This window comes from Diabrotica virgifera, chromosome 10 (assembly GCF_917563875.1).
Source record: "Diabrotica virgifera virgifera chromosome 10, PGI_DIABVI_V3a".
Lineage (NCBI taxonomy): Eukaryota > Metazoa > Arthropoda > Insecta > Coleoptera > Chrysomelidae > Diabrotica > Diabrotica virgifera.
The window spans coordinates 106984304-107128482 of NC_065452.1; the positions used below are offsets into that span (position 1 = coordinate 106984304).

The following is a 144179-nucleotide window of genomic DNA, read 5'->3' on the forward strand; positions in this document are numbered from 1 at the left end:
CGTGTACTTAGAGGTCGAGGAAGACAAGCAAGAACGAAAACTGTCAGATCTGTTCACATATATACAAGGGGAATGTGACGTGATTTTGTCAACCGACTGTTTTCAGCTCCTTACCTATTTATTATAATTTAACAGAAAAGGGTCTTGTTTACATAATTTGATTTATGACTGCATTTAAAAGGGAGACCTTTTTAACAGGTATATTAACCTCGATATTTCTTTCTAGAAAATGTTTATTTGATATTAATTTGTGTAAATAACCCTTCGATTGTTATTCTAGAATAAAAAGACGGATTCTTCCGTGATAATCTTTCTTATTCTGGAACATTGTAATAATGTATAAATAGGGGTTTTTGGAATTGTAAGTTAGTTGTGAATTTGAAAACGTCGCGTCGGTGTATTTTGATATGTAACGAGTGCGGTATATTTTGTAATTGTAATTATGTAAGTACATTATTAGATTTGGTGCAATAAATAAATTAGATAACGTAGTTTGTAAAATAAAAGAAAAAAAATTCTGTGTGTTTCATTTGTTCAGAAGTAAGTTATTAAAAATAAATAAAGTCAACTAAAATTAAACTTGTGCATAAAAACATAAATAATAAAATTGTAAAGTCAGTTTTATAACAGGAAGTATAATATTCTGGAGAGAAATTGTAATCCGTAAAAAACTCCTATAACTTTCATCCAATAAACTTTAACTGCTCACAGGTATGTTGATAACCTGTAGTTAGACTCTGGAGAGGTGCAACAGGAGAAAATTTAATTTTCATGCATAATAATGGACCTCCACATACCATTAGAGTGACTAGAGACATCATTAAAGCAGAAGGTATCCCTTGTTTGGAATGGCCTGCTTGCTCACCCGAGCTTAACCCTATAGAGTATTTGTGGGATATGCTTAAAAGAAAAATTATAACTCACTGAGATAATCCACAAAACACCGCACGGCTAGTAAAAGCTGCTCTTGAAGAATGAAGCAACCTTCCACAACAAAATGTTGATAATTTGATTAGGAGCGTGCCCACGCAAACAAGCTTGCACAAGGACTAGAGGAGATAACACTGACTACCAAAAAAAAACAAAAAAAAATAAAAATAATTTAACCATTATTCGTTTTACATTGAAATTTTTTATGCCATTGACTTTAAAACAAGAAGTTTCAATTTGTTTGTTAAATACTTTATTGTTTTATATAATTGTTATGTATTTGTTATTAAATTGCTTTACAATAAATAATGTTTCACTTCGTGCGTTTCTTTTTTTTTTTAATTCGCGCGAAGTAATAAGAAATATCAGATGGTCCATATAAGTTTGGTTGTGTGTATATGCCTATCCCCTATACTTGATATAATAATTTTTTATGAAATAAATTTACTTTATTATGTAAAAAATATAGCTTAAGTTAGCTTTGCGAGACACGGGACGGGACAGCGAAACCAGCTGCGCGACTGGACAGATGGAAAAGTGCGGGACACGGGACTGGACAAGAGCCTATCCAGTATCCCGCTCTCCCACGTGAAACCCTAGTCAGAAAAAGACTGACGGCGCTTGCTTGCCATGTTGTCCAACAAAAACACTTTAGTTGGAGAAATTTCCGAGCTCAACGAAAAGGTGAGGAAAATTCATCTCTGATAAAAACAAAAGGATTGAGTTTAATTTTAAGAATTATTCTTTTGGGAACTATAGTCGTAGTCGTAGTAACTTACAGCGGCGGCTCGTGGGTCAATCTTCAGGGGGGTCATTTTGGTTTGAAAACTTCAAACTGTTGATTTTTTAAAGTATTTAAAAGATCTTTTAGCATTTATATTTTAGATAAAAAATACAGACTTAGATAAAACTCAATACTATTTACCCTAGTTTTCCGAAAATTAAATTTGTCTTTTTTTAGAGTAAATCTTTTAAAAAATATAGGAAAAATGGTATGAACAGGTTATTGACTGATATATAGATAGGAATATTTATAGTATAATAAATTGTAAATTTATTAAAACGAAACTTACTTTAAATATTTTTATATTTTAAGTCAATTCTTCTATCCTTTAGTTCTGCAAAATAGTCTATGACCTTCTCATTGAAATTTGGAATGCTCTTGACAAGCGTTTTCTCGATGCTCAGCATAGACAAGGCACTAAGTCTAGGTTGTCCCATCGTATTACGCAGGAATGTTTTTACTCTTTTTAAAGTAGAAAAACATCTCTCACTTTCCACGGTTGTCATAGGGAGTGTGCACAAAATATTTAATAACTTCACTGCTTCAGAAAATGTTTCAGACAAATTCATGTTAATAAAAAGCTGAAGTATGGCTACTGCACCAGCACTATTGCGAAAATCCTCACGACAATATAAGACTTCAAGTTCCGATTTTAGTTTGGAAATATTCACTGTGGGATAATTAGCCGTCACCATTTTTAAAATATTTTGCGGAAAGTTGGTAGTGTATGCTTCAAATTTCTCTATGTAGAATAACTGTGAAATCATGAGATGATCATTGAAACTAAACCTGTGATTTATTTCAGATATAATAATATCACAAATTTCAAGTGCAGTTCGTCGCTTTGGATCCTCTGCAGTAGTTTTTCTTTTTTTTGCTGTTGATGTGCTTGGTACTTCTGATTCCAAAATAGTATTTCTAATTATTTGGATATTGTTGTTAAAAGACAGGATACAATTTTTGACAGATATAACATCAATGTCTCGCATTTGCAATTGTTTAAACAATATATCAACATGGGGCATTATTTTATGGAAAAAATTTAACCAAAATAAAAAATGCTCATCTTCCAAATGTCTTTTTAAACCAGTTGCTTGATTTATATTGTTACCATCTTGCTCCTCATCAATAATTTCCTCTAAGCAAGATTTTAAATCATCTTTATAAGTGTATACAATTTCAACACATTTTGTATTGAAAGCCCATCGAGTAGGCGCAGCTTTAGGTAGCCTTACTTTAACCACTCTATCCAGAACCATCGTACGTTTTGGAGATCGGCCGAAAAAGGACGAAAATCCGTGTAAATTTGCAAAAAATATTTTTATCGGTTTGTGTTGACTCGCCGCTTTTTGGAGGATAAGATTAAATTGATGGGCATAGCAGTGAATGAAGTGTGCATTTGGGTATATTTCTTTAATTTTTGTTTGTACTCCTCCCAGTTTACCGCTCATGACTGATGCACCATCGTAACTTTGGGCAATCAATTTTTCAGGTGCTTCATTAATTTTTAATAATTGAAGTTCTTCCAATATTACATTAGTTAAATGTTGTGCTGTAGTACCTAGGGGGTTAACAAATTTCCAAAATCTTTCATGTACAATACCAGTTAATACATATCGCAATATGATAATCATCTGCGTTTTATTGGAGCTGTCTGTGGTCTCATCTACTTGAATGGCCACAAAATTTGTCTGGCCAATCTCCTTCATGATATGAGTATGCACAATGGCTAACATTGATTCTAAAATATCGTTCTGAATTGTTTTCGATGTTCCTTTAAATACTGTACTTTTTTCAATGTGTTCTTTAAACATTAAATCCAGTTCAGAAACAAAATCGATAAGGCCCAGAAAAATTCCACGATTATTGGAGCTGTCACTTTCGTCATGACCGCGCAATGCAATTTCGAAAACTCCACAAAATTTTACACAGTCGATTAGTTTGTTTAAAATATACCTATTTTTAGATACCAATTCATTAAAGTCATGCACAGATTTACGATATACACTATCAAGTTGCTGTCTTATGTTAACACGTCCTAAACTTGCGTAACTCATTGATGAATTTATATGAGTAGTTGAAGAGGCATGTTTTGTAATTTTCACTTTTAAATGCTTAATGTCAGTTACTCCATTTTTCGCCCATACAGCGTCATTCGAAAACAGTAAACACGGATAGCAAAAAAATGCATTTCTCACACTGCAGCCACAAATCCAATCACACAAATTGTACATTGATTCTTTAAAATATCTTTGAATGTCCTTACCCCTATCCTTTGTTGTTTGTTTTAAATTCATGTTTGGTTTTGGTCGACCACTTTCTTTTTTCTCAAGCCGCCGTTCATAATTTAGTGTTCCAGCAGATTTTAAGGCAATTATTTCGTCAACAACACTCATCTTGTTTTTGTTACAATCACAAAAAAATCCAACAAAACAAAATAAATTACGCAAATACGCCGCGATCGATATAGACCTGCCGTGAAGTGCGGTCAGCAGACGGTAACTAACTAAACGTGAGGCCGTCGACTCTACTAGAGGTATACGACGGAAAGGTCACTCCCACTCTCGCCCACGAAATTGCTATCTGCCGTCTCTTTTCTATTTTACATGCATTTGTCCATAAGCCATAAGAACTGTATATAGACAATTTAAAATACGGCCCAGCCACGGGCTTGTGTATAGCGCGAGGCGCGACGTTATTATATCTATTATATTTGTTTTGCCAATGCAGACTGCTGAGAGAGAATTTTATATTTCAGAGTGAAGTTTTAGATAAAAGATATTTTTAATAAAATTGGTATTTTTATGAGATTATTTTAGGGGGGTCATTGACCAATTGACCCTAAGGAGGAGCCGCGCTTGGTAACTTATTGTGTAAAATGGCTTTAGAGCCGGCGAAATTTGATCCCTTCTTGCTTACAATTAATATTGGCCATTGTAAGTGACTTAAATTATAGAACGACTTTAAAGGAGGCGAAACTTGATCTTTTCTTGTTTACAACTGACCGACATCGTTTTATCGTTTTATTTTTAAAGCGAGTCTAGGGATGGACTCAAGTCGAGAAATTAATTCCATATTTTACGGACACACTGTATATTGAAAATGCATATTTGTAGACTGAATTACTTATTCTCAAAAAAAAAGTATCAGTTGTAGCACCAATAAATGAATTAGAAAAAGTATTAGAGTATTAGCTAATATATTGTACTGATTTACGCGGTTGACTTTACTATTTTGCTTTTTAATTTATGTTCTTTTAGACACTAATGTTTAGTTTTAGTTGACTTTATTTATTTTTAATAAATTACTTCTAAACAAATGAAAAACATTGAATTTATATCCTTTATTTTACAAACTACGATATCTAAGTAATTTATTTTACACGTTATTACACTAAATCTAATAATTTATATAATTGCAAAATATACTGCGCCCGACGCGACGTTTTCAAATTCACAACTGAACTGCTAATTCTAAAAGCCTACTATTTATACAACATTCAATGTTATAGAAATTAATAACATCTCGAACAGTATTTACAAGAAACAAGAAAGAATTTACTCCAAAAGTCGAGAAGGAATAGAACATCATAAATCATAAAAAAGTTACTTGGTAAACAACTTAGGCCGGGAGCTGAAAACAGTCTGTGACATAATTATGTCACATTGCCCCCTCCTTAAAAGATGGTTCCTCCTGGAACCTTGTCGGGACTCGAACTGGATGCTGGTATTTGCAACTGGACCCTCTTTTTACAACTCCCAGTTGTATAAAAGTGACAGGGAACGGTATTCGCTTCGCACCAGTAACTATGCGGATTGCAACAGACTAAAACCTGGACCTCGCTGTCTTTAAAGATTTCTTCCACCATATTGCGGACAACTCTCCAGTCTAGTTGGCGGCATTCTAACTTTAGCATGGCTGATTTTTGCACGTCGGACTCCAACACGTGCTCTCTCAAATGAAATAATGCATCCCATACATCTTGGTAGGTAGGTTGGTCATGGGCAGTGTCTTTTGTTACCAGATGGAATAGGTAACGTGATGCATCTTGGATTTTCAATGCTTTGCCAGGAGCTGGCAGTTGGCATTAAAGTTCTGCAACTCGACCACACTTCCTTCGAACGGCGGATGCCAACCCTCGTGCGTCTTTGATACTGGCCGGGATAGTATGGGCCAGTGAATAGTCATCGGGAAGTGCGAGTAGATCTCGCTTTTCTTCAGTGGTAACACCATGTCTCGCTTTACCGGTACCTCCATAGGCCCCCATGAACTCCTCAAACGTGAGGTCAGGTATTTCTCGAACTTGGTTTACTTCCACTTCTTCATCTACGTCGTGGTCCCTCTCGTACGGCGCCAACCGGTTATGGTGGACTATCATCGGCTTTCGCCTAGGAATCTTGCTTATTCGGTAGATAACGTCATTAATTTTCTTAACAATGAGGTACGGACCTTCCCAGAACTGCTGCAAGTTGGTAGAACAACATGTTCGCTTCTTTGGATTATAGAGCCAGACTTTGTTGTTCTCCTTGAAACATCCTTTCTCGGCTTGGGTATCGTATCGTTTCTTCATTCGGTCGCTAGCGATCTGAAGATGGGAACGGACCAACTCGTGTATATCGTCCATTCTTCTTCGCAATTCATTCACATAATCCTCACCAGCCACATCTTCTCCAGGTCGACAACCAAACTCTAAACCACAGGGTAGACGCATCTCGCGTCCAAACAGGACTTTTGCTGGTGTTTGGCTCGTTGATTCATTAACAGCAGATCTATAGGCTATTGCGAACAACGGAAGGTACTGGTCCCAGTCTCGCTGATGATTGGACACCATCTTTGTCAAATACTTGCCGACTGTCTTATTCATACGCTCCACCATTCCATCCGATTGCGGGTGAAGGCCGCGTCTCACCATCAAATAATTTGATCAAACAGTTTGAGCAAACTTGACGTACTTGAGGAAGTACGTCAAAGTGACGTCACAATTGCAGTTTTTTTGAAATTCTAAAAATCTGTGCTCTCACGATCAGTCTAGTTTGATCAAATTTTTTGTATTGAGTTGTCTAACTTGTTTGTACTTTATTTAAAATTAAAATTTTTCATTATTATCCACAATGAACACTCAGGATGTGACGTCACTAACTGTCACTTTCTTGTCACTTTCAGTTTGCTCAAACCAGTTTGATCAAATTATTTGATGGTGGGACGCGGCCTTATTAGGCCGTGGTTCTTGTCTTCTTCATGCCTAGTTTATCACAGATTCCCTGAAATAGATCTCTCTCAAAGTTCCTTCCTTGATCACTATGGATATCCAGAGGCACTCCAAATCGGCTGATACAGTTTTTGATTAGCACATATCTGCGATAGTGGTCCTACTGCTTCTGGTCCGGAATTGCGTAGATGGCAACCCATTTCGTGAAGTAATCCATTACGACCAACATGTATTTGCATCCATCTTCACTTTCTGGAAATAGCCCGGCAATATCCAAAGCTATTCTTTCAAACGGACTTCCAACATTATACTGTCTCATAAAAGCCTTTCTTTTCCGGTAAGGTCCGTTACTCGTAGGACAGGTAGTACATTTCTTGCACCAGTTCTTTATATCGTCGGAACTATTCATCCAATAAAATCGTTCCCGAATTCTCTGAAGGGTTTTATTTACAGCAAAATGTCCTCCTGATGGACTGTCGTGTAACTGACGAAGTACTTCGGCTATTCTGCTCTTTGGAATCACCAACTGTGTTCTCCTTGCTGAACCATCAACATTTTCCAGTACTCGTTTAAGCACGTTGTCTTCCAAAATAAAGGAGTCCCACTTGGCCCAATACGCCTTAACTACTGAGCATATTTCTTGCCAAGATGGTCGACGATTTTCTTCTTTCCATTTTCGAATCTCCTGTAAAACCGGATCTTTCTCTTGTTCTTCCCTGATCTTAGTAGGCGTCCACTCGTCGTTGACTACTGTTGTTCTTAGTACTGCTGCTTCCTTTGATTCTGTTTTGTTGCAGTGGGAACACTCCGCTGGGCATGGTCTTCTAGAAAGGGAATCAGCGTTCCTGTGGCTAACTCCGGCCCGATGTTCGATCTTGAAATCGTATTCTTGAAGTCGGTCAATCCATATGGCTGTCTGACCCTCTGGATTCTTAAACTGCATTAACCATTTAAGGGCGGCATGGTCGGTTCGGATTAGCAACTTCCTTTCATAGAGGTATTGATAGAAGTGTTCTACTGACTTCACTACTGCTAGAAGTTCTCTTCTTGTGACGCAATAATTTCGTTCAGGTTTTGAAAGCACTTTACGTTTCGTCAAGCACATTTTCCAAGGACTCGTTCCTCTCTCCCTTGAATCTGAGACAGCACTCCTCCAATTCCCACATTACTTTCACCCGTATCTAAGATGAACTCTCCTTCTGGCAGTGGATACCCTAGTATTGGCGCTGTGATTAAATGCCTCTTCAATGTTTTAAAGGCCATTTGGCAGTCTCCATCCCAGCAGTAATCCCTTGTTTCTTCTGTAAGTCGCGTTAATGGCTTAGCGATATCTGCAAACTTCTTAATGAACCTCCGATAGTAAGTACATAGTCCCAGAAAACTTCTCACTTGATGCTTGTCGGTTGGTTCAGGCCATTCCTTAATGGAATCGATTTTTCCTTTATTCACGGTCACTCCTTCTTTGCTGACTATATGACCTAAATAATTGACTTTACTTCGAAATAGCTGGCACTTCTTGGGGTTTAACATGAACTGGGCAGATTTAAGTTGATTAAAAACGTCTTCTAAATTCTTCAGATGGTCTTCAAGCGTCTCCTCCAAAACGATTATGTCGTCTAAATACACCGGGCACGTTTTCCAAGATAACCCTCTCAACACATTTTCCATAAGCCTCTCACATGTCGCAGGAGCATTACAGAGTCCAAACGGCATAACGTTGAATTCCCATAATCCAGATTATGTAGTGAAGGCTGTCTTCTCCTTATCCACTGGGTCCATTTCTACCTGCCACTATCCACACTTAAGTCCAACGTAGAAAACAATTTACTTCCAGCCAATGTGTCCAACGTGTCGTCCACGACCACGGTAGTTCTTCCTGTCTTTCCTCCTTTAGATACGAATATGTCACGATACCACCGAAGAAATTCTCTTAATTTCTATTTCTCCACCCGATTTAGAGACTGGCCTGCAACTGCAACCATTTGGTCGAACTTGTCATTGGAATTATCTGATGTTGTCGTCTGACGGATTATGGACGTCACGGGTACACAAGTTCCTACTTTTGTCTCCTTCTTGATAGTCACCGGGTAGTCATTGACATTATTAATCAATCTCACGGGAATTTCTTTAGCAGAAGTAACCAATTCCTTTCCAATTATGATTCCTCGGCCAACCTCCTCGTCGTGGTTCCATGGCTCCATCATATCAGGTGTTCCTTCTTCTACAATTCCCTGTAGCCGCGCTACGATGATCGTTTCACTCCTCGTAGGGACAACTGTATCTTTTTTAATGGCTGCTAGCACAGTGCTGTTATCATGTGGATGAAGAAATACCTCCTCGTTGCCAACTTTGATTACTCTGTTCTTAAAATCCAATTGAAATCCATGCAAATTCATTACGTCCATTCCTAATATATCATCTTCTTCAATATCAGCAACTATGACAGTATGAACGAACTTTTCTGCTCGAATTCCTAGCTGTATCTGGATTTCTCCTGGTCACTCCGGTATCCACCAATAATGTATACTTTTTACCATTTATTTCTCCATCTACATATACACTATCTTCGCGACATTTCAAAGAAGCTATTAGTATGAGAGGGTCTTTGGAAAAGTTGCGGGTCAAAGCTGCCCCCCTAAGGCCGACTCGTTCTAGTTTTCCTGCTGGTTGGTTTCTCGATTCGTGTCGTACCTGGGATACATACACGAACTTCGTACGTGTCCTATTTCACCACAATTCCAGCACCTTATGGTCTTCGTTTTCTTGTATGAAATGCCCTTTATCATATTGACAATCTGGTCAAGTTTGTCTTCATCCTCTTTCTCTTTCATAATCCTAACTTTACTGTACCCGCCAGAGGCCTGGGTAGCTGATTCGTATTCGAGGGCGGCGGATAAGACATCGACCAGCCTCTTATGACGAGCTAATTGCAGTGTTCTTTGCATTTCATGATCACGAAGGCCATCAATGAATGTTTGAATAACCAACTTTTCCATAATGTCTTCGGGAGCTGTTGGATATGCATGTCGTACGTCATACTAACCTGGCAATATCTACCTCGTATTCTTGAAGAGCTTCATCTTTCTTTTGTCTTCGACTTTTAAATTGGGACTGATAGACATGCTCTAAATATTCTTGACCATATCGCATACTCTTTTTGAGCTGTTCGAAGTCATCTGTCTCCTCTACGGCTATGTTCTGGAGGACATCCAAAGGGTCGCCTCGAAGAGCAATAGTGAGGTTTACAGCCTTTTCTTTTTCGGACCATCCGTTCGCTCTGGCCGCCGATTCGAACTGTTTCATATAATTGTTCCATGACGACTTTCCGTCGAAATTTGGCACCTTAACACGAGCAAGACTTACACTCCCTTCAACTATCGGCCGTGGCTTCAATTTGTATTTGGTTTCATCATCTTTAATGTCTGTTAAGATGGGTTCCACCCCTTTGTCTACTTTTTCCGTTTCCTCCATTTTCTTTTCCATTTCCTTGATCTTTTCTTCAAAAGTAGATTTTAGGGACGATATCTTGTCTTCAAAATCAGAAGTGACTTAAGAGATGCTAGCAAAGATCTCGTTAGTCATCTTGCTTTCAAGGGATGAAATATCACCCGAAACTTTCGAAATATTATTCTCTAACGATGTAATGTCTGTCGAAACTTTCAAAACATCCGAGGAAACTTGGGAGATTTCACCAGAAACTTTGTTCTCTAACGATGTAATGTCTGTCGAAACTTTCAAAACATCCGAGGAAACTTGGGAGTTCTCACCAGAAACTTTGTTCTCTAACGATGTAACGTGTAACGTCTGTCGAAACTTGGGAGATTTCACCAGAAACTTTGTTCTAAAATGATGTAATGTCTGTCGAAACTTTCGAAATCAAAGCAGCATGCTTGTCTTCAAACAATTAGGTATCGGGATCTTGACCCTCTTCTTGCAGAGAGTTCTTTAGACGTTCGACTAGATCAGCCCTTTTCCCAGTAGTGTTCATGTCTCTCTCTTCTAATTCGTTTCGTAGCTCCTTAACGAGCAAGTCAGTAATTTTCTACTTATGCTGTAAACATATGGTCACACACTTTATATATTACGATTTATATTTATTTATTATTAAAGATTCCACACTGTATTTAATGCGAGTTTATTTTCTTTATTATTATACACTTCTGCACCAATGTTACGAAACTTTACTTTTCTATGATCTTTTAGACACTAATGTTCAGTTTTAGTTGACTCTATTTATTTTTAATAACTTACTTCTAAACAAATGAAAAACACTGAATTTATATCCTTTTATTTTACAAACTACGATATCTAATTTATTTTACACGTTATTACACTAACTCTAATAATTTATCTAATTACAAAATATACCGCGCCCGACGTTTTCAAATTCACAACTGAACTCTTAATTCCAAAAACCTACTATTTATACAACATTCAATGTTCTAGAAATAAATAACATCTCGAATATTATTTACAAGAAACAAGAAAGAATTTACTCCAAAAGTCGAGAAGGAATAGAACATCATAAATCATAAAAAGGTTATTTGGTAAACAACTTAGGCCTGGAGCTGAAAACAGTCTGTGACATAATTATGTCACAATATTAACAAGCTCGTTAAAGGAAGCTCGGCTCGGCTCGAAAAAAAATTTATTCGGCTCGAAGCTCGACTCTTCAAACGAGCCGAGCTGAGCTAAGTTCGAGATTTTGACCATCCCTAAGCAAGTCGTTATAATAGAGTGTACGTAGATTGTTGTTTTGCATTCAGATTACAAACATTTTGATGATGTTATAAAAATTGAAGGGTTTTTATAAGGTGAAATGTAAATGAAAATGGCCAATATTAATTTTAGCACATAGGATATGTCCTGCTTTAAGGTATATACCTAAATAAAAATAAATATTTTTAATTACATATTTAATTACCAGAAAAAACCAGCCGTCGGTCAATAGCTTAAAGCCGAACTACCGAAGCCTACAGATTTGACCCGTTTCACTATATTGGTTACTTGGACTATACCTATTTATTTTTTTGTATCCTCGAGTCCCTGAACAAAATTATCACTAGGCCGCCACTGAACATGACACAGAAAACAGTTCCAAAACCTTTTTATAACATGAGGACCTGGAAGACTAAATGTACTCTGAACTAAATATGAGGACCTAAATCAGAAATATCTAATAGGATACAAAAAATACCAATTCAGAAAAGAACATGTGTCATCAAATCTAAATGCGAATGTGCTGACTTACACTGGCGAATCCAAGGGGGAGTCACGGGGGTCAGTGGCGACGCGTGAGTTTTTCTAAAGTGTTACCAAAACCAGATGTAAAAAAATCTTATTTAAAAAAAATATTTTGAACCCCCCAAATATAAGTTTTTGTTTTCAATCCTGTGGGATAAAATTAAACAAATCACTATTCCCAAATTATATGTATGTAATTATGTATATGTAACAGGTATAACAATAAATAATAAACAAACTAAACATATTATTCTACCATAAAATTAACATAAAAAAATGAACAAGTAGGAAAAAGAACAGATTTTGAAAACTATTGTTTATATTTTAATTCTTCCATTTTCAGTAATATCATTTTTTTCTTTAAAATAATATATAAAAATATACAAGTAGAATGACTTTTCAAGTAGTTGATCAATTACGCAATACGTAGCAACACTCTTCCATGTTTAAATGCACGCACACTGTAATCTGTAATAGGTACTAAACCACCGTTACCAATCTTCAAAATGGTGACACTACTGATATGCACAGCGTGCCCGCGCGCCGTCTCTAGACCCGTCGCTCCTTCAAAATTTTCAGAGCTAGTCCCGATCGATAGCGAGGGTTTCTCCTGCGTACCGTTTACCAGTGCCAGTATTGGTAACAGCATAATAATATATTATGATAACGTGCCATGGATTCACATATCTCGCCAATATTTTCGTGCGTCTAGTTGGCTATTTACTGAATTAGGTACTATTAACAAGTATTTCTGTTGGTAAAAAATATAAATGGATTTATTTCGTAGTAGTCATAAAATATTTATTTGTAAGATTTGTAACTGTTACCAATGGTAACATTGGTTACATGGACGCTTCGCCACTGACGGGGGTCATGATCCCCCCAGACGAAAAAAATATCAATCTAATAATCCTTTTAAAAATAAAAATTGAGAGATCTCGAACAAAAAAAAAAGAAGAAATTTTAAGCCCATCCAAAAATAATTGTAAACACACTTATCCTAGGATCCAAGGGTGGTGTCACGGATGATCCTCCCCCCCCCCCCCAGACGAAAAAATCTCAATCTAATAATCCTAATAAAAAATAAAAATTGAGAGATCTCAAACAAAAAAAAAGAAGAAATTTTAAGCCACATCCAAAAAATAATTGTAAACACACTTATCCTAGGGGTGGTAAAACTAAGTGCCCTTACATCAGAGAAAAGTAATTTCAAACCTTCAAGACCCATGACCTCCCTGACAAACCTTTCTAGATCCGCCACTGCTGATGTACAATTGCGATTATTTTGCGATTAGCGTTTATAGTAGAGTTGGATCTATAACTGCAGATGTCGTGCCAATCTCACTCTATACATATGGGCGGGAATTATAATATGATTTGTTGGTAGGATAGTAGTCAATCAGCCAGCCATGTGGCAGAAATCAAAAGTAAGTATACTTTGTTGTAGCCTATAAAATGTTTCAACACTGTCGTTGTAGAAGTTATTGGTTTCCTATAGTTTTAAAATATTTTTGATAACATAAACGTTGCTTATCACATCAAATAATATAATCTATTTTACCAGTAGGAATGAATTTTGCAAGTAATTTGAATGACATGTATTTAAAGGATTAACTTCTTAATAACTTATCAATGAAAAGAATTTACGAAGCTATAAAATATGTAATTTTATTTGCGTTAGGATTTTTTTTATTACACGTGTAGACACGAATGTAGACAGGAATGTAGATATATTTTTTGAAATTAATGTTATTCTAGTTTATGCTCGATCTTTATACCACCTCCGCGTTTTCTTCCAAAAACACCGGATGCTGATAAGGACCAGTATTGTTTCATTAATTTAAAACAGATGGATGGGTGCACTGTCAAGTTCAGAGAATTCAATTCGGTAAGTACATACTGGCTGGTGGTTTTGATTTGAGTGATCTTTTGCTTTCATCTCTGCGTTTAATGTTGGAGGGGAGGAGGCTAAAACTTTATTCAGAAGTTTAATTTTTTACTTCATTTCAGATTATGGTTTAGCGATACGGTGACAATAAATTTGAATTATTGTCACATTTATCAAGAAAGTGTACTTAATTTATAAACAGTCTGTGATAATATAGAGCTGGTAAGTCCTTTTTATCGATAATCTAAAATGATTAGTGAAGCATAAAATTAAATTTTTCTAAAAAGCATTAATTTTTTATGGTTGTTATTAAATGTTGATTATACATAAAATAATACAATAAGTGTTAAATTAAAATAATAGATTAATTTCTCGGAAATTATAATATAATGGCAGTTACTTAACTGAAATTTACATTACCTATTTGCAAAGCGTATTATTTCAAATCATTACTAGACATTTTTTTATATTACATATTTTAATTTACAATCTGCTTCATCGAAGCTATAAGTAAATAGTTTGTAAATAAACTCAAAAATAAGTAAATAAACTCACCGGCACAAAATTCCGCCACTAAAAATTTTTGATTAAGTTTGAAAACTTATAACTTTATTATTTATTGTACTCCGATTTTCAAGATTCTTGCATCAGTTTGTAGGTACATGTATTGATATCGTTTGTTATTATTCCGGTAACCAAAATTTTTTGTTTAGGCATTATACAATTATACGGGGGTGAATGGAAGCGTTGTATTTTCTTCCAACTTAATTCTGTGGAAAAATTGAAGAGCTGATTTTGTTTCATACTCCTTCCGTATTATCTCGGAGGCATCCCTAAGATTTTTTTTTGAAATATCCGGATATCTCTTTTCTTGTAAAAGCTGTAAATAAAAACACTGATTTGAAAATTTATTTCATTAAAATTATCAAACGCACTAAAATTAAAAACACAACATAAAATTAACAACAAAACAATTCAATACCGAACCGTGTTGAGCGCCCCCCCCCCCCACTTGCAAAAATTAAAAAACAAATAGGCCGTATTTATGAACTATTTATGAGCTCTCATATTCCGCAAATTAAAAATTTTGAGCTCGTTCCACTGAGCAGGAATTTAATATTTTCGCCGGAGGGGGGGGGGGCTGAGTTACTTAAAAATAGGAATATTGAATCGATTTTTGCGACAGAATTACGAGCTATTTATGAGCTCTTGAAATGAAATAGTTTAGATTTTTGAGCTCATCCCCTTCACCCCCAAACAACCCTCTAATTGATTTAACTTAAGAGCAAAATGCTGAGAAAACTTAAAATATATCGTATTGCGGATATAATTCCTATAGCTTATACAGGGTGTAACGAAAATACAGATCATAAATTAAAGCACATATTCTGAGACCAAAAATAATTCGAATGAACCTAATTTACCTTAGTACAAATATGCACATAAAAAAGTTACAGTTTGAAGTTACAAAATGAAAATCGATTTTTTCGAATATATCCAAAACTATTAGAGATTTTTTATTGAAAATAGACATGTGGCATTCTTATGGCAGGAACATTTTAAGAAATAATTATTATGAAATTTGTGTACCCCATAAAAATTTTATGGGGTTTTGTTCCCTTAAACCCCCCCAGACTTTTGTGTACGTTCCAATTAAATTATTATTGTGGTACCATTAGTTAAATTCAATATTTCTAAAACTTTTTTGCCTCTTAGTATTTTTTCGATAAGGCAGTTTTTATCGAGTTATGGCTTCTTTTTTAATATGTTTACATAAAAATTTAACTTCTTCTTATCGTTTCATCTGAAAGAGTTACACCTGTAGTTTCCAAAAGCTGCCTTTGGAGCTGCCGGTGAGAAATGGTTGGGTGTCTTCCAGCTGAATGGAAAATTAAACTAGCGTGGCGAGCCGTTATTACTTTTTGGCGACTTTCCCTTGCTTTATTTTTGATCTTTCCTAGTCCTCTTACCTAGCATAGGTTTTGAACAGAACGCCCTGTGTTACGCCTAGCTCTACAGCTATGTCCATCTGAGAACATTACTTGCTCCACAAGACCAATAATCTTTCCCCGTAGTAAGTTCTATAACCCCATATGACTCATATTTTCGTTTTTGGACGCAAAACTTAGTTTATTTATTTTCGTTCAATTTGCAACACAAGCAAATAACCTATACCGTACCGAGCTGTACTATCTGATTGTCTTATAGATTTGTTTATTTTCAATAAAAACCTTTATTCTTCGTAACAATAACAAGTTTTTTCAAAAGAAATAAATATTACTTTGAAATACATGGTGATTCCATATAAGTTTGGGTGTGTGTATTTAATTTTATTGTCTGTTGGCCAGAGTTTCCTCAGTCGTCTTGCAAATCCGGGAGGAGCGTTTAGGCGTTTAGCAGTCTTATGTCATCATTTGGATGACTTCTCAGTCCATCAAGGTAGTTCTTTGTAATTCTTCAAATTTTTTCCTCTGCCAAATGTGCAGCTGAGTCCTCGTGTAGGGTTTTATTGCTTACATACCAGGGCGCGTTGAATATCATTAATATTTTTAATTGGACTCTTTGTATTATCTTGATATTTGATGGCTTTGCTGAGCAACCAGCAGCCCCAGAGTTGGTCACCGTAGGTCTAAATTGGTTTTATCATAGATTTATGCAGGAGCAGAGCAGTGACATAAGCCAACTCATTTGTCGTATTTTAATGTTCATCTTGGTTGTTTTGGCTTAGTTAATCTTTCGTCAAGGGTTAGTTCCAAATATTTAACTTGTGTGCTGACTGGTAATTATGCATGATTTAATGTTATTGTCGGACATACATCCCTTCGGTTTGCAAAAGTAACTTGGTTTGACTTAGTTTCATTTACTTTCACCTTCCATTTGTCGAGCCATGTTCCTAACTGGTCAAGGAGGTTTTGCAGTTGTGCAGACGCAATAATGGGGTTCTCATTGACAAATTATGGTGGTGTCATCGGCGAACGTTAAGATCTGGGTTGTTTCAGTGGTTGGGATATCTGCGGTAAATGATAGGTAAAGGAGAAGACATAAAATATTTGTTACTGAAATTTTAAATACATATTTGCTCATTAGCGATGGTGCCCAAACCCAAAATTATAAAACTGAAAGTACTGGCTATTAAGATCTTTTATTAAGAAAATACACTTTTGTAGCGCATTTATATATAAAACGGCGCTAACAGGCTTTATATAGGCCTACGGCTTCTAAATTCTGGATAATATTTCTCCATTCTTTTCGGTCCTCTGCACTCTTTCTGCAGTCCTTCACCCCGATTTCTTCTAAATCCCTCTCTGTAGCATCTACCCATCTCTTCCTTGGGCGACCTCGTCTCCTTTTTCCCAATGCTCTGTCATTCAATATTCGTTTGACGTTTCTACTTTCTGGCATTCGAGTAATATGTCCCAGCCATTTAACTCTTTGGGCTCGTATTTTTGTCGTTATTTTTGGTCTTCCATACATCCTCATTACTTCTTCATTTGTTCGTCTCCTCCAGGTTTTCTCCGCTATCTGTACACCTCCAAAAATCTTTCTCAGGACCTTCATTTCCCATATCTGTATCTTTTCTCCTCTTGTTGATTCATTACCCACGTTTCGCTCGCATACAACACTGTGGATCGTATTATCGTTTCATACATGCTGATTTTCGCGTTTTTTGATACATCTTTTGCTTTTAATATCGTCTTTAAGGAACTCACAACTCAACTTCCCTTCAATAATCTTTTCCAATCCCGGCGATAGGGTATAAGGACCTCGCCTGTAAAACTAGCATAGACACTCTTCACTTCGGTTTTTCTTAAATTAGTATTTTGTATGAAAAATAATAATATGGTTGTCAAGCAAAAGTACTCCAGATTTGTATAGTAGTACAGCTATCTAAGATACTCATTAATATTTAGCTCAGCGGAGTGATATTTTTCGAGGTGTTCAATTATATAAACAAGGTATCTACCTGCTTTATGAAATTATTCCTTGTTTATGTAATTTCACACCTCGAATAATAGCACCCCGCTGAGCTGAATATTAATGAGTCTCGTAGATAGCTGATTACTATAGTATCAACTACTATTACCAGAGAACGGCAGTTCTCCCAGTGGCGCACACACACACCCCCCTACACGCGACACTATATAGGGTGAGGCAGATAAAGGGCCTATTAGAAATATCTCTAAAACTAAAAAAAAGAGAATCATGAAAATTGGAATACAGGGGTTTTGAGGTATAAACTATTTAATGAAAATATTTTGGTATCTTTGCTACTTCCTGTTATACCGGAAGTTGATTGTAACTTCGTTTTTTTAAATGGGACACCCTGTATATTTTTACATTTTTGGATTCTGCTCGATGTCTTCTTTCTTCAAATATGAGGTTTTGTAATATTATACAGGGTAGTTTAAAAGATAATGACGGTTTTTTATAAATTTTGTAGCAAACTTCACACCCTGTAGAATTATACTGATTTGATATAAAAAACTTCATTTATGTTCAAGGGATTTTTAATATAGTCTATTATTATTAAAAATTATTAATATAGCGAAATGTTTAATTTTAGTATACAGGGTTGGTCGAAACTCGGAATGAGTATTTTCTGAGTTTTCTTAAATAGAACACCCTGCAGCAGTGGTGCTCAGACTTATACTGCGTGGGATCTACCACATAAACTGCAAGCGTCCAGCGATCGACTGCTAGTAAAAGAGAAACAATTTTGAAAACAAAAAACGTTATTGCATATTTCTATTTGAAAAAAAGTTGTAACTACAGAGAATTGTAATTAATTTGGATGTTGGTGCATAGCACTACATATCATCCACAAGTTATTCATATATGATTTCACGTAATTACCGATGGCCAAACGCAAGCGATGAGAGATTTTCGCCAGTTAGTCTACCTTCACTAACTTTCATTGATTTAACGACACTTATTTGGGAAAATGCAGACTCACAAAAGTACGTTGATCCAATGAATGCTGTAAGCTGCAGAGCTGCTTGTCTCAAAAACGGATATTTTTCAGACGCTATGATAGACCAACATTTCGTATCGGTCACTCTGGATTTAAGGTGTATGTATGTATCCGAAATTATTTTCAGTACCTCATTCTGGACGGAAATGATCTGCATATTGAAAGTAATGGATATATCAGTAGCAATTTTTTCCATCTCTTCATATGAAAATGGTTTAGACATGAATGTTCCAATATCTGTCACTTTTTAAAATCAGCAAAGCGTCTTTCAAACTCGATGTGAACTTCTTGCAGCTTCGTCTCGTAATAAACATAATTCAAATGAGAGGTTACCCTTTTTTTAACGATATAAAGTTGTTTAAATCCTTTCTCTTCTCATCACAGCGAATGTACTGCGTTCATCATGTCGATAATTGTTTTATTTTTACCCTAAAGTAGTTCCAAATTAAGGAGTTTCAAATGTTTTGCTATATCTGATATGAAAGCCAGATCACCATTTCTCGGTTTGAAGTAGATGAGTGTCGTCCACTCGTTCTTCTAGAAAGGAACTTATTTTAGGAAAGTAACTCCTGGAACCTATCAAAAAATTTTCAGCGGCTCAACCACCTCTTATCTGTATGCAAAAGTAAATCAATGTGTCCCACAGAGTCGCTAGCTTTTAATTGCGCTTTAAAAAGATGTTATTGCATGCTTTGCGCTCTGATTGAATTCTCAATTTTTGTTGCCATGCATATTCATGGCGTCGTCCATATTTAAAATTTTGGAACACAAAACCTGCTGGTGAATGAAGCAATGAAATGAAAAAAAAAACGATGGAAAGTCATCGTAAGCTCGACATAAGCAACACATCCATTGTTAGTGCCAATCATGGAGAGTGCAACACCTGTTGTAATACACACTAGTTTGTAAATCGTTAGCTCGTATTGTTGATTATTGTAAATTTCAAACAAAATTTGTATTTTTTCCGCGAGTTTTTTCTTTCAGAGTTAACATATCTTCTTAAGCCAACATCAGAAAATACCATCCGAATGAAAATACACAACTGGGCGGTATCAGCATATCGGTTGATTCGTGAAATTCCAAAGAAAAGTGTATACACTTCATAATATTTATCAATTTTAACTTTCCAAATTTCCAAGCTTTCCAAATCTTTGCCCATGATTTCGATAGTCTAGTAACCATTGGATGTGACAACCGGACTTCTTTGTTAGCAGACATAATATCTTTTCCATTTGTATTTTTTCCGTGAATCGCGATCGACTTCAAAAACTTTGGCGATCGACCGGTCGATCGCGATCGACGCTTTGAGCACCGCTGCCCTGCAGTTTTTGTACTGTAATAAAATGATATTTTATAGTACTTTTTTATTTCTTAAGCATACCCTATACCTAACTGCTTTAATTTGTAAGTTATTCGTAGTTCTTTAAGCCAAACATTAATTGCAACAAAAATTACTTGAAATTTTATTAGATTTGCCGTGAAAATATTCAATCTTAATAATTTTTTGAAAATAAATACATGTTAATCTAGAATGATCCTTAATTTATTAATATTGGATGAGATACCAAAATGCCTACGTTGTTAACATTGTTGGTGCATAAAATATTAATAAAAACAAACCATATTATACCTATTTGGCTATGGCTTTGACACTAATCTTGCTTAAACATTAGACATTATATTATTTTTATAGTTCTAGTTGCTTTGTTACCATTACTAATATAAATTTTTGTAATGAGAAACTGATTCTAGGAGAGTATAATAAAAATGTACTACTAAATAGCAATAAGAATTTATCATATGCAATTCCTTGATAGACGACAACCAAAGAAGAAAAACTTTTCAGTTTACTAGAATAGTTTCGACGTACTAGACACTTAGATTACGAGAACGTTCATACTAATATATGTACTAATATGTAGATTCTCAGTGATACTAACACTTAATTCATTTTAATCATTTACAATAGTTTTTGTCCGATCAGATTTCTCGTAATCTAAATGTCCAGTTCGTTGAAACCGCTCTAATAGTAAATTTTGAAAAGTTTCTCTTTTTGGTTGTCATCTATCATGGAATTGCTGATGATAAATTCTTAAGGCTTGTTTACACGGGTAGAGTAATGATGCAAGTACTTGATAGAGTAGAGTGACTCTACCCGTAAAAACGCTCAGCACAGTAGAGTAGCAAGTAGAGTGTATAGTAGGTGGTAGAGTAGAGTGACTAGCAACATGTGGCAAAATAGCCCTACTGTACTACCACCACCACCGCCAAAATGTCAACTCGCCTGAGCACTCTACCCATGGAACGCGCTCAATTCTGGTAGAGTAGAGTAGGTAGGAGAGTACGTAGGGACGCTGTCATTCCGGCTGGAATTGTGTTTTGTGTAAATAGTGAAAATGAAGTTCACCGAAGATAAAACTTTAAAACTTATAGAGCTGTATGGCGAATACCAGTGTTTATGGAATTTAGGTAGTGTACACTACAGAAATAAAAGTATGAGACAAGCTGCGGAGGATGATCGTCGAAAGAATGGCAAAGGGGGCTTGGAGTAAACGCGCTCAAGCAAAAAATTAAGAATTTAAGGTGCACTTATAATCAAGAGTGTTTAAAAATACAAAAATCAAAAAAATCGCGTTCACTATACTAGCATCAGTACTATACTTGTACTCTCCTCGTGTAAACGGTATCAAGCCATTTTTGGTAGAGTAGGGAGTAGAGTCTACTCTCTTCGCTACTCTACTCTCCTCAAAACTCTACCCGTGTAAACAAGTCTTTATTGCTAGTAGCACAGTTTTATTTGTTATACTCTCCTAGAACAAAAAAACATCTGAATCAGTTCCTCATTAGAAAAATTCATATTAGTAATGGTAGCAAAGCAACTGGAACTGCAAAAATAGTAGAATGTTTAAGAAAAGCAAATGTTTAAGAATTTAGTGTCAAAGTCATAGCCAACTAGATAGAATATTGTATGATTTTATTAATATTTAACCGACCAACAATCTTAACTACGTAGGTATTTTGATATATCAACCAGTATTAATAAATTAAGGGTCAATAGAGATTAATATGTATTTCTTTTCGAAAAATTATTTATGATTGAATATTTTCACGGCAAACCTAATAAAATTTCACATAATTTTTGTTGCAATTAATGTTTGGCTTAAAGAAGTACGAATAACTTACAAACTAAAGCAGTTAGGTATAGGGAATGCTTAAGAAATAAAAAAGTACTATAAAATATCATTTCATTACAATACAAAAATATAGGGTGTTCCATTTAAGAAAACTCAGAAAATACTCATTCCGAGTTTCGACCAACCCTGTATACTAAAATTAAACATTTCGCTATATTATTAATTTTTAGTAATAGTAGACTATATTAAAAATCATTTGAACATAAATGGAGTTTTTGATATCAAATCAGTACAATTCTACAGGGTGTGAAGTTTGCTACAAAATTTATAAAAAACCATAATTATCTTTTAAACTAGCCTGTAAATTACAAAACCTCATATTTGAAGAAAGAAGACATCGAGCAGAATCCAAAAATGTAAAAATATACAGGGTATCCTATTTAAAAAAAAACGAAGTTACAATCAACTTCCGATATAACCGGAAGTAGAAAAGAGACCAACATATTTTCATTAAATAGCTCATACTTCAAAACCCCTGTATTCCAATTTTCATGATTCTCTTACCTTTAGTTCTCGAGATACTTCTAATAGGCCCTTTATCTGCCTCACCCTGTATATACACGAAATTTTCGATTTTCTAAATCTCACGGAATTGAAAATTGTACCAACTCCCATCTTAAAGTTCAGGAAAAGACTCACCCATTCATATATCAACCATCCATTTTGGTCCAAGGGTGTGGATTTTACTGCCCTTCCTATTTACCTAGGGCCTGTTTTTCGTTCTCTTCCCCAAAACTCCCAAAAATTTCGAAAATTTAAGTACGAGCTTTGCGGCTTCTAATAGTAGTTTCCAACGCATGTCTAATTTTGAAAATCGGTTATACCATTAAAAAGTTATCGAGCTCAGAAATATGACTAAATTTCTATTTAAAAAAGGGAAAATGTTTATGGATATGTATGTATGTGGCTGGAAAAGTTAAACCGATCTGAATTTTTTTTCTGTGTTTGAAGAGGGGATCAGGGCCGATTTAGAACCGGTGTAGTTTGTGACAATTGACCACCCATAAGCCAGCTATAGGACTTGGTAGGTACAAAACGGCATATTTTGGGGGTATATATCTTCGGTTCAAGAAGAGACAGGAGAACCGCAAATACACCAAATCAATAGTGTTGAGTTAAGCTTTCAAATGGTGTCTAAGCCGTCAGGATCAGAGATACACACGGCTCAGTATCGCCGAAAAACTGAAAAATTAAACTTTGAAAATTTTGGTTTTTCGACAATTACTCAAAATTTCAAACTACGAATTGCGCCAATAACTGAGCGTTTGTAGAACTTTAGAATCTGACGGTGTATACCTCATATCCGGGAAAATTCACATTTTTAAGTTATAGGCTTCATAAGTATGATCAAATCTATTTCCTATGGGAAAAACGGTTTTTCAAGCTCAATAATTCCTGTAATAGCTTCAGTTATCATACTTGACCTTAGATGCATCAGATACTACTTATTAATACGTTTCAAACTCATGTTTAGTGATCAAAATCGGTTAAGCCGTTTAGAAGTTATTAAGCTACAAAAGTATAATAAAATTAACGATTATTCCCGAAATGGTTTATGTAGTTGTAGTGGTTACGACGCTAAATTTGATCTGGCAACGGGCAATCCGAGTTCATTAACCGACCATCCCAATAATTTTTTTCAATCTATTTCGAATAGAAAAAAATCTAGTGTACATTCGATGGACACTAGATCATTTGGGAAATAATGCGACAAAGGCGACCATTTATAAAGCTTAACGTGTAATTGAGAAAAATTGCATTCAACTTCATACATTTAATTTATAAAAAAACTTGGAAAAACTTGTGATACAAGAATAAAAAACAGCTAAACGACGTAAAAATGAGTGGCGCTTACAATATTCCAGCTATAAAAGATCTGATATGAATATTACGAGGCGCGAAAATATATTTTCATTTTGATGCAAAATAAAATTTTAGTTTTATTTTAAAATATTTTTCCATAATATAATATGCTAAATTTGAAGTAAACGCGCCACAAAAGAGTAACTTTGACACAGTTTGAATTTTGAAACTCTTTTGTGGCGCGTTTACTTCAAATTTAGCAAATATTATGGAAAAATCTTTTAAAATAAAACTAAAATTTTTTGCATCAAAATGAAAATACGTTTCGCGCCACGTAATATTCATATCAGATCTTTTGTAGCTGGAATATTGTATGCGCCACTCATTTTTACGGCGTCTAGCGGTTTTTTATTGTGCATTATACATTTGAATATTTCAGAATTAAATGATTCGTGTCATTTACGCATTTTTCCATATAAAAAATGACATGAGGCTCTGGTTTAAAAATATACTTTATCGCGTAAGAAATACTATACTTGGAAATTGATCATACAGAAGAAATTCCAAATTAAATGTTTTCGTGTATCGATTCTTTAGATGCCCCAAGGTTAATTCATCATCATTTTAAGAAACTACAGTATGGGATGATATCAGCAACCTTAAGTTAAGTGAAATCCCATCGAATCATTAGAATGGTTGAACTTGATTAAAATGAACACATACAAATAAATGAATCCTTGGGTGTTAAAATATACGAGTAAACATACATAGTTTTAACTCATAAAACAATCATTAAAAAAACAATAAACCTTTAAATTTGCACGAAGCTTTTTATCTGTAAGTAACATATATATCTGTCCTTTCAACAAGGTCTTTTCCTTCAAATTCCAATCACTAAATATTTAATTTTTGTTGCAACTAACGCAACGTCGAAAACTTTGCGATCAAAATTATTCATTTTTTTTTGGTTTTTAGTGTAAAAATATTTTGGATATAAACTGAAGACTAAATCACTGAAGCATGGTATTATACAGGTTTAGGTACTTTAATTTTCTTCAGGTTTCTACTCCACAACATTGAATGTATTCTTCTTCTTATGGTGCCTATCCGTTCCAGATGTTGGCGATCAGCATGGCTATCCTAACTTGGCTTGCTCTCTTCTCAAATACCTTGCCCTGAAGATTGAGTTGCAACAAGCCATATCTCTGTTTATTCCTCATAACATGTCCAAGATATTCTAGTTAGTGCTCTTTGATGGTGTTAATAATCTCGCATTCCTTGCCTATAATACGTGGGACCTCAACATTAGTAACACGATCCACCCACGAAATTCTTAAAATGCGTCTGTAACACCACATCTCGAATGCCTCTAGTTTTCTTAAAGAAGCTTCGGAAAGTGCCCAGGCCTCTACTCCGTATAATAACGTATAAAATACATAGCATCTGATGATAGTTTGTGTATTAATTTAATGTTTTGATGTGTCCCTAGACGAGAAGCGAGTAACCATGTTTATTCCTTACTGATAATCAAATAGGTATTGTGATAATTACTTTCTTTTCTTTGCTTTAGGAAGAACTTAAAAAGTTGTGACTGGCTGAATGGCAAAAGCCTGTGCCAAAAAAAAAAAGAATTGTACGCACGTAAGAAGTTATACTTCTATTATATGATTCTAACGAAATTAATATATGTACTTTAAACAGTTTATTTATATTTTATTTAAATATTAAACTAATTTTTAATACTTACTACTTTCCAAACATTTTTATTAAAACAATACCAAAAATTAAAAAAATAAAAGAATAAAACACACACAAACACATTGAAAAATGCACCAAAGAAATGATTTCTGAACAATTGTTGGCAAAAATTTTAACTAAATACGCATTTTCTGAAAAAAATTATATAACAAATATATTCACAATCATAAAAGGTATAAAACAATAAAAACTTGCATTGGGATTCGAACCCGCGTGCTTAGAGTTGAAATCCACTTACACACACCCGTCACCCGACTTGACCACTAACACGTACTTGTCATGTGGGAACGTAGGCTAACTGAACGTTTTACTGTTTGACAGTTCTGAATTTAATCAAATTAGTTTGATTTTGTGTGTGTCTGTGTTCACAAAGGGAATTAAAATATTAAAATACAACAAAACATAGAGTAAGAAAACAATAGATATATTAGATGAAGAGTGGTAGAAATTTTGTTGGTAATCAAATTATGTAAATCAAAGCATTACCTACTAATAGATAGGTACATACATTTTCCAAATAGGTAAGTACTTATGTAATTTTTTATTACAATACTGAAACATTAACAATTAAGTACGTACCTGTTGCTTTTAAAAACTATTTAAAAAGTTACTACAATTATAAACTTGCTTTTGTCTGTGTCCTCACAACAATAAAAACTAATATACAATATTTGTTTTTCCGTAACCTCCATATTGAACCATTATTGTCATGTCATTTGAACACCCAATCAGAGCAAAGGTATAATGAATCTGCGCCGGGGAACAAGGTTTTTGATGAATTCGCGCATATTAAATTTCACTCCCATCGCGCCTAAAGAAGTATAACTTCAAAAAAAAATCTGATGATAGAGATTTTGGTAGCAAGTGGTAAATCGTGACTTCTGAAAAGAGACCATCATTATAAACACTGATCTCGCTTTTCCTATGCGTTGTTTTATTTCACTTGAGTGGTCCCATTGGCTGTTTATGTTGGTACTGTATGTATTGTCCACTCTGTCAATTGGTTGTTGGTTAACCAAAAGCTGTGTATTTAATATCTCGCGGTTACTGACTACCATGTACATACTTAGTTTTTTTTCATATTGAGATAAAGTCCGTGTTCTCTACTTATTTCTCTGATCTGAGCGACATTATTCTTTGCAAACCATCTAGATTCTAGACTATCTGCAAAAATTATTTTTGCCGAATTATTTTCTTTTCTTTCTCCTTTCTGTAAATTTTTGTAAAAATGTATTTTTCTTATTCATTTAAATTTATTATTTTCACTCTACGACATCCGATTTGGATGTCGAAACGTTAATAAAATCATTTTTTAGTTAAGTTGTGGCTTATTTCCCATTTAGAATAGTTAATTGCAAAAATGCCACAAGGAAATAGCTTCAGAACAATATACGAGTACACCATACTATGTCTTGCTGAATTTTTCGCAAAAACTACCTGATCAACTGATCCAACGAAGTCCCCCCATTCCGGGTCTAGGACGTTTCATCGCCGCCGTTTCGATGCCGCCAATTCGATGCCGATGCCGGCCGATTCATCGCCAGTCAATTAATCGCTATCTGATATATTTCCGAATTTTCGACATTTGCAATTATTATTTATTTTTAGTATTAATTAGGAATTCTAGGAAATGCGAGATATGACGGCGATGAAATGGACAGGCGATGAACCGGCGGCATCGAAACGGCCGGCGATGAACCGGCGGCATCGAAACGTCCAATTCCGCCCCATTCCTATTCTCATGGGGCTACATGTTGTAGTCCACTGTCAAGCATTTATAATATATAAGTTACCAGCCAAACCCGATTTCAGGACAAACTAGTTTGACCTACGCCAAACTATCCTCATATTATGTAATAGTTTATCTATTTATTTTGGTTTTGTAGGTATTAGGTATAATGTTTATACTAACTAGACCGTACTAGTTTATCCTCATATTAATATGGACACTTCAGGATAAACTAGTACGGTCTAGTTAGTATAAACATTATACCTAATACCTACAAAACCAAAATAAATAGATAAACTGAATATAATACTCTGTAAGTGGATGTAAGACACTCATTTTTATTAAAATGATCATGATTCGGCATAAACTAATGGACAATTGGAAATAAAGTGGAACCCTGATAAGTCGGCCCCGATAACCCGGAAGTCCGGCTAACCGGGACCGATTTTCATCAGAAAAACATTTTAACAAATAAACAATTTAACAATTTTATCAAATAAAAATGAATGTAGGCAAAATAATGTTTGAGAGATAATGTGCATTTATGTAATTTGAACTATACGATAGTAAAAATGATTCATGGCACACGGCGACAGAGCGACCGTCTCGGCTTATCGGAAAGAACAGGCACCTGTCTGTATTCCTTTTCCTTTATTTATGTCAAACTGTCTTAGCATTGTTTAAAATAGACTAAAAGAATATTTAAAAAATTCTTTTTTAAAACAATGGTCTTCGTCTGTTCTTAAATAACAACATTGTTCCTTGTGATCGTATTGTGTGTAGTACAGTCGTATTGTTCACTTCCGTTCTGTAATCGTGCTTCAGAATGTGTTTACGTGTTTTTTGTCTACGTAATGGCAACAAAACGTAAAAATGTTGTAGTGACAATGGAAAAGAAACGAGAAGCATTAGGTAGGATTGATAAAGGCGAATCTTTAAAATCAATTTATTGCAGCATAATATGGTGTCGGTACCTACATCTACAGTATGACTGAGTTTTTTACCAAGAAATGAACAATACTCTACACTCTATAAAACTATACGTAATTTAGATGTGTACTGTGCATATGTGTTTCATGTTTTTGTAATTATAATGGTTATCTGTAAGTATACTGCATTTTATTAATTTTTACCGTATTCTCCGGCTAACCTGGATTCTCGATAACCTGGATCGGCCGCGGTCCCGATTAATCCGAGTTATTGAGGTTCCACTGTATTATTAAATAAAATCAGTGTTTTTTTTTATAAAAACAATAATTATACCGCAGTTATAAAAAATATTATATGTTATTTAATGCAGTGCTTTGCTGACACTTAGAATTATTACGGAATATTATTGTTTATGGAACAGTTTTTGTATTTGAAAAAAACTTTGTTCTGATTCAACTGAATCTCTCGTAGCTGCAACCGACTAAGAGCTAGAGCCGAAAAATAATCGTCATAAGTAATATGGAGTTTGTCCTGTGAAATACGTCCATTGTATATTGATAATTATGATCCCTTTCAGGCTGACATCTCAGTGGATACAGTAAGTAGCAATAAGGGGTGAAAGGGGAAAATTAGTGCAGTCACGAAAGGTTTTCACCTCCTATTTCGTTGAACCTCCATCGATTTGCATAAAAATTGGTAAGTAGTTAGGTTAGAGAATACCTCAAGAAACAAAAGTGACATGGTGCCAACCCTTTTACCCTGGGGGTGGATGCCACCCCTTCTCGTGGGTGGAAATTATTTTGTTAACCCCTCAAATCGATATAGGGGCAAATTTTAAGCAAAATTTGTTATATCAAGTTAATAAAATAAATCAACACTCTTTGAGTTATTAAAGATCAAACATTTTAATAATTTTTCGTGAAAAAGATGCATGGTATAAAGCGGTTTTTCATAAATAATTCAAAAACTATAAGTTTTACCAAAAAATTGTTATTACCAAAATTAAAGATAATAAAAAATCTAATAGATTCCTTATTTGAAAAACATACTAGAATGAATTTATAGTGAGTTATAGGTGATTGAATTTATATTTTTTTCGGCTAGTACTCAGATGTATCTTAGTATTCAAGCTTAAATAACGGAAAAATGATGCATTTTATAAAATATAAAATATTAAAAATTAATTTATACCAGAAAAATAAAAAATAATTTAGAAGATAATATTGTTTATTTATTAACTATTTATTTATTTTATTAATTGTAACCTTGAATATCTACAATATCAAAAATTTATTAAAAATTTATACGCAAAAGTTAAGTGAATACATTTATTTAACATTTACCATTAATCGGATTTAATAAAAATGAGATGTCCAGATATTACATTGAAGCTAACAACTGTCATTATGGATGATAAAACGAATACCTTAATTGTATGTTATTTTTATAATTATTTCGAAGTTTAATTAAATTTTTTAATGTAAAAATTTTTCTATCAATATAAACGGAATATGTCCAGATACTGGGGGTATCCAATAATGGCTACATTTGACATATATTAAACACATTGTTGCTACATTTTACGTAAATATCTTAAAACAATTTTAAAAGCTTATAAATAGAAACAACCAAGTTATATGTCTAAATAAGAAATTGAACATATTAAATATGTGCTAGGGGCAATTTAACCCTATTTTACTGCCCTCGGTACCAACGTAGCCGTCAGCCCTTTTGAATTTAGACACTTAATGGTTCAATATTGAGAAATCAAAATGGATGACATATTATCGATGACGATTTTTTTCCAAAATTTCCTCCCTCTCTATCCTTAACCGCCATCCCTTTAGTATCCAATTAGATGTCAGCCCTTTCGGATTTTGTTGAACTGGGCATGGGTTAAGGCTTTCAATCGGGAAAATTTTTAAGCATATTATCGATGACGATTTTTTTCTCCGAAAATTTAGTGCAGCCACTGAAGGTGAGTATGAGCTATTACCTCCGATTTCGTTGAAACTCCATCGATTTTTATGAAAATTGGTGAGTCGCTAGAGGATACCTTAAGCTTAATGAGCAAAAGGAGTACAAACAAAACAGAAAAGGAGCTTTAAGCACTTGTTAAAGTAGTCAGAAGTATCTATCAAATGAGCTTCCGAAGAAATTGATAGCAATAAAATTTATGCTCCAAATTTTTTTCCAAAAAAATATTATTGTTTTTTTAGAATATCTCCATTAGTTTTTATGATATCAGGTTTAGCTAAAAACCGTTTAAAAGGTACTTTCAAGGGCTATAAAATAGTATTGAACTTAATATTTTATATCCCTTATTTTTTTAAAAGATAAAAGGTTAACGGGTCTCTGTTACATGGTTCTCGCAGTAAAATTTATGTTTTAAACGTTTCTATCTCCGTTATGTTTTGTCCTATAAAAATAATAAAAAAAGTAACACATTTGCTAAGGAAAAAACTAAAATTTAGTTTTGTATCATTTTTTACGTATATCGATTATTTTTGGAGTTATTATCAAAAGAAAATGAAATTTACGAAAATTTGAAAAATTATTTTTAAAATCATTTTGTTTTTCAAAAATATGCTTTCTACATCGGTCAAAATTTTTGAGGTTATTAGCTATGCTAAAATAAAGAAAGCCTTATAGGGCCTACTATAAATTTTAATTTTTGTGGAAATCGCGTATGTTTTATTTTTCACCTTTTCCTAAAAAATTAAAAAGGGTTCTCTTATTTTTATCATAACTTGCTTAGCTTTTATGCCATCAACTTCATCTGAAGCTCATTTGATAGGTGTTCTTGAGTACTTTGTTAAGTATGTATGCAAGTGTTAAGTATGTATAGTTTATAAAATAGGTTATTAAGCTTGAATAGTTAGATTTGAGTATTAGCCGAAAAAAATATACATTCAATCACCTATAACTCACTTATAATTAATTCTAAAAGGTTTTTCAAATAAGCAATCTATTTAACTTTTTATTATCTTCAATTTTGGTAATCGTAACTATATTGTTAGAACTTATAGTTTTTGAATCATTTATGAAAAACCGCTTTACACCATGCATTTTTTTCACGAAAAATTCAAATTTTTGATCTTTAATAACTCAAAAAGTATTGATTTATTTTAATAACTTGATATAACAAATTTTGCTTAAAATTTGTCCCTCTATCGATTTGTGGGGTAATTTTTTATAAAAAAAATTTACTCCCAGAAAGGGATAGCATCTACCCCCAGGGTAAAAACGCAAATTGGCACCATGTCACTTTTATTTCTTGAGTTATGTTCTAACTACTGACCAATTTTCATAGAAATCGATGGAGGTTCAACGAAATAGGAGGTGAAACCTTTAGTGACCGCACTAATTTTCCCCTTTCACGCCTTATTGCTACTTCCTGTATCCACTGAGATGTCAGCCTGAAAGGGATCATAACTATTATCAATATACAATATACAATATCAATATATTATACAATGGACGGATTTCACAGGACAAACTCCATATTACTTATGACGATGATTTTTCGGCTCTAGCTCTCCGTCTATTGAAATGACGTTCAGGATGAAGATAACTCAAGGAAGATAATAGACAATAATTTCAATGTTAATCTTAGAGAAGACAGTGATGCTAACAGGCAAAGTTGATCTCAGAAACATCATTGGAGTTATTCTTCAGGATGACGAAGGATTTTACAAAGTTGGCACCAAACTTGGTGTCCTTCAGAAATTATATTCTGGGTTTATTTTTTCTTACTTAACACATTCACGGATACGACTTCATAGGCAGACAGTCACGTCTCTTTGTAAGTGTCTGCATATGCAGTCGTATCCATGAATGTGTTAATAAGCTATGATAAATTCAGTTGGTTCAGGACAAGGTCTTGTAAATAGCATCTGCGACAAAAACTGCTCCACAAACAGATGCAAGTGCAAGAAGGCAATGATACTATGCAGTTATAGATAAGTGCCATCAAAGCACTCGATGGAAAAATAAATAATAATTTTTAATAATAATAATAATAGTTTTAATAAAAATAATTATCTTTAATCCATTTACAGAGTATGTTATTCAGTTTATCTATTCATTTTGGCTTTGTAGGTACGCTATAATGTTTATGCTAGGCCGTACTAGTTTATCCTGCAGTGTCCGTATAAATATCAGGATAAACTAGTTTGGCCTAGGCTAAACTAGTTTATCCTATCGCGTTTAGGACAAACTAGTTTGGCCTAGGCCAAACTAGTTTGTCCTGAAATCGGGTTTGACCGGTAACATATACACTATTTTGTGTATGCTCTTTTTATTGATATTCATAATTCTTTCTGTAGAAGAATGCCTTGGAAAGGTCTATAATTTCTCTTGTTCATGTGGTTCATTCACCTACACCTACCTATTTTGTATATGAATTTTCTTAAACAACAATGTCATCACCATTTGGGTGAACATTTTAAACTTTCGTCTTTTTCATCTATACTCTGAAGAAATCTTTAAGGAGGCTTGGGATGACAGACAGGTAGTAGGACTAGACGGAGAAATAATCAAAAATATAAGATACGTTCATTAGAGATTGGACCCCACGAACTATAGACTTATGTCTCTTTTTACAGGTTTCTTGCTTATTTCATTCAAAAACCACGTCCTTCGTATCGTAAGGGGTACGTTTAGGATACTGTACAAAGACAAAGTGTCAGACAAAGAAGCTGAAAGGTTGGAAATATAAGATACGCTGACGATACAGCCGTGCTTGCAGAAAATTTACAATATTTCCAGACTTTAGTAAATCTAGTCAGTGGAGCAAGTTATCGGAGATTATTTAAAATTAACATTTCAACGACAAAGTGAATGGCAGTTGGAAAGATTAATATGAGTCAAAGTTTGCTTTCTATGGGATACATCGTGTAAACCATTTTAAATACCTTGGTAGCTGGTTCAACGTAAATTGTGACTGATGAAGAGATAATAACTAGGATCGAAATATCACGGAAGGCTTTTATGACCTGGAAACCAGTTTTATGTAACAGAAACATGTCGATGCATATTCGCAAGAAGCTCCTGAAATGTTATGTGTGGTCTATCCTATTATATGGTTGTGAGACATTGACATTAAAAAACACAATGCTAAACAAATTAGAAGCATTCGAATTGTGATGCTATAGAATGAAGATGTTCTTAAAATGAGGAATTCAGAACGTCTTCTCATAAACATCATAAAGAGGAGAAAAATAAAGGGAAAGAGATGGATTGGTCGAAAGAAACTTTCAGGGCTGCGTAATATTAGGCAATGCTGTGGTTCCACAGTACAAGAATTATTTTGCGCAACTGCGCAGCAGCCGATAGAGAAGGGCTTCAGGAAATTGTAAACATGAGGACGGTCAACCTCTGAATACGGACACGCACACCGTACCTGAAGAAGAATTAGTTAATAATTACAATTGTCATTATCTGATAACGTTTGTATTAAATTAAATTGCTGCCATCTTCACGTCTGCCCTCCTCTAACAATTTTTATATAGCCTCCTATGATTGCTGATACTAAAAAATTAAATTTATTATTAGATATTGTATGCATATTATATACTTAAAATTATTAAGCTTATATTGATTATATTGGCGTAAGTCTATTTATCAATACGGAACATAAGCATTTATGTTTATTTTTATGGACTTAAAAAGTACTATGTACATGTACAGTAATAGGCGAAGCAATAAAGCACTAAAATCAGCCTTACCACCGAAAAAAGAGGACAAGACGGATCTTAATAATTAATTCTTTTTGCATTCGATTCGTGAATGCACCAGGAAACTTTCTGACCCCTAGCCATGAGATAATATTGAAAACTGCATACAAAAAATGGATTCTTAAGGCGGGTGTACATATGCGCTCTGCTCGGTGTGCGAGCCGCTCGCGCGCAGCATATTTGTTAGATTAGTACGTATTTTCAAGTGGCACACAAACGGCTCGCACACAGCGCACCACGATCTAACTTCTGTCAACTTTTCAACAAATGCTTTGGTGGTTCGCAATACGTATTTGGACGGGTCTGCGAGTGGTTTGTTGGTTTTGGGGCGCCTGAGTTGAATATTTGTTAGTAATGCAGTGGTCGGAAGGAAATATCAAACTTATTGATGTTTAGCGTGGAAAATCATTATTGTGGGATCCTCAACAAAGGACCATTTAAAAAAACAACTTAAAGCCGATATCTGAAGGGAAATAGAAGCTGAAATAGAAAATATACATGCGAATCAATGTAAAAAAGGTCATTTCATTGTTATCTTCTAATCGGCGTGAGAAATGCAAAATTAGATTTACTATTTTATTTGGACATAAGCCACAATTCGAGTTTGAAATCAAGCTTACTTGACGTTTCGACTTTCACTTTGGAAATCAATATAAGAAAAACATTCATAAATTAAAAATTTAACTTTGTTTCTGGTGAAGCAACGCAGTTGGAGCAAGCAGATATATTATAATTGTGTCACCGGAAAGCGAAAAAGGTAGTCCCTAAAATTTTCAGGACTGAAACAATCCCTTAAAATTCGAGAATTTTTACGATTTTGACAAGGTAAACATTTGGTCTTAGGCCGCACCTACATTGGATCCGTTATTCTCCGATCCGATCAGATCAGATCAGATCAGATCAGATCCGATCCTTCATCGATTGTCATTTGTTTCGAGCTTCTGTCATATTTTGTATAATCTGTGTATAATATTAATATACACGGATTATACGACATATGGCAGAAGCTCGAAAAAAATGACTGTGAATGAAAAGCCCTATGGGATCCGTATTTCTCCGATCAGATCAGATCCGATATAGACCGATTTTCCGGCGAGGGTGCCTACATTGGTTCCGTTAACTTCCGACCACCGACCACCGACAATGAGTTCCGATGAAGATGTGTTAAGACCGCGTCTCACCATCAAATAATTTGATCAAACAGTTTGAGCAAACTCCGGAAGTACGTCAAAGTGACGTCACAATTGCAGTTTTTTTGAAATTCTAGAAATCTGTGCTCTCACTATCAGTCTAGTTTGATCAAATTTTTTGTATTGAGTTGTCTAACTTGTTTGTACTTTATTTAAAATTAAAATTTTTCATTATTATCCACAATGAACACTCAGGATGTGACGTCACGAACTGTCACTTTCAGTTTGCTCAAACCAGTTTGATCAAATTATTTGATGGTGGGACGCGGCCTTTACGGAGATGATGACATTGAATATACTTAAACATGTTAGCTTGCAACCAACTTGCAATCAGCTTGCAACCAACTTGCAACCAGCTTGCAACCAACTTGCAACCAACTTGCAACCAACTTGCAACCAACTTGCAACCAATCGGAATGAAACCAAACACTTCTCGATGAGAATAGGAGAAGCTACTCCCGACGTCGGCCGATATCGGATCTGATCTGATCGGAGAAAAACGGATCCAATGTAGGCACCCACATTTAATACTAATATAATATCTACGATTACTAAATGTTCGTAAGTTTCCTCTGGATCGCGGAAGGTTCGTCAAAATGAAAAATTTTAACAAACATTAACCGCGCCACGAACGCGCGCCGCTCACACGGCGCGAAGTTCGCAGCGCGGATATGTATCTCCGCCTTTAAAGTGCATCTCAAACAGACAATAAAAAAAATTCAGAACTCGTCAATAATTATCGGCGGCAATGAGTTCAATTGTGTTACTAGGTGGTTTTTTGGGGTCGCTGAAAACGAATATGATGTCGTAAGTGATCTCCGGAGTACCTGGTGCCCAGGGTACCTACTGTTTAACTCGTCTTGTGGAGTTTTCGGCAAATTCAATAAAAAATTAGCCAAAAATCATTACCAGCGAGGTTTTTGGGGTCACCAATGACGAATATGACATCGGAAATGATCTCCGGAGTACCTGGTGCCCAGGATACCTACTGTTTACCTCGTCTTGTGGAGTTTTCGGCAAAAAGTTTATTAAAATATTAGTCAAAAATCATTACTCGGGGAGTTTTTGGGGTCCTTAACGACGAATATGACTCCAGAAGACGAGGTAAACAGTAGATACCCTGGGCACCAGGTATTCCGGAGATCACTTCTGATGTCATATATGTCGTTAGCGACCCCAAAAACCCACCGAGTAATGATTGTTGACAAATTTTTTAATACATTTTTTGCCGAAAACTCCACAAGACGAGGTAAACAGTAGGTACCCTGGGCACCAGGTACTTCGGATATCACTTACGACGTCATATTCGTTTTCAGCGACCCCAAAAACTCCCAAGTAACAAATAATTGATGAGTTCTGAATTTTTTTATTGTCTGTTTGAGATGCACTTTCAGAATGCATTTTTTGTATGCAGTTTTTCAATATCATCTCATGGCTAGGGGTTACAAAGTTTCCTGGCGCATTCACGAATCGAATGCAAAAATAATTATTAAGATCCGTCTTTTTTTCGTTTTTTTTTTCGGGGGTTCAGTGCTTTATTGCTTCGACTATAAATTTTAATACCCCTAAACTAAATGTATAATATACAGAATTTGAAAACATTATTAAAAAAGACACGAATTCAAATTCGTGCTAAACGTTCAACAATATTTAAAGAACATGAAAAATAGATAAACAGGCGACTTATTTGCTTTTTTAAATAAACAAAACTTACATGCATATTTAAATATTTTTTAGAATATCTAGACCAGTTATTAACATGACGATTAAGAATATTTGTTGCCTTGGCGCTGGTTACGTAGGTGGGCCAACCTGCAGTGTGATAGCTTTAAAATGTAAAGATATTAAAGTAACAGTTGCTGATCTTAGCGAAGAACGAATAGCTCAATGGAACTCCGACAGACTCCCAATTTATGAGGTAAGTGAACGATATACCTATTCATTGACATATAATATAAGAGGATGGACGAAGAACTCTCCTATTATACCTGACACAGAATCGGGTGTCCGAAAGATCATTAGACATTTTCACTCTACACTCCCAAAAATTTAAAATATAATTTGATTTTCACAATGCTAAACACAAGACAAACAACGACCAAATACGCACATACAAACAAAACAATATTTGATCGTGTCGTATTCGTAAAATTTTTTCCCACTTCGTATCAAAACATATACTTCAGCGAAGTAGGTATATGTTTAGGACACTTTTTATAGTTGTTGCTGTGTCTATCCTAATATATTATACACATCATCTTCTTCTTCTTATTGCTCCGTCTACTTTCGAAGGTTGGCGATCCAAATGGCAATTAAGGCTGTATGGCACTATGCATTTTCTTGTATCATTTCTAATATCGTTTCTGATATTAGAAAGTTATATACATTTTCTTGTATCGTTTCTTGTACGTACATTTGTGCCCTGTATGACACTATGCAAGTTCTTGTATCGAAAATTATTGTTATTGTATGTAATTCGGCACGTAATTGGTCGAAATTTTGTTTGTCACCCTGTGTCACGTTACATTGGTATGGTAGTACTGCGTCTACAGCTGATTTGAAGGATTTTATAAATATAAACTGTTAAAACTTATAAATTGAAGGGCTTAATGTGAAACAATGACAAGCCACACATGATTTCAAAACAAGTTAGTGTTATTCTTGGTTAAAGTAATAGTATAACAAGCCACTAACAAATTATCTCAGCCCTTCGTTAATAGATGGCCCGATAAATCTATGGTCACACTATTGCATAGGTCTAGTTTGTCTCTAGTATCTACTCGACATAATGACAAGCCACATCAAAATGGCGAACATGGGCGGAAGCAATTCCGATAATTATTGAGTTCTGATGATTCTAGCACGAAAAATAGTAAAGTTGACTTGACATTCGATGACAGTGACCGTAACCCTGACTATGTACAATCTAGAAGTGACTCAAGTAATGAAAATACAGCGATATGTAATTTTTTCCTAAATGTGGCTTGTCACATTATTACCATTCAAGATTAATGTAGTGGCTTATGACGTGGCTTGTTATATTAGTGCATTTGGTTGTAGGATAATAAACAAGGTCCGTCAATAAAAAGGACAAAACCAAACACACCCGTCAAAAATTCCAACAAGTTGATGGAGACAAAGAAATAAACACTGTTTAACACGTATAGGGTTGAAACCACCACGAACTCAGTCAATAATAGAAAATTCCGAATCTACTTATATCTAAAATTTGGGTATTTATTATTAATGGAATAATGTAACATGCCACATTTTTTTTTAAATAAATGCTGTTTTTTCTCGAGTTTCAAGTAATTTTATTAATATTGTTGTCAATTATGATCTCGTAGGGCATGATGCACCGAAATATCTAAACTAAAACAATAAAAGTTGTTACTGGATTTTTTAATATTATTTTTAACATTCAAAGTCAAATATCTCACTTTTACCTTTTTGAGGCTTGTCATTGTTTCACATTAAGCCCTTCAATTTAACATTTTAATGTTAACCAGAATTTTTACGTTGACTGTTTGAGGTTGGTTATTTTTGTTTTTATTTTGTTTTGGTATTTGTGCTAAAATATTTGCATTATAATTATCTTCAGTTTGATCCAAATTAGGAACTATTGCATTTTCCTCTATTAAAAAATTATGCAACATGAAATCCAAAGTTATAGTTTGAACTTTACTAGGAGCTAAATATATGGGTATTAGTAGAACAGTATTCCATATATCGTCCTATTAGAGGTAAAACTCACTAAGTGCCCTTTTTTGAGATTTTCACATTTTCATCAATTTGAACTCAATCGGTACTACCCAGCTCTGGAGAAGTTACCTGGGGCTTTAACCCTTCTAATTTCTGAGATAATTTGTGGTACAATTCACTAATGCGTAATTGTGAATTTCGGTTTCAGGGCAAAACCCATTAAAATGTATTATTGCACTTAGTGGATTTTTCCTTCCAATATGGAGTGCAATATTGTGAATTTCGGTTTCAGGGTAAAACTCATTAAAACTTATTATTGCACTTAGTGAATTTTTCCTTACAATCTGGAATGCCGAATCGGTACTTAGTGATCTTTCAAACAATACATTAGATTAGATAACATAATCTATTTTGCTATTAAGCAGGGGACTTAACAGGTGTGTAGTGTGTTACATTGTATTGTTGAAACTGTACATTATATTTGTCTGCATTATCTGTTTGGCGATTGATTAAAGAGATATGAGATTAAATTTCTTTGTAACCGTGATCGCGTACATAAAGGGTAACATAATCTATTTTGCAATTAAGCAGGCGACTTTTGTGGCTGTCATAAATGCCAAAAGTATTGCATTTATTTTCGAAGAACGAAACTTATTGTTAATTTTTTAAATAATAGACTATTATTTTTGATAGTTCGTTTGTTGTAAGTCAGCGAAATTTTATGGAGTTTATTTCATTAACTTCTTAATATCCAATAATTGTGTTCAACGAAAAACTCATCAAGTGCAAAGTGTAGTTAGTGAGTTTTACCTCTAATAGGATATCAATATCCAATAATTGTGTTCATGGAAAAACTCATTAAGTACAAAAATTGATCTAATATCATATCATAGTTCCTGTGACGAAATATGGCTTAAAATATCTATTTATACTTATTATTTAAACTTGCATTAAAAAAATTTCAATATTCAAGCCAGGTGAATTTAAAAAACAATTTGTACCTTTACCTTTTAATCGATTTTTCTCCACTTTCTGGAAAGTGTAGTTAGTGACTTTTACCTCTAATAGGACGATATTAAGTATCAATAAAAGATTTATAAATAATATCTACAAAAACACAAATAAATTCATCGAGACATATGATCCCATTTTCAGCCGCCATTATGACATTTAGATGTTTTACCAGCAAGTTTTACGTTTTTGCTCTTTGCGCAGAAATTGGTGCAGTTCTTGTACTAGAATCTGTGTCTGACACAAATTCTTGTATCGTTTCTTGTATCTGTGTATGACACTATGCATTTTTTTGACATATTAGAAAGGATACAAGAAAATGCATAGTGTCATACAGCCTTAATAGTTTTGGAAATGGCTGCACGGAAAATTTCTGCAGATGATCGGTCAAACATTGCCACGCTTTCACCTCAGCCACGAGCTATGGCTTCTTCCTACCGATCTTTTGTCCTGTATATGCCTGTACTTTACTTTTACCTACAAGTATTGTATTTTTCTTTCTTTGATTATTCTTAGTAATTCTTTTTGTTTGCTCATTCGCCGAAGTGCCTTAGTGTTAATAAATTTTTGTACCTGAGCTACCTGAGGAAAGAAACCTTTTTTTTTTTGGCTTTTATTTCCTCAGGAAGCTTTATCTCCGTGGCAGTGTTGGCCGTCGCTCTGAAAGGCAGGGTCTTCTAATATTGTTGTCACAAATGGTGACATTGCTCCTGTAGTGATCCTTTCCCAAGTTAAAAAACTCGTTTTTCTAACTTGGCTATAGGTACCGTATTGATGACGACTAATGAGTCAGAAACACCTGTCTACGACGTTTCATTATTTTGACGACGCAAGATCTCACTTGCTATTGTCAAGTCAGGTAGTTCCGCTTCTCGCTGCTACTTGAAGTAAACTGAATTTTTATTTGCGATACGGTCACTTATTAAGTCGATGTTGATGCGCTATCTTCGCAGGCGCGGTTTCTTTCTTGTGTGATTGGCCCTGTATAGGTTGGACGGCAGGAGGGGTGGCACACGTCGATGTCGCTGCCTGATTTATTTTGGTCTTTTTCTTTAGTACCGTTTTCCATGTTGTAGGAAGCCTTTGAGCATCGTCTCTTTGGTTTAGACTGTTAGGATTATTTTCTATTTCTATCGATTCTCTGATTTCACGTTTCTGATTTCACGTTTTCTTTAGATTTCTATGTTAGCTAGCATCGTCGTTTGGTTCAGGTTTATTGTAGGTCCTGTATTTGCGACATGTTGTGCAAGGCATGACGTTGTTTCTCTTCTTTCGATGGCATTTCGTACTTGGCAGATACTATAAACATTACTTAGGTAATTATGATAAACAAATGTTTCTGGCTGCTACCAGAGGCGTACCACAGGGAACAGTGAATTGTTGACCCTTCCCAAATTGTACGGCACTGGCGGAATTGCTATTGTAGCACGATGTTTTGATTCTCCAATACTTATAAATGAAAATAATATCCTCTTCATTCATAACGATAAAGTTATTAGTTTTCGAGATATTTGAAGTTGAAAATGAGACGACTCAGCTATTTTGATTAATGCATTGGGTTACTTCATTTTTAACTTATTTACATAGTATTAGAGAATCTAAATATTGCGCTAAATTAGCAATTCTGCCAGTGGCGTAGAATGTGGGAAGGGTCAGCCATTCACTTTCCCCTGTCATCAAATTACTTAAATAAAATGTGGCTTCTTACTGAGTTACAGGATTTTTGATTTAAAAATTAAAAAATTATTTGTATCCAGTACTTCACAAGTTTGACATATCCTTATCATACTTGCCAGAAAGTGTAGGTACTAAATTATGTTAAATTAACGTTTCTGACTACTATCAGAGGCGTACAACAGGGGAAAATGAATAGTTGATCCTTCCCAATTTCTATGCCACTGGCGAAATTGCTATTTTAGCGCAATATTTCAATTCTCCAATACTTTCTATATCAATAACATACTGTTCATTCGTAACGATAACATCATTAGTTTTCGAGATATTTGAAGTTAAAAATGAAGAGACACAATACATTAATCAAAATAGCTGTGCCGTTTCATTTTCAACTTCAAATATCTCGAAAACTAATGACTTTATCGTTACGAATGAAGAGAATATTATTTACATCTAAGGTATTTGAGAATCGAAATATTGCACTAAAATAGCGATGCCACCATTAGAGTAGAATTTGTGAAGGGTCAACAATTTACTGTTCCCTGCCGTACGCCTCTGGTAGTAGCCAGAAACGTTTATTTATTATAATTAAATAGGGTTTAGAGTACTTACACTATCTGCCAAGTATGAAAACGATATATCATATCTGGGTAAAAATAGGTATTAAATGTTTAAATAAAACTCAGTAACGAGCCACATTGTATATAAGTGACTGGGATTAAATCTTAATATTTTGAGGTCTAAAATCTGCAACTCAGAGATTGGACATTCTTAATGAATCACCCTGTATATATAATATTTGTTATAATAAATTATGGTAAGCAATTTTTAAAATACTTAAATTGTATGTGTTAATTGCAGCCTGGATTAGACAAAGTAGTACAAGAGTGCAGAGGTAGGAATTTATTCTTCACCACTAACCTTACTCAAGCAATATTAGATGCTGACTTGATATTTATATCAGTGAATACACCAACAAAACTGAACGGAAATGGCAAGGTAATGTAATTAATATGACAAGTGGTAATTTTACATTTTATTTACATTTACAAGTTATATGTTTACACCATTTTTTATGTATTATAATTTATAATAGATACCTACTTCCTTCTTTGCTCTTGTACGTTCCATGTACCTATAGTCATTATGCGTTTCCTTTGCATCATTCGTCTTTTTATTCCAGGGAAATAAGCAAAAAAAGACCTTGTTCGGGGCTTTTAATAATCCAGGTATCTCACAACTTTTTTAATGATTGTAATCCCACTACTATTGAAGAAAACCTACCTGTTTCATGCCAGAGTTCGTAGCAGTTTTTAATTTATTAACAATTTAGTGCAAAACGCGATTTTTTCAATTGTTTGGACTCCATTAAAAAGCTAAATAGTTGACATACAATTAAAAAATTTGAAAATGTATAAACATTCTCAATTTTTTTTCAACACGAAAATGCAGCAGCTGCATAATACTATGGTCAAATCTGAGAGTGCAGGAAGAGTCTATACCGGTTTCGGGGGTTGTTTGCCCCTCATCAGTAGTCCCATATCCTCTTCTCTCAGATTCTTCCGTGTTGCAAAGAAATTGAGAATGTTTATACATTTTTAATTCATTTAATCTTTTGTTTGAGTATTAAGGAATCTTTCTTGTTGGAGCTTTTGCCACGCTGAGCAGATGAGTTGTGAATTATTTAAAATTCTCTCATCTTAATTTCCTCGGCATCCTGTATGATTTATACATTTTGAAAATCTCAGGAGGTGAAACCAAAGAAAGTATTCCACCTATTGTCAATCTGGTGGTATGGAGAGGATATTTATTGTCATTTTCTGTGCTACTTCGATTGATAACTTACTTTGTTTTAAAAAATTTGATTTTTTAGAACTTTGAAAAATTTTCAAAATAGCGATTTTTAAAAGTTAAAAAGCCTATTTGTTGCTTCGCAGACTGCAGAATAAGGCAAAATGGTTATTTGTTAATAACTATTATTAAAATTAACCTAGAACTTTGGTATTTCATCCAAAGTTAGGTATTTGGGTACTTAACAAACCCTCAAAATTCATCATAAAATCCATCAATTGGACCGCGTTATGTAATACCGTAATTTGGGGTAACTTGAGACACTTTTTAACTTAAACCTGAAGTTTATTACATACCGAGAAAAAATTAATGTTCAAAAACTATTTGAAAACATTAGTCGCATAGGTAACTATGATATGTTTATAGAATATTTCTGTTTATTTTGTCGTAAGTAGTTTTTGCAATTTTTTTTATGTCTGTCTCAAGTTACACACTAGAATGGGGTAACTTGAGACAGCCGTATAAATTCAACAAGTGACTCAAATTACGCCTTGATAGAGTAACTTGGGACACCGAAAATATAATTATAAAGTGTTATGTTAAATTGAGACATTCAGAATATTTTTTTGGGTGTATAAAAAAGACAGAGAGCTCAAAACTTTTATTTAAAAACAATTAATTACAGCAATTTTAGTTCGGGTACTGAAAAAATACCTCTATTATTTAGGGCTTTAGGCGGTTTAATACCACCTACAATGTCATGCCAGCAATAATACAGTTCATCCTTAGGTTTGGGCCATTTCCAGTTTTCCGTGAAGTCTTTGTCATTGCACTTATTATTGCGCCTTTACTGTCAATATTTTCAATTACCCCAGGATAAAAATTTGAGTCGTAACTAACTATGACAAAGCATCCAACTTGTTTAGTTATTGCCGTTATTGGCTGCAGAGGATGTTTTTCTTGATGAGATTAAATATTATCCTGGTCATTAGTCTCTTCAGTAATATTGTCTTCAATATTGTCAATATGTTTTGCTTGAAATGAATCCCAGTCATCATCTGAACTGTCGTCAAATACAACCTCATTGCAACTGTCTTCGTCACTTTCACTAGACATAATTACTTTACTTGTCTTTTGCCTTTTCGTACTGGATGATGGTTTCTCTTTATTTTTTTCCACTAATTGGTTTCTTTTCTTTTTTTCTGGCTTTGGTTTGTCTTCCAAAATTACTATATCCTCTTCACAGATTCCTCTACCAGCAGGAACATTCAATTTCTTTTTCTTTTGTTTTCTTAAACCATCTGTCTCTTTCCTTCTACATTCTTCTAAATATTATTGAAATGTAGTTACCCAGGCAACGGTATTCTCACTTTCTTTGCCATCCTCTACTGCCTGTTTACTTGGAAGTCTCTTCAAGCCCTCTCCTCGATTTAGTGGAATTAATCCTGCTACTTTAAATCCACTTATTACGTTTTGTGAAAGATTTTTCTCTCCCATTGCCTCCAGACATTTTTTTAATAAACGAGGAAATGTATCTTTTGACACAGTTCCACGATTTTTTGTTTTCCAAGAATCTAAAAATGTGACATCTAACGGCTGAGTAAGTCCAGTGCTATTTGGGGGAAGTAGGATGAAGATTATGTTGTTTTTTTTACATTCCTCTATTATATATGGGGATATATGGCTCGCCAAATTATCCCCAATCAATACTTTTTTCTCTTCTTTATCTTGCTTCGAGAAATAAGGCAAGGCAATTTTTCGAAACCAATCTTCGAATATCTCCAAAGTGAACCACCCACTCTTACTTCTATTATAAACTGTCCTCTTAGGGCCATGTTCGGTCCAGATATTATAAACATTCTCAGCTTTGTATGTTACATATGGAGGGAGAAGTGTCCCGTCTCCGGCAGCGGCAAACATTACAGACGTACTTGACTTAGAAAAATCAATAATCCTTTCAGGATGTCGACACCCTCTTCTAACATCAACTTTTTTACGACCAGGATCGTCTGTCATATTTGTTTCATCATAATTAATGACAGAATGAGAAAGAACTCCCTCCATTGACTGATTTAACACATTAAAGTAAATATTTATGGAGTTATGGTCGACTTTGGCTCGAGATCTCTTTATGTTTTGGCACATTTTATTACTCAAAGTGTTCTGGTGACGCTTCAAGAAAGACATGACAAAATCTCTACATGGCATGTTGTTTTTAAATATATGTTCATTTCTTCCAGAACGGTCGAGGAATGCTTTGACAATGAGTCTAATATCGTATAGTGTGAGAGGAAAGCCCCAATCCCCAGCTGAACATAGACACATTACTAAAGCATTTTGGTCAACTTCATTTAAAACAAATGGTCTACCGACCTTTCCTGTGTTCTTTCCATTTATTGCTCTATTTATAGAACATCGTGGTATTCCAAATTTTTCTTCGGCTTTCCTCAAAGAAATCCCGGACCTAACAGCTTCCACTGCTTTATGAAGTTGCTCCTCCGCGAATTTTCGGTATTTTCTAGATCCCAAAATTCTTTTTTGGGTTCGAACCATACCTGAGCCTGAAACAATAATGAAAAAATGGTAAGTAGATAGGTAAGTAGGTAGGTAGGTAAGTAGGTAGGTTAGAAACTAGTTTTTACAGTATCTAATTTGTGGTGGGGTAACTTAAGACAGTTGTCTCAAGTTGACCAACCAAGGTCAGGCTGAGAATTCATATTTTATAGCAGCCATAAACTTCGCAACGCCGCAATGAAATTTACGGCACACCAATATTAATATTAGAGGTTACGTTTTCTACAACAATTGCTTGTTTTCGGATATTAGTCATAGAATTATTATATAAGTTATGTACTATATGAAATTTGGCAGTTTTAAAGTTGACTTTTATTAAAAAATTATCAACTTACCTTAGATAAGACAAAAGAATTTAATTACTAACGGTCAACAACCACACGTTTGCTACCTTTTGCTATCAAAACAACACTAACAATGTTAACCGGGATGCCAAATCGACGAAAAATAATAGTGTCTCCAAATTGTCTCAAGTAACCCCATCGTCTCAAGTTACCCCAAATTACGGTAACGGATTAACCGCCAAAAGTCCAAAATCGAGATAATAGTGCCATCTTGCAGCTAGGGTGCAAATCTATGTATAAAAATATGTTTTTTGTAAAAAAATTTAAAAAAAGCTGTTTTTAAATGCCTGTATTAAGCGACATTTTTTATTTTCTTAAAAAAAATCCCACACTAGGATTTGTAATATCGAACTAAACGCCAATAATGGTACATAATCCATTGTCATAAACAAAAATCCGCATCTTTGTAAGTGTAATAACGAATCACGCGCCACGAATAGTCGGTTAATTCTTTATTACAAAACATAACATATTTACTAACGTTAAAGATATCGAATTAAAAGACATCCTTTGTAAGGTAACATCAGATTAAGCACCAAATATGTCTCTTAATCCGGTATTCGGATCTTAACTCATGCATATCTTAAAAAATCATTAACGAATTAAGCGACATTTGATCGAATAACTTTTAAAATATAAATTATTTTTAAAAAATTTTAAACACATGTAAAATTCTATTTACATTTGCATTAATATATTAAATATGAAACATGTCAGTACTATATTTTAGAAATAGTACCAAAAACAAATTTAAAATCTTTAAACCGATTTATCTCAAAACTACATTTTGGCGCTTAATCCGCTATTACATAACGCGGTCCAATTAGTTTAAAAGTTATTCTACTTGTTTATCCCAGAGACTTTCTTTTGCAATAACATTAGTTAGAAAATAATGAAGATATGGTAATTCTACGCATATCAAATGAAAGTTTAAGAGTTAAACTATCAATACGTATCAAAAATGGCCGAAAAATACATTTTGAAAACCAAAAACCGTTTTGCAAACTGGATTACTGGGATTTTTAATGTATAACAATTAGAATAATGTATAAGTTATTATTCGTAGATGAAATATTTTTCCATGTTTAAAAAGCTGACAATATTACACGAATTTAAACGTACATAGTTATTCTAGAATGATTATGTAGGTAAAAGGTAGGGATGAGATTAAAATGGCATTGTCCATGAATAAAAATCAGGCTGAAATGAAAATTACTTGGACCATGTTAAGGGGAAACTGAAAATTCAAGCTTTTAAAAATGTGAATGAACTTCAAAATACTATAAGTTTGTTTATATCTCGAGGTTCTAGTCAGGGTCGCCGCTACCATGTATGCAAAGTGAGCATCGCACACAGGCGTCCAACAATAGGGGCGGCCAAAAGCAGGCCACTGATGATAATACTTTTTTTTAAACGAAAATAAATTCAAATAATTAAATAGTAATGATTCAGATAATTCTAATTCTAAACTTTAATATTCCAAGCAATAATTATTATTATTATTATTAGCTGATAATACTAAAATGCGTTTCATTTATCATTTATAATTCTTTTTTTTAAGAATCTAAATATTTTTCTATTATATTAGATTATAGCCCAGATACAACGCACGTAGAACAAATAACAATTATTGTAATAAGATGTGTTTCAACTTCAACACCAGTTCGGATATTTGAATATTTCTTGGGCTCTTTTCATGCTTCTGACGTAACTGGACAAGGTCTCTTTGAATTTATAGAGAATAAACTTGAAGAATTAAATATAAATAGGAATAATTTGCCAAGGATAATTAGGATAATGGAGCCAATATGCACGGTAGACACAGTGTATTGCAGAAAAAAATCTTGGAAATTCAAATTCATGTGTTCTGTTGTGGTGTGGTGAGATATTTTAAGTAAAATAAACGCGATTAGAAAAATCCTTCCACGTCCAAAATTTGACATAAAATCTTCACTTGATTCACTTGATAATTTAAAAAAATATATTTTATACCGAAACGTTTTGAAGATCATTTCAAAATTTTGTAACCGAATCCAGAGAGATATCTACAAAAGCTGACATTACAGAAGATTTCCCTAGCTCATCTATCGAACGAATTAGAATAAGAGAAGTGCATTTTGAGTATGAATGAACTGATGAACCTATATTATCTCTGGAATTCTCATTTGAAATAAATTTTTATTTTAAGATTTTGGATGCTGCCATAACAGCAATTGGAGAACGGTTACAATTACTTTAACAGCACATAGACATTGTTAGTGAAATACGAGTATATGGCATAACCAAATTTAAAAAACTGTGTCTGTATAAAGCCCTTACAGACATAAACAGCTCAGAGACTGACATTAGTGCAATCGATTTATATGAAGAAATTCAACCATATTTTACCACGGAAAAAGTCCTGGTGATATTCTTGAATACATTTACGAAAATAATCTTATATCAACATTTCAACGTTTTCAAAACTTAAAACTATTAAAAATTATTTTCAATCCTCAATGAAGCAAGATATACTTTCTGCTTTAACAATCTTATCTACCGAACGTGAATAGAAGTGTGTGCGACATTGGGTAATAAAAACAAAGACATTGGATATTAAAGACAAAGACATTGTAATTATAATCAAACATTAATTTAATTAATTTGTTAGTGTTAGTATTGGTAGTGTTATCAGTGGATAACTTCTCCTCTCATGTATTTGCAATACTCGCATTTACTAATAGCTTTTAATAGCAGATTGTAAATTTGCAAATTTAATAAAAATAAAAAAAAGACGTTGTCAAAATGTTTCCCGAAACGAAAACCCGAAAAGTTCGTTTTTAGTTTTTTATGTTATAGGTACTCATTATGACGCAATTTAATTAAATGGAAGTTTAAATTAGGATACACATATAATGGGCGTTTAATCATTGATATTAATCTAACTGTTCAAGTATTTATCTATTTACAAATTATTACTGTTATGCATCTTCTGCACATTTCTTTAAATACTAGTATATACAATGTACATATTTCTAAAGTGTTGGAAGGGGGTGGCAAATATTAAGTTGCACACGGGCAGCCTTGGTTCTAGTTGATAGATTTTGATAATTTTTTTAATTCGTATATACTTTTTGCGTACATTACAAATATGCAATGTTTTAATAATATTATTAATTAACAAATGTAATTTGTTTAAACATTTGAAAAAATGGGTTTTCCCAAAAAATTCCAATTTTTCATTCAAGTCTAATTAATCGTCTACTGTGTGATAAAACTTTAAAATGAAACTAATTATTTTTATTCTAAGTCTTTATCGTTAAAATGAAACTAATTACTTTTCTTTAATTATTGTAAACAAATTAGTGGAAATAAAAACATAATTCCCACTTTTTATCTAATCGTCCCAGAATAACTATCTATTCCTTTCAAATTTGTGGAAAAAATATCAGCTTTGCGAATATGTAAAAATATTTTTTCTACAGACAATTTTTAAAAAGGATTCTAAATGTTTATAAACGAAAAATTTCAATGATTTTGCATTAGGATTTTCGATTATAATATAATATGTATATAAGTACTATTTTTTTTATCTTTTTTTAATATATATATTCCTAGTAAGTATATAGGGTGTCTAGAAACTCTACCGACAAACGAAGACAGGAGATTCCTCAGATAATTTTATGACAATTTAACCCAATTCACCTAGTCCAAAAATGCTTCCTAAGAGAGCTAGAGCTCTTTGAAGTTGGCGCCATGTAATTAGTTTTTCTTAAATACCTCCAGAACGCTTCTATTTAGAAAAACAAAAATTGGTATACTTATTTATTTTCCTGAAATAAATCGATTCCATTCATTGCGAATTTCTAGTACCGGTCATAGGCGTACGTTTTGGGTAGGACAACGGTTATTTTATCGCATAACTTTTTTGTCTTCAACTTTAAAGCATTTTTGATACTGGATTATTAAATTGTGAGGTATTTTAGTACTAAAAGGTACTCTTACTTTAAGTCGATAGGATACACTGTTTTCTAGAAAAATCGATTTGAAAGTTTTTAGTTTTGGGAATTTGAAAAAAAAAAGTTAAAAAGAATTAAAAAAAAACGATGTATTTTACCAACTTAAAGCAAGAGTAACTTTTAGTACTCAAATATCTCATAATTGAATAATCCAGTGTCAAAAATACTTAAAAATTAAAGACAATAAAGGTATGCTATAAAATAACTATTGACCTACCCAAAACGGACGCCTATGACCGGTACTAGAAATTCGCCATTAATGAAATCGATTAATCTCTGGAATATAAATAAATGTACCAGTTTTCATCTTTCTAAATAGTTTTTTTTTAATCTTTTTTTTTTTAAATTCAAGGAACGAAAAATTTTCAAATCGATTTTTCTAGAAAACGGTGTATCCTATCGACTTAAACTAAGAGTACCTTTTAGTACTAGAATAACTCACTGTTAAATAATTCAGAGTCAAAAATGCTTAAAAATTAAAGACAAAAAAGTTAGGCGATAAAATAACCGTGGCCCTACCCAAAACGGGCGCCTATGACCTGTACTAGAAATTCGCAATGGATGGAATCGATTCATTTCTGGAAAATAAATATGTATACCAATTTTCGTTTTTCTAAATAGAAGCGTTCTGGAGGTATTTAAGAAAAACTAATTACATGACGCCATCTTCAAAGAGCTCTAGCTCCCTTAGGAAGCATTTTCGGACTAGGTGAATTGGGTTAAATTATCTTAAAATTATCTGAGGAATCTCCTGTCTTCATTTGTCGGTAGAGTTTCTGGACACCCTGTATATGTCTTTTACTTTCATTGGAGTCGAGCACCCGAAAACTTGTCCTATCTTCATTATTTTCTGTCTTAGGTTTTATTGCAAAAAAGGTCTCTGAGATAAACAAATAGAATAACTTTTCAACTAATTGATCGATCGGACTCAAATTTTGAGGGTTTATTAAGTACCAAAATACCCATTCTAGGTTAATTTTAATAATAGTTATTAACAAAAAACGATTTTGCATTATTTTACAATTTAAGAAGCAAAAAATTGACTTTTTAACTTTCAAAAATTGCCATTTTGAAGCTTTTTTAATGTTCTAAAAAATCAAATTGTTTACTTTTTTTTGCCAACTATCTAGCTTTTCAATGGGATGCAAGAAATCGACAAAATCGCGTTTTTTGCTCTAAATTGTTGATAATTAAAAAACGGCTCCCTTGGCAGGAAACAGGTAGGTTTTCTTTCTATAGGTCCAAAGCCGGATTTAAGGCAGTGGGGGCCCCTGGGCAGAGTTGGTGTGGGGCCCTACCTCCTACCTTTAAAAAATTGTTGATCTACTTTTATAAATATATTTTTAAGTAATAAATAAAAGCAGGCCCCTGGCTATAAATGGGCAGACTGGGCATTTGCCCAGGGCGCCAAATTTTTGGGGGCGGAAAATAAAAGAGATAATAAAAATAAATTAGAGAAACAAATTACCCACTAAAAAATATCTGAAGGCTAGAAAAAAATCTGTCACTTAAAATGCTTTGTACAAAGTAGGGTCTTAAAAATATAATTTTAAGTTGTAATCTTTGCTGGAAGTGTGAATTATGTAGAAATATATTATGTCTACAGTTTTGTGTATGAAAGGCGTATTTTCTTTCTATTTACTTTACTTCATAAAATATAAGTAACATAGATTATTATTTGCTTTTATATTATAGTAATAAAGGGGGCGCCAGTAGACCATTTGCCCAGGGCGCCAGTCACCTAAGCCCGGGGCCTGAATAAAAGAGCTGCATCTTGTTACAGTAAAATATTAATAAACATAGTAACATGTATGGTTAAAATCCGGGTACTTTTCGAGATTTTTTAATTGAATATTCCTTGATTATGTCGGACATAACTAGTTGCTTTAAGACATCGTGTTCAATGCTCATTATAGAGAGATGATTCAAAGGCTCTTTGCCCATCGTAGACCGAAGTCGATTTTTAATTAACTTAAGTTTTGAGAATGATCTCTCTCCACTGCAGTTATTTAGCATCAGAAGTAAATATAAACGAAGTGTCACCTCAACGTTTGGAAGTTCTTTTCTTATATTGAATGAGCCGATTTCCTCTTTAAATAATGAAATTAAAAATTCTACAAATTGTACCAGTTCGACACCTAGTTTTTCATCTAAATCATTACTGTAAATGTCGGTAACTTCAGTGAGTGAGCTTCTTCTGAGTTCCACTGTATACATTCTTTAAGTGATCTAAGTGCCGCTCCTGAATTAAGGCTAATATTTGGATCTTGGAGAATACGACTTGTGCTTTTTGCCCTCTCTAAGATTTCATTTCAAAATATTGCAAAAATATTCCAGTAAACACATTCGATTATACAAACCATATGCATCGCTACGAGTTTTAAATTGTTGCTCATCGTCTTCTGAAATTTTGGATCATGCTCCTTTAATCTGATTATAACCTTTAACTAGCGCTTTTAAGGCATCACTTCTAGATGACAATCTAGTAGTATTTACTCTTTTAGTAACAATAATATTTCTGCCACGGTCGGCGTTGCTCTCGCTTAAATATCCAACTTTTAAAGATTCGTTTAACAAGGTATACGTATCTGTATATGTATATATGTATACGTATATGTATCTATATGTAGAGGAAGTGAAAAATACATATTTGTAGTTCATATATGTAGTTCTACTAAGAAATCGAATAATGATATGGCAGCAGGACAACACTCAGCTGCAGCTTTTGCAACTCAATTTAGAGAGTGGGCGACACACGGAATCCACAACGCCAAGTTCTCTAATTTTAGCCTGAACACCATTGTATTTTCCACTCATAACTGACGCGTTATCGTAGGACTGTCCCCTGCAGTTTTTCAAATCGATATCATGTTCTTACAAGAATATCATTAGAGAATTAAATATAGCTTCTACTTTATGACCGTGATTTGGCAAAAATATGAGAAACCTTTAACAGGAGTGAAACTTTCCATGTAACAAAATATCACAGTTAATTGGTTAACAAACATTATTATAAATATAAACATACATAATATACTATATTTACGTACCTACATACTTGTTTCTCGTTTAATATCGTTCTTTACTTTTATTTGTTTTCATCAATTATTCATATCACATCATCCAATAATAGTTGTTTTTTTTATTTACAACAATCCGCTTCAACCTAAGAAGGTTATTAGCGGGATAGTAACAGTTAATTACACTTTGTTTAGTAAGTTGCAGTCTTTTAGAAACAAAAATAGTTTATTAGCGTTGTTATAGTCTAAAATGTCTTTAAGATTGTTAGCTAAATGGTATTTAATTCTATGGCTATTGAACTTTGTACACTTTTCCACTAGCACATGTTTCACTGTAAGGAGTGAACCGCACTCATCACAAGTTCGAGGTTCTTCTTTTTTCAGCAAATATTCATGAGAAAATTGGGTATGTCCAAGTCGTAAACGGGAAATAATTGTTTGCTTTCGTCTAGATACCTCGGGTGGTTGCCATGGTCCGACGTTGTTTTTTATCTCCTGAAGCTTTGATGATGTGGATTTCCATTTATTGTTCCAATTTTCGAAAAGATGTTTTATGAAGTAGCTTTTGAGATCCGTACTTACAGATTGGAGCGGCATGGGAATACTGTTATCATTTATTGCTTCTTTGACATTTCGGTCTGCTGCTTCATTACCTGCTACTCCAACATGTGATGGGACCCAAAGAAACTTGATTCTTAGATCTTCAGTATGCAATTTATGTAGTTCTTCCTTTATTAGTAAAGCTATTGGATGCTGCGTGTAAATTTTTCTTATTACGTGTAGTGATGACATAGAATCTGTGACGATTAATATCTTATTTATCTTGTTCGCATTTGCATGAAGTATTGCTTGGTAGATCGCATAAAGTTCCCCAGTTAATACAATTGCAGTATCTGGAATTTTATGTTTGTGAATCTCTGTGTTGTTAACAATTGCCACTCCGACTCCATTTTCAGTTTTAGACGCGTCTGTATAGTATACTGTGTAATCGGAGTGAGAGTTAATTAGATCTCTGGAGTGTTGTAAGATGAAATTAGGGTTAGTGCTATTTTTTTGGAATTGTAATAGACTGCAATTGACTGTTGGAATTTTTACAGTCCAAGGTGGAGATGAAGATATTTCTTTGTATTGATATAAGGGTGGAAATTCCTGCCAGTTAAGTAGCTCCATTGCATGGTGGATTCTGCGAGAATAAGGGAGATTGAACTTTGAAGAGTCATTAGTCATGGATAGATCTAAAATGTTATTTATTGGAATTCTTTTATGTACATTTATGTTAGAAGCGTAATTAAAGGTTAACAGCTGTCTACGAAGCATTAGAGTGGGTTCGCCTATTTCAGCTTGTATGCTATTTATCGTTGTTCTGTATGCTCCAAGTATTATCCTTAGGGAGGTGTTATGTAGCGTATCCAAAGGTTTCAACGTTGTTTTGCTGGCAGATGCATATGCGACACATCCGTAGTCAATCTTAGAGCGAATTAAGGATCTATATAGCATGAGCAGTGTTTTACCTTCAGCACCCCAAGTCCTGTGAGCTAGATACTTTAACAAGTTAAGACCATTTCGACATGAAAGAACTAACTGCTGAATATGACTTTTCCAATTTAACTGTTGGTCCAATATCATTCCTAGGAATTTTATTTCGTTTGTATAGGAAAGATTTTGATTCTCAAGCGTGAGATTTGGTTTATCCTCAATACGTTTTTTTGAAAATATTATACATTTTGTTTTATTAGAACAAAAACTAAAACCGGTGCTCAAGGACCAATTTACTAGTTTATTTAAGTGTTCCTGTAATATTGACGCCATATGATTTACGTTTTTTCCTTTGATGTACAGAATCAGATCGTCAGCATATAGTCGTGCCTGAACCGGTTTCGCAATTAGTTTTACTATATCGTTTATTGCTATTAAAAATAGAGTAGGGCTGATGACTGATCCTTGTGAGATTCCGTTTTGTTGTTCTCTAAGATAGGATATAGCACCATTCGCTCGGACTTGAAATGTTCTTTCAGTTAAAAAATTTTTTATATAGGCTAAAATATTTCCTTGATATCCCAACTTGTTTAGAATGTTCAATATACGGTGTTTCCATACTGTATCAAATGCTTTAGTTATGTCAAAGTAAATCGCCATACATTTTTGGTTATTTTTAAAAGCTTCGTGAAATAGCGTTTTCCAGATCGATAATGTTGTCGTTTGTAGATCTGCCTGGTCTAAAGCCAGCTTGTTCGATAATCAGTTGATCATTGCGTTCCAGGTTCCACATTAATCTTCTGTTGACTATTTTTTCCATAAGTTTACATGAGGAACATGTTAATGATATAGGACGATATGATTCTGGGTGTAATTTATCTTTTTTGCCAATAATAGTTGTTCTAAAGCTATTTTATTGTGAAATGTTAATACAATTTACAAATTTTTCTGGGAATAAGCTACAATTTAATTTAAGTTTATTTTGACATTTCGATTTCCACTTCGGAAGTCGTTCTCAAAAGACAACTTAAACAAATTTTGTTTTTGTTGCTTCGTATTAAAAAAATTCTTCTATAATTAATCTTCTATAATATAATTCTTTATAATAATTTAATTTTTATCTTTCAATAAAGTCTTCCCAGAAACGCAACTCAAAAATATTGACAATATGCTTTTTAAGTCATCTACATTTACACTGCGAGGCATAAGTTAGGCAAATAGAAAATTATGCTCATTTTTATAGTTGATTTTTTTGTGAACAGATTAACGGATTTCACTATTTTTTTTAATATTTGAGATTTTTCTTTAGTATTTACACAGTTATGCAAAGGTTTACTTAAACTTCTTTTTTGTACTTATACTAGGTGGAAGAAAAAAAAAAATGTTTTTCTTATGTTAAGTTTGAGACACGTTGTAGGGAGGACGAGGTACAAATGAGAGTATACATCGGAACCATATGATAGTCTTATATTTTGTAAACATTTTTTTTAATCTTCCCGATATCTTAACAAACAAAGAAAATAGGTGATTTTACTCTTTAAAATATGTGTTTTGAAGCAAAACTAAATTAACAAAAAAAAAATAACAGTTAACAAAACTTTAAAAACAGAAAGGTACATAACGTAAACAGGTCTTATCGACACCTATAAGAGTTATTTGCAGACCAGGTAAGCGGTATGTACAGCGCAACATAAGAGAGACGAGATTGTTTAATGGAGGCTCTGTGACGGTTTGGGGTGAAATTTCCTTGAGAGTAGGTACGGATTTGGTGTCTACGTGGAGGCTCTTTAAATAGCGAGAGGTAGATTACACAGATTTTTTTTTGAACACTCTGTTCCTTTCGCACTATATTATATAGGAAATAATTTCATCTTAGTGGTAGGGATAAGATAAAGAGTAAAACCGTCTAGTTTCTTTGTTATTAAAGATATCAGAGAAATTAAACAAATAAAGTGTTTACAAAACATGAGACTACAACATAATATCGATGTATACGTATACCCACCTTTGTAACTTTTCCTCCCTACTAGCCCGATCAAGGAACACAAAATTTTACGAAAACCTCCAAAAAAATAAAGGAAGGATGAAAATTTGGGAATAGGTAGTTGAAATTGTCTATTACTGTATAAGAAAAAGTTTACAATTCTACATCCCCTCCATTTTACAAAAATTGGAAAATGCGGGGCGGAGTAAAAAAAATTTTCTCGGGGGTGAAAAACTCAAATAGTAAGTATTTTACCGAAAAAAATATTGTATAAATATATAGTATATATACTCGAGGAACAATAATTAATAAAAGCGTGCAAATACTAGCATTTGCAGATGATGTTGACATAATCGCAAGATCAAGAAGAGAAATGATAGAGGCATCCAATCAAATAGAACGAGCTGCACAAAATTAAAATCAACCAGAACAAAACAAAATATATACAGGTAAGTAAAAACACAGAAATAATTCAGCCATAAAATATAACAATAGGAGAATACAACATTGAGGGGGTAAAAAACTTTACATACTTGGGATCCCTAGTCACATCTGATAATAACGTAGCAGAGGAAGTGAAGAGGCGAATATTTATTGCCAATAAAAGTTGCCATGGCTTAATTCGGCAACTAAGATCAGATAACGTCGCAAGGAAAACAAAATGCCAAATATACAAAACCTTAATAAGACCGGTACTCACATACGGCTCAGAAACCTGGACACTCACTAAAAGAGAGGAAACATTGCTAGCCACCTTTGAAAGAAAATCTTGCGACACATATATAAGGGCACAAAAGAAAATGGAATTTGGCGAAGAAGGTACAACTTTGAACTATACGAAATATACCAGGATCCGGATATCATAACATTCATTAAAATAGGAGGCTGCGATGGATGGGACATGTAGAAAAAATGGAAGAAGGCGAAATACCAAACAAAATATTCAAACAGATGCCAGTAGGAAAAAGAACAAGAGGAAGACCGAAGCTGAGATATTTAGAACAAATAGAAAATGATATAAAAACCTTAAAAATAAAAAACTGGAGAAAAAAAAGAAAGGCCGACAGACCAGAAAGGTCTGTCGAGCCAATGATGATGATGATGATGATGATGATAAATATATAGTAAAAATATAGCTTATAAAAAATTGAAAAAAAATGGTGTATGCGTGAGGTCTGCAGACACAGTAGAAGGAGAGTTGCAGCTAATGAAAAGTAGGTTCTTCTTTGTCAAATTCCAAATCGGATATTTCAATGTGAAATAACCAAAAAACGGAGCACTTTTCTGGGAAAATTCATTACAACTTTTTTAAGGTATTTAAAAAAAGGTTTATTTCTGTTTTTTAAAAAAACTTCTAATATTAAAAGTAAGTCAGTTACGCTCAAAATATTGTTGGTCCCGTTTATATTTTGGTAAAAAATGGCGAAAATCACCTCCTAATTAGCTTTTCAAATAAAATTAATCGTTACCGCTTCACAAGTTACTTTATTTATGTATTAATTTTATTATCTATAAGTTTCATTGGTTTAAAGTGCTCAGTTTTGAAAAACAATGGGGTTTAAAATAAAACATTTTCTTTTACTTTGAAAAAAATCGGAATTGTTTATGGAATTAACTTAAAAATTATTAGTAATACCAAAAATCTCAAAGAGTAATAAAATGTACCTTTTAATTTTCTGAATATTTTTGATTTTTTGTTTTCTTGTTAGACAAAAATTGGTTATGCTAGGGCTGTTCCAAATTTGCCTAAACTCGTGATTAGTTACTCGCTCAAGCAATTTTAACTACATCTTTTTCAAAAAGAAGCACTTTGAACCGATGAAACTTACAGATCATATAAATAATACATAGACAAAGTAACTTGTGAAGTGGTAATGATAAATTTTATTTGTGATGCTAATTAGGGGGCGATTTTCGTGATTTTTTTACCAAAAAATAAAAGGGACCACCAGTATTTTGAGCCTAACTCATTTACTTTTAATCTTAAAAGTTTTTTTAAAAAACAAAAATAAACCTTTTTTTAAACACTTTAAAAAAGTTAAAATTAAGTTTGCCCGAAAAGTGCTTCGTATTTGGGTTATTTCACATTCAAATATTCGATTTGGAATTTGACGAAGAAGAACCTACTTTTCATTAGCTGCAACTCTGCTTCTACTGGGTCTAAGGACCTCATGTATACACCATTTTTTTCAATTTTTTATGGGCTATAGTTTTGCTAAGAATATTTTTTTCGATAAAATACTTACTTTTTGAGTTATCTCCGAAAAACCGTTCAAAAACATGTTTTCTTTTATTAAACATGAACATATTCACTCGCAAATTACTCAAAAAGTATTGACTTAGTGAAAAAACTCTATAGAACAAAAGTTGTTTAGAATTAGTCATTTTATCCAATTCCAGTCTTATTTTGAATGTATTTTTTTACCTTTAAGAGGGGGGCATTCTACATCCCCTCCATTTTAAAAAATGGAGGGGATGTAGAATTGTAAACTTTTCTTATATAAGAATAGACAATTTCAACTACCTATTCCCAAATTTTCATCCTTCCTTTATTTTTTTTGGGCGTCAGATTGTTCTTTGATCGGGCTATACAGGGTGTTGGAAATTCCATACAATTGATTTGTTGTATAAATAGTTCGAAATCATGTCCCTTTTTTTACCCTTGTCGACGCACGTGTTGTGTCCCGCTCGCATTTTTTCGAAATCCACCTGTGACGAAGAAAGGGAGGTTTCAACCACTTTAGGTCCAAAGAATTCTTCCCCTGATGAGAAACATTGAGACGGCCCACGCGAAAAGACGTAAAATAGTGACTTCGTCGACGCGTCCTGATTGACGATTGTAAGTACCTTGTATTTTTACCTTATATTTTGTTGTTACCTATATTATTTATCCTGTTATCGTTTTGAGCTATTTGACCACCAATTGATTTGAACATGTGTGTATTAGTAATATGTTTATTGCACCTATGAGAATTTCCATTCATTTCTACCAATAGAAGCTATCGGAAGGCACTAGCAGGTGTTGTAATATGTTTATTGCTTGTTTTGATTTTTTTATTAATTGTTTCGCTCAATACCTGCTAATAACCCACACAGGGTGTCTCAAACTTTTGTTTCGGTTTAAACGCAGGTTGAAGTACAAACCCGTCTATTCTATTTTTTCTAAAGATATCAGGGACATTCAACAAACAAAATGTTCACAAAATATAAAACTATAATACGATTCCGATGTATACTCATATTTGTACCTGGTCCTGTCTACAGGGTGTCTCAAACTTAACATAAGAAAAACATTTCTTTTCTTCCACCCGGTCAAGTACAAAAAACAAGTTTGAGTAAACCTTTGCACAACTGTGTAAAAACTAAACAAAAATCTAAAATAAGAAAAAAAAATTAGCAAAATCCGTTAACCTGTTCACGAAAAAATCTACTATGAAAATGATCATAATTTTCTATATCCTTAACTTATGCCTCGCAGTATATGTCTGCATTAGCAATATGAATAAGTCAGATTTAAATCAAATTATTAGAAGAATTTTTTATTGCAGACTGTCACAAACAAAAATTATTAAATTTTTAAGAACGATTCAATTGTTTAGTTTTTAATTTTTGAGAACGATTTCCGAAGTGGAAATCGAAATGTCAAAATAAACTTATTTTAAAGTAAAAAAATTGTGGTTTATTCCCAGTAAAAATAGTAAGTTGTATCCAATAATAGATTCAATACTAATACTAGATTTAGTACCTATGTGCTATTTATTAGATATATCTGACAATTTTAATATATTACTTTTATATTTGGTACCTACTGATTCTTTTGACAAATACAATATACATGTAACAACAGACGGTACAATAAAAATATGTTCTAAAGTTCTATAAGTTCTAAAAATATGTTTTCAGTGCATCGTATTATGTATTTTTAAAATAATTGTTTTCAGGGAAGGGCACCTGATCTAAAATACATAGAGGGAGCAGCAAGAATCATAGCTGATACTGCTCAAACTAACAAAATCGTTGTAGAAAAAAGTACTGTTCCAGTACGAGCAGCTGAAAGTATTTCAGATATCTTAACAGCTAATAAAAAGCCAAAAGTGACACATCAGATTTTGTCTAATCCAGAATTTCTAGCGGAAGGTATGTTATATGTATAATGTTTTCTCTTATATATTTATTATATCTTTATCAATTAAATTATATGTATTGGATTATAAACTCAATTTCTGATTTCTTGGTTCTGGCTTAGTTTTGCCCCTTCTCGATTAAAATTTGGTAATAAAAATATAGTTAAAACGATGCTACGAACAGTACGTGACAGAAAACAATTCAGCATAATCCTAGCTTGTCTTTGTGGTTGGAGAAAATACCATGGAAACAATATAAATTTATCAGTGTCGATCACCATACGGTATGAATCTAATATATACAGGGTGTTTCATTAATAATTGTCCATATAGTAACTGGAGAAACCTTAGCACAAAATACGAAGATTTAACCTAAAACACTTAAATAAAAGGTTGTTCCTTACTGAGTTACAGGGTGTTTTATCTAAAAATTTAAAAACTATTTTTGCTCAGACTTTTAAAACCATTCCACGTATCCTTTTCATACTTGGCAGAAAGTGCGACTACTAGACACCCTACTAAATTGTGATAAACAAACGTTTCTAGCTGCTACCAGAGGCGTACGACAGGGGATGGTGAATGGTTGACCCTTCTCAAATTTTACGCCACTGGAGGAATTACTATTTTAGTGCCATTTTTAGATTTTACAATACTTTCTACGTAAATAATATACTCTTCATTGGTAACGATAAAGTCATTAGTTTTCGAGATATTTGAAGTTAAATATGAAACGGCACAGTTATTTTGATTAATTTATGATACGATTCATATGATTAAAATTTAAAAATTATTTGTACCCAGTACTTTAAAGCTATTTGGCGTATCCTTATAATACTTGGCAGACAGTGTAGTTACTTTACATCCTACTAAATTAAAGTAAATAAACGTTTCTAGCTACTACCAGAGGCGTACGACAGGGGATAGTGACTGGTTGACCCTTCCCAAATTCTACGATACTGACGAAATTGCTCTTTTAGTGTAATTTTTTGATTTTTCAATACTTTTTATTTAAATAATATACTCTTCATTCGTAACGATAAAATGATTAGTTTTCGAGATATTTGAAATTAAATATGAAGCGACACAATACACTGATCAAAATAACCATGTCCTTTCATTTTTAACTTCAAATATCTCGAAAACTAATAACTTTTTCGTTACGAATGAAGAGTATATTATTTTCATAGAAAGTATTGGAGAATCCAAAAATTGAACTAAAATGGCAATTTCGCCAGTGACGTAGAATTTGAAAAGGGTCAACCATTCACTTTCCCCAGTCGTACGCCTCTGGTAATAGCCATAAACGTTTGTTTAACATAATTTAGTAGGTTGTATAGTACCTATACTTTTTGCCAGGTATGAAAAGGATACGTCGAATAATTTTAAAATGCTGAGCAAAAATAGTTTTTAAACTTTTAGATAAAACACCCTGCAACTCAGTAAGGAACCACATTTTATTCAAGTGTTTTAGGTTAAATTTTCGTATTTTTTGCTAAGGTTTCTCCAGTTACTATATGGACAATTATTAATGAAACACCCTGTATAGACCGGTCACTCTAGTAGAGTATAGGTCGCTCAGGTTCATGAGGTCTTTTAATCAATTTCGTGCGGTGGATTGGTCCGCATAATCCCTCTTCATTATCCTTTATAGATTTTCGTGTTTTTTTGCTTTCTCTGTGATCTGTTTCCATTCTTTCCTATTCTGTATTTTTTCTCTCCAGCCTGTAATTTCCATATTGGATATATCCTCTCGCAGTTGATCTTCCCATCTTATTTTCGGTCTTCCTCTAGGTCTGTTTATTACTGGCGTCCAATTTGTTATCTGCCTAATTAGTTTATCCACTCCTCTTCTTTGGATGTGGCCAAACCATTTTAGTCTTTGTGCTTTAATGAATCTCACGATGTCTTCTCCTTCCATTAGATTTCTTATTTCGTGATTCATCAGAATTCGTATTTCTCCTTGATCTGTTTTAATTGGACCATGTATTCTCCTCATAATTTTTCTTTCTATTATTCTCAGTTTTTCTTCATCTTTTTTTGTAAGGCACATTGCTTCTGCTCCATAGGTGATGACTGGTCTAATTGCCGCTCTATATATCTTTGTCTTTGTTTTCTTGCTCAGGTTTTTATCTTTAAGTAGCTTATGGTATTTCCAGAATGCCCTATTCCCTGCTTTAATTCTTTCATTTATCTCAACGCTTCTTCTGTTTTGACCATCTACTATCACTCCTAAGTATTTAAAGCAGTCAACCCTTTGGAATACATTATCATTTATTCTTATTTCTTTTATTCTATTTATTTGGTCTTGATTTCCCGTACTTATTAAGTATTTTGTTTTTTTCTGGTTAATTATTAACCCCCTGATTTTTGCCTCTCTTGTCAATGTTAGCAATACATCTTCTAGACTTCTCTTGCCGCGGGCTATCAATCCTAGGTCATCTGCATACCCTATTATTTGTGTAGAGCTTTGGATTATTGTCTTTTTTGTTAGCCCTGTTTTTCTAATTACTCCCTCCAAGGCTATATTAAAGAGAGTTGTCGATAAGCTGTCACCTTGTCTCACCCCATGTTCTATGTTGATATTCTTTGTTTCACCATCCACTGTTTTAACATTTGCTGTTGAGTCCTTCATTGTCATTCTAGTCAATCTTATTAATTTTGCAGGTATATTCATATTTTTCATTTCTTTTAATAGCTGTTTTCTCTAGATGCTGTCGAAAGCCTGTTGGAAATCAATAAACAATATGTGCAATTCTATGCCATGTTCGTAACTTTTTTCGATTGTTTGCGTTGAAACGGGGATTGCATCGATTGTTGATCACCCTTTTCTAAATTCCTGTTGATACGGTCCTAGGTTTTTTTCTGTGTATCTGGTTAACCGATTTCTTATAATTGTTGTCATGATCTTATATGTTGTATTTAATAGCGTGATTGCTCTATAATTGCTGCAAAGCATTGGGTCTCCTTTTTTAAAAACTGGTATAATGAGTCCGTTCTTCCATTCTTCAGGCATGTATTCCTTTTCCCAAATATTGACCATTAATTTATATATACGGTTTAGAAGGTCATCTCCTCCATTTGCAATCAATTCATTGTTAATCTCATCCGGTCCTGGAGTTTTGTCAGATTTTAGTTGTTTTACTACTTCTATAAAATCTTGGTAGGTAGGTGCATCTTCTTCTTCATCTCGGTTATCTGTTATATCTTCTTCTTCTGCGTCGATTGCTTGGTTGCTTGTATTTATATCTTTAAAGTGATTTTCCCAATCTTTTTTGCTTATTTTGCTGGTCACTTTGTTACCGTTATATTGTTGTTCTATGAATCTAATACCTACCTATATTTGTATCACAGGGTCCGATATATTGCAAGTTATTACGTATATATAATAATATAATATATAATGATCTTGAACTCCTAAGTGGAGCATAGAGCTTCAGTGAAAATGCGCCATCGGGTTCTATTTTGCGCTAAAGCCTTCACCTCATTCCTAGACTTTCCTTGACCTCTTATCTCGTCCATGATGGATCTTAATGTTGTTGTGAAGCTATTTATTTATGGCATTTTTGTTATTAACTATTCTACATGGGAAATAAGCCATAATTTAACTAAAAAAAAAATGATTTTATTAACGTTTCGATCGATGTCCAGATTGGACGTCGTTGTCAAAATACAAAATATTAATAAATTAAACAAAAATATTGTTGCTTAGTAAGAAATTCTTCTAAGAATTTAATTTAATCTGACTAATTTATATCGACGATAAATCTTCTCTAAGTTTGTGCTGGGCGACCTCTTTTTCTTTTTCCTTGGGGATTCCACTCTAGAGCAGTCTTTGCAATACTGGAACTATTTTTTCGGACTGTGTGACCGATCCAACCCCACTTTCTGGACTTTATTTCAGTTTCTACCCGCTTTTGTTGGATCAGGTGCAGTATATCTTCGTTTCTGATGATGTTTGGCCAGAAAATATGAACAATTCTTCGTAGACATTCGTTAACAAAGACCTGCAGTTTATCTGTAAGAGTTTTTGTCACTTTCCAGGTTTCACATCCGTAGATTAGAACAGATATGACATTTGACTGCAATATTCGGATCTATGTCCTTGTAGAATACTCGCCAGACCTCCAAACAGGATTGAGCATGCTGAATGCTTGTTGAGCTTTTCATACGAATAGCATCTTCTATACCTCCGTTTTCTGTTATGACACTTCCAAGACTCGTAAAGTTTTCCACATTTTCAATCTGCTTGTTGTCGATAGTAAATAGCGTGTCGTTCCTTGCATTTATTCTCATGGACTTAGTTTTACCAATGTTAATTTTCAAACCTATTTTATTGGCTTCAGTGGAAAGTGTTTCCAACTGGTCAGCCACATCTTGGAACTTTTGTTCTAATAGGCAGATATCGTCGGTGTATTCTAAATCGTTAATATCAAACCGTTGCCAGTTTGCTGCGCCTATTTTTCTTCCATCCTCATCTACACCATCTTTCCATCTAAGTTTTGCCCTACCCCTATTTCTACTTCCCACAGGTTGTGACATAAGAATTCTTCTAGGAGGGTTGTTACGCTGTGATCTTGCTAGATGTCCTGCATATCTTAGTCTTCCTATTCTTATAAGAGATACTACGTCTTTATCACCAAATATATGTTTATATCTGTGGTATACCTCGTAGTTGTACCTCCTCCTCCAAATACCATTTTCACAGATGCCACCGAATATGCCTCTCAGGATCCTTCGTTCAAATATAAGCAGAAGGTTTTCATCTGCCTTGGAGATGGTCCATGTCTCCAATCCATATGTCAACATTGGTTGTATAAGGGTTTTGTATATGGTTATTTTTGTTTTTGGCTTAAGTTTCTGCTTCTCATATGTCTACTCAGTCCAAAATAGCATTTGTTCGCTAGGATTATCCTTCGCTTGATTTCTTACGTCATGACGTTCTCCTTGGTGATCAGGGAGCCTAAGTATGTGAATTTGTCCACCACTTCAAAGGTAGAGTTATCAACAGTGAATTGGTGACCGATGTTTCTGGCTCTATTGTTGGGTGTTGATGCCAGCATCTTAGTTTTCTCCTCGTTTACTTTCAGGCCCATATTTTTTGAGGCATTTGAGAAGGTGGCATACATTTCTTCTAGTTTGCGTGTTGTGCGGGCAACTAGGTCCACGTCATCGCCATATGCCAAAATTTGGGATGATTTATTAAAAATATTTCCTCTGTTGTCTACTCGGGCATCTCTGACCGCCTTTTCCAGAGCTATGTTGAAGAGGAGACACGCCAGCGCATCTCCCTGTCGCAGCCCAACATTCGATTCAAGCGCCTGTGATTGTTCGCCCTGTATTTCGACTTTGCAAACGACTTTACGCATTGTAGCCTTAACCAATCTTATCAGTTTATCAGGAATGTGGAATTCATCCATGGCTTCATACAATTTATTTCTTAGGACACTATCATAGGCCGATTTAAAATCTACGAAAAGATGGTATGTGTCGATATTGAATTCATTGGTTTTTTCCAGTATTTGCCTTAGCACAAAGATCTGGTCTGTTGTTGATCGACCAAGCCTAAAACCACTTTGATATTCTCCAAGAAGCTCCTCTGAATGTGCACTTAGGCGACCATATAAGATACTCGAAAATATTTTGTAAGCTGTATTAAGGAGCGTTATTCCCCTATAGTTTCTACATTCCAATTGATAACCCTTTTTGTGTAGCGGGCAAACGATTCCAATACACCACTCTTCCGGGATTTGTTCCTCATTCCAGGCTCTCAGTATTATTTTATATATTTGATTAGTCAGAGTAGCACCTCCATATTTAATAAGTTCCGCGGATATACCATCACTTCTCGGAGATTTATTATTTTTTAGGTGTTTTATTGCATCCCGTACTTCTTGAATTGATGGAGGCTCTATAGTCTATAGCTATAAATAGTCTATCTATATAGGGTGAGGCAGATAACTGACCTATTAGAAATATTTAGAGAACTAAAGGCAACAGAATCATGAAAATTGGAATGAAGGGGTTTTGAAGGGTGATCTATTTAATGAAAATATTTTCATCAATTTGCCACTTCCGGTTATACCGGAAGTTGCTTAAAACTTCGCTTTTTTAAATGGGACACCCTGTATATTTTTACATTTTTAGATTCTACTCGATGTCTTCTTTCTTAAAATATGCGGTTTTGTAATGTTATACAGGGTAGTTTAAAAGCTAATTACGTTTTTTTATTAATTTCGTAGCAACTTTCACACCCTGTAGAATTGTAGTAGTTGGATATCAAAAACTCTATTTATGTTAAAATGATTTTTAATGTAGTCTACTATTATTAAAAATTATTAGTACAGCTAAATGTTAAATTTTAGTATACAGGGTTGGTCGAAACTCGGAATGAGGATTTTCTGAATTTTCTTAAATAGAACACCCTGTATTTTAGTATTGCAATGAAAAGAAATTTTATGGTACTTTTTTATTTCTTAAGCATTCCCTATACCTAAATGCTTTAATTTGTGCTTAATTGTTAATCGCGCCAAGAATGTTAACTACGTAGGTATTTTGATAGCTCAACCATTATTGGCAATTTTAAAGATCAGTCAAGATTAATATGTATTTATTTCCGAAAAATTATTTGTGATTGAATATTTTCACGGCCAACCTAATAAAATTTCACGTATTTTTTGTTGAAATTAATATTTTGACAACGGCACCCGATTTGGGCGTCGAAACGTTAATAAAAATCATTTTTTAATAATATTGTGGCTTATTTCCCATTCTAAATAGTTAAAATTAATGTTTGGCTTGAATCACCAATAACTCACAAATTAAATCAGGTAGGTATAGGGAATGCTTAAAAAATAAAAAAGCAGCATAAAATATAATTTCATTACGATAATAAAATATAGGGTGTTCCATTTAAGAAAACTCAGAAAATACCCTTTCCGAGTTTCGACAAACCCTGTATAGTACAATTCAACATTTAGCTATACTAACAATTTTTAACAATAGTAGACTATATTAAAAATCATTTGAACATAAATAGCATTTTTGATGTCAAACTACTACAATTGTACAGGGTGTGAATGTTGCTAAGAAATTAAGAAAAAAATGTAATTATCTTTTAAACTACCCTGTATAACATTACAAAACCTCATATTTTAAGAAAGAAGACATCCAGGAGAATCCAAAAATGTAAAAATATACAAGATGTTCAATTTAAAAAACGAAGTTATAAGCCACTTCCGGTATAACCGAAAGTAGCAAATTGATGAAAATATTTTCATTAAAGAGATCACTCTTCAAAACCCCTTCATTCCAATTTTCATGATTCTGGTTCCTTTAGTTCTCGAGATATTTCTAATATGACTTTTATCTGCCTCACCCTGTATAGTTATGTTAAAAAGAAACGAAGAAAGCATGCATCCCTGTCTGACTCCAGTAAAGTACGTCAAATTCGTCACTGTTGATCCCATTGTATGTCACGCTGCATTTCGCCTCAGTGTACAGTGACTTTATAATGGAAATTATTTTATGCGGGATGTTTCTTATCTCTAAAATTTTCCATATAGCAGCATGAGATAAGCTGTCAAAGGCACGTTAGAAATCAAGAAAAACCATGTAGAGAAGTGTGTTCCATTCAACCAATTGTTCCATTATTACTCTCACAGTATTAATGTGGCCTATGCAGGAGGATTCTGGTCTAAAACCTGCTTGATTAGCTCGAAATTCAACCTTGTTTGTTAATCTTTTAAGTATGATGGTCGTTTTATTTATTTATTTATGGTATTGCTAAGTTAGTTTTTATTCGAAGTTCAGCTTTTCGTCGTGTTTCCTATTTGTAATTCTCGATTAGAAAATTATGTTCCTCTTCCTCCTCATTTATTGATCCCTTGTCAGGACATGGTCACACCCTCTAAATATTGCTAGCTTGCTGTCACCATTGGTTGGGATCCTGTGCCAGATGGACGGATTCATGTAGAGATTTTCTCACCAGTCTTCATTTGGTCTGTCCATCGTGTTGGAGATCTTCCTCTTGATCTTCTGCCTTCTACTTTTCCTTCTTCTTCTTGCAGTACCGTCTCCTATCGGAGGTTGGCTACCATCACAGCAATCTTAACTTTGTTGGCTGCAGCTCTGAACAACTGTATTGAACTGCACCCATACCACTCTCTTAAATTTCGCAACCAGGAAATTCTCCTACGTCCCACATTTCTCTTTCCCGAGATTTTTCCTTGGATGATGAGTCTTAGCAGAGAGTACTTTTCTCCTCTCATTATGTGGCCTAGATATTCCAGTTTTTTCGTTTGTATGGTTTTTATGACTTCGATTCCTTCCCCATCTTCAGCAGAACATCTTGATTTGTTACTCTTTCTGTCCATGGTATTTTCCACATTCTCCTGTAACACCACATCTCGAATGCCTCAATGTTTTTGATGTTTATCTTTTTTAGCGTCCAAGCTTCCATGCCGTACAGCAGAACGAAGAAAACATAGCACCTCAACATTCTTGTTCTTAAGTTTATACACTAAGCACCAAAATTAACGCACCACCTTAAAAATGGGACATTTTTGATGTCTCGTATATCCTAAACCTGTTGTCCGATTTGAGTGATTTTTTTAGTATAATATAGCTATATTCTTCAAGACTATCCACGTAATAGTACTATTGCTAAAGATGTAAGTGTCATTGTATACCGGGTGTAACAATGATAGTGTGTTTTTTCCTCAAAGTTTAGAACACCCTGTGGAATATTCTAGCTTATATAAAATATTGAAATTAAAACTTGACTGTAGCCTTATGCTTTCTTAACATTTTGCTTTTCGATTCATTCGCTTATGTGGGATAATAAAAAAGTTAGGTACTTTAACAACTAGCAATGTTATTTATCAATACAGGGTGTTTCTAAATAAGTGCGACAAACTTTAAGGGGTAATTCTGCATGAAAAAATAATGACCCTTTGCTTTATAAACATATGTCCGCAAATGCTTTGTTTCCGAGATACGGGATGTTGAATTTTTTCTTACAAATTGACGATTTATTTATTGCTCTAAAACCGGTTGAGATATACAAATGAAATTTAGTAGGTATTAAGAGGCAGTTATTGCGCATTTTTGACATACCTTTAACAATTTTATATCCACCATTGGCGTGCATACGGGATGTATCTAAAATGTTTATACCCGTATACACGCCAATGGTCAATATAAAGTTCTTAGTTGTATGTCAAAAAATGCCCAATAACTACCTCTTAAAACCTACCAAATTTCATATGCATATCTTAACCAGTTTTAGAGCAATAAATAAATCGTCAGTTTGTAAGAAAAAATTCAACATCCCGTATCTCGGAAACAAAGCATTTGCGGACATATGTTTATAAAGCAAACGGTAAATATTTTTTCATACAGAATTACCCCTTAAAGTTTGTCGCACTTATTTAGAAACACCCGGTATTGATAAATAACATTGCTAGTTATTAAAGTACCTAACTTTTTTATTATCCAACATAAGCGAATGAGTCAAAAAGCAAAATGTTAAGAAAGCCTAAGGCAATAGTTGAGTTTTAATTTCATTATTTTATATACGCTAGAATTTTCCACAGGATGTTCCAAACTTTGAGGAAAAAACACACTATCATTGTTACACCCGGTATACAATGACACTTACCTCTATAGCAATAATATTATTACATAGATATTCTTGAAAAACAAAGCTATAATATACTAAAAAAATCACTCAAATCGGACAACAGGTTTAGGAAATACGAGACATCAAAAATGTCCCATTTTTAAGGTGGTGCGTTAATTTTGGTGCTTAGTGTATTTATGTCCCGGCTGAATAGGAACTTTTTCATTTTGACAAACGATTGTCTCGCTATCTCTATTCGCCTCTTGATTTCTCTTGTCTGGTCATTAGTATCAGTGAAGCAAACCCCTAAATATTTGTACGACGTAACTCTTTCAACTGGCTGATTATTTATTGTTAAATTCACATTGGTGTATAATTTCTTCGTTACAATCATGAATTTAGTCTTTTTGATGTTCGGTTTTAGACCATATTTATTGGTATGAGTGTTTATGTTTTCCATCAAATACTGTAAATTTGCTAGGTTATCTGTTACTATTAGCGTGTCATCAGCGTATCGTATATTGTTAATTAACTCTCCGTTAATGTTCATACCAATATTTTGCTCTAGGAGTGCTTCCTGACATATTGTTTCGTTATATATATTGAATAGTAGTGGAGAAAGCACACAACCCTGACGCACACCTCGACAAATCTCAATTTCTTCGGTTAATTCATTATCAACCTTGATTTTTGCTGTTTGTCCCCAATACAACCTGGATATAATATTAATGTCGCGAATGTCGATGTTTTTGCTTCTTAGAATTTCATACAGCTTTTGGTGTCTGACTTTATCGAAGGCCTTCTCAAAATCTATAAAACCTACGTAGAGGTCTTGGTTTACATCCAAACATCTTTGCATTCACACTCAGACCAAACAAAGCTTCCCGTGTTCCCAGTCCACTTCTCAATCCAAACTGTGTGGCGCTTATGTCCTCTTCTAGTTTATTAAATATTCTTTTGTGAATTATTTTTAAAAATACTTTCAGTGTGTTGCTCATCAACGCTATAGTTCTGTGGTCTGAACACTCTCTGGCGTTATTCGTCTTCGGGATTGTGACAAACGTAGAGGAGAGCCATTTCTATGGTATGATGCCTGTTCTATAAATTGTGTTAAAGAGGTTCACCATTATTTCAAGTGTGTCGTCGTCTATAAGTTTCAACAATTCTACAGGAATTTCATCTGGTCCTGCAGCTTTACCCCCCTTAGTGTTCCTTATAGCATATTCTATCTCGCTTTTTAGGATTTCAGGCCCTGTTGTGTCGTCTACAGGTTCTGCCACTGCTATTCCTGGTCTTTCGTCTGCAAAAAGTTCTTCAATGTATCCTCTACTTTTCCGTTTACTACCAATAGTTTCATGGTCCACATTCTTTTGATTATGTGACCGAAATAATTTAGGCATGCTCGGTTTCCTTTTTTTAATAGCGTCTCTTTCAGAATTGACAGGTTAGTTCTGTGCTCTGTCCATGATACGCTTAGAATTCTTCTGGTGACCCACATTTCGAAGGCTTCGATCTTATTTTCAACTTGCGTGTATATTCGTTGTTACTTCTATCGATTTTTTGAGAGTCCATGTTTCAGATGCGTATGAAGCAGTGGGAAAATGAGGGAATTTACCAATCTGAGCTTAGTATTCCTTGTTATTGTCGACCTCCATATTTTAATTAATTTAGCTGTTGAAGTCTATTGCTAGTCTACGCTTTATTTCAGAGGAGATATCGGCATTGCTGGTTATCAGGCATATCAGGGAGCCCAAGTATACAATCTGTCTACTACTTCGAAATTCTCCACTTGGTGTATGTGCGGTAAATTACTATTTGTCGTGTCTACTATTATTATTTTTGCCTTTAAGGAGTTGATCTGAAATCTGAATTCTTTGCTTATCCCGCTTCGCCGTTAGGTGATGGTGATCATTTCGACTTCATTCGCTGCTAGTATAAGTGTGTCATCTTCGTATTGCAGGTTACTGATTTTTCTACCTCCCATAGTGCTTTCTCATTCCCCCATTCGGCTAGTACTTTCCTCATTATATATTCAGAATATATATTGTGTAATTATGGTGATAGTATGCAGCCCAATTTTGCCATTATATTTCAGAGGGGATCCCATTTTACCGAATCGAAAGCCTTTGTGTAGTCCACGAAAAAGAGCAGCGTTGATATATTGTGTTCTCTCGTTTTTTCTATTAAGTATCTGTCTTGTGTTTCATATCTGCTCGACACCAGAAATCATAAATACCAACCTAAATTTCAACGTTAGACTAAAAACAGAAGAAGAAATTGATACAACCGTTCACGATTTCACAAAACTGATGCAAAACGCGGCCTGGAAAGCAACACCTGTACATCATAACAGAAAGACAGATGATGTTCCTAGATATATTAAGGAGTTGGTAACCGAGAAACGTAGGGCAAGCAGAATCTGGCAGTACACAAGAAACCCAGCTGACAAAACCAATCTCAATAGACTGACTCACTGAATATTTTATAAAAAAATCTAAATCCTAGTGATCACTCATTGTGGAGAGCTACCCAAAAAATCAAAATCCGTCGTAACAACTTCTCCATTAAGACATAATGATAATGCATGGGCTAGATCAAAATGATGGAAAAGTAAGAGTTTTTGTGGAACACCTTGAAAAAGTGTTTGCACCAGTAGATTGATTCAAAGATGAAAAAATAAATAACTATTTAGATGCTCCCTGTCAATTATCACCAGCAGCTAGATAAATTACTCCATCAGAAATTATATAAGAGATAAAGAAAATCAACTCAAATAAAGCTCCAGGTTATGATAATAGTGGGAGAAATTCTCAAACATTTTCCAAGAAGAGCTATCGTGTTTCTCACTACTTTATACAACCTAATTCTTCATCTTTCCTACTATCCAACGCAATGGAAATTTGCTGAAATTATCATGATCGCCAAACCTAAAAAGACTCCAACAGTAGCTGCCTCTTACATACCTATAGCCTGCTGGGTCATAGGATAGTAAATTTAATCAGAGATCGTTTAAAAAACAAGAACATTTGCACTGCATCATTTCTAGATATTCAGCAAGCCTTTGATAAGGTTTGTTATCAAGGGCTGTTATATAAACTAAAAAGAAACATGCCGAGTCAGATTTACTTACTTCTAAAATCATACCTTTCCAACAGACACTTCGATGTAAAAATTAACAAAGATAACAGAAGCTACCAACTCATAAAGGTATGAGTACCCCAAGGCAGTGTCTTGGGACCATTTTTGTCCTTATTATACACTGCTGATATACTAACTACCAACGAAACAACTATCGCCACGTTTGCCGATGATACAGCAATAATTGCGCTTGACCATGATCCATTACTGGCCTCAAACAAGCTACAAACACTTTTAGATCGATTACAAAACTAGCTTCAAAAATGGAAAATCAAAGTAAAACACGAAAAATCCGCTCACATTACATTTACGAACATATATGTAAATTGTCCACATGCTACAATAAACCACCAAGTTATCCCAATGAAGACAGAAGTTAAATATTTAGGTATTCATCTAGATCAGAAATTAACATGGAAAGCGCACATTAAAGCTAAACAACAACAGCTCCAATTAAAAACCAGACAAATGAATTGGTTTCTTGGTAGACGATCACAATTATTCATAGAAAACAAACTAGCAATATATAAAATATAGTACAACCTGCCATATCCGGATCAATGTGGCGACAGACCGATCCGGATATCAAGACCACTTCTTTTACAGTCTCTGAAACGTTTTCTCCTTTATACATTCCAGTAATCAACGCCGGCAATAACTTTCGTCGATAGACACGTTTTATAGATTCTATAATATAGATTTAATATAGGTTCTAATATATACATTTCGCCAACTTTTAGTTCTTTTGGGTCGGAATGACAGGGTGCGTTGTCCAACAGCAGGACTGCCTTTCTCGGTAGATTTCGGTAGATGCGGACGGCAGAACCGTCCGGATATGGGGAGGTCCGAATATGACAGGTCCGGATGTGACAGGTTGTACTAATACTAAAGCCTATATGGACCTATGGGATTGAATTATGGGGATGTACGAAACCATCAAACACCAAAATTTTGCAGACATACTAAACAAAATCTCTAAGAATAAATAAATAATAAAGTAAATGGTAGCTTGTAGATTTGCACGAGTTCCTTTTCATGATAGAATCCGCATTTTTCTTCGGCTATTTCTGGAAATATGTAAAAAGTTCTTTAGCCATTCATTGATTATATCTTGAAGGATTTTGCTTGCATGAGGAATAAAGTCAATCTAATTGCTGGATATAGTAATACATTTAGTGACCCTTTTTTATATACAGAGATAATGGTTGATTCGCACCACTCATCAGACCATTCAACTGTGATCCACATCATATTGCACATATTATGCAGTATTACATTTACGCCAATCTCGCCCATTTCTGTGAAGGCCGCGTCCCACCATCAAATAATTTGATCAAACTGGTTTGAGCAAACTGAAAGTGACAGTTAGTGACGTCACATCCTGAGTGTTCATTGTGGATAATAATGAAAAATTTTAATTTTAAATAAAGTACAAACAAGTTAGACAACTCAATACAAAAATTTGATCAAACTAGACTGATAGTGAGAGCACAGATTTTTAGAATTTAAAAAAAACTGCAATTGTGACGTCACTTTGACGTACTTCCGGAGTTTGCTCAAACTGTTTGATCAAATTATTTGATGGTGAGACGCGGCCTTTAGAGTCTTCGCTGGTATGCCATCGATTCCTGGGGTTTTTTGTTTCTTTGTTGATTGAGATCCTTCTGTGACACAATTATGTCACTCAACAATTTTTAGCTCCCGGACTAACAAGACTAAACGAAGGTGTTTATCAAGAACCTTTTTTATACAATGCACCTGTGGTTGATTGATTTATGAGGGACCCTAATTTAAAGAAAGATCTCGATCGGGTTTGTTTACAAACCTTTTTCTAATAATTGTTCTTTTTTGTACTAGAAAAATCGATTTTACGTGCTTTAAGTTATTATGTAAATACTATACTCGTTTATTCTGGATCATACTTTTGTATTCGAGATGATTCAGCGTTGTATAAATAAGAGGGATTTTGAAATTAGCAGTTAGTTGTGAATTTGAAAACGTCGCGTCGCACAGTGGCAGGGTTGCCGATTTGTACATAATTATCAGATTTTAACATAATATTTATGGCATTCTGATAATCAATATTTTTTTAACATAATTGATAATTTTAACATAATTTTATACGGATAGATTTGGCAATAGAGTTTAGTAGGTTTTCAAGAATTCTTCAATTTGTTTGCATTTGCATTTACTAGCTTGCGACTTGCGACACATGTTCAGCAGATACAGTCATACAGATATCAATTTTATGACCACCTTTGTCCTTTTATATTTGATTTTGGGACTAATGTATCTACCTGAATAGTTAATACTATTGAGGATTGTGGTTTTCATATAAAAAATATCATTAATATCAAACTAAGTAACTTATGGATTAAAAAAAATGAAGACAATTGCTTTATAAAAAGCCGAGAAAATACATTTTTTAAAGTAAACTTACTTTGAACTTTGAGTGATTTTTATGATGAATGATGATTATTGATCATCATATTATGACGAAGGTAGTTTATTTTTGAATACTTGTACCTATAATAGAAGTATAATAAAGTATAATTTTTTTGCAATGTGATAGCAAAAGAAGTAAAAATAAAATCAACCGAAATTTGACGATTTCTACCGAAAAATTAGGAGCAATTCTACTGAAATTTTGCCCAAGTTCTGTGGCTTGCGGCAGGGGTTGGCGATAAAAAATTTTAACATAATTATTGGCAAAATCTGATAATTTTAGCAACCGCTTAACATAATTTCATATCGTGACATCGGCAACACTGCACAGTGGTGAATTTTGCCGAAAACATGGCCAAAATGCAAAAATTTAAGTTTATATATTCCGAGAAATTTTATATGAATCTTGCACTGTAGGTTTCTGAGGATCATAAACGGCCGTTGAGGGTAGAACAATACAAGCATATCACATATTTATATTAGAGTTGGGATTGAACGAAAGCGGACCGAATAAAATTAAAGTGTGTCATACAATTGAGGCGTTGCTTAGGTTTTCGTTTAAAACTATATAGTCTAGGACGCATCTGTTTTGAGATGGACGTTGAGAGGTGACTCAAATTTTTTTGCAGAAATTGCTTGAAAATAAATCAAATAATAATATTTGAGTTATCCTCCCTCTCAAAAAGGTCCGGAACATTGTTTAAATAATCAAAATGTCAAAAAATGAAGGAAAAATTCGATTTTTTTCTTCGTTTTTTGATTATAACTTTAAAAGCATTCATTTCCGAGAAAAGTTGTACTGACATAAAAGTTGCGTAATTAAATTTCCTACAATATAGAATTGGTTAAAAATTTAAAAAATAGTCACCCTAGTTGCAAAATAGCAATAATTTCGAAAAAACCATACAAAAACAAGTATTCGCATTTTACGTTTTTCAACCATTTATGCTACACTTAGGACCTTCATATTTCACCCAGAAAAACTTTATGATACAGTAAAACAATACTGTAAATTTCATTAAGATCGGTTTTATAGATTTTGCAAAATAAATTTTGCAAGCCAGCTTTCGCAAGAAAAATTCATTTTTTCAAAATGTTACAGGACTGAAAATAAAGCAGATAGCAAGTTCAATTTTTTTTTGCTTATAGAAGTGTACTGTACATTTCATTTTCAATTTGCAAAATTAAAATTGATTAATTACCAAGGCGTCAGGAAATTTTTTAAATAAACATTAATTTTTGGTGCTACGCGCAGGACAGCGGTGTTCGATTCACACAAGTTGATTTCCACCAAAATTTCTTCCAATCTTTATCTAATATATTATTTTCTTACTCTATATTTTGTTGTATTTTAATATTTTAATTCCACAAAAAAAAACTAATTTTATTATTGTTTGTGAAATATTGTTTAAACAATTGCATATGTTTAAAAATAATAAACTTTTATTCTCTAAGTTAAAATATATGAACAAAGAAAGTTTTTGCTAATAAAAGTGTTATTTCAAAGGATAGAGTATGTGTTTTTATTTTGCAATAAACAAATTTATTTATTTATATCGAAATGTAATAAAAATTAAAATGTATCAATAATTATCAAAGGTCGTTGGAATGCCCAATCAGAGGAAACTATCCGCTGTCCTGCGCGTAGCACCAATAATTAATGTTTATTTAAAAAAATTCCTGACGCCGTGGTGTTAATCGATTTTAATTATGCAAAATTGCAAATAAAATGTACAGTACACTTCTATATGCAAAAAAAAATTTCAACTTGCTATCTGCTTTATTTTAAGTCCTGTAACATTTTGAAAAAATGAATTTTTTTTGCGAAAGCTGGCTTGCAAAATTTATTTTGCAAAATGTATTGAACCGATCTTAATGAAATTTACAGTATTGTTTTACTGTATCATAAAATTTTTCTGAGTGAAATATGAAGGTTATAAGTGTAGCATAAATGGTTGAAACACGTAAAATGCGAATACTTGTTTTTGTATGGTTTTTTCGCAATTATTGCTATTTTGCAACAAGAGTGACTATTTTTTAAATTTTTAACCAATTCTATATTGTAGGAAATTTAATTATGCAACTTTTATGTCAGTACAACTTTTCTTGGAAATGAATATTTTTAAGGTTATAATCAAAAAACGAAGAAAAAAATCGAATTTTTCCTTAATTTTTTGACATTTTGATTATTTAAACCATGTTCCGGACCTTTTTGAGCGGGAGGATAACTCAAATATTATTATTTGATTTATTTTCAAGCAATTTCTGCAAAAAAATTTGAGTCACCTCTCAACGTCCAAATGTACTAATATTTTTACAGATGCGCCCTGGTCTAATAGACGTGTATTATTTTGTTATTTTATAGTAGATGCTATTTTTGGAGGTAAGTGGAGTATTTTAATATACTTTTTAGATTCTTTTTCCTAACATAATAAACTTTATTTACAACATATTTACAAAATGATGGCAAGAATGTTCAATCGTTTTCTGTTTACCAAGTTTTAAAATGGTAAAAGTAAAAAAGTCAGCTTTGGTCAGCAAAGAGTTTTTGCTTAATAAATAATTCAATATGTATATAAATATTCCTCAAGAAATCATCTGCAACAAGTTGCAAACTTAGCGGAATTCTTCATTTTAAAAAACTGTAACATGCTGGAGAATTTCTAAATTAAGAGACTTTAATGTTATGGTCAGTTAATAAAGTAAGAACAAAATATGAATCAGCTGATCCAGTAAATTTAGAGTTTTTTTTACACAAGAACCGCCGTTTTTTGTTATTTTTTTTTGCTTTCTTCTTCTTTTTTTTTAATATTTAAGTCCTTTTACCTTTATGTATGCCTATCTTTTTGCTTTCTTATTTTTATATTTTTTAATAATTTTGGTCATGTGAGTCCAAAAATTTTGCCTTTTTTAAAAATAAAATGCATAAACGATACTTTATGTTAAGAAGCCAACAATAGGTAGGTCAACTCTTAATATATCTTAATTGTTTTGTAAATGGATCCGATTAATTATAATTATTACCTACCAATGTGTGGCTTCTTAACACAAAGTTTCGTTTATGCATTTCATTTTTAAAAAATTAAAATTTTTGGCTCACACGACCAAAATTATTAAAAAGTATAAAAATAAGGAAGCAAAACCATAGGATTATACGTAAGAGTAAAAGGACTTAAATATTAAGAAAAAGAAAAAGAAGAAAGCAAACAAAAATAACAAAAACGGCGGCTCTTGTGCTAATTTACTGGATCAGATGCTTTATATGTTGTCCTTACTTTATTAACTGACCATATTATAACATTAAAGTCTCTTAATGTAGAAATTCTCCAGCATGTTATATTTTTTTAAAATAAAAAATTCGGCTAAGGATGCACCTGGCTGCAGATGATTTTTTGATGATTATTTATAAATATACATTTTTTTACTATTTATTAAGCAAATTATCTTTGCTGAGCAAAGTAGACTTTTTTACGTTTCCCTTTTTAAAACTTGGAAAACTTAAAACGATTGAAGATTATTGCCAATATTTTGCAAATATTTTGTACATAAAGTCTATTTTACGAAAAAAAAAATCTAAAAAGTATATTAAAATACTCCACTTACCTCCAGACATAGCATCCACTATAAACTAACAAAATAATACACGTCTATAGTTCTAAATGAAAACCAAACAATGCCCCAATATTATTATTTAACACACTTAATTTTTATTCGGTCCGCTGTCGTTCAATCACAACTTTACACTAATATAAATATATGATCTCATATAGGCATCCATACTCATGTGCACGGCATGGCCCCCCTAGCTTTTCTGTTGCTTTAAACTTTATACTGTCATCCAAAGTATACAAAATGTAATATCTGCAACATCTTCACGTCTGGCCGCTCCCCTAAAAAATTTTTATATGGGCGCCCATGCATGATCTGCTTTGTATTGATCTACCCTTAATGGCCGTTTATGATTCTCAAAAACCTACAGAGCAAGGTTCATAAAAAAATTTCTCGGGGTATACCTATAAACTTAAATTTTTACATTTTGGCCAGGCTTTCGGCGAAATTCACCAGTGTGCGTCGGTGTATTTTGATATGTAACGAGTGCGGTATATTTTTAAATTTGTAATTATGTAAATAAACTGTTAGATTTGGTGTAATAAATAAATTAGATATCGCAGTTTGTAAAATAAAGGATATAAATTCAGTGTCTTTCATTTGTTTAGAAGTAAGTTATTAAAAATAAATAAAGTCAACTAAATTAAACTTAGTGCCTAAAACATAAATAATAAAATAGTAAAGACAGTTTTATAACAGTGGTGATCAGAAGTGGGGATATTTTAAATAAATAAAATCAACATAAATTTTCGCGTTAAATACAGTGTGGAATCTTTAATAATAACTAAATATAAATCGTAATAAATAAAGTGTGTGACCATGTCTTCACAGCATAAGCAGAAAATTACTGACCTGCTCGTTAAGGAGCTACGCAACGGGTTAGAAGAGAGAGACATAGACACTACTGGGAAAAAGGCTGATCTAGTCGAACGTCTAAAGAACGCTCTGCAAGAAGAGGGTCAAGGTCCAGAAACCTATTTGTTTGAAGACAAGCATCCTACTGTGATCTCGTCAATTTCGAAGGTTTCTGGTGAAATCTCCCAAGTTTCGACAGACATTGCATCGTTAGAGAATAAAGTTTCGACAGACATTGCATCGTTAGAGAACAAAGTTTCGACAGGCATTACATCGTTAGAGAACAAAGTTTCTGGTGAAATCTTACAAGTTTCGACAGACATTACATCGTTAGAGAACAAAGTTTCGGCGGATATAACATTAGAACATAAAGTTTCTAGTGAGATTTTGAAAGTTTGGGGTGATATTTCATCCCTTGAAAGCAAGATGACTAACGAGATCTCTGCTAGCATCTCTAAAGTCACCTTCGATTTTGACGACAAGATATCATCCCTAAAATCTACTTTTGAAGAAAAGATCAAAGAAATGAAAAAGAAAATGGAGGAAACGGAAAAAGTAGACAAAGGGGTGGAACCCAACTTAACAGACATTAAAGATGATGAAACCAAATACAAATTGGAGCCACGGCCGATAGTTGAAGGGAGTGTAAGTCATGCTCGTGTTAAGGTGACAAATTTCGACAGAAAGTCATCATGGAACAACTACATGAAACAGTTCGAATCGTCGGCCAGAGCGAACGGATGGTCCGAAAAAAGGCTGTAAACCTCACTATTGCTCTTCGAGGCGACGCTTTGGATGTCCTCCAGACCATAGCCGTAGAGGAGACAGATGACTTCGAACAGCTCAAAAAGAGACTGAATATGCGATACGGGCACGAACATTTAGAGCATGTCTATCAGTCGCAGTTTAAAAATGGAAGACAAAAGAAAGATGAAGCTCTTCAAGAATACGAGGTAGATAATGCCAGGTTAGTACGATATGCATATCCAACAGCTCCCGAAGACATGATGGAAAAGTTGGCTGTTCAAACATTCATTGATGGCCTTCGTGATGATGAAATGCAAAGAACACTGCGATTAGCTCGTCACAAGACGCTGGTCGATGTCTTGTCCGCCTCCCTCGAATACGAATCAGCTACCCAAGCCTCTGGTGTGTACAGTAAAGTTAGGACTGTGAAAGAGGAACACGATGAGGACAAACTTGACCAGCTTGTTAATATGATGAAAGACATTGCATCCAAGAAAACGAAGACCATAAGGTGCTGGAATTGTGGTGAAATGGGACACGTACGGAGTTCATGTAAGTACCCTAGGTACAATAGCAATCAAGAGACTCACCAGCAGGAAAACTAGAACGGGTCGGCCTTAGGGGGCAGCTTCGACCCACAACTTTTCCAAAGACCCTCTCATACTAATAGCTTCTTTGAAATGTCGTGAAGTTAGTGTATATGTAGATGGAGAAATAAATGGTAAAAAGTATACATTGTTGGTGGATACCGGAGCAACCAGGACCATTATACGACCGTCAGTTATAAACAGTCGTAAAAAGCTCTTACCAACGCCACAGGTGAAAATGCCAACATCCACGGAGAAATCCAGATACAATTAGGGATTGGAGCAGAAAAGTTCGTCCATACTGTCATAGTTGCAGACATCGAAGAAGATATTATATTAGGAATGAACGTAATGAATTTGCATGGATTTCAATTGGATTTTAAGAGCAGAGTAATCAAAGTTGGCAACGAGGAGGTATTTCTTCATCCACATCATGACAGCACTGTGCTAGCAGCCATTAAAGAAGATACAGTTGTGCCTGCGAGGAGTGAAACGATCATCGTAGCGCGGCTACAGGTAATTGTAGAAGAAAGAACACCTGTTATGATGGAGCCATGGAACCACGACGAGGAGGTTGGCCGAGAAATTATAATTGGAAAGGAATTGGTTACTTCTGCTAAAGAAATTCCCGTGAGATTGATTAATGTCAATAACTACCCGGTGACCATCAAGAAGGAGACAAAAGTAGGAACTTGTGTACCCGTGACGTCCATAATCCGTCAGACGACAACATCAGATAATTCCAACGACAAGTTCGACCAAATGGTTGCAGTTGCAGGCCAGTCTCTAAACCAAGTGGAGAAAAGGAAATTAAGGGAATTTCTTCGGCAATATCATGACATATTCGTACCGAAAGGAGGAAAGACAGGAAGAACGACAGTTATCAAACATAAAATTGACACTGGTACCGCTAGGCCAATTCGTCAAACAGCTCGACGATTACCACAGGCGAAGAGACAAGAAGCTGAAAGGATTGTTCAAGAAATGAAGAAAGACGGGGTGTGATAGAACCTTCTACGAGCCCATGTGTCTCTCCGGTGGTCCTGGTCAAGAAGGAAGATGGAACTACGAGGTTCTGTGTGGACTACCGTTTGTTGAATAATACTACCAAGAAAGATAGTTATCCTCTGCCTCGGATCGACGACACGTTGGACACATTGGCTGGAAGTAAATTGTTTTCTACGTTGGACTTGAAGTCTGGATATTGGCAGGTAGAAATGGATCCAGTGGACAAGGAGAAGACGGCCTTCACTACAGGATCTGGATTATGGGAATTCAACGTTATGCCGTTTGGACTCTGTAATGCTCCTGCGACATTTGAGAGGCTTATGGAAAATGTGTTGTGAGGGTTATCTTGGAAAACGTGCCTGGTGTATTTAGACGACATAATCGTTTTGGGTGGGACGTTTGAAGACCACCTGAAGAATTTAGAAGACGTTTTTAATCGACTTAAAGCTGCCTAGTTAATGTTAAACCTCAAGAAAACCTATTTCAAAGTAAAGTCAATTATTTAGGTCATATAGTCAGCAAAGAATATAGGCCGTGAATAAAGGAAAAATCGATTCCATTAAGGAATGGCCTGAACCAACTGATAAACATCAATTGAGAAGTTTTCTGGGACTATGTACTTACTACCGGAGGTTCATTAAGAAGTTTACAGATATCGCTAAGCCATTAACGCGACTTACAGAGGAAGCAAGGGATTATTGCTGGGATGGATACTGCCAAACGGCCTTTGAAACTTTGAAGAGGCATTTAATTACAGCGCCAATATTAGGGTATCCACTGCCAGAAGGAGAGTTCATCTTAGATACGGATGCAAGTAATGTGGGAATTGGAGGAGTGTTGTCTCAGATTCAAGGAGGACAGGAACGAGTTCTGGGATATTTTAGTAAAGTGCTTTCAAAACCTGAACAAAATTACTGCGTCACGAGAAGAGAACTTCTGGCAGTAGTAAAATCAGTGGAACACTTGTATCAATACCTCTATGAAAGGAAGTTTCTAATCCGAACCGACCATGCCGCCCTTAAATGGTTAATGCAGTTTAAGAATCAAGAGGGTCAGATAGCCAGATGGATTGAACGACTTCAAGAATATGATTTCAAGGTCGAGCATCGGGCCGGAGTTAGCCACAGGAACGCTGATTCTCTATCTAGAAGGCCTTGCCCAGCAGAGTGTTCCCATTGTAACAAAACAGAGTCAAAGGAAGCAGCAGTACTATGAACAACAGTAGTCAACGAGAGTGGACGCCTACCAAGATCAAGGAAGAACAAGAGAAAGATCCAGATTTACAGAAGATTCGAAAATGGAAAGAAGAAAATCGTCGACCATCTTGGCAAGAAATATCAAGCCTAGGCTCAGTAGTTAAGACGTATTGGGCCCAGTGGGACTCATTTATCTTGGAAGATAGCTTGCTTAACCTTTAACTACACGCGCTGGCGTACTTTGTACGCCAGATATAAGAATTCTACTGGAAATATATTTAAAAATTTAATTTTTGACCTTGCTTATTTTTCTAACCTATCACTGGAATGTGCTTTACAATTTGGTTTTAGTTTCGTTATAATCGGCGTTCTGGAAAGATCGTAATTTACATTTTATTATTTGTTGTTTCCGGTGGTGGACAATATACCCCAGGATTATATTACTATAAGTCGTAATATAAGTACATATTTTAATTGTTTTTTAGTCATTATGGCAAAAAATATATTTTTCTTTGTAAACAATACTTTTTCTCCTGTAAAAAATCACATTTAAAAAAATTTTTTATTAGTAATTTTATTTATCATGGAATCCAGTTATTCCATGATTCCAGTTATAAATCCCAATTGGCTTACTGAAAAGGAACTCCAAGTATTGACTGATGCCGAATAAGGTTTATAACAAACAACTAAGTGTATTTTTTCAAAAAAAATTAAACAAATCCGCTGTTTTTAAGTGTATTTTCTTGTGGCGTACAAAGTACGCCACGCGTGTAGTTATGTTATAACTTGATGCGCGGGTAGTTAAAGGTTAAATGAGTAATGGAAAATGATGATGGTTCAGCGAGGAGAACGCAGTTGGTGATTCCAAAGAGCAGAGTAGCCAAAGTACTTCGTCAGTTACACGACAGTCCATCAGGAGGGCATTTTGGTGTAAAGAAAACCCTTCAGAGAATTCGGGAACGATTTTATTGGATGAATAGTTCCGACGATGTAAAGGACTGGTGTAAGAAATGTACTACCTGTGTTACAAGTAACGGACCCTATCGGAAATAAAAGGCTCCTATGAGACAATACTGAGACAAGACTGGGACCAGTACCTTCCGTTCTTCGCAATGGTCTATAGATCTGCTGTAAATGAATCAACGGGAAAAACACCAGCAAAATTCCTATTTGGACGCGAGATGCGTCTACCCTGTGATTTAGAGTTTGGATGTCGACCTGGAGAAGATGTGGCTGGTGAGGATTATGTGAATGAATTACGAAGAAGGATGGACGATATACATGAGTTGGTCCGTTCCCATCTTCAGATCGCTAGCGACCGAATGAAGAAACGATACGATACCCAAGCTGAGAAGGGATGTTTCAAGGAGAACGACAAAGTCTGGCTTTATAATCCAAAGAAGCGAACAGGTTGTTCTCTCAAGTTGCAGCAGTTCTGGGAAGGCCCGTACCTCATTGTCAAGAAAACTAATGTCGTTATCTACCGAATAAGCAAGATTCCTAGGGGAAAGCCGATGATAGTCCACCATAACCGGTTGGCGCCGTACGAGGGAGACCACGACGTAGATGAAGAAGTGGAAGTAAACCAAGTTGACATCCGCCTTTCGAAGGAAGTTTGGTCGAGTTGCAGAACTTCAATGCCAACTGCCAGCTCCTGGCAAAGCATTGAAACTCCAAGATGCATCACGTTACCTATTCTATCTGGTAACAAAAGACTCTGTTAATGACCAACCTACCTACCGAGATGTATGGGATGCATTAATTTAATTGAGAGAGCACGTGTTGGAGTCCGACGTGCAAAAGTTAGCCATACCAAAGTTAGAATGCCGCCAATCAGGTTGGAGAGTTATCCGAAATATGGTAGAAGAAATTTTCCAAGACACCGAGGTCCAGGTGTTAGTCTGTTGCAATCCGCATAGTTACTGGTGCGGAGCAAAGACCGTCCCCTGCCACTTTTATACAACTGGGAGTTGTAAAAGAGGGTCCAGTTGCAGATACCAGCATCCAGTTCGAGTCCCGACAAAGTTCCAGGAGGAACCTTCTGTTAAGGAGGGAGCAATGTGACACAATTATGTCATTCAACTATTTTCAGCTCCCGTACTAACAAGACTAAACGAAGGTGTTTATCAAGAACCTTTTTTTATACAATGCACCTGTGGTTGATTGATTTATATGGGACCCTAATTTAAAGAAAGATCTCGATCGGGTTTGTTTACAAACCTTTTTCTAATAATTGGTCTTTTTTGTACTAGAAAAATCGATTTTACGTGCTTTAAGTTATTATGTAAATACTCGTTTATTCTGGATCATTCTTTTGTATTGGAGATGATTCAGCATTGTATAAATAAGAGGGATTTTGAAATGAGCAGTTAGTTGTGAATTTGAAAACGTCGCGTCGGTGTATTTTGATATGTAACGAGTGCGGTATATTTTTCTAAATTTGTAATTATGTAAATCAATTGTTAGATTTGGTGTAATAAATAAATTAGATATCGTAGTTTGTAAAATAAAAGGATATAAATTCACTGTTTTACATTTGTTTAGAAGTAAGTTATTAAAAATAAATAAAGTCAACTAAATTAAACTTAGTGCCTAAAAACATAAATAATAAAATAGTAAAGACAGTTTTATAACACTTCTTTGATTCTTCTCATTGAATGATTGGTTTTGTCTCTCTAATTGCATGTTTCTTAGACTTATGCGTTTTTTAAGTGCCATTTTATAATTCTGGGCAGTAATTTTTCCAGAGTTCTACAATGCTCTCTCTATGTCGGGTTTTACTTCTCCATATGTTCTTGAATGGCTTGGAGTTGTGGCTTGAACTGTCCAAATAATTAACTCTTTAAAATAGTTCATGGTTGTTTTCTTTATCTTTGATACATATACATTTTATTATCCCGCTTAGCTCCTCTATTTCTTAAGTGCTGTTTCCTGTTTTGTGGTGTGTTGTTTCCTGTTTTGTGGTGTGTTGTAGCATAACTCTTGTTTTTTCCACTAAATCTAATCCAATGTTTCTTCTTTTATATTTTGCACAGTATGCACTGTTTTTCCGCTGCAAATATCCAGCTTTTTATTCCATTCCATGCTTTATTTATTTATGTCTTCTAATGTTTGTGATTTTTCCTCCCTAAAATTATGTTGCAGATTTCTTATTCAACCGATTATTCTGAATCAATAATTGTGTTTCCTGCTGGGGGAATTATTCCATAACAATGACTTTTTTATTAAAATACAAAATATATACATACATATTAAAAGTTATTTAGAAAACTTTAAAAAACTTGTTATTAGTTATCACTAAATTTGATCTATTTGCTCTTAGGTACTGCAATCAATGATCTGCTCAATCCTGATAGGGTTTTGATTGGTGGGGAAAATACTGAAGCCGGTAGGCAAGCAATAGAAGCATTATGTTCAGTTTACAATACGTGGATACCAAAAGAAAAGATTGTTACCATGAATACGTGGTCATCTGAATTATCAAAACTTGTAAGTAATCTTTGCTTTTAAAAATGAATGGTATGTACTTATGTATAATTTTTATATTACGTTTATTAGGCTGCAAATGCCTTACTGGCCCAGAGAATATCGAGTATCAATTCCTTATCTGCCATATGCGAACCAACCGGAGCGGATGTATCAGAAGTGGCTAGAGCTGTAGGGTTAGATTCAAGGATTGGTTCAAAATTCTTACAGGCTTCAATTGGTAAGAGAATTATACCTAAATTTTAATCGTACAATTAATTTATGCATACAATAAAAGTAATGGAATGAATGCCAAATAACAGAGGCGTAACAGAGGCCCCCACAGCATGAAGCCTGCGGGGGGCCCCCAATATGTCAGGGGCCCCATCTTGTCGTCTAATATGTGTAAAAATATGTTTATATTATTTTACGCATATATACGCAACGTTTTTTAAGCAGTGCAGGATTGAAAATAAAGTTGCCCATCCGATAGATATGTATTAATGAAATTGTAGATATTATTCGCTGATAGCAGTGCACGAAGAAAGTTGTTCACCTCATAGAATAATACTCTGTAATAATGTAATAAAGATGAAAAATGTAAGTTGTCATAAACAGTGCATTAGTACACTAATAGCTCAGTAAATAACCGATTTGGAGTATAATTATGAGCATAACGACGCATTTGCTTGACAATTTGGATTTAGGTTCTACTTACCCTCCACTTCAAAGTTGAACATGCGCCGTTGTTTGCTTTTTCTTGGGGGGTGACAGTGACACCCTCTCGAGAGTGAAAAAACGTCCGTTTAAAGTCAATCCGGAAATGGATAAATTGACTAATTCTAAGCAACTTTCATTCTATAAAGTTTTTAGGTAAGTCAATACCTTTCGCGTTATTTGCGATTGAAAATGTTTATATTTCGACAGAAATCCACGTTATGAGGCGGTTTTTCGAAAATAACTCAAAAAGTAACAAAAAAATTTTTAGTAAAAATGTAGGTTATAAGAAAATAAAAAAAAATAGTGTAGTCAAGAAGTCTATCGACACAGCAAAAGCAAAGTTGTAGCTCATAAGAAATTGTTTTTGTTCCACCAATTAAAATCGCACATTTCAACGTGAAATAACCAAAAAATTAAGAGCTTTCAGGGAAAAACTCATTAAAACCTTTTTTAAATGTTTAAAAAAAGCTTTATTTTTTTTATAAAAGTTTCTAGCATCAAATTTAAGCGAGTTACGCTCAAAATAAAGTTGGCTCCTTTTTTTTGATAAAAAAAAAATCGTGAAAATCTCCCTCTATTTAGCACCCCAAATAAAATGAATCGTTAGCGCTTTACCATTTACTTGATATATGTATTGTTTATAATAATATGATCTGTAAGTTTGACAGGTTCGAAGTTCTTATTTTTGAAAAAAATTGGTTTTATATTAAAAAAATTTTTTTATTTTGGAAAAATGCCCTTTTTTCAAAATAACTTAAAAAGTATTAGTGATACAAAAAATCTCAAAGAGTAAAAAAATGTAGGTTTTGCTTTTAGAAATATTTTGGTTTTACTTTGTTTTTCTGTAAGACAAAAATTGGTTAAGATATGGCTATTCAAAATTTGCAAACACTGGTGATTAGTGACTCGTTCAAGCCCTTTTAACTAGAACCCTTTCAAAATAAGCACTTTGAACCGGTGAAACTTACAGGTCACATAAAAGTTAAGTAATTTGTAGGTAATGATTAGTTTCATTTTTTGGAGTACTAAATAGGGGAGATTTTCACAATTTTATTTACCAAAAAATGGGTTTAACTGTATTTTGAGCGTAACTCGCTTACTTTCGACGCTAGACACTTTTATAAAAAGTAAAAATAAACCTTTTTTTAAACACCTTGAAAAAGTTTTAATGAGTTTTCCCCGAAAAGTGCTTCATTTTTTTGGTTATTTTACGTTGAAATATTCGACTTGGAATTTGACGAATAATAACAACTTTTCATGAGCTACAACTTTGCTTTTACTGGGTCGATAGACTTCATTTTTCCATTTTTTCATAAGCTACATTGTTGCTAAGAATTTTTTTTTTCGAACAAATACTTGTTGAGTTATTTACGAAAAACCTCCTGAAAACGTGGTTTTTTTATTGAACAATAAAAATTTTCACTCATAAATAACTCGAAAATATTGAATTGGCCACTTCGGTGTGCCACTGAAAATTACACGGTATCGCTGTACCTATTTTACGTTCATTTACTGGGCTATAACACATATAGGTTTTTGTTACACATGTCGCATTTAGTAATTTTTTAAAGGGGCCCCGACGGAGTTTGTTACGCCACTGCCAAATGACATCAACTATTTTGATATATACTGGCGCATTTACACGGTGACTCTTTTTGTGTAAGCTGTCTCAGCTGTGCATACTATAAAGGAAAAATAATGTGTTGCACATACAATAGTAGATACACGTGTTATAATTTTACGTAGTGGAACGTTCATAATACATTGGATTTTGTAAAGGAGTACAATCCGACAAGCGAGACCTGGCGGCTGACCTTCTCGTATGGTGTATTTATCGTTGTGGATTTTCGGTCAAGGTCACCCGCCAGCTATCGTTTGTCAGATGTACAGGAAACATCATCGGCTTTCGGCTTTGGTGAACATCGGAAGCTGATTAAGATAATCAACGAATGAGGCAAAATAGTTTTCGAACGTTATAAACAGAAAGAGACAAAAATTGAATGGGTTGCATGTGTGAGTCCATACTAAGTAGGTAAAAAAATAACAGACGTTATCACAATTATTTATTTACGTAAGACGACCGGTTTCGCTGTCTACAGTTTACACAGCATCATCATGTCTCTGGTAGAAGTAAATTACATGCTACAAAGTACAAAAACCAGTGTTAGTAAATCAATCTAGTGTATATCAAATAATCAAGATCAAGCCAATATTAAAAATTAAAAAGTATTAAAAAATATTAATAGCATGTATATGTTACGGTCAATGATGTAAATTGGACATTGACGTTAATGGCCGGGCATTGTCGTGAATGTCAATTTTCCTTGGTTATTAACGACAATGCCCGGCCATTAACGACAATAACCTTAGCTATTGGCCAATGTTGTAAAAACTTAACGTAAAATTAGATTTTTCATCAATAACCGGTCAATAACGACAGTGGCCAGAAGCAAATGGCCAATGTTGATAAATCGATGCCTCAGAAGATAATCGGTGTGAGTCAATAAGTGTTTAAAAGGAGATACTAAGATGTTTCTGAACGTAGTTGCAGAAATATAAGTAGTTATTAAAAACAAATAAAACGACTTTATTTATCATAATATGGGTAACATATTCATAAATACAAACAAGGAAATAATAATATTTTTATAATATACAGTTGTAGCATAATATAATAGGTACTTGAGACTGGGTGTTTTCGTCAACTGGCATAATCAGTCGCTCTTTACCACGTATTGTAATTAAATCATATATTTAAACACCATTCTATAGTGCTTTGTTGTTTTTTTAGCACCCGGTGTTCTCAAAATATTATTCGCTTCTTTAATTTCACTTATTCGGCTATTGTATTCGTCACAGTTTAAAAATGATTTATTGTCATCACGTTTTGACTTGACTATTGCGTTTATATAATTGTTAAAACGAGTGCGCACATCGTTGATACCCATGATAACACTTATTAAATAAATTTACGAGTAATTTCAGCACGAAAACAATACACAATATACACACATGAAGTAAACAATAGGAAACCTACACATAACCTATCTTTTAGTCAAAATTTCAACATTGACCGATTAACAACGGGCATTGTCGACATTGGCCGGGCAATGATAGAAATGTTATCAAGAATTTAAAATTATCATCAATGTCCAGTTTTTATGGACAATAACGTTAATATCCGGCTATTGTCGACAACGACCAATTCAACCGGCCATTGTCGTTATTGGCCGGCCAATAACGTTATTGGCCGGATTTGCGTCATTGTCCGTAACATATATACACATATACGTCCACACACACAAATACACAGGGCCGTGCCGTGCTATGATGCGGCGAGGCAGTCGCATCAGGCGGCATCACAAGTGGGGCGGCATAATCAGTATAATAAAAAAATTGTCAGATTGTGTAAAGATGTAGTCAGAAACTATAGAAAAAATGAAAAGTTACAGACAATGAGCAAAATGAAACTTTAATGAAATTACAGAAAATTTTGATATAAGTTCCGAATTTCCAGTTGAAAATAAAATTCAGCCAGGAGAAAAAGCTTTTATTTGACTAGGAAAATCTGTGGATGAGCTCTTAACAGATGAAGCTAAAAAATAAATTTGTTCATCTATATTTTAGACATTGCCGTTAATTCTTTGATTGATCGATTTTCACTTCTAGAAATTCATAAAAATTTTAAATTTTTATATATTTTTAAATTAAGGGAAATATATGATGAAACACTAGAAAAATATTGTATGAACCTTCATTCAATACTTTCAATAGAAAAAGAAAAAAAATCTGATGATATAATGATCTTCTAATAGAAGAACTGAGTGATCTATTTCAACTGATACCATACTCCATGAAACCTTTAGAGGTTTTGAACTATTTGCACCAAAATGACCTAATTTCTTTGTACCCAAATCTAGTTGTAAACTAAGAATTTTATTAACACTCCCTGTCTCGGTAGCTAGTGGGGAAAGAAGTTTTTCAAAATTAAAAACTATTAACGAAGCTCCATAAGACAAACAAAAATAAAAAATTTAGCACTTATTTCAATAGAGTTCTCACTAATCCCCACTTAGTCCAGAAAGCCACTGCGCATCCGCTAGGAAAAATATTCTAATTCGGATTTTTTGCACAATCTTACTCAAAAAGGACTCCTTTTAATAAATTTGCATGTTGCCAGGACCAAAAGGTGGTCAAAAACTTTTTAAACGTTTTTTTTTTTTGTTTTTTTCCTAAAATTATTTTTTTTGCATGGAAAAAAGTTTTTTTAGGTTTTTTGGATCATTCCAAACAGAAAAGTTCTTTAGTGACTTTTCTCTAAAAATGATAGTTTTTGACAAATAAGCGATTAAAAATTGAAAAATTGCGAAATCGGCCATTTTTAACCCTCAAAAACTATGTGAAAAACTGAAAATTTGAATGTTGCCAAGGTAGGCAGATATTCTTTAAACATTGATTGATAAAATCCTGAAGAGTTTTTTGCAATACAATATTCAAAACTCCTTTGTTCTTTAATTGCTAATCAAGCGTGCGCGACACTATTTTCCACCGACAGTATGGTGCAAATGAAAGGAATAAATTCGTTATTTCGTAAACCGGTGACTTTAAGGAAAAATCCCGAAACAAATCGATTTTTATTTTTAAGTTGTGATATTGTGGCATATATGGTATACTAGTGACGTCATCCGTCGGGGCGTGATAACGTAATCGATGATTTTTTTAAATGAGAATAAGGGTCGTGGGTAGCTCATTTGAAAGGTTCTTCAATTCTCTATTCAGTAATGTAAACATTTACATAATTATTTATACAGGGTGTCCTTCTACTTCTTTTTTGTCAAATAATTTAATTTAATAAAAATTTTTTGGACACACTGTATAAATAATTATGTAGATGTTTGTATTATTGAATAGATAATTAAACAACCTTTCAAATGAGCTAGCACACGACCCCTATTCTTATTTAAAAAAATCATCGATTACGTCCTCACGTCCAGATGGATGACGTCACTAGTATACCATATATGCTACAATATCATAACTTAAAAATAAAAATCGACCTGTTTCGGTATTTTTCCTTAAAGTCGCCGGTTTACGAAATAACGAATTCATTCCTTTCATTTGCACCATACTGTCGGTGGAAAATAGTGTCGCGCACGCTTGATTAGCAATTAAAAAACAAAGGAGTTTTGAATATTGCATTGCAAAAAACTCTTCGGGATTTCATCAATCGATGTTTAAAAAATATCTACCTATCTTGGCAACATTCAAATTTTCAGCTTTTCACATAGTTTTTGAGGGTTAAATATGGCCGATTTCGCAATTTTTCAATTTTTAATCGCTTTTGTAATGTAATGTAATCTTTTATTCTGCATTTAAATTTTTCAAAAATAATAATTAGTTTTCTCAGGATTCGAAAAAGAAATTAATGCATTTAAAACGCATTGCAAGCAAATTTTGCGCCTACCTACTCTTAATGTAGTGTTAATACATATGTATTTCATAATGTAAAGTATGTTTTGTTTTTAAAATAAAATGGGCCTGGATCCCGCGTACCAAAAAAAAGTTGATTAATAGCAAGCTGAAAATTTGTTAATAGTTTAATGGTGTCACGGCGGACAAACTTTGATGTTTAAGAACAGTGGAACAGGGGAAGTTTTAATTGTGGAACAGGTTAAAGATTTGGAACGTCAGACTACGAAAACGTCCCATGTATTTTGTCGGACAGAACTTCCAATTGATTTGTTACCCTTGCATTAAACTCTCATGCAAAAATCAGACTGGTATTTATCACCAACTGGGCATTTTAATAAGTCCGACACGTAAAACATGTCAAATGACAAGAATTATGACAGGTGATAAATAGCAGTCTGATTTTTTCGTGAGAGATTAATGAAGGGGTAACAAATCAATTGGAAGTTCTGTCCGACAAAATACATGGGACGTTTTCGTAGTCTGACGTTACAAATTTTTAACCTGTTCCACAATTAAAACTTCCCCTGTTCCAGTGTTCCCGTACATCAAAGTTTGTCCTACTAGACACCTTTAAGCTATTAACAAATTTTCAGCTGGCTATTAATCAACTTTTTCTAGTACGCGGATCCAGGCCTAAAAGTTTTCGTTCATTTTGTGTAGTTTCTTTTAATAAAGATAAAAATTAAGTTTCACTAATATTTAAGGGGCGGCATTTTGAAGACTTGCATCATATTGAAAAAATGTACCGCACGGCTCTGCAAATACACAAGTATACATACATGCAGTGTTATCTCGTTAAGTCATAAATAAAATAAGTATTTACTTGCCGGTATAAGGAATAATTTCAGTAGTAAACACTCTCATACTATTGCTCAATTTTGCTAAAAGGAGGGAGGTGGCTAGGATGGATATAGCTGGTTTAACTAGTACGTTGGCAGGATCTTGAGGTGAGGAGTATTAATTATTCTAACAAACAAACTATCATTTGGGTTTAATGTCGTTTTGGTAGTAATTAATACCCATTCCCTCAAGATCCTGCCAACGTACTAGTTAAAGCAGCTATATCCATCCTAGCCACCTTCCCTCCTTTTAGCAAAATTGAGCAATAGTATGACAGTGTTTACTACTGAAATCATTCCTTATATTGGCATGTAAGTACTTATTTTATTTATGATTTAACGAAATAATACTTCATGTGTGTATACTTGTGTATTTGTGTGTGTGTACCACATATGAGGTTTTTACTCGTTATGTGCATGCATATGGACGTATAATATGTGTATATACATGCTAATAATATTTTTAATAACTATTTTTAATAGGTACTTTTTAACTTTTAATATTGGCTTGATCTTGACTAGTTGATACACACTAGATTGATTTACTAACTCTGGTTTTTGTACTTTGTACAGAGATATGTTAAAGATAGACCGGGCTAGTCATATGCCACTCAATTGCATCGAGGTGTAACGCCGACATAGGATTGAGTGGTCTAGCCATCTTTGTCTGTCACATGCGCGGGATCGCTTGGTCAAAAGAGATAGATAGACCACCGATCGACTGTTTCCATGCTGTTTCCGCGTTACGCTTTTTTGGTGAGTATGCCTTGTTTACGCTTAATGTGTCAATGACTTTGTACCATTTAATTTACCTCTACCGGATATAAATGATTGTGAGAACGTCTGTTATTTCTTTACCTACTTAGAAAGAGTAGTAAGAGCACCCAAAAAGAGACACCGTGTAAACGCACTTTAAGCGCACGGATATCTTTGTTAATTTTAGTTACAAAAAATATTTAGCCATTTTAAAAATGCTCTGTATAGTTTTTGTAACTTACCATCCTTCCATAAATTTTCCATTACATTCCATTTCCTACTATCCAAAAATATAACTCTGGAGTAGAGACGTATACGAGCCCTTATCTATTAGACTCATTTGTCAGCCATTCAGACACTTAGACCTACTAAGGAAGGTCCACTGTATCATCCCTATCATACGGATTAGGCCCATAAGGACCTGGTTTATCTGTTAAAATCAGCAGGAGCTACAAATTTGATTCGAACCAGTATCCAGAATAGTTCAGACAGTAGGCTGCCATCATGGGTTCGTGCTTTACAATAATATCTAAAGGAGGTATACCTGAGAGAGGCTCAAGAACCGCTGTGAGAGTGGTCCTCATGGCTCCTGAGATGCCAACTGGGCCTTGGTTGAAGGAAGTCTAGCACGAGGCCACCACTCAATAGCTGCATACGTCAGTATAGGCTTTATCATGGATGAGTACATTCAATATGGGATTTTTGGCTGCAGACACCATTTGGCTCCGAAAGCTCTTCTGCATGCCCAGAAATCTGTAGCGGCCTTTTTTACTTTTGCGCCCAGAAGTTCCTTCCCTGAACGTTTAGAGTTCAGGATCACTCCTAGGTACTTTACTGACTTGGAAACCAAGTTTACCATAGAAAGTAAGCTCTTTGGTCGATCTAATGGCCCTTCACCGAGTAAACAAGACCACAGCAGCCTTCTCAAGATTAACCCCGAGTTACTGCTTCCGGAACCATTCCTCTAAACCGTTCCCTTACACGACTTGGTCGGACAGTCTCTGAAGAAGACCGTCGAGCACCAGGTACCACAATCGAGGGGACAAATATATGTGATGCGCGGCATTACACATGGAAGCAAAAGTAGTGCAGCTAGATTCGCCCTCAAAATCCATTAATATACCAAGGCTGTATTGCTTCTGATCTAACACCCGCTCCTCCTTCTAGACAAGGTAATTCAGGGCCTTTTCACAAGATTTTTCAGCCTGTTAGGCGTATTAACGTGCATGTAAAGGCTGCCCCTAAGTGCTCCATCAAGTATAAACCGGTCCACTAATCTTTATAGAGCCTTTAGAAGGAAAACTGATTGACCGGAACTATTTAGCTTCGGGAACGAAGAATAAAATCAGTTTTACCCCGCTTAGGAATAAATACGACCCTAGTCCTCTTCCAGGGTGAAGGCACGTACCCTATCACAAGACAGGCCCTAAATATCGTGACAGTGTGAGGGCAAAAAGGTTCAGACACTGCTGAAGTAGAGCCGGTATAATTCCGCCCTCACATGGTGACTTGAAGGTGACGAAACCTAAATTTAAAACTTAATATGTAATAACTACAAAATGTTTAAACAATTTTTGTCATTTTAGGTATCATTTCTTTAATTTCATGTTTTTTGAATATTTATTTTATAGATAAATCAAAGTATTCTTTTAGGTTTTGGCGGAAGCTGTTTTCAAAAAGATATCCTTAATTTAGTATATATTTGTGAATGTTTTAACCTACCAGAAGTTGCTGCTTATTGGCAACAGGTCGTAGATATGAACGAATACCAGAAGCGTCGGTTTACCAAGCAAATTATACAATCTAATTTTAATACTTTGAGCGGAAAGAAAATCTGCATGCTTGGTTTTGCCTTTAAGAAAAATACCGCTGATACTAGAGAAAGCCCAGCTATTTACGTAGGCAAAACTTTGTTAGACGAAGGAGCATCACTTCGAATTTATGACCCAAAGGTAATAAATATTTCCTTTAAAAAGGACACTGCAGACATCATGGAAAATATTTTATAATATCACTCAAATGAAATAAAATTTACATGATTACATTCGTCTTGAACTTACAATCATTTCATATCATTGCGCCAACTCTGAATTTTGGTTAATATTGGCGTAAATTGTAATTAAAGTTTATCGAAATCACATTTTTGAAATCCATAAAACTATCATACATAAATACTCTTAGCCTAGTGGCTATTCAAAGCAGCTTAACCCAGAGTTAGAAAAGCCGATTAGAGGAACTATATACTTTTGTACGACTGACAAATTATATCTACTTCATTATCTATAACAGGGGTCCAGTGGCGGCTCGTGGCTCTAGAGACAGGGTCGGCAAGATTTTTTGTCTCCTCATATAGGTACACCATCTAATTAAAAGGCATAAATCATCATAGGAGAATTTTTTGTTTTTTTTTTGTTTGGTTTACTTAACATTCTCTGTGTCATAGTGTTTCGACAATACGTTTTGATTATTTTGAGACAAGAGAAATCCCGTTCATTTGAGGCAGAAGTTAGTGGTAATAAGAGAATTTATGAACAGTTTGTTGTAGTGAATTGCAGTACTTACTATATAAAATTATACATATTTGTAACTTATCCCACTTTCCGAAAATATTTGGATCAGCATAATTTTTAAGTAACTTGTAAATAAATATATTGAAAATTTTTTGGCGAAGGTAACTTTTAAATTTTAAATTATTAAAGAGGTAAAAAATTTGCAAATCTTAAAAATTCGAAAAACGAGTATCTATTTGCATAATAGCAGGTATCCAAAATTTCAAAACATACTCGTTTTTTCGAGATATGTATCATGCCTTTGTCTCTTTTGGGGGGGTTCAAAAATATCAAGCGAATCCAAAACGTCACTGCGTATATATTGCAAACTTCTATCATTACGAAAATCTCTGAGATTTTGCACCAGCTTTCTTATTTTATTTTTGGAATAAATAATGACAATTAACTGATTTTGAACAACAATGAATATCAAATGGGTTTGGGCAAACACTTTCTTAAAAATATTTAAAAGAATATTAAAAGAGTAATCATTTAATAAAGTTCTCAAACCGATTGCTCCACGGATCGAGATATCACCGCTTTCAAAATCGGCGCCTTCGATAATAAAATAAAAAAACTTTCAAAACGCTGTTCACGAAAAACTGCTACAGTGAAAACTAACCGAGATTTAAAATTTCATCGCGTCTGACAAACTGTTTGCATTTTTTTCGAAACAAATTGTTCTAAAACAGTAGTCCGTTTAGGCGAGCTAAAAGGGCAAGAAAAGACGATATTCTTTAATTTTTTTACACGTATCCTGCAAAACTGTATTCATTCTATGCGCATGACAGTGAGTAAATAAAGCTTGTGATGCAATAGTTTTAACTTTTGCCTGGAGACCATTCAATTCACCGGACATCACGGTAGTGCCGCGCCGTCGTAAATTTGCCTTACCAATTTATTTTTGATATCCAAAAATTTTAATCTGTCCTTTAAAACACCAAAAATATATTCTGCCTTATTGCTTTTACTTACGTCTGTGAAACCTAAAAACCTCTCATAAATATTACCACGTAACGCCTATCGAACAACAATTGATAGTTGTGAATGACATGATAATCAGAAGATAAAATTCAGTCTGTATTATCTGACAGATTTTTTTTATTTCACAGATACAAATGACATCAACTCTGATTAAATTAAATATTAAAAAAAATCTATATCTATAAATGTGTGGGTAGTCACTGCCGACCCTGACCGGCCGCCACTGCAGGGGTCACCAATTGGCGGACCGCGGTCCGCATCCGAACCGTGACCGTGGGCTAGTTTTGTGCAGACCGCCATTAAATTCAGAATAAATAAAGTGTTTGGTCATGAGATTGTGTACTATGTTTGGCTCAATATATGTGTGCGAAGCCCCTTTATCAAGAATGAACTTTATTATAAAATACGCATTTTCGAGGCTTGAAAACTCATATGTAAATTATTAGATTTCAGGTTGCCAAGTACCTAAATTGAAGATTATACATTCAATTTCAATATTATTATACGTAGTGGCGGTTTATTTCAATACAGGCCGCTGTTTTTTAATTGTTAATTATACGCCTCTACTCGACTTTAAAACCGCCGCGCGTCGCACTTTATGGTGTGTCTCTGCCGATACGTATTATGCGTACTTTTGCGAAAAATTCCCAAAAAATACTTGACATTTATAAAAATTTTACAATTTATTATTAACATTTTTTTCTCAGAAACTTTATTACAAATGAACATAAAACTTTTTACATATTAATCTCTAACCCTTAGAGAGTACAAAAAATATATCTTTTTTTATTTATGCACGTACACTAATATTGTAGAGGGCGCAAAAGTCGAGGCCTCGAAAAATGATGGCGGACAGTTAATATCAGGATTGGGATATCTGAAACAAAAAAATCGTACCGCATTTGAAAAAGAAAGGTTTCGTACGTGACAATTTACCACAATTTAACCAAAAAATAAAAGATAAATATTTTTTAACCATGAAAAACTGAAGAAAAACGGACGATTTTTTTAAAAATTTTTTTTTTAATTTCCGTAAGATCTTTCTTTTGCGGAATTTTTCACTAACGGTGGTAAATTGTCACGTAAGAAACCTTCCTTTTTCAAATGCCGTAAGATTTTTTTGTTTCAGATATCCCAATCCTGAGATTAACTGTCCGCCATCGGAGCTACTTTTTTTCGAGGCCTCGACTTTGGCGCCCTCTACAATATTAGTGTAAGTACACAAATAAAAAAAGAATTTTTTTTTGTATTCTTTAAGAAATAGATATCAATATGTAAAAAAGTTTATGTTCATTTTTAATAAAGGTTCTGAGAAAAAAAATCTTGAAAAAATGCTTATTTTTGGTCTTCTAAAGTGTACTAGAACCTTAAAACTCGAAATCTATCAAGTTTTTTTGTTAGATCTTTTTTGTTAGGATGACTCGAAAAGGCTAAAAACATCTATTCGTGGACAAAAAAGGTAATGTTTTGGATATGTTAAAAAAAATTGTTAAACAATTTCTGCCCAAAAATTTTACACGGCACCCTTCTGATTTATTAATAGGGGATAATTTTTAACAAGAATCCGCAAAGAAACCGAATTAGAACAACTAGACACATGTAGCATTAAATCCGGACCCCGGAAGTGTCATAGGTTGTCGAAACGGACCCTCAGGGAATATAATTGGTGACCCCCTGATCTATAAGATAAGAGTAAGCCTCTGCCTTAATACCTGAAGAGAGATTTATGAACTGGCGATTCACAAAATCTCTTTTCTCTCTTTGACTCACCTACATTCCCATTTGATTTTAGATTTATTTCAAAATTTTATTTATTTTATTAATCAAAATTCAGAGTTTTCGTAATGATATGAAATGATTAAAATTTCGAGACGAATCTATTCATGTAAATTTTATTTCATTTGAGTGACATTATATTTTTCATAAGATGTGTGCGGTGTCCTTTAAATTTTTTTGTAATCATATATTCCAGGTTTCCAAGGAACAAATTATTAAAGAATTATGCAAACCGGAGATTTGTGATGACCCTGAATTGTATAAGAACCATATTTCTTCGTACAAGGATGCATATGAGGCTGCAAACGAGTGCCACGCAATCATTGTCTGTACAGAATGGGACGAATTTATTGTAAGTAATTTATTTTGGTTAGGAGACCAAAATTCAAGGTCCAATTTACACCAATTAATAGATATCTATCTATTAATCTATATTTAAAGTCTCATATAGAGTGAGTTTTATATATGGAATGTCTTAATTATCTCGGAAACGGCTTCCATGATTTTTATAGGTTTTAGTAAGTAAGGGTCTTATGATGCGGACAATATTATGGTGGTATTTACATTGTTGACAGATCTTCCGTTTTTTTGGAAATCTAATAAACTTTCTTATTTCAAATGGCACACCCTGTATATTTTTTGCGTTTTCAAGTCCTTAAAAATACTGATTATTTTTCATGTAAAATTTCCTATACCTACTTGCTATAATTTCTGAGTTACTGCTGTATTTATTTAAACAGTTTTTTTAAAACAAATTATAAAAATCAATTCTTGTGGTCCGAGCAGATATTATTTTAGATTTTTTGGATCAGCCTAACACAAAATATCTTGTGTAATTTTTCTTTAAAGTTGATCGTTTTTAAGTTATAAATAATTTAAAACTGAAAAGAAAAACGAAAAATAACGATTTACAAGGCTCAAAAACACAAGTATGTAAAAGATATTAGTTTTGAAATTATAAAGTATCTAAATTCAAGTTCAAACCGTATTCTATCAGTTCTCCGATAAGTATTTTGGGCTTATTTCATTGTAAAATATTATTTTTTAGTTGCAGCACCCGATCCCCCGTCCTCTCATAAGCGCTTCATTAACAATTAAAAAACAATGCTTTAAAATATAAAACATAACAAAAATTCTTATCGGGAGCTAATAGAAGAAAGTTTTAACTTGAATTTAGGTACTTCGTAATTTCACAAAGAATATTTTTTACTTGTACTTTAGAGCCTTAAAAATCATCATTTTTCATTTTTTTGAGATTTAATTTGTTTATAACTAGAAAACTATCAACTTTAGAGAAAAATTACACGAGACTTTTTGTTTCGAATGATCCAAAAAAACCTAAAATATTTTCTACCCACGTCGAAAATATTAATTTTTATAATTTGTTTAAAAAATTATTTAAATAAATCTAGCAATAACTCCGAAATTATGACATTTACATAGGGAACATATAAGGAACATTACATAAAAAATAGTATTTCTTAAGGACTTCAAAACGTAAGGAATATATAGGGTGTTCCATTTGAAATAAAAAAAGTTCGTTACATTTCCAGAAAAACGGAAGATCTGTCAACAATGTAAATGCCACCATAATATCGGACGCATCATAAGACCCTTACTCACTAAAACCTATAAAAATCGTGCAAGTCGTTTCTGAGATAATTGAGGCTGTCCAGTCCATTATATAAAACTCACTCTGTATAATCACCATGCCCGATACTCTGATTAAGTTCTATATTAAGTTCTAAGTAAAAAAAGAGTAAAACGTATTACGTAGATTAGAATAAGCAACGCCAAACTTTGGGCTAAAATTTTATTAATTTTTAATTGTTATTCCATCTATCATTATTTCATTTCAATTTATTTTCAGCTTTCTAAGACCTTCCAATTCTGATCTATTATGGGCTTTACGCTTCCAGTTGGCGATTTTGAAGGTTTTTAGTTCTTGTTCTACTGCTCAATGTATTTAAGCGTGGGTCTTTCTTCTTTTTGGTCTTCTTCCTATTGGTGCCTGCCTTATGATTTTCTTGGAATCTAGGTCTTCTTGCATCCGTTCTAAATGACTTATCTCGCACAGTCTTCCAGTTTTTATAAAGGTAGTGATGTCTGATTTTTTATATGCCGTGTGCATTTCAAAGTTGTATTGTCTTCGCCATATTTTGTTTTCTCGTACTCCCTTGTATATATTCGTCAGTATAACGTCACTAGTAGCTTCTCATCGCTTTTTGGCAGTTCCATGTCTTTGATACATTATGTTAGGAATGGTCTGATCAGTGTCGTAAATTTTACATTTTGTTTTTCTTGGTATTTTATCAGATCTTAAGTTTTTGAGTCCGTTATATATTTTGTTATTATGAATATTATTCTTTTAAGGGGGAAGTCTACTGTGACAAGGGAAAAAACAGGCCGATTTTCCGGATTTTTTTCTAACAAAATATGACTCGTACATTAAATTAAATTAAACCGTCAACTTCATTATATATTCAAGTATTTGTAAAAAAATTTTCAAGTCGAAATATTTAAAATTGCCGTCGTGGCACTCCTTCAAGCGCAGGTCCGTTTTTTTAGGTGCCCAAACGGTGTACATGAAATCTCACGTCTGGGTGATCTGAAACAAAAAACAAAATATGGTTATCATCTACATAGTATTGACTCTCGTCTGACGGAGGATTTTGTCGAATAAAAATTTTGACGCCGAAAAAAAAATTCTTGAAATTTTTTTCTATTTTTTACCCAACTTTTATGTTATTATTTTATATAACAATTAAACAAAAAACGATATCAAAAAATTCTCCGTCAGACGAGAGTCAATACAATGTAGATGATAACCATATTTTGTTTTTGTTTCAGATCACCCAGACGTGAGATTTCATGTACACCGTTTGGGCACCTAGAAAAAACGGACCTGCGCTTGAAGGGGTGCCACGACGGCAATTTTGAATATTTCGACTTGAATTTATTTTAACAAATACAAAATACTTTTTACTTTACAAAGTTACTAACAAGCCTAGAACTTCGTTGTCGAAGTTGTAGTCGCCTACAGTTATGCTCTGGAGTTGCCTCAGCCTATTTGATCTACTAACGTTTATATCTATCTATCTATCAGCGAGGTTCCTACAGCCTCTGCCACTTCTCGCATTTCGACCGCCATCGTTTTCTGTCCATCCATTCGTCTTCTTTGATGGCTCTATCTTTCATGATGTGCCGTACATTTTCTTCCCAGGCAACTGAAGGTCTTCCCCTTCTTCTTCTTTGGTGTGGTATGTAATTTAAAGCTTTCTTTGGCCATCTATCTTCCTTCATTCGTTTCACGTGACCATATCACACTAGTTGTCTAGTTTCAATTTTATCTACACTGGAATATACAGTATGTGTCCTCCTTCTAATATCTTCATTCCTGATGTGATCTTTTTTAGATATACCACACGCTCTCCTTAGATAATCCATTTCTACTACTTCTAGTCTTTTCCTATCTTTTTTTGTCATCTGCCAAACTTCTGTTTATATAAATTATTATAAATTATAAAACGTTTATATAAATATGTAATTTGTTTTGGCTTCATTGATTTTTAGAACACTGTTTTCTGCCTTTTTCTATTAGAAGCTTGTATCATATCTCTTCTGCTCCTAGCTAGGATATCAACGTCATACGAAAATGCTAGTATTTGTAAACTTTTTGTTATTATTTTTTATCTGGTGTTGACTGTTGATTTTATTATTTTTATGATTTACGGTGATGTTAAATAGATTTCAGGATCAGGAATCTCCTGACGTAGTCCTCTCTTCGTAAAGATTTGCCTCAGTGTAAAGATTTAATATTATCTATTTTTGCCTGCAGAAATCGCATGGGTATGCTCTAAGTTTTTGTTCTGCATATGCTTTTAGTCGCTCATATTATATCTACTATGTTTATGTTGACAGTATTTTATAATATACCGTATTTAGCAACGTAATTGCTCGATAATTTTCACATTGGAGTTGGTCTTCTTTGTTGTGCAGTGGCATGATTATTTCAATATTCGATTCCAGTGAAAGTTGTTTGTTTTTCATATGCTCATTATCAGTTCGTACATTGCACTTAATAATGAGTCTCCGCCTTTTTTTATCAATTCTACGCTAATAGGTACTGTCTTATCGTAGCAATTTATTATTGTTAGTTTTATGACAGCTTCAACTACTGAAGGTCGGTTTGTTTCTCTTTTGTCCCGATAATCCAGTTCAATTTCGTCATCGAATTCATTCTCTTAGAATTATTGTTCACTAATATTACGTAATAATTCGTAAAGTAATACGTCCATCACTTTAGTATTTCCCTCTGTTCTGTGAGCGTGCTTCCCTCTTTATCTCTACACATTCCTGTTGTTGGTATAAAATCCATTCTACTGTCGCGTCGTTCAATTTTGGGAAGAATTTTCTAGTTTCTGTCGTTTTTTCTGTGTTTTTTTTTTCGCAAAAAACACAAAGCCCAGTGTCTCTTTTGCGCCTCATTCTATAATGTTTTCCATTCTTTGCCAATATCTTTATGATTTTGTTAATTTATTAATTTTCTGTTAATAATTTAGTTAGTTATGTTAGTTTTCTTAATTAACTTTCAATTCCTCTATTTTAAATAAGTATTTCATTTTTTTCATTTCATTTCTTATTTGCTATTAGATTCTAGCACTTATTCTGCTTTCCACAAGGTAGTGGTCCGAGTCCGCATTGGCTTCTCTCCTAGTACGAACGTTTATTATGTCTGATTTTAGAGTCGATGGTCTATCTTGTTACTGTGGTGTCATCCACTTTGTTTATATTTTGCGCTGAAAACATGTACTGACAATGGTCATTTTCAACGAAGTAGCTAGATTTATCAACCTAATGCCATTTCGTTGGATGCTTCATGGAGGCTGTGTTTACCAATAGTAGGTTGGTATTGTTCTTCTTTTCCAATTTTTACATGAAGGTCTCCATAGATATTCTATTGCTATTCTTTGGGCATTTGTAATATGCTGCCTCTAGTTCCTCGTAGAATTGTTCTTTGCCGATCCCTGTTCATCTTATTTCTTGAAGAGCTGTCTCGTCCATTCTATATTTATCTAATTTGTTAATTAGGTTTGGCAATCCCTAAATCATGTCACGTTTTCTCGCATAGTCGTCGTCGTTTAATCAGTACTGTTTTTTCTCTTTAATATTTGTCACAAATACACTTTTTTTAAGGGTTACTAGCTCTATGTCCAACCCCCCAACCTGAAGGTCTAGGCACTTGTCTGTTAGTCTTGCCATAACTTAGCCAAAGGGGTCCAGATTGAAGGGGTTGGAAACTCGCCTTGACCCATCCCATCGCGGGAAGGATTTGTTAGTGTCATTGACGTGTGTTATCTAGGGCGTTGCTTAATATTTAATGAGAGCAGCCATTTAGGAAGGATAACTGCTGCCACCAAGACCCATCATTACCCTGTACACATCCGATTTACCAACCTCTCCACAAACCACCATTGGAACTTTCGCTGATGACAAAGCAGTATTTGCAACTGAGGAGGATCCAACAGCTGCGGTATTAAAATTTCAAGAACACCTAGACCAGAAGCAATGACACCTAGAAAGAATGGCAACCAGAAGAATAAAAAAAAAGAAGTTGACCGAGAAACAGTTGGAGCTAAGAAATAAATAAAGAGCTGAGAGAAAGAGACATAGAAGAGGACCTGTGGAACAACCGGACGAAGTCGCGATTGGAAGTCGGAAAAGGAGAACGTTATAGACCGACATGTAGTATAGACCGATCAAATAAAATTACAATACATGTAAATCAAAATGTAATTCCGTACAGTTTGGAATAAATTTTTTATCAAAGTTTAGGTCCAAACTAAAGATATTTTCAAGAAAGTATATGATTCATATAAGGGTATCATTGTTTAAATAATTAAAAATTGGTAATTTTTGCACAAAATTTACTTTTTTAACTGCTGCGGTAATTCGTGTTTTTATTACGGATTTTACTATTTTTCTTCTGCAAAGATGAAGAAACAGTCTTTTATAATGAGACTTGCTAAATTAAATTTGGCCCATAATTTATTTAAATAATTGTAAATCAATATTGAAAAACAAAAATTAAAAAAATATATTATTTGCAATATAAATAAGCACTATAAAATATTTTGTTTTGCATAAAAAGTTGCGCTATAATATCACAATAAATTGACAAAAAAATTGGTTGATAAATATTGAGTAGTTTATAAGATATTTAATTTGTTTATAAAAATTACAATTTTTTCAATTGCAAAAACGCGGTTGTTGCCTGTAGAGTATAGAAGTTTTTAAGGTATCATTTATTTAGTTTTTATGTATATTTTCGATAAATGTATTGATAAATCAAAATTTCAATTAAACACCCCTCCATAATGGCGTTTGAAAATTGGTATAATTTGTTTTTAACTTATTTTTTTAATAACATCGCCGGGATTAAAAATTTTTAAATTATTTTTCGATATTCGTATTCTATGTAATTTTTGACATATCCACAAAAGAATAAAAATTTTCTAGAAGCATTTTTGGCCGAGATAGCTTTTCTCAGTTTAAGAATTCATAATTTGTTTATTTACCAATATTGACATTTAAAAGTACGTGAGTATATCTATTAACATTAATACTTAACAATGTCAGTTATAAACATAATAAAAGTTGTAGAATATTTAAAAAAATGATGATATTCGTAGCACCTTAAATGAAAACTTTTTGTCTGAAAATTGGCGGAGGAGTAGTTTCCAATAGGTTTGTTCTAGCAATCAGTCAAACTAGTCAAAAACCGTCAGCAAACAGTTGGTCAGTGAGAGAACATAATACAGTCACCAGTACTATCCCCTCTACTCGCGCTGGTCGACTATTCGCTGATGCTGATGGTTTCAAACCGTTTGAAACTGATGCTAGAACAAACCTAATATCTCCGTTAATATTGGGCCAATTTCAATATTTTCTATTAATTTGGGGTAGCATATAAAAATAATAAAATCTGCATGACCCTTTTTGCCATAATCATTAACTAGTTATAAACAATTTTTTTTTCAAAAAAATTTTTTTTTCTAGTATTATGATAAATAAAATTTGGCACCAAAGATAATCACAAAAGAGCATTAAAACAAATTTTTATTTTAAAAATTTAACAAAATAGTAAAATTTCGTTAAAGAATCACAAAAGCTTTGTTCTTTCTACAAATCATTGGCAAAATCTCGCAAAAATAATGTGAATACCTACAAAATTAAATATATAAAAATAATGGAGGACAACCTCTATACAGGGTGTTTGGTAAAGAATGGGCCATAGCTTAACCTCAGGTTCCTGAGGTTAAAACAGGCCGATTTAAGCTAACTTACCTTAGTACAAAGTTTATAATAACCGAGATACAGGGTGTCAAAATTAAACTTTTTTTTATTTATTATTGAATATTTCCTGACAGGAATGAGATAACAACATCAAATTTGGAAAGTGGGGGTTTTTTAGGTCCAGAAAACTAAATTGCCTACCAAAAATTATGTATTGCCCAGAGGGCGCGACATACGCCTTTCAGCACTCTTTTATTACGTTCAATTTTTTTTATCCCTCACTCTGTATAATTTTGACATTAAAATTTTTATTCTCCTATTAGTTTTACTTAAAAAAGGTATACTTCTTTTATCTCCCTAAACTCAACCGTTTTCGAGATAAACGCATTTTAAATCTGCGATACACCATCATTTTTAGCATAATATCATTGTAGTTACACCCGAAAAATAACTTAAAACCATAATAATTGTGCCAGTTCTCAAATTTATGTCATTGCATCGCAAATTCCATTTGAAGAAATTTGCGATACATTTTTGGATAATTTATGGTTTTAAGTTATTTTTCGGGTGTAACTTACAATGATATTATGCTAAAAATGATGGTGTATCGCAGATTTAAAATGCGTTTATCTCGAAAACGGTTCAATTTAGGGAGATGAAAGAAGTATGCCTTTTTTAAGTAAAACTAATAGGAAAATAAAAATTTTAATGTCAAAATTATACAGAGTGGGGGATAAAAAAAAATTGAACGTAATGAATTAGTGCTGAAAGGCGTATGTGGCGCCCTCTGGGCAATACATAATTTTTGGTAGAGAATTTAGTTTTCTCGACCCAAAAAACCTCTACATACCAAATTTCATGTTGTTATCTCATACCTGTCAGAAAATATTCAATAATAAATAAAAAAAGTTTAACTTTGACACCCTGTATCTCGGTTATTATATTATAAACTTTGTACTAAGGTAAGTTAGCTTAAATCGGCCTATTTTAACCTCAGGAACCTGAGGTTAAGCTATGGTCCATTCTTTACCAAACACCCTGTATAAATATATTATGTATATAAGCGAATAAAAATTAACAAATATATACACAATTCTAAGTGTATTATCTACCTGTTAAAAAGATTATAAAATTAATTGTAAAATACATATATTAAAGTACAAAGAAAAAAGAATTTAACAAATTTTAATGCTAATTCAGCATCATTTTTTTTATAAAAATCTTTTGTGTCAACTTTTATTTATAACATCTAGAGAAAAAAAATTGTTTATAACAAATTGACGAATATTTATTGTTAAAAATGTCATTTAGATGTACTATTTTTATATACTACCATAAACTAAAAAGAAATATTGAAATTGGTCCATTATTAAAGAAGATATTGCAAAGTACTACTGCACCACTCTTCATGCAAAATGTTTTCAGTTAAGGTCGCTACGAAAATCATTATTTTTTAAAATATTCTTAAATTTTAACTCTATGTGTAAATGACATTGTCAAGTAGTAGGGTTAATAGATGTACTCACGCATTTTAAAATGTTAATATTGATAAATAGACAAATTATGAATTTTTAAACTTGGAACAGCTATCTCGGCAAAAAATGGATCTAGAAATTTTTTTTCTTTTGTAAGTGTGTCCAAAACTACCAGGAACACGAATATCGAAAAATAATTTCAAAAGTTTTTAATCCCGGTGATGTTATTAAAAAAAACAAGTTTTAAACAAATTACACCAATTTTCAAACGCCATTTTGAAGAGGTGTTTCATTAAAATTTTAGTTTTTCAATACGTTTGTCGAAAATACACATAAAAGCAAACGAAATAAGACCTTTAAAACTTGTATACTCTAACGGCAAGAACTGCGTTTTTACAATTGAAAAAATGGTAATTTTTTATAAACAAATTAAATATCTCATAAACTACTCAATATTTATCAACCAATTTTTTTGTCAATTTATAGTGATATCATAGCGCAACTTTTTCTGCAAAGCAAAATATTTTATAGTGCTTATTTATATTGCAAATAATATATTTTTTTAATTTTTGGTTTTCAATTTTGATTTAGAATTATTTAAATAAATTAAGGGTTAAATTTAATTTAGTAAGTCTCATATAAAATACTGTTTCTTCATCTTTGCAGAAAAAAATTGTAAAATCCTTAATAAAACCAAGCATTGCCGCAGCAGTTAAAAAAGTAAATTTTTTGCAAAAATTACCAATTTTTAATTATTTAAACAATGATCCCCTCATATGAATCATAATACTTTCTTGAAAATATCTTTTGTTCTGACCTAAACTTTAATACAAAATTTATTCCAACCTGTAAGGAATTACATTTTGGTTTTATTTTATTTTATTGGGCTAGTAGTATTTATTTCTTGTTTGAATACTCATTTGCATTTCCTCAATCTGTGGTATTAAACGTTTCATACCTTCATTTTTTCAATTTTATTTGCTAGTTTTTGTTACTGTTTATTGTTGCAAATTACTATTTTGTTACTGTTGTTACTATTTTTTGCTGTTACTGTTTTTAATTTATAGAGTGTTTGTAAACAAATTATTTTAATCTATTTTAGGCTTTAGACTACAAAAAAATATACTCTGATATGATGAAGCCTGCATACATCTTCGATGGAAGGAAAATACTTGACCATCAAGAACTAATTGAGATTGGTTTTCATGTTCGAACTATTGGAAGATGCTTTTACGGATAAATTTATTTTGAATTAATCTGTAGACTTATAACGTCAATCATTTATTTTATTAGTAGATTATCATAATCCCGTTCTTTTATCCTATTCTTTGTTAAAGCTCTGTACTTAATTAGATAATTGTGATGTCACAGTTTGATTAGTATTGTAATGTCTGTAATATTGTAATTTTGTATTTTAGAAAATAATTAAAAATATTCTGTAATGGCGATTTACTTAATATATTATCTATCTCATTTAATATAGGTACCTACTAATTTTCTAATTATGGGGTACTTAACCCTCGTAAAGCGGTGCTTAGATTCTTACGTAAACGACGGTGCGGGGTGCATTTGCACCCCATCCGCATATCCATTGTTTTTCATATGTGAACGTCTGGGAAATTGATTTGAAAGATAAATAGGACTTGCTTATTAAACTATGAAACATAATTTTACAAACAAAGTACTCATTTCTTCTTAAAAAAAATTATTATCATTGCATTACAAACACATGAAATTTTTCATACAGTGAGCAGCACAAAGTTTTTACACACAATACAGTTATGTCTGGACTTTCTGTTTTTTTTTTCTGTGACATAAGTAACACCGACATTGTCCCGTAGCTCTGTTAGCTCCAGGTGGAACATCAGAAACGTCCAATTCAGGATATGAAATTTTCATCATATTATGCACCCTACAGTCATTTTTCCAAAAAAACACTTAAATGCAAAGAGTTTTAAATGCTGGAATGGGTGGAGTGCGTTTAGAATTGAATTTAATGCGAATAAAAAAATGGACAAAAATAAAAAAAATTATTAAAAAAGATAGGTGAGAAAAACGATGTCTGGGGTGCAGCTGCACCCCGCACCGCCTTACAAAGGTTAAGTAAACTACAGTCACCGCCACAGAATTACGCCACTCAAAATTTTTGAAAAAGGTTGACAATTTATAACTTTATTATTAATTTGTACTCCGATTTTCAAGATTCTCCGATTTTAGTGCGTTTGATATTTTAAAACGTTTTTGGTCTTTGTGACTATGTCACTATGTCCGCAAATTTTGTAATCCATTTTAAAAATACTTCTAGGCTATCTAGGCACCTGAAATTTTCAGAATAGCTCAGAACTAGCTAGCAATGCGATATTTAACTATTTAACTATGCTATTATATGGATAAATCGACTTTTTTTAATTTCAAACTATTTTAAAAATGTGACTAATGCAATAACATTTAGATTCCATTTTAAAATACGTCAACAAATCGATATCAACAAATTGATGGTGGCTCAGTGGTAGAGCATTAGATTGCAGATCGAGAGGTCTCGAGTTCGTACCCGGCTGTACGTATTATTTTTTAATTTTTTGAATAAATAATTAAAAGTTAATATACTAAAAATTCATATTTTATGAGTTAATTATTATATATAAATATTATATATACAATTTTAAATATTTTCCTTGATTTATATGAGTTTATAATTTTATATTGTATCCTATAATTAATGAAAACGTTTTATTTAAAAAGTTCTTTTTTATAAAAGTGTAATTATTTAATTAAATAAACTTTCAAAGCAGTGTTTTTATTTACAACTTATTCGGATAATTCAACAATGCAACATCTTATGCCTCCTCTACACATCGGCAGACGTGTCCTCGGACGGCATCTGCGTATGCATCCGCAGATGTGTAGATGGGGTAATTTGATCGTCTGTTGTTTACATATCACGTCGGCGGACGTGTCTGCGAAATATCCGATTGTTGTCGGTTTTCCTAGCACAGATCAAAGGGTTTCGTAGCGAACGTCCGATGCCTCTCCACACATCTGACCTCGGACCTATACGACGCATTAGTTTTCGCAGTGAATTCAAAGTAGATATTGCGTCACCCGAGAATTAACACAGACTGAACGATTTACAGAAGTGTACCTACAGATGTGTGGTCAGCACGTGATGATACATCGGCAGATCCATCTGCAGACGCGTCTGCCGATGTGTAGAGGAGGCATTAGGGATACGTCCAAGATAATGCGAAAGAAGTATGAAATAAAATCAGCCCTCCAATTTTTCCAAAGACCTTTTTAAAGTTAGGAGAAAATACAACGCTTCCATTCACTCCCGTATAATGCAATCTAAGCAAAAATTTTTTGTTACCGTAATAATAACAAACGACATCAATACATGTACCTACAAACTGATGCAAGAATCTTGAAAATCGTAGTACAAATAATAAAGTTAAAAAATTGTCAAACTTAATAAAAAATTTTAAGTGGCGGAATTTTGTTCCGGTGAGTGTATTTATAAAGATGTTACCTTTTTTGAAGTACTGACACACAAATCTTAATGAAATTATAGACACCAGGAGTGAAGACAGCCATATGAACCATCTTCTTTACGTGCCATCTCAGCGACAGAGGTTGGCAATCATCATGACTATTCTGATCTTAGATGCTGCTGCTCTCAAGTTACATTCTCTCAAGTTACGCAACCATGAGATTCTTCTCCTTCCTACACTTCTCTTGGCCTGGATTTTCCCTTGTATAATTAATCGAAGTATGCTGTATCTCTCATTATGCATAAGATACCCCAGGTATTGCAGCTTTCGTGTCTTGATGGTTTCCAATATTTCCATTCTTTTGTTGATCTCATGACTTCGTTGTTTGTTATATGCTCGGTCCATGATATCTTCAGGATTCTTCTATACACCCACAGTTCAAATGCTTCCAACTTTTTAGCAGTCGACGCGTTAAGTGTCCATACATCTATCCCGTAAAGCAGAGTCGAGAAAATATAACACCTGGCCAACCTAAATCTCAAGTATAATTTTAGTTCTCTTGCACAAAGTACCTTTCTCATTTTATTGAAGTTTGCTCGTGCTTTCTCTATTCGAACTTTGATTTCTTTGGAGTAAACGTTTGTGCGATTAATTATTATGCCAAGATGGTTGTAGTTTTGAACTTGTTCTAAAGCTTTACTGTTAATTGTCAGACTTTCATCATTATTTTGGGTTTTTGATATGCTCATAAATTTAGTTTTCTTGATGGTTATTGATAATCCATATTCTTCTCCATACTCAACTATCTTGTTCATTAGCTTTTGGAGGTTGTCCGCTATTATGATAGTATCGTCCGCATATCTAATGTTGTTAATTGGTGTTCCATTGACCTTTATTCTTGCGGTTTCTCCCTCAAGAGCTCTTTTCATAATTTCTTCAGAGATGCATTGAATAGTAGTGGTGACAATACACACCCCTGCTGTCGCACTTCTCTTTTAATTTCGAACTCTTCTGATGTGTGTTCATTAATGCCTATGTGTGTCTGCTGTTTATAATATAGATTTGTTATAATTCGAAGGTCATTGCATTGTAATTTATTGTTTTGCTTTGAGGACGTCCATTAGCTCTTTGTGGCGGACTTTATCGATCTAAACCATGGAGGAAATCAATGATGCAGATAAGTCAAACAATGGATTAATATGAAAGATTCAAAACAAACGGATATTAAAGAATGCCTTACTTAAGCCCATTATGTATACGTAAGCATAATATTAAATTAATATAGTCCAATTCGATAAAAATTGGACTATATAAAGCACCAAACAAACTAAAATCTAGAGAGAACGATCAAATTACATTGAATTGAAATAAAATCAATCGGATATTAATATCAAACTATATTGATCTAATATAAAGAGTCTCTCAGGAGATATAAAAGGACTTTTTGGTTTTTGGATTAAACACGATTCTAATATTATACCGTTATCTAAAACGGTTAGTTTGGTAATGGCATTGAACTTAAATGACCTCTAATATCTGTAGTTTGCTTTTGTATTCGTTAAGGCCCAAAGATAATATTTATTGCAATCCAGTGCTATTAATTAAAATACATCCAAAAATACTAAATGGAATAGAGAAACGTTTTTAATTCACTAATAGTACGTTTCTTATCATACATTATTGACAAATCTGGCAAAATTGATTTTATGACAAGATATTTTTTGTTAACACAAATTCCCCAAAAATTTGTTTAGATAAGATAATTCATGGGCCGCGATATACAGGGTGTTTCATTAAGAATTGTCCATATCGTAACTGGAGAAACTTTAGCACAAAATACGAAGATTTAACCCAAAACACTTAAATAAAATATTCTTCCTTACCGAGATACAGAGTGTTTTATTACAAATATTCTAAAATGATTTTAGTCCATAGTTTTAACACCTTCCAATATTTTTTGTTTGAACTTAACAAACAGTTTACACATGTTAGGATGCTCTACCTAGTGTTAAAAGATACTTTTCCGGTGTTACCAGAGGCGTGCTGTAGGGATATATACTTCATTGTTGCCCCTTTTTTCCCCTCACAATCTACTCCACTGTCTTACTAATCATTTCAGCATGTTTTTCTGATTCCGTGTTACTTTTTACATAAATATCATCCTGTTGTCTCATTGCAATAGAGTAAGTAGTTTTCAAGTTATTTGCATTTAAAGATAATATATTCCGTAAGACTATGTATTTTAAACTACATTGAACAAGACTATATGTTTAAAATACATAATCTTATTGAATCCATTACATTAAAACACAAATAACTTGAAAACTACTTACATTGAGACATACGGCAGTGGTCTAGATTGTAAGGGGGAAAAGGCGGCTTCTAGAAACGGGATGGGAGTATAACAGATCCATACACAATCTATTCATAGACTTTCGACAGGCATATGATAGCGTAGAAAGAAGCCAAGTATGGAATGCCATGGCGGAGTTCTCAATACCAAAGAAACTCATTCGGATGACTAAAGTCTGTATGGAGGGTGGAATATCAAAAGTACGTGTAAATAATAAACTGTCTGACAGCTTTGAAATCAACAGTGGACTCACACAGGGTGATGTGTTATCTCCACTACTTTTTAACCTTGTATTAGAGAAAGCCATGAGGTCGGAGGAAATAAAAACAGAACTGCTATCGGTTCAAGGTCCCAAGTTATTACTAGCTTACGCAGATGACTTGATGTCGTTGGAGACTCCATACTATCCACAAAAGCCATTTTCAACAAGGTGGAAGGAGCAACAAGCGAAGTAGGGCTGAGGATTAATGAAGAGAAGACGAAATATATGTGTATAAATAGAACGACACGAAGAGACAGGATAGGACAAAATGTGACGGTCAGCACCTTCAATTTCGAAAGAGTATAGCGTTCTAAGTATCTGGGGGCCGTAATCACAGGTGACAACGATGTTACTGAAGAAATAAAAGACATAATCCAATCAGCAAATCGCTGTCTATTCGCACTGGATAAGCTTATAAAATCAAAAAATCTTACAAGAAGTTCCAAGATCAAAATCTATAAAATCATCGTCAGACCTGTACTAAGATATGGATGCGAAACGTGGACCATGACTAAATCAAACGAAGAAAAGCTCAGACGTTTTGAACGACAAATACTTAGAAAAGTTTTCGGACCTCACCACGACATTAACACAAACCAGTATAGGATCAGAACCAACATCGAATTAAAAGCACTCTACAATGACACCGATATTGTCCAAGAAATTAAATCACAGCGACTAAGATGGACAGGCCACGTGCACAGACTTCATAACGAGAGACTTGTAAGACTGGTATGGGAGGAGATTCCTACAGGCAAAAGACCACTCGGACGTCCCAGAATGCGATGGAGAGATAACATCCAATCCGATCTCCGAAAAATGAACATTCCATTTGACCCTAGGTTGATGGAAGACCGAACAAATTGGAGGAAAGTTGTACAGTCAGCCATAACCCACCCGGGGCTGTAGCGCTACGTGATGATGATGAAAAGGGGCGAAAATGAAGTATATATCGAATATATCCCTACAGCACGCCTCTGGTAACAGCGGAAAACTATCTTTTAAGGTGCACCTTAAAAGGTGCTTTAACAATGGGCTAAAATCATTTTAGAACATTTGTAATAAAACACTTTGTATCTCGGTAAGGAAGAATATTTTATTTAAGTGTTTTGGGTTAAATCTTCGTATTTTGTGCTAAGGTTTCTCCACTTACGATATGGACAATTATTAATGAAACACCCTGTATATGAGAGAAAATGGGTTCGTGAGAAGTACGTAATGCTGGAGAAGGATATGGATGAGGCAGCTTACAACAAAGTAAGGAATTGTATCGGATTGACCGAAAGTTTTCCAGTGACGGTTGGTTTTCATCAAAGTTCTTCACTGAGTCCGTACCTGTGTAATCTTGTTATGTATGTACTGATAGAGAACATAAGAGAAGGGGCTCCTTGGTCAATGATCTTTGCGGATATTATATTGTTAGTAAAGCAGAACAAAGAAATGTTGGAGAAGAGCTATTGAAGAGGGAGAAGTTGAAGAGGTTAACACTCGAAAACGGAGTATATGTGGTTGGAAGGAGCAGGAATGTTTGGGGACATTGATTTTCTTGGGGAAAAACTAGGACTAGTAGAAGAATTTAAATACCGTGGCTCCTACGTAATGTAAATGGGACACTAGATCGAGAAATTGCTCACAAAATACAAACTGGTTGCTTTATCTGGAAGCGAAGCAGGGTACTTTGTGATCGAAAAATCGAGGAAGGGCTGAAAGGAAAGATATGTACAGTGGAACCTCGATAACTCGGATTAATCGGGACCGCGGCCGATCCGGGTTATCGAAAATCCGGGTTTTCCGGAGAATGTGGTAAAAATTAATAAAATACGGTATACTTAACAGATAAACTCCGTTATAGTTGATATAATATGACATATATATGCACAGTACATATCTAAATTACGTATAGTTGTATAGAGTATAGAGTATTGTTCATTTTTTGGTAAAAACTCGGTACTACACACAATACGGTCACAATCGGAACAATGTTATGTTATTTAAGAACAGTGGCGACTAAGACCATTGTTAAAAAAATAATTTTTTAAATAGTCTTTTAGTCTTTTTTAAACAATGCTAAGACAGTTTAAAATAAATAAAGGAATACAGGTGCCTGTTGTTTCCGGTAATCCGAGACAATGAACATTGCTCTGCCGCCGTGTGCCATGAGTCATTTTTACTATCGTATAGTTCAAATTACACAAATACACACATTATCTCTCAAATATTATATTACATACATTTTTATTGTTGAAATGTTTGTCTGATGAAAATCTGTCCGGGTTAGCCGGACTTCCGGGTTATCGGGGGCCGACTTATCGGGGTTCCACTGTAAATAGAAGAGTGTGGTGAGGCCTGTGTTGGTGAACGACGGTAAAGTATGGCTTGTAAGGAGGGTTCAGGAAAACAGATGGAGTGAGCTGAAATGAAAACGTCACGGTGGATGTTGGGTAAGACTAGAAGGGACAAGATCAGGAACAAAGTTGTGATGTATCGAGCTCTCGGATCATCAATTCCGAGCTGCGCGCGCAGAAGATTATTGACACACATGCGCGAACTACTTTCATAAAAGGGATTCATGCGCGAGTTATAGTACAACGACCGCTACCATCCAGTATATTCTACCACGTGGAATCAACACGAGGCTACGCCGCGTCGCAGCGTTGAACATTCTGGACCTAATTGCGACGTATTGGATAGCAAGATCAGCAATTATAAAATTATAAAACACCATGTAAAAATCAATATTCTTCAGTCTGATTAAAATCTCTAAATAAAAGTCTAATTTAAATGTTAAAGTAAAGTCTGATTTTAAATTATTGAGTTGTAACTAAAATCTTTGTTTGTCGAAATAAAAGTTTTAATTGTGAAGTTCAGTTTTTTAAAAAAGTGTTTTTCCAAAGAACATTCATAATTGGCGCAGAGTCAGTACGGAAGTGGAAGAGTCTTTACAGATCCTCGTCACTTTTAAGTGTTTGTCCACTGTTCCAAGAACCAGCCCCAGGGAAACCATTGCAGAGTTCACCCGAGGGAATTAGCAGTTAGAAATAGAAGTTAGGAGCCTCCAGGAGCAAAGGAATGCACATCGGCATCGTCTTTATCCTGTAAGCGATTTTTATTATTACTTAGAATTAAGAAGATTAAATTTTTTGAGAGAGATATTATTAAATCAGACTCCTCTGAGTCCTTAGATTGAATCAGAGCTAGATTAAGAAGATAAAAACAAAGATTTGAATAAATTAATAGAAAGATTAAAATAATTTAGAAATATCTCCTCTAAGTCCTTAGATTGACTTTAGAGCCAGATTTAGAAATTTATTTAAAGAAAATTTGAATAGCTTAATAAATACTATATATTAATAAACACTAGAGATTAATAGATAAATAATAAACAGTTTAAGATTGATATATTTGAAATTACTATACGTATTTGACTATTGACTATATATATTGAAAATTTTTTAAATATGGCAGTTCCACAATTTGACGTGAAAAATTTATGCATTCTTCCAAATTTCGACGGAAACCCAAATGAATTACATGAATTTATTAAAGTTTCTACAATACTTCTAAACCATTATTATGATAGACTAAATGCAGCTAATATCCAAAATAAATTTTTGCTTCATGGTATTATAAGTAAATTAACAGGTAGAGCCAAAGAAGTTATATCTGTATATGGATGCGAAACTTTTGACGAAATAAAAAATGCATTAATTCAAAATTTTGGAGACCAAAGAGACGAAAATTCGCTTACAAGAGACCTAGTAAATTTAAGACAAGGAGCAACAGAATCTATCATGCATTTTTACGAAAAAATAATGGGACTTTTAAGCTGTATCAACAATTACTTAGAATTACATACTGTAAATGCCGACATTAAAAGAAGTAAACAGGAATTTTTCCGTCAACAAGCTCTTACAACATTTTTAGCAGGCCTACGAGAACCAATGGGCTCTGTTATCAGAGCAATGAGACCAGGAAGTTTAGCTACGGCGATACAATACGTACAGGAAGAAAATAATGTTAGATATCTTCAAAAAAATCAAATAAGTCAACCTTCAACATCAGGAAGAAGCGAAAATTATCAAGAACGCCGACCTCAGAGACAGCAAATGCCTTTACCTGTCCAAAAACAATTTTATCAACAGCAAAATTTTGCACCTCCGCAATGGCAGCAACCAATCAGGCAATTCTACCCACAGAATCAGTTTCAACAACCACATCGACAACAAAACTTCAACCAATTTAGACAAAATTCAAACCCTCCAGCATTCAGGACCCAGAATCAGTCAAATGTATGGGCACCCAAACCTGGACAGTCAAAACAGCCTAGACCAACACCTATGAGTGGAATAACAGAAACCACAACCAGAGGCCGTCAAAATTTTACACCAAATTACCGAGCACAGCCAAAATTCACCGTAGAAGAACTTTACAATATACAATGCCACGGAGATGAGCAAGAAGGAAATGACAACTACAATAATTACTACGAACCTGAATATGACAATTTTCTACAAGATACATACGAAAACCAACCAACCGAATACGAAGAAAAAGTAAATTTTCGAGAGGACCCACCAGAAGCAGCCGAAACGTAATTGAACTTCATTCATTTCCCGACAAGAAGGAGCTACCTTACATTGAAATTTCTGAGCCTTCTTTACGACTTTTAATCGATACAGGATCCACAAAGTCATTTCTTAATCCAGAAATAGCTTCTTCATATTTTCCAAATTATATAAAACACGAACCCTTCGTCGTCACATCAATTTTTCAAAATTATTCCCAAAAATATTGTGCTGAAATTCCTTCATTTTCAGAATTTAATTCTGACAGCAAAATGAAATTTTATCTCTTCAAGTTTCACAAAACTTTCGATGGTCTTATTGGCCTCGATAATCTAAAACTCTTCGAAGCCCAATTAAACTTTCCTAAATCACTTCTAGTTACAAAAGATTCTACAATCCCTATCAAATATTATGAAACAAACAAAACAAAATTTTATTCCATCCATTTGGAACCAAATTCAATTAGCCAAGTCAAAATTCCAGTCAAAGAAGAAAAAGGAACCATCATTATTCCAACTCAAAAAGTACAAGGCGTCGTAGTACGAGAAGCCCTTACTAACGCCGAGAACCACCTCGCCTGGACCGAAATTGCCAACTTCACGTCAGAACCCATTCACCTTTCTCTTATGGAACCACTCGAAAGCCAGGAAATAGACATTCAAGATTTCCATGTATATTCCATGGAAACAACCTCCGGACCAGACTACAGACAAGATATCGACGACTTAATTAAAACCGAACATCTTAACGAAGAAGAAGAGGATCAAGTTCGTCAACTATGCCGAAAATTCTCCGATATATTTCATCAACCAGACACTCCTCTCAGCTTTACTAACGAAGTTAAACACCACATCAAAACCAAGGATGAAGAGCCTGTATATACGAAATCATACCGGTATCCGTATGTGCACAAAGAAGAAGTAAAGAAACAAATCTCTTCAATGTTAGAGCAAGGGATCATTCGACCAAGCCAATCGCCATGGTCCTCGCCCATTTGGATTGTGGCAAAGAAACCAGATTCATCCGGTAAAATAAAGTGGAGGATAGTGGTAGATTATAGAAAGGTCAACGAGAAGACAATTGACGACCGATACAGAATTCCTCACATTAGCGATATTTTGGACAAATTGGGAAGATGTCAATATTTTACGACCCTCGACTTAGCGAGCGGATTTCATCAAATCGAGATGGCTGAAGAAGACATTCCCAAAACAGCATTTAATGTGGAAAATGGACACTATGAATATTTAAGAATGCCATTTGGACTTAAGAACGCTCCGTCCACGTTCCAACGTATGATGGACAACGTATTGAAGGGACTTCAAGGAGAAATATGTCTCGTCTATATGGATGACGTAATAGTATACTCAACATCATTACAGGAACACATAGTAAATCTCACAAAAGTATTCCAACGATTAAGAGAAGCCCGACTAAAAATCCAAGTTGACAAATGCGAATTTTTAAAAAAGCAAGTTAATTTTCTGGGACACGTAGTCACACAACAAGGAATAAAACCGAATCCAGCGAAAATTGAAGCAATAGAAAAATATCCAATACCGAAAACAGCAAAAGAAATTAGAGGATTCCTTGGACTCTTGGGATATTACAGAAAGTTTATTCGAGACTTCGCAAAAATCACAAAACCTCTAACACGATGCTTGAAAAAGGACGCAAAGATCGAACATACACCCGAATTCGTAGAATGCTTTGAAACATGCAGGAAATTATTAATGAATGAGCCTTTATTGCAATATCCAGATTTTTCCAAACCGTTTAACCTCACAACAGATGCCAGCAATTTTGCTATCGAAGCAGTACTTTCCCAAGGACCAGTTGGCAGTGATAAACCAATTGCCTTCGCTTCCAGGACACTAAATGAAACTGAGACCAAATACTCAACAATAGAAAAGGAAATGCTAGCAATGGTGTGGGCAACTAAGTATTTCCGACCCTACCTATTTGGAAGGAAATTTAAAATACTTTCAGACCACCGTCCCTTGCAATATCTATTTTCCCTAAAGGAACCCAACTCCAAACTAGTACGTTGGAGATTAAAATTAGAAGAATTTGACTACGAGGTAATTTACAAAAAAGGAAAAGCTAATACCAATGCCGACGCACTGTCTCGAATCGAAATTCACACAAAGGAAACTAAGGACATCGATTCACAAATTAAGGAAGTCTTTGACGACTTAGTAGACATGGAAGACGATGGATGGTCAACGACTAATAATCCAGATGCAGATCGAATAATCGACGAGATTGTAGAAGAAAAAGCAACAGAATTAATCCAAAAAAACATCCCAGAAGACACTGTTGAAAACGAAGATCAAAACATCCAAGAAGACACTGTTGAAAACGAAGATCAAAACATGGATGAAGACGGAAATGAAACAATACATACAGCAGTAGAAAACCCAATTCTTGGTATACCTATTTCGGAAAAACCACTTAACTTTTACAATAACCAAATTATAGTCAAAATCGTCAACTACAATCCACGACCTCCAGCAATTATACAAACCTTTCCGAATAAAAGACGTTACCATATCCAGCTATCGAAAGATCAGCTAAAAGCTGATACCATAAAAATTTTTAAGGAACATCTCAACCCGAAAAAGAAGTATGCAATTTTATTTGAAGCAGAAGAAGAAATTTTTGCAGAAATTTGCGAAATTATCAGAAAAACTTTTAAAAACAACGCATATGACTTAGTAAAATGTAATCTTTTATTGGAAGATGTTAACCTAGAAGAACAACAAAAGGAAATTATAAAAAACTATCATGAAGGTAAAACGAACCATAGAGGAATAGCTGAAACAGAAAGCCAAATAAGAAGAAAATATTACTGGCCTAATATGAAGAAAGACATAGAAGATATCATAAACTTCTGCGATATATGTCAAGAAAATAAATATGACAGACTTCCTCCCAAACCAAAATTTATGGTTACACCAACTCCCACTAAACCACTGGAAATAGTTCACATCGATTTATTCCAGGCTGATGGACAGAAGTTTCTAACCATAATAGACGCATTTTCGAAGTATGGACAAGCCTATCCAATAAATGGAGGAAACGCAATCAATGTACTCAACGCCCTACTAATTTTTATAATCCATCATGGACTCCCAACAATGATAGTAGCCGATAATGGTACGGAATTCAAAAATGGAGTAATACAAGAATTTGTAGACTCCCATAAAATCTCAATCCACTATACGACACCAGAGAATCCGCAATCCAACGGGATGATTGAGAGATTTCATTCTACATTAATCGAACATCTTCGAATCCTAAGGAACACCAAGGCAAAGCTCCCGATAAAAGAACAAATGCTATACGCTATAATTGGGTACAATAATTCCATACATTCCGCAACGAAGTTACGACCCATTGACATATTAAACGGCCATATCGACGCAAAAGATCCCTTTGACGTTGACATACAGAAAGTAATACTGAATAATTATATTCAAAATCATAGAGAGATAACAAAGGAATTATACAAGGAAGTAAATCAGCATATGCAAGAAAATAAAAATAAAGTCATCGAAAATAGAAACAAATCGAGACAAGACCCTATTACGTATAAACCAAGCACAAAAATTTATACCCGAAAAACAGTCACTAGGAATAAATTACTTCCACGATATTCTGCAAAACTTATAAAGAAAAATAACGAAGTTACTGTAAAAACATCAAAAGCTACAGTACATAAGAAGAACATAAAACATCAACCTAAATCAAAAACTAATTCGGAACCTTCCCCACAAGATCAGCCAGACGATAGGAAAGAAATTAAGGATAAAGAAACTGAAAAACAAACCAGAAATAATTCCCCTCAACCTGGGACAAGCAAGGATTTAGATTACTAACAGACAAAAAAAAAATGATAAAGAAAAAAATAAATTTAACTTTTCAAAATATCCAGTGTTATTAAATTCAAGAGCAAACGTTCCAGATAAATCCCAGTGTTATTAAATTCAAGAGCAAACGTTCCAGATAAATCTCGAATACTTCCCAAAAATTAGGACTACAGAAATTCAACCATTCATGATAGACCACATCCCTTTAGAAAAATTCCATAAACTCTCCGAAGGAAGAAGAACATCCAGAAAAAATAACCCAAAATTATGGAACCATAGCCATAGCCATTTTTTTGGTTAACTCCTGTATAGATTTTTATTAAAATTATTTGCCTTGTAATATGTTACAGATACAAAAAACAAATTCTAGCAACGAAATTCCAAGAGATGCCAATACAAAAGTTTTGTTCATCCCTTACAAAACTTCTTCAGGGGATGGAGTAGTTATAGTACAACGACCGCTACCATCCAGTATATTCTACCACGTGGAATCAACACGAGGCTACGCCGCGTCGCAGCGTTGAACATTCTGGACCTAATTGCGACGTATTGGATAGCAAGATCAGCAATTATAAAATTATAAAACACCATGTAAAAATCAATATTCTTCAGTCTGATTAAAATCTCTAAATAAAAGTCTAATTTAAATGTTAAAGTAAAGTCTGATTTTAAATTATTGAGTTGTAACTAAAATCTTTGTTTGTCGAAATAAAAGTTTTAATTGTGAAGTTCAGTTTTTTAAAAAAGTGTTTTTCCAAAGAACATTCATAATTCGCGCCATTTGTTGTTGTTAACATGTAATTTGCATTTTACGTAAATAAAGCTAAATAAACGGAGTAGTATTCATCAATACTGTGCCCAGACTCGAGTACATAAAATTGGCGACTGAGGTAAATGGAATTTGTGGATTACACAACAAAATTAAGTGCTTTGTTTTTGTTCATCCCGGCGACTAAGAATAGACAAGGTTAGAAAATGGCAGCTTACGGAAGCATAGAAAATTTTAATATTAGTGAACCAAAAAATTGGGACTCCTACGTGGAACGAATGGATTTCTTCTTCACGGCCAATAATATTACGGACCCAGAGAAGAAAAGAGCTACATTCCTGAGTCTGTGTGGGGCAAGTACGTATGAAATTATAAGGTTTTTGGTTGCACCAGCAAAAGTTAGTGATTCGAGCTACGAACAGGTCACTGCAGAGTTGAAAAACCATTTTGCGCCGAAAACGTCTGAAATTGTCTGCAGGTTCAAATTTTATAGGGGAAATCAGCAGACGGGTGAAACCATTTCTGTGTATCTAAAAGAATTGCGAAAATTGGCAGAACCATGTGGTTTCGGAAATGGCCTGGACGCAATGCTACGAGATAGATTAGTCTGTGGTATATTGGATGAAACCTTACAGCAAAAGTTGCTCGCCACAGAAAAGTTAAAACTTAAAGACGCACAAGACATGTGCCTGGCACACGAAGTGGCTGTTCAAAGTTTGCAGGTGTTACGATAAAGTGATTTGAACACAGAGGTGGACGCAGTAGGTTTTCGTAGAAATCAGCCAGGACAATCAAAACAAAAATCAGCTGATCGCGAACGGAAAAAGTGTTTTCGGTGCGAAAGGGAACATTCTCCTGAACATTGTGAACACATTAAATCCACCTGTACATTTTGCAGGAAAATGGGACACGTTGAAATAGCTTGTTTTGGTAAAAAGAAAGCAGAATCAAAGACGCAAAGTGCATCAGACTACCGAGGAATCGAAAAAAAATACAGAGCCGGTTTCGGGAAATACTCAAAGTGTTTGTTATCAAAGTAGCGACTGATAGCATTACCGGTAAATATTTAGTAGACGTGCTACTCAATGACAAAAATGTAAAAATGGAGGTTGATTCGGGCGCAAGTTTCTCAGTGATTAGCAAATCGACCTACCATAAAATGTTTAGTGAAAATCGACCTAAATTAAATCAATCCAGTGTTATTCTACGCGATTATCAGAATACAGTGATATCCATACTGGGCGAATATCTAGTGGATGTGAAAAGGGGTCAACGAGCAGCCGAGCTTCCCTTATAGTCACGGAAGGAAACCGCGCCAGTCTTCTGGGTAGAAACTGGTTTGCAAGGTTAGGATTAACCATAGCAGGGGTAAGTCAGATTTTATCCATTATTAATTATCCGGAAGAATACAGATGTATTTAACACGGATTTGGGATCTTACCGGGGTCCTCCAGTAAGTTTTTCGTTAGACAAAAACGTAAGGCCAATTATGCTTAAAGCGCGGAAGGTTCCTTTTGCACTAAAAGACAAGATTGAAGCTGAATTGGACAGGCTGATAGCGCAGGGTGTTTTAGAGCCAATTACACACCCAAAATGGTGCACCCCAATTGTGACCGTTTGCAAAGAAAACTGAGAGGTTAGGATCTGCGGCGATTACAAATCTACATTGAACTTAGCGCTAAATCCAGCACCTTATTCAGTACCAGCGGCACAGAATATCTTATCCACTCTCGCGGGCGGTAAAGTGTTTGCAAAACTAGACATGGCGCAAGCATATCTGCAGTTAAGTGTCAACCGCGAAGCTGCGGAGGCACAAATAATTATTGCGCATAAGGGAGCTTTTAAATGCAATCGTTTACAGTTCGGTATATCCGTGGCTCCAGAAATTTAAAAAAAATTCATAGACACTAGATTAACGGGTATTTCGGGTGTACTACCGTATTACGATGACATTTTAATAGTAGGTCGCTCAGAAATAGACTTAGACTCAAAAGTGCGCGCAGTATTATCGCGATTCCAGGAATACTGTATAATAAATGCTGCATTTGTGTAAGGAAAAGTGTGTTTTTCGAACAAAGACAATAGAGTTTCTCGGGTTTCAAATTAGTGAAGACGGGTTACGTCCCACTAAAGACAAAATCGCGGCCATCACAAATGCGCCTGCTCCGACTAATAAAACCGAATTACAAGCCTTTCTTGGACTTTTAAATTTTTATCATGCTTTCCTAAAAGACAAGGCAACTATTGCAAATCCGTTACATACACTGCTCCGAAAGGACGTTCCTTGGCAGTGGCGTTTCAAGGAACAAAAAGCTTTTGACTTATTAAAAGACATTTTGGCAAAAGAACCGGTGTTGGGACATTACAGTGAACGGAAGGATTTATTTTTAACGTGTAATTTTTACGGGGTAGGTTGTGTGCTTAGCCAGCGCGATGATGAGGGACGCGAATATCCAGTGGCGTACCATAGTCGTACTCTATCATCAGCGGAACGAAACTTCGCCCAAATCGACAAAGAAGCACTGGCCATAATATCGGGCGTTAAAAAATTCCATGAATATGTCTATGGCAGGAGGATAAGCATAAAAACGGACCATAAACCATTGCTGGGTATTTTAATCCAAAAAAGGTATTCCAGACATACTGTCACCTAGAATGCTTTGATGGGCTCTTATGCTATCTGCATATGATTACGAATTATTCTACATACCGGGTGCAAAAATTCAGAATGCAGATGCTCTTAGCAGGTTGCCACAAAAGGTAAATGCGCAAGAACTGCCAAACTCAGATGACGTTTTGGTGCTCGAGAATATCCCAGAAAAACTAATATGTGCCAAAGACATCGCTAATAAAACTAAGAAAGACTCTGTGTTATCTAAAGTTTTGTAGTGGGCATGGAAAGGCTGGCCTGAGGAGAAAATTAAATTTTCAGACGAATATACTCCTTATCTACAACGTAAACACGAAATTAGCTGTTATCAAGACTGCCTGTTATGGGGTACAAGGGTAATAGTTCCACTCGGAGGGAGGAAAACAATACTGAATTTGCTAAACTCAGCACACCCTGGAAGCGTAAAAATGAAGTCACTGGCACGCTCATATGTTTGGTGGCCAAATCTCGACAAGCAAATTGAACACCTAGTAAATACATGCAGCGAGTGCCAGGAGTCTAGAAATATGCCAAAAAAGGTTCCAATCCATCCTTGGGAGTGGCCAGAGCTCCATGGACAAGGATACACCTCGATTTTGCCGGTCCATTTAACGGAAAAATGTTTCTGATAATCATAAACTCATATTCAAAGTGGTTGGAGGTAAAAATCGTTCCAAATACCTCTAGTGCTGTGACCATAGACATTTTACGCGGTTTATTTGCCACCCATGGCATCCCAGATGTTGTCGTATCAGATAACGGAACTAGTTTTACGACGGCTGAGTTCCAAGATTTTTTAAAGAAAAACCTGATTAGACAAGCATTGGTTGCACCGTACCATCCAAGTAGTAATGGGCAAGCGGAACGCATGGTACAAAATGTAAAAAATGCACTTAAGAAAATGACAGATAGCAATGAACAAACCAACATACAAGTAGCATTGCACATATATCTCCTTACTCAGCACATTACACCCCATTGTGCAACAGGGAGATGCCCATCCGAAATATTAATGGGGCGGAAGTTCGGCTCACTTTTTGATCGTCTACAGCCTGATTTTAGGAAAGAGATGCTATCCAAGCAAGAGATCAAATATCCTAATGAAGCAGGGCCCAGAGTTTTTCACGAAAACGAGACTGTATTTGCAAGGTCATTTACTCCTGGTCAAAAGTGGCTTCCTTCCAAAATAATTGAAACCACAGTACCTTTAAGCTACAAAGTTCAAACACCTGATGGTAAAATTTTACGTCGACATTCTGACCAAATAAGAACTCGTGTATGCGACCAGGAAACCACAGACGAAGTTACACCGTCAACCTCGATGGAATCAGGGATATGCGTAACTCCGCAACAGCTTTTTCCGCATCCTAACGATTTGGTAGATCCAGAACCAGAACTTGGAGAGCAGGTCTCGGAAGTCAAGAAGCCACCCGCTCGCATAAGAAAACCTCCAAGGTATTTGGAGGACTATGCTGAGTAAATTCATCTAGGAGGGAGGAGTGTGATGTATCGAGCTCTCGGATCATCAATTCCGAGCTGCGCGCGCAGAAGATTATTGACACACGTGCGCGAACTACTTTCATAAAAGGGATTCATGCGCGCCATTTGTTGTTGTTAACATGTAATTTGCATTTTACGTAAATAAAGCTAAATAAACGGAGTAGTATTCATCAATACTGTTGTATTAATTATATATTATGTCAACCCAGACTCGAGTACATAAAAAAAGTGATAAGGAAAAGAACTGAGATGGCTACAGTCTCAAAAAACGTTCAAGAACAAAGACTGCAATGGTTTGGTCACGTCAGGCGTAGAAATAATAACGATGTGGGACGAAGGATAGAGCTGTTAGAAGTTGAGGGAAAGAGAGGTATAGGAAAACCGAGGAGATGGAAGGGCTGCGTGGCAGAGGATTTGAGAAAGAAAGTCTTAAATAAAGAAGGACGATGGACAGACATGAATGGCGAAGAAGAGTAAGGAACAGTGACACTGGAAAATCACGCCGAGGAGAAAGAACAATAAGCTGTAAATTTTGCAATACAAAAAAAATTAGTTAAGTTTGAAATCAACAGATAAGCTCTTAGTACAGGTGCAGATCCAGAAATTTATAATAGGGGCTACATGACTTACCGCAAATATTATATTATCCAGATTTAGCCATACGACTCACACTTACTCTAAGGATAAAATTAACTCATCACAGATACCTACGGTGCTATTGTGCTATTTATACAAAATCTGAAGTTTAGTTTTATTATGTTGAGGACATACGTCTTTAATTTTCTCTCTCAAAGGTTTGACCTTTCGCTGGATTCCCTAACAAATTTTGCTACTTCAGAGCTATTGTGTCAACTGTTTGTCTAAACAGTAGACAGAGCATGATTTTGAAATTGACAGATTCAAACAATGTGAGGCACAGTGTATAATATACAATGCTAAAGGCTGTTGTTTCAAAATTTTGCTTACACACCACGTAACTCTCCTGACATTAGCTCCGCCGTCGTAGCCTTACCCACAAAGATTTGAAATATCTAGCCCTAAGTCTCTGAGTTCTCGTATTATAACGGTTGACAATGTCTCTCCAGTTAAATCCTGCACCACTACTAATCTTAAAAAATCTTCTTTTAAACAGTACTTCTATTTGTCTACATATCGCACACATAATGTTAATTGTTCATTGGAGCTGATGTCTATAGTTGTTTTCATCTACCAAAATAGAAAAATATTTTCTTCGCTTAACCGCCTCAACAATTTTTTTCTCAATAACAGTACCACAACAGTCCATGAGGTCATTTTTTGCGTTGTTTTACTTATAAGCGTTGAATTCTTGGGAGAATTTTTGAGATGGTGTTCCAGAATCGGTTCACCTACATCAACTCTATATTCAAGAAGTTCCCTTCGTTTGAATTATTGATTGATTGAGACGATTCAATTTCCAAATCAATAGCACCATCATCTCTGTGCCCTCTTAAAGGAATGTTTTGTCGACCGCACAAAATAATTGTTTTTTTCAATCGGAACAAGTTTTCGATTTTCGTTTACTGTTTTTGCAACTTCATTATTTTGATTGAAAGACAATATTTTCTGTCTTACCTTCAGACACTTTTTTAAAGTTACTGCATTTTAATTCAGCCGTTTTATAATAGTTATTATCAGAAATGCTCCTTTATATTTCACACGCTTTCTTGTATTTCCGAAGGGGATTACTAACTAAGTTTTGTAACGCGATTTTGCTTTGACCCCCCGCTTTAGGCCTGAATAAAACACACACACGTCAATAAGCACCTTCATCTTTCTTGATGTAAGATAGCCACGGGAATGTATTTAACCACATAAGCTGGAATTTTCTTGAGTGTCCCGATTCTAATGTCTCTGGAAATCTATATTCACTTTCAGGAACCCAAGGATCAGTTAGGACACAATATTTTAACTCGTCACTGCACTTTTCGCTACCCACAAAGCAACCCATATCGTTATAATTGGGGGCTGCCGAACCTATATTACACGTAACTGATTCTGGTGATTACGTTAACATAGGCCTATTATTACCATCGGCAACATTAGTAGACCGAGATCTTACTTTAGAACATGGCTTTTTTATGAACTGCATTATGTCGGTTTGAATCTTTCACATAATCGTCTTTTATTGGATTTTATGGCTTCTTTCAATTCTTTGGAAGCGGTTGTCGTGTATATTTAGTGCTCTACTGATCGCTTGAAGTTTAGAGTTGACAGAAAAAAATAAGAAATAAAATAAATACTTATAGACTAAATACAATAAGGGGTCCATGGCCCCGTTGACCCCCCCCTGTATCCGCGCCTGTCTTGGTGTGATGGTGTGTCATCTATTTGAGAACAGATCAACTTACATGAGTTCTTAGTGGGTGTAGGATATACTAGTCCATCGCAGTACCTTTACTCATTTTCAAATTTCTGTGTATCGAGGAGGTCATTCTTTCTTTTAAGAACTGGAAAATCTTATTTATTGGGTTGTTTATGCTATGACCAGGGCGGATCCAGAGAGGGGGTCATGGTGGCCATGGCCCCCTCCGAGAAAATAAAAAAACAATAAAGGGCCTAGCCAGGTAAGATGGTGAAAAGTGCCCCAAACTCGATTTAAATTCCATATAGGCCACTTTTTAGCACATATAGAGGAACTCACTTTCTGAGATTTTTAGCACCCTAGGTGGTCACGTGACCTCCCCTGAGCCTAATTAGGCTTTTTATGTTTTTATTTTTTATCTCAGCCGCATCAAGAACTAGCCAAAAACTTTATTTAAAAAAGTTGTAAGTTTTAAAAAGATCTATATGAAAAAAATATTTTTTTTATTTTTTGGTGGGAAATTCGAATTTTTATAACAATTTTAAACTTTTAAATAACTCTGAAAAAAAAAACTAAAGTCGACTTTACACTACATGATTTATCATGACGAGCCGCATGACAATGCTTATGACAAAACGAGCCGTATTAACAATGCAAAATCATATGACAAATCACACAGTGTAAACATGTAAATTTCACTCCATGACCAAATCATATGACAAATCACATGATAAATCATGTAATGTAAAGTCGACTTTAGACACTCGTTTTTACGAAAATCAATAATGTGTATTTTTGCACAATCTTTCACCCTGCATTTTTTCAGATTTTTAAAATTGGTGAAACGTACCTTTAAAGATAAAACCGCATTTTTTCGGTTTTTTTTTTGGTTTTTTGATACAATTTTATACATATTTTTCAAAAAAGGTAACACCGTCACTAGAATAGGTAAAAAATTGAAAAATAATTGGAGTTTGCTTAATAAAAATTTTTTGTAACGCCATCCATTTTCAAGATACAGGGCGTTGAAGAAAACAAAATTTTACACATTTTTTACGATTTTGATGAAACTAATGGCAATATTGTAATAAAACTTGGTGTATTTTAAGAGGTAGTTATTGTGCATGTTTTGATATACAATTAAGGATTTGATATTCATCATTGGCGCGCATAGGGGTAATGGTCTGAACTTTTTAAAGAATAAAGATAGTACGCCACTGACATATTTCAAATTAACAATCGTTTTTGAATTTCTCGTTCAATTTGTGACAAAAAATCTATCTTATTATTTTTTCATACGACGCGCCATTTTTATTCAAAAAATAAAAGATCTTAACCCTTACAAAGTATTCGAACTTCTAGTAGTTTCTACATCTACACACATAAACTCGTACATCCATTATACAAATTAATTCGAATACTTTGGAAGCGTTACGATATTTTATTTTTTGCAAAAAAATGAGAAGATAGATTTTTTATTGCAAATTGAACGAGGAATTCAAAAATGATTGTTAATTTGAAATATATCAGTGGCGTACTATCTTTTTTTCTTTGAAAAGTTCAGACCATTACCCCTATGCGCGCCAATGATGAATATCAAATCCTTAATTGTATGTCAAAACATGCACAATAACTACCTCTTAAACCCCGCCAAGTTTTATTACAATGTTGCCAGTAGTTTCGGCAAAATCGTAAAAAATGTGTAAAATTTTGTTTTCTTCAACGCCCTGTATGTTACAAATGCATGGCGTTACAAAAAATATTTATTAAGCAAATCCCAATTATTTTTCAGTTTTTTACATATTCTAGTGACGGTGTTATCTTTTTTGAAAAATATGTATAAAATTGTATCAAAAAACGAAAAAACAAACTGAAAAAATGCGGTTTTTTTATTTTTAACGGCACGTTTCACCAATTTTAAAAATCTGAAAAAACTCAGGGTGAAAGATTGTGCAAAAATACACATTATAATTGATTTTAGTAAAAACTAGTGTCTTAGTTTTTTTTCAGAGTTATTTAAAAGTTTAAAATTGTTCTAAAAATTCGAATTTCCCGCCAAAAAATAAAAAAAAAATTTTCTTATAGATATTTTTGATACTTACAACTTTTTTAAATAAAGTTTTTGGCTAGCTCTTGATGCGGCTGAGATAAAAAATAAAAACATAAAAAGCCTAATTAGGCTCTAGGGGGGTCACGTGATCACCTAGGGGGCTAAAAATTTCAGAAAGCGAGTTCCTCTATATGTGCTAAAAAGTGGCCTATATGGAATTTAAATTGAGTTGGGGGCACTTTTCACCATCTTACCCGGCTAGGCCCTTTAAATATTTGCTATTTGCAGTTCAAATGTTTTTACTTTCAAATACATATTCCGTTTGCCACGTTCATAATGAATCAGGTTCAAAGTGCAAATTATTATTTCTGTCATATTTGACGAAAGAGCCGACACATCCCACGTGGAACAGCTTTTTCTAAATTTGAGATACATACACAATAACAACATTCGTGAAGACCTTGTGAAGTTCATTGACGCTTATGAGAACATAAAAATAATTAGCGAAAATCAAGAAAGAGGGAAAGAACAACGCCTGACAGGAGAAAAGTTGGAAAAAAGTATTAAACCTGTTGAAAGAACTGCACATGGATTAGAAGGAATGTGTAGGAATCAGTACTGATCAGTTGTAGAGTAATTAGCTCTGAAGCGGTCAGTGCAGTAACAGAAATAAAAAAGGTTCCAACAAATGCAGTTAGATATCCGCGATAATCCAAAACAATCGTATATTCGTGGAATACACCATAGAATACTTGGTATACATTATGCGAAATGAATCCAGATATGCCCCACTACAAGCCATCGTGCAAGCAAAAATATTTGGAAAGCGAGGTCCAGCAAGAAAAACAAAAAAGATCCTGAAGCCTTAACTGTGTGACTGGTTGATAACTGGACTCCACATCCAGTTTCTCTGCAGTTTCATTTGCTGTAGTAATTACATCATTAAATTTGATATTTGTCCGAAACTCTAGCAATAATTGTTTTATCTCTTGTAATTTAAGGCCAGCTGCATATTCATTGTTGTTGATTGAAAAATTTTGCTAACGAAGTTAACTTTCATCAGAACTTTATACCATAGGCATGTAGACTGGCACAACTGAGCATATGAATGTAAATGTTGATATTTTATCTCCTAAACATCTAACTTGATAATTTCAATCACGATCTTTATCCTAATGTGTTATATCACATAAAGCATAATAAATTTCTGACAAATTATTGTATAATGGCTTTAAAGCATCAATTCTGCTGGACCAGCGTGTATTAGATAAATGTTTGATGCTTGTAAAGTGTTGTTTTATGATATCCTAACGTTTGGTAGAAGCTGAAAAAAATGGGTACTTAAGTGTTATTTTGATCCGCCTAACTCTAGTGGCGCCTGTGTGTGCCGCACACATTGCACACGTGGACGGCGCGGCCCACGGTTATTAGACTTTGGCCCTGATTCTAAATCAAATTTCGACCAAAAACAAGTCGCTTTCAATATGGCGACGGTTGAAATGCGATTGTGCGAGCCTTGTGGATTTTAGTTGAACTAACGAAGTGACGTCATGAAATAGCGACTATCGAAATTAATAGCGACTTTAAAAAGGGTGTTGATATTATAATTTCGACTGTCGAAATTATTTGACACGGAGATGAATGAATGGCCAAAAGCGAGGTTAGGTTTAGTTTAGATGTGTTTTGTTTATTTCTTGCAAGGAAAACTAAAGCAAAAGGTATTATAATATAGCTGGGTTTAATTGAAATTTGCTTGTTTTGAGGAATTAGATAGAATAGTATTAAATTAGAAATATAATAATTGAGAATGTCCACAACATGAATCATCAACTCAATGAAAGATGTAAGGTAATAATCTGGGAAAATTAGTAAAAAACAAGGAAAATTAATTACCAGCTATTTTATTGCTGGACATGCTGAAATCAAATCTTAAGGTTTCCTATATTAGTAATATAGCTGTGCAAAGTCCACAGAAAGTGTGCTATTTTGTTTATAAACAAATTAGCGCTCCGAAATCTTTTTTTATATTATTGCTCTATAGGACTTTTCATTCACAGTCATTTGTTTCGAGCTTCTGTCATGTGTCACATAATATTAATTTATCTACGTCGTACGTTATTGGTATGTACCAATGATACAAACCAAAGACGTATGACGTAGATATATTAATATTATGTGACACATGACAGAAGCTCGAAACAAATGACAATCGATGAAAAGCCCTATAACTCCGAAAATTTTAACTTTAAACCTAAACACTCACATAAAAATTGACAGTAATTTAATTCTGCACATTGATAATTTATTCCAATTTCCTTCGACGGAAATTTTCCTCGGAAAATTCGGGTTTTCCAAACAAAATCTTTAATTTTCAACTAAAATTTGAGGGAAGTAATTATTTATCAATAATTAAATAATTTGGTGACAGTGACATAAATCTTTTTTGTTATGAGTGTCTTGAAGATATGAAAATTTGTATGTACAAAGAGGACCGGAATTAAAAGGTATCTAATGGTTCAAAGATTAAAATCCTGTTGTTTATAACTCGGTCGCAAATGCCGGTCAAATTTGACCGGCTATACCTGGAATCAGTCCTCGCAATTCAATTTGTTTTTCTTCGAAAAGGACACAGAAGCCGTGCCCTTTTCAACAGCGTTAACTTAATTTAATTTAATCTAATATTTTCTGAGGGGTTCTATTTGTTTATAAGCCAAAAAATTGATTCTTTATAACATTCCTGAGACCGCTCAAATGGTCCAATTTCAATCCTGTAAGGTACGTTGAATAGGTATAGTGCTTTTTTATACGAAAATCATAGTTATTCTGGTGTATCATAATCTTGCTGGTTATTATTTCGACCGAAATTTTTTAATTAACATTTTAATTATTGCTAAACTATTGGTTAGATTGTCGCCGGTCTCCTGATATACAGAGAGGGGCTAAATTATGGAATAAATTCATTTTCTCTAAAATGGACGATTTTAGAGAAAAATCCCGAAACAGGTCGATTTTTATTTTTAAATTAAATTTCTTGGCATATATTTCAAACTAGTGACGTCATCCATCCGAGCGTGATGACGTAATCGATTATTTTTTTAAATAGGAATAGGGGTTCGTGTTGTAGCTCATTTACAAATGCGTTCAATTTTCTATTTAGTATTATAAACATTAATATCATTATTTATACAGGGAGGCCAAAAAATTTTTTGAATTAAATTAATTGACGCAAGAAGAAGAATGCATGTAATTTATTTAACTCAAAATACATTCTATTGCTGTCAGAAAATAGAAAAAATGTTTATTTTGCAAATAAACATTGCTTTTAGCTTAAATTAAATGTTCAAACTGCCAATAGGTAGGAGGGAGGCTGTTTGTGATTTAATTTAAGCGAAAAGAAATGTTTATTTGTGAAATAAACTTTTTTTTATATTTTCTGACAGCAGTACAATGTATTTTGAGTTAAATAAATTACATACATTCTTCTTTTTGCGCCAATTAATTTAATTCAAAAAATTTTTTTTGGCAACCCTGTATAAATACCTATTGATATTAATGTTTATATTACTGAATAGAGAATTGAACGCCCTTTCAAATGACCTACCACACGACCCCTATTACCATTAACAAAATTATCGATTACGTCATCACGCTCAGATGGATGACGTCACTAGTATGAAATATATGCCAAAAAATTGTAATTTAAAAATAAAAATCGACCTCTTTCGGGAATTTGCTACAAAATCGTCCGTTTTAAAGAAATGAATTTATTCCATAATTTAGACCCTCTGTATAATCTACTATAATAAATCTTTCATGTCATCAATTATTTAATTATTGATAAATAATTAGGTACTTCCCTAAAATTTTAATTGAAAATTGCAGATTTTTTGGGAAAGCTCGGATTTTCTGAGTAAAATTTTTTTGAAGGAAATCGGAAAAAAAAATAACTTTGTGCAGAACTAAATTAGGGTGAATTTTTATTTGAGTGTTTTTGGCTCAAAGGAAAAATTTTAGGAGTTACAGACCACTAATTGAAAAAAAAAGAAGATTTAGGAGTGCTAATTTGTTTATAAATAAAATAACACACTTTCTGCGGACTTGTCATACCCCATATTACTAATATATGCAATCTTAAGATTCGATTTTAGCAATAAAATAGCTGGTAAATAATTTTTCCCAAAAATGGCATTTTTTCGACAATTTTCCCAGACTATTCTCGTTAACAAATTCCAATAAACCGGAGCGCCAACCCAAATTCTGAGCAGTCTCAACATGATAAGGTTAATATCCCCAGTTGTAACTAATATCGAAATGAATAAGAATCGCCATACTCTGCGGCTGTCATGGCGGTGTCGAAATGAAATTGCGACTGTCGAAATGAATTAGAATCAGGGCCTTTATTACGGTTGCCTTGACCGACGGTGGTGGGGATACTTATATTTTTGACTTTACGTCACAAGAGTACACATTCCCATATTTTTACATGATTTTCGATCATTGAATGTGTGTTATTGTGTATATATGTGTATTATTTGTGTTATTATGAAATAATAAGACAAATAGTACACATTTTATCTTATACCGGGTGGTGAATCGTAAAAAGGGCCATAGAAAACTCAATGTAAAATTCTAAATTGTTGAATTCCTCCTTCCCTAATTATTTTACATCAAAAGTCATGAGAGAATATTTGAAGAGAATTAAAATCTGTATTAAAATCAAAAGTTAAAATTGTTCTACGATTTAAATGCATTCCAAAATTTTGAAAAATATGATACATTTGCCACAATAGGTATGCGTGTAAAAGTTAGGCCACACGTTACTATTTAACTGACAGTGCTCATACCATTGACTGAATAAAAAATCTTTATTATTAATACTTCCTCCGCAACTGAGGGTATCTTATCAACTGTATTGTTTTTAAACAATAGATGATAAAATAAAAATATTGACAGTTCAAAAATGTGAACATTATTGCATTGTGTGTGGCCTAAGTTTGGGCTGAAAACTAAAATGTATTACATTTTTACAAAATTTTGGAATATGTCTAATTACGTAGACCAATTTTAACAGTTGTTTTCAATACAGATTTTAATCCTCTACGAATAGTTTCTAATGTCTTTTGATGTAAAATAATTAGGGAAGCTGGAATTCAACAGTTTAGAATTTTACATTGAGTTAATGAACAATTTTGACGCATGTCAAAATTCTCAATGTGTTTTAATTGTATTCTTTTTTTTGAATCCTGAGAAAACTAATAAATATTTTTGAAAATTTTAAACTCGGAATGAAAGACTACATTATTACCGAGGGCCGAAAGTCCCTGAAAACTTCTATAATGTTTATTTTAATAAGTTACAGGGCTGAAAATAAAAGAGAAGTGTGATATTTAATTTCAAATATTTCATTCAATAGAAACTGCTTGTTTGTTCTAAGGAGCTTTCCGCCCTCGGTAATAAAGTAATCTTTCATCCTGCGTTTAAATTTTTCTAAAATACTGGGTTTTCTCAGGATTCGAAAAAAATCATATTACGATTCAAATGACAGTACACTCTCGTGACGTAATCGCACCCTTAATGTTCATTGGTTAGTCGATCTAGGCAACCGTAGTAATGTCTAAGAACCGTGGGCGCGGCCCTGGTAACCAGGATAATCCTAAGGGGGGGTTACAACTACTGGAAGGTATCCGAGGGGTATGGTGTTAAGGGTATAGAGCTCAAAGTACATCCCAATGGGGGGGGTTATAACCCCCAAAACCCCCCTGGTTACGCCTATGGCTCAGTAAATGTAACCCTCTATAATTACTGGGGTCTGCCATATCACCTTTCTTAAATAACGCTATCATTTGAGTGGTTCTCCATTCTTCTGGAATTAATATAGTACCAAGTACCAGAAAGAAATTCTAGATGCAATAATTTCTTTAATATTTGCAGCAACAATTATTAATTTACTTGAATTGGTATAGGCAACACAAATTACACCAGTCTGGTACAGACTGTGGTGAGTTGTAACCACGACCACAGAATAAGAACTACTCTTTTGTATTCTGTGCCACGACATCAGATGATGTGACTTATTCCTCTGGTAACTCTATTAAATTAGAATTTATCTTCGTCTTACATATGTAACTCTAAGCGCATTGATCCTTTTCTTAGGCTAACGTGTATTTTGTAAACGTTTTATAAATATAACCAACTGGCAACCTGGCCATTTACTTTCACATACATGCACGTTTACGTGGCCGTTTGTTATTTAACCTGTGTAGTATTTTATATTAAAAATTATCTAGTCTAAATTAAACGTAAAAGAGAAAAGACATAATAAGAACACACGATGTCAAAGGCTACCTTAGTTGCATTTTTCACCATAATTTCAGCTAGCTTCTGCTTGGGCTGCACAAATCCAGAAGTTAGTTCAAAATCATTCACCACTTTAGATGCCACAATTGTAACAAATATCGCCTATATTTCTGAATTTTCAATTAAATGTGGATCAGGAAAACTAGGAAACTTGTATGCTGCCTTGAATGGACACATTAGCCCCGTTTCTCTAGTTGGAAATGACAAATTCCAAGTAAGTTTTCAACTCAATATTTAAAGAAAATTTAAATTAGTAATGTATATTAAGATAAAGATATCCTGAAAATCAGCACACCTAGGTTGTATATTAGTATTAGCAGCTGGACTAGATTCAAACTTGTTCACTCACCATATTGTTGATATATTTTTTATTCATAGCATCTGTAGTATAGTACTTATATCCAGTTTTGATCCCCAAAGTCATAGACTTATACAATATTTGCGATATTTCTACCAGTAGCTTAGAAAAACATAACCTGGACTGACTTTATTTGATATAATTTGAAGACATATGGAACATTGAATCATTAGATTTAGTTGTTAGGCACATCTGGTTTATTCGTCATCTTACCACATTTCACTTTTATTGAATTTTGCCTTGCATAAGTAACGAGTATTTTTGCCCTCACATCACATATGTCTTATGTTCTTAAGTTTTCGTCTTTTTATAGTTATCTCTTTCATTGCTGATGACATATCACACCCTCAGTAATATAAGGGCTCAACTCAAAATTTGTGATAAATGTGATTTTGAATGATATGGGCACAAAATGAAATTCTCTACCGGTTAGCGTTGACAGAGGGAGAAAAAGAACATGAATGGTTCAGTAAATATATTTATGCCTCTCTCTCACTCTCCCCAGCCACCTCTGGTTTTTACTGCTACAAGGGAGCAATCAGTAACATGTCTTTCCATGACGAAAATCCTGGTTAGTTTGTGTTTTAACATTTTGTATTATATAGATGAGTTTTTAGTTGAGCCGTTATAATATTATGCAAAATATAATAAATAAATGGGTCTAATTCATAATAGATCGTTATTTTGCATAAACAGTGACAGGGCATTAATAATATAAGGGATCAAACTTAAACAGTTCCTTATTTCTGTTATGTTTTTTTGTACTATATGGGACTAACTTCAGAGTATTTTTTTCAATTACATGTAATTAATGGAATTTATTTATATTAATTTTTTTTCTCGTTGCTATTTATAGTGTAATAATTATCAAATAACAAATCTGCCAAATTTCACATTTATAACTTAATTAATAAGCATGTTATTTGAAAAAATATCTGTAATTTTGGAAAACCAGAATCTTTAAACGTGATTTCCCAAAAATCTACTTTTTTGAATTGTGCCTCTATATTACTATTACTGAGGGTGCTAAGTAGATTTTTGACTTCATTTATATTGTAATGTTTTGGTCGAGATGGCCCTGGAATTGCTTCATCCAAATATGAATCTAAACTGATGTTATAAAAACACTTTTATCTACAGACAACTTGTTTCAGTCAAATTCAAACAAATAGTAACCTATAAACGAATGTTGTGCATATCTGCATATGTCTGAAGCCGTCAAGGGCACCTGATAGTAGTAACAGTCTGTCATTCTTAGGCATCATCAGCATTAAAGGGGTTAATATTTCTGCTTAATTTCAAATTCAAAGGCAACCAACTTATTCAGATGCACTTGTTTTAATGTCCACGTTTCCAAGCCATAAAGAAGAGTAGAGAAAATGTAATACTGAAGAATCTTTAGGCGTAGGTCTAATACAGTGGACTCTCTTTATAACGAACATGGAGATTATGAGGTTTGGCTTATAACGAGGTACACTAGATGTCCCATGAAATTCCTATTGAACTATAACACCTCTATAACGAGGCATATTTGGTTATAAGATGGAACATGAAATAGAAGAATATGTTTATTTACCTGTTTTTAGCACAGTAGTGGCTATAAATAAATACCCCAACTGCCTGCATATATAAATGCCCAACGTCTGTGTTATTATCGAGGTCAGTGCTATAATAAACTCCACCGCCTGTAATAAACTTCTTCCTTTATCGACTGATATTGAATATTGTAGAAAATTTTCAATTTACGATGGCAAAGTCTTATTGTTCAGGTCGACCATCTACACCTAATAAACTATGTAAGAGGCATCAAAACATTTCAATATTATTGTTGTCTGATATAACCAGATCCGCTTATAACAAGGTAATGAGTCCTCCATTTCAGTTCTGTAGTATATCCCTATAACAAGGAATCTTGCACATGCTATTTGGATATGTGTCTTAATTTCTTTGGTTTGGTCTACAGTTGATGTAATCTATGTTTCTAAATATTTGGAGGAACCTATCTACATTCTCAAGTACAAAATCTTTAATAATCCACTGGATGTTTGCATCTGCTGATTTAGTCATGATCATGCTTCTGGGTTCCACTCTTGTGTAAGTGTAATTTGCCCAATCTATGTTTGCACACATATGACATCATTCATGAATTATTTTTAATACACTGTCAAAGTGACAACACTTTTGTTTATAACTACACCCAGGTGCAAAAAAATCCATACACTTAAAAATTTGGTCATTTTTGATGTCTCGAATTTCCTAAACCTGTTGTCCGATTTAAGTGATTTGTTTACCATGTTATAGCATTATTCATTAGCAATATCGCTGTAATAATATTGTTGCTAGACAGGTATACTGTCATTATATACTGGGTGTTTGAATCAAACTGTTTTTTCTTAAAGTTCGCATCACCTTGTGGACTATTCTAGCAGTTATAAAATACTGAAATTAAAACTCAACTACAGCCTCAGGTTTTCTTAACATTCTATTTTTAGATTCATTTGCTTATGTGGGAAAATAAAAAAGTTAGGTACTTTAACATCGTCATCAGTACAAGGTGTTTCTAAATAAGTGCGACAAACTTTCAGGGGTAATTTTATATGAGAAAATAATGACAGTTTGCTTTATAACTGTATGTCCGCAAACCCTTCGTTTCCGAGATACGGGATGTTCAATTTTTTTTTACAAACTGACAATTTATTTTTTGCTTTAAAACCAGTTGAGATATGCAAATCAAATTTGGTGGGTTTTAAGACTTAGTTATTGCACATTTTTTGACATACAATTAAGAATTTTGTATTCACCATTGGCGTGTATATGGGTAATATGATTGGTCATAATACCCGTTTGCGCGCCAATGGTGAATATTAAATTCTTAATTGTATGTCAAAAAATGTGCAATAACTACATCTCAAAACCCACCAAATTTGATTTGCATGACTCAACTGGTTTTAAAGCAATAAATAAATCGTCAGTTTGTTAAAAAAAAATTGAACATCTTGTATCTCAGAAACGAAGCGTTTGCGGACATTGATTATAAAGCAAACTGTCATTATTTTCTCATGTAAAATTACCCCTTAAAGTTTGTCACATTTATTTAGAAACACCCTGTACTGATGACGAACATGGCCAGTTCCTAACTTTTTTATTATCCAACATAAGCGAATGAATCTAAAAACAGAATGTTAAGAAATCCTGAGGCTGTAGTTGAGTTTTAATTTCAGTATTTTATAAATGCTAGAATAGTCCACAGGGTTATGCGAACTTTGAGAAAAAAACGCAGTTTGATTCGTACACCCCATATACAATGACAGTTTACCTGTCTAGCAACAATATTTATACAGAGATATTGTTAATGAATAAGGGTATAACATGGTAAAAAAATCACTTAAATCTGACAACAGATTTAGGAAATTCGAGACATCAAAAATGACCAAATTTTTAAGTGGATCGATTCTTTTTCACCTGAGTGTAGTTTCTGTATACCTAATTTAAATTTTATTATTGCTAAACCCCTTGCTTAAGCTGAAGGTATATTTTTTTATAAAAACAATTTTATAGTGACATACCATTACCTTACTGTTTGATTTTGTGGCATAGCTACATACTACATATATTTATAAGCTGTTAACCAGAATAATATCCTAAGCCCCAACACTTTATTTATTTATTTATTAACGGGATACCACCCAATTTAATATATACACAAAATATTATAATTATCTAGTGATACAATAAATATAAAGATATAGTAAATATGTATGACAAAAATTGGCGATGCAGCTATATAGAAAAAACAAATATTAAAATAATACAAACTAAATAACAAATATAAATCACATAAGATTACAAAATTTTTTTAAACACTGTCTACAAACATTTTCGAAGCGCACAGCAACAAATCCAGGTCTATTCTATTTCCATTTAGAATGATTCTACTCAGCGGAGAATGCCTACCAAAGTTGCAGCGATGAAATTTAATTGCAAAATTTTGGGATGTTCTAGTAACTCTAGAGGGAACATTAAAGTCAA

At 33.9% G+C, this 144179-nt stretch overlaps 2 protein-coding genes across 3 annotated transcripts in view; both read left to right on the forward strand.

The window, feature by feature from the left end:
• The first annotated feature begins 13460 nt into the window (after window positions 1-13460).
• LOC114334291 (UDP-glucose 6-dehydrogenase) lies at window positions 13461-111060 on the forward strand. 2 transcript variants are annotated; one of them, XM_028284328.2, is made up of 11 exons: window positions 13461-13594; window positions 13926-14055; window positions 14178-14277; window positions 37107-37287; window positions 42618-42755; window positions 60885-61080; window positions 87594-87760; window positions 87830-87977; window positions 97177-97475; window positions 101029-101184; window positions 110706-111060. In XM_028284328.2, the coding sequence occupies exons 4-11, from the start codon at window positions 37129-37131 to the stop codon at window positions 110841-110843; spliced, it is 1401 nt and encodes a 466-aa protein (XP_028140129.1). In that variant the 5' UTR covers window positions 13461-13594; window positions 13926-14055; window positions 14178-14277; window positions 37107-37128; the 3' UTR covers window positions 110844-111060. The 2 variants fall into 2 exon arrangements, with proteins under 2 accessions (XP_028140129.1, XP_028140130.1); XM_028284329.2 differs by lacking the exon at window positions 13926-14055 and having other exon boundaries at window positions 13511-13594.
• Window positions 111061-139492: 28432 nt separating this feature from the next.
• LOC114334293 (translocon-associated protein subunit delta) overlaps window positions 139493-144179 on the forward strand; it is a 15327-nt gene continuing 10640 nt past the window's right edge. Inside the window, exon 1 of the mRNA XM_028284332.2 lies at window positions 139493-140006. Within this exon, the coding sequence (XP_028140133.1) occupies window positions 139767-140006 (240 nt within the window). The 5' untranslated portion in view covers window positions 139493-139766. The remainder of the gene's footprint in view (window positions 140007-144179) is intronic.

What these genes read in the sequence shown, in the direction of transcription:
- LOC114334291 (XM_028284328.2), top strand. Translation starts at nt 37,129, where the DNA reads ATGACGATTAAGAATATTTGTTGCCTTGGCGCTGGTTACGTAGGTGGG. An exon ending in TCCAGAATTTCTAGCGGAAG is followed by an intron (nt 61,081 to 87,593) that starts GTATGTTATATG and finishes ATTTGCTCTTAG; the next exon opens with GTACTGCAATCAATGATCTG. An exon ending in TTCGAATTTATGACCCAAAG is followed by an intron (nt 97,476 to 101,028) that starts GTAATAAATATT and finishes CATATATTCCAG; the next exon opens with GTTTCCAAGGAACAAATTAT.